Here is a 141,484-nt window from a genome sequence, read left to right as displayed (position 1 = left end):
GTGGTCATCGAATTCGGCAGTGAGTGACAGAGGCTTGGAGTTTAAACACGACAGATAAGTCCGAAAATTGCGGTTGTTTTGGCATCGATTTGAAATGTGTGGTTACTGATAATAAGGGTCTCACACATTTGTCACTATTGATTTAGAGTAATATTATTTTGGTACATAAAGTTGACACATTTGTTGTTATAATATTCTCCAGTACAGGTGAATCTTGCATCAAATTATATGGCTTACTACTTTATTAGGAGAGATTATATTCACACATCCCAAATTATTTCTCCCACACCTTTTCACTTTTTTCATATTTTCTACGCACCACTAGCAGTTCATAGAAAAATATTAAAAAATTAAAAGGGTGTAGGAGAAGTAATTTGGGGTGTGTGAATATAATCTCCGAAGAAGGTGTGTGATTAACAAGTGTGTTAGTTTTTTATTTTCAAATAAAAAATAATTATGTTATTAAATTTAGGATAATGAACGATGCAATGTAATTACGTTAATCATCATGTTAAGACGTTCAGTTCCTATATCATATTAATAGAACTACTCTACGAAGGTCCTCACTTTAAGGACTTAATTATAAGGTCCTTGTTCATATGAGCCATCAAATTAATCTTATAGTAGATTAAGCTATTAACTTAAATAAAAGATTATTAGAGTTTTATGCAATTGGATTTGCTGAGCTTAGATATTTCATGTGGAGACTAGGTTTTGCAGATGGAAGAGATTCGACGTGACGTGAAACCTTCTTCTCTTCTTATGTATTTTGTTTATTTGTTCTATCAATTATTATTTTGTCTCTGAATAACAAAAATTATTTAATCTGAGGCTCATATGAAAAAGTACCTCATAGGTTCTTAAAATGAAAACATTAAGAGAGTTGCTGTGTCATCTCTACTAATTAATGAAACCCTCTTTGTCAACCAAAAGAGGATGAAAAGACAAATTAGTCTTCTATCACATAAAAAAATGAATGGCAATAATGTAATCTCATAGGTCTAAATTTTACTATTTTTTATTGAAGCCTCACTTACAGGTGATGTTAAAATATCTCTAATATTAAAAAAAAAAAAAAAAAAACCTCTCACTTCCCCACGTTCTCTCACTCCCTCTATCAAGTGTGTAGGCAAATGCTAGTATTAAATAGAGGCATTAAGATATAGGTCCAAAAAATTAACGTACTATTGGCTTTAGTCCAATTTTTTGAAATTTCTGATTTAGGTCCGCTTAAGTATTTTTTTAAACCTATTTTACCCTTTGTTTTCAAATTTTGAATATTTAAACATCTACAATCTACTAAACATTTAAAAAACGTTTCAATTCTTTACCTTTTAATAAAATAAAATATTTTTATCATAGATTAAGTTGCAAAAACATGCAACCTAATTAAAAGGTAATAATACATAAATGTACATATACCTATAAGTAAGATATCAAACAAATAAAATATATCTAATCAATAGGTAGATAAACGAATTAAAAGGTATAAATACACAATTTACCTACCTATAAGCAAGATAAATTACTATGTAATATAGGAAAACATATGGAAGCAATTTGTGATAGAGATAGATAATAAAATAGAAAAATATAATCAGCCCATACTAGAGGTAGGTTATATAACAAAACCTTGTGATACAGGTAGATTAATATTGGCCATGAAATTTTGAGTAAAAATACAACTCAAATGAAGATCCAACTTTGACCATGAAACTAATTTGAACATAACAAGCAATTTGATGAAAGAAGCCAACCAACCTCCATTCTTTAATCAAACAAAATCAAATTTCTTATATAGTGGAAGCCTAATAAGAGAAGAGGAAAACTGAACAATGATAAAGAAGAAGAAGATTCGCAATGCAAATGATAAATCCTAAATAAGAAAAAAGTTTTAGATAACAAACTAAAAAGAAAGAATAGATAAATGAAGAAGAAATGAAGAGGCGTATCCTCACTTGGAGATATATAGGAAGTAATTTTATTCCAACAATTATCCTATCATTAAGGGAATTTTATTCTTTAAACCTCAAATAGATAAAACTTATCACAAATACTAATCCTAAAATCAAGGGATAATATAATATTGATTACTTATAAGTAATTTTAGGGGTAAATTGGTATGAAAATGAAAACAAAATGACATGGAATATAATTGGACTCATCTCAAAAATGACTTAAAAAATTGAATTCATATCAAGTTTTCCCTATTAAATATTATCTAAAGTCCATGGTGCCATATCCAAATTAATGGATCTATTCAAAAGTCAAAAGTATAGTTTTATATCATCTTTGTGTTTCACTAATATTTTTCTCAATTTTGTTTTTTGGTCAGTGTTCAACTTGAACAGATGGATTCATATCTTAGGCAAGAACCGCCATTACCGAATACCTCCAATAATGGTATATGCCATGTCCAAAACATCATCTATAAAAAATTCCTAATTAAATATTGGGTGTACATTAATATTCCTTGCACATTGATTTCAAACTTGGAGCAAAGTCTTACTAGATATGACCCATCTTATTAAGAATTTCAGTTAAAAAATTATTGAGTGAAACACACGTAATCTTTTTCTAAAAAATAAACAGGAACTGCATTGGTGCTATTTTTTAAATATGCGTTTGTTACATGTTTAATTTTGACGAAAATTCTCATAGAATTAACTTCAAGGTTCATTACTCCATATTTTTTCAAATTCAAATATTAAGAATTAGAACTCCAAATTATACTTCTAACAAATGTCAAGCATATGGATAGTTTTGCATTTAAAAAATATAAACGCAAGTTGTACTGAAACAAAAAACAAAAGAAAAGAGGACAAAAACAGTAAATTTTCCACTCCTCGTATGAGTGGTGAGATGACTGGTAAGTGGGCCGCAGTTTTGTTTGGGGCCGAAAGCAAAAGATATCGGCTGGCGTTGACTTGAGTTCCAGTCTCCACGCCAATTGCCAAATATGGATCAACTGTTTGACTTCTTGGTCTACTGCTTCTGTCTGTTAATTTCATAGCCGACGCAACTTGTTTTGTCGGCTCCAAACTTCAAACCTTTCGGCCTTCACATTTACTTTTTCTTTCATTTCACCAGTGTAAAATGTAAAGAAATGATTTCTGCAACCTTCGTTTCTCTTCTTGCACATTTTTGTTGAATTTTAGCTTTAAAATTTAATTAATTAAGAAAAAAAAAGAAAAAGATTTTACACACCCTTTTGAGTGATTCAACAAATAAAAAATGTAAGGATTGTAACTACGAAGGAGCGTGTATGAGATAAAAATAAATGTCTTATGTTTGCCCATGAAGGGTAATAAAAAAAGAAGGAAGATAAGTTCTCATTTCTTTTATCACTTACGAGCCGTATTAGATAAAAGACTTGCACTTGATTTTGAATGAGAGAAAGAAGTGAAGAATCCTCTTTTCGACTCTGACTCTTAGCTGTTTGAGGATGTTATGACCAGGCTGCTCGGTACACATATTTATAATTCTCATATTTTAACAAAAAATAAGGTAGTGTCACTAATGGGGTGGGCCGGTATCGGACTTGGTATTAAGCTGGGTCAGATTCAGTGCGACTTCAAGTTGGTGTCGGACCGGATCGGATTTTGGGCTACAATAACTACTTGTTTACTCTTCTTTTCTCTTCCACTATGCTAATTGTTGCACATAAACAGTTGAGAACATACAAAATGTCATTGCTTCAGTGGAGTTTTTCATAACGTAATGCACTAATTGGAAGAGTTAGGAATATGTAAACTTCGTATACTAGAAACGAAAACAATCGGGGCACGTAAAAATCATGAAACAAAGGATTCTGATGATATTGAAACGTTATATTTAGGTGGTGTAACCACAGAGGTTTAATAACATATACAATAGGAATACAATAGTATGACTTAGAACAAGACCGAAATAAGTAGAGGAACATTTTTTGTTTTTTCATCATTGTTTTCCTTGTCCTCAGAGCTTTAGGACAGAATGCTAAAGTAGGCTTTTTGCAGGCGGGTGCTGGCTTCATCCATGTCCACCAACCATCGTTTTCCTCATAACATTGAACAATATAGTCTAGATAATCTGATACAACATCAGAGCACAATGACTAACTGTAAACATTTAGTGACTACACACTATTCAGGGGCATTGTGTCCCCCGAAAGTAGTCGAACAAAATATTCAAAATCCAGTTAAATATCAAACCTCGTCCATGGTGCAGGCTCATTGTCACATTTGACAAAAAGGTACGGGCAGACTGAAACCCATAGGTGAACAAAAACATTTTTGTTGGAAGCTAAACAGCTTCTAGAGTCGAGGGATCGAAGGCAGCAAGGAGCTTCTGAGCATGGCTGTTGTCTGCATCGAAGAAGAAAGAAGAAATGAATGGTTTTTAGTCCCAACGGCTAGTTTTTCAGTTTAAATGTATGTGTGAGTGTGTGAGTGACAAGTGTACACTCTAGATTAGATCACTTAAAACCCAAATGAAGGGCATGGAATTAATCTGGAGTACTAAGGATGAAATGGTTGTTTAAGTCTCTTGTCAATCACTCTCTTGAAGAAGTATGGGTCATGGCAATGCACCATACCCTACAAACACTCACCTACTTAATGAAATTATGGCTGCTGCATCTTACACAGCCTTTGAAGCTGTCAATCACATCTCCAAGTTCTCTTCATTCTTTGCCATTCTAACCCTAAGAAACTAATCCAAACAATCAACCAAAACACCTACACAAACAAACTTTATCATGGCCTCAGAGCCTAGTTTTTGATCTTACAACTATTTGGGCGTAATCTGTGCAAGTTGAGATATTTGGGAGTACCTACGTAGTGTCCTCAACAACAAAAACGAACAAACAACCCTGCAAATGAAGGGATCTAGCAGTAGCAGTGAGCTAAAAACTCCAGTCTTTGATGGGGAGAACTATGACTTTTGGAGAATAAGAATGACAACTATTTTCAAGTCCTATGATATATGAGATATGGTTTAATACATGTATGAACTACCTCAGATGGAGGTAGATGCTCTAGAAGAGGACCTCACAGAAACACAACTCAAAACACTGAAGCAGAACCGGATGGAGGATGTTAGAGCACTTGGAATCATCCAAGGTGCTGTCTCAGACACCATTTTCCCGAGGATAACAAATGAAGAGATTGCAAAGGGAGTTGGGAAGTTTTATAACAAGAGTACAGAGGAGACACCAAAGTCAGAAAGGTAAAACTTCAATCCCTTAGAAGAGATTTCGAGTATACAAGAATGAGGGAAAATGAGCTGTTGAAAGATTACTTTACTAGGCTATTTGATGTTGTAAATAAGATGAAAACATATTGTGAAGAACTACCAAATGAAAAAATTGTCTAGAAGCTGTTGATTAGTTTGACTAAACCCTATGATTTAATAGTGAGTGTCATTGAAGAAACCAAAGACACTGAAACCTTTAGTGTGCAAGATGTGATGGCATCCTTAAGAGCTTTTGACCAAAGGCTCTAGAGGCAAGCTGATTTTGCCACTGAGAAAGCATTTCAATCACTTTCTGTTGGATCTAGTAATCAAGCTAGTGCAAGCAAACAAAAACCATAGTGGAAGGGCAAGTACAAGAAATGGGAAAGAAAGAGGTATCAAAACCCTAGACTTAACCAAGGTAGCAACTCAAATGAAGGTCCAAGAACTAAGCAACAATGCAAGCACTGTGACAAATTCCATTTTGGGGAGTGTTGGTTCAAGTACAAGCTTAGACGTCACAAATGTAACAAGTTCGGGCACATTATGAAGGATTGTGGATCAAGAAATGTGCAGCAAGTGAACTGTGCAAACCAAGTTAAAGAAGAAACAAATGTGTTTTGTGCTTTCAATGCAAAAGTGGAGAAAAACAATGAAGTGTGATACATTGATAGTGTCTGCAGCAACCATATGACAACACATAAGTCATTACTCATTGACATTAACACAAACTTCATTGGAAAAGTGAAAATGGGAAATGGAAACATTGTCAAAGCCACTAGAAGATGAACTCTGGTTATTAACACCAAGAAAGGAAGAAGATGCATAAGGGAAGTGATGCTAGTGCTTGGATTGGATGAGAACCTACTTAGTGTGGGTCAAATGATGAAGCATGGCTATTTCCTACTCTTTGGGGGAACTGTGGTCGAGATCTATGATGACAGATCCCTATAAAACCTAGTGACTAGAGTGGAAGTGAAAAATAGAAGCTTTCCACTTATGTTGAAGTACCTAGAGGAAGTGGCAAGGAAAGCAAGTGTGACAAGTTCTATGAAGCTATGGCACAAGGGGCTTGGTCACTTAAACATGACAAGTCTAGAAAATCTACAAAAGCATGAAATGGTACAAGGTATACCAAAGTTGGATCAATGCAGTGAAACCATTGAAGAGTGTGTGTTTGGAAAACATTACAGACATCCATTTGAAGCTGGAAAGGCTTGGAGGGCAACAAAGCCACTCAAATTGATTCACATGGATGTGTGTGGACCAATGAAAACAAGAACAATTAGTGGAAACAGGTATTTCCTAACCTTTATTGATGACTACTCGCAGATGTGTTGGGTGTATTTCATGAGGTTTAAGTTTGAAGTATTCATAATATTCAAGAAATTCAAGGCAATGGTGGAATTGGAAAATAGATACCAAATCAAAAGACTAAGAAGTGATAGGGGAGGAGAGTACACCTCTTTTGAGTTCAATGCATTCTGTGAAGATGTGGGATTAGAGAAGCAACTTACTGTGGCATATTCACCACAGTAGAATGAGATTGCAGAAAGGAAGAATATGACTATAGTCGAAATGGCTAAGTCTATGATGCATGAGAAGAACATGCCTTATACATTTTGGGGTGAAGCTGTGAACACCTCAATGTTCCTATTGAATAGATGCCCTACTAAAGCACTGGATAAGAAGGCACTACTTGAAGTGTTCAGTGGAAGGAAGCCTTCTGTGAAACATCTGAGAGTGTTTGGCTCAGTGTGTTATACTCACATTCCTCAACAACTAAGGCAGAAGTTGGAGAAATCAAGCAATAAGGGTGTGTTTGTGGGTTATGGAACTAGTAAAAAAAGGTACAGAGTTTACAATCTATCAACTCAGAAGATAATCTTATCAAGGATGTTATCCTTGATGAAGACTTAACATGGAATTGAGAAACAAGTGTAGAAGAGAAAAACAATGTCTTTCTACAACTTGACCTCAACAATGGGCAAACAAGGCATCCTATGAAGATCTCAATTCAAGAAGAAACCATAGAGAATGGTGACACACAAGAGACTCCACAACAAGCAAGCATGAGTCCATAATCGAGCCACTCACAGATAACAACTCCAAGTTCAACTTCAATGAGGTTGAGAAGCTTGGATGAGATCTATGGTACATGTAACTACTGTGTAGTGGAACCAGAAACATATGAAGAAGCTGAGAAAGACAAGACTTGGAAGAAAACAATGAAGAAAGAGCTTGAAATGGTAGAGAAGAATGACACTTAGAAACTTGTAAATCGACCAAGTGACAAGCCAGTGATTGGAGTGAAATGGGTGTATAAAGTGAAGCTAAACCTAGATGGTTATGTGCAAAAGAACAAGGCAATATTGGTAGCTAAAGGCTACTCACAGAAGCCTGGTGTAAACTTCAATGAAACCTTTGCTCCAGTAGCAAGGTTAGACACCATAAGGACCTTGATAGCCCTAGCAGCTAAAAAGGGTTGGAAGCTGCATCAATTGGATGTCAAATCGGCATTTCCAAATAGAGTGCTAGAGGAGGAGGTGTTTGTGGAACAACCTCAAGGGTTCACAAATCAAGAGTTTCCAGAGAAGGTGTGCAAGCTAAGGAAGACACTTTATGGCCTAAAACAAGCTCCAAGGGCTTGGTACAGTGAGATTGATTCTTATTTCACTGAGAAAGGATTTCAGAAAAGTCCTAGTGAAGCTACACTTTATACTAAGACAGAAAGCAACAACAAGATACTCATTGTCTCAATCTATGTGGATGATGTTGTCTACACTTGAAATGATTCTGCAATGATTGAAGAGTTCAAAGAAGAAATGATGAAGAAATATGAAATGACTGACCTAGGCCTTTTGCATCATTTTCTTGGCATTAGGGTAATTCAAGAGGCAAACAACATCTTGATTCATTAAAGGAAGTATGCTGAAACCTTGCTTGAAAAGTTTGGTTTGAAAGGTTGCATGGCGGTCTCTACACCTCTAATTGCAAATGAGAAACTTAAGAAGGAAGATGAGAGTGAACCTGCTGATGCAAGTCTCTACAAGAGCATTATTGGCAGTCTATTACTCTATTGTACTTAACTGCAATAAGGCCAGACCTAATGTTCTCAGCAAGCTTACTTTCTAGGTTTATGCAGAATCCTAGCAAGATACATATAGGGACAACAAAGAAAGTTCTAAGATATGTGCAAGGAACACTTGATTATGGCATCAAGCATGAAATAGGGAAGTCAACTATCCTAATTGGATTTTGTGACAGTGACTGGGGTGGAAATAAAGATGATAGCAGAAGCACATCGGGCTATGCTTTCACTTTTGGTTCAGGAGTGTTTTCGTGGGCCTCAGTGAAGCAACAAAGTGTTGCACTGTCCACAGCCAAGGCATAGAACATGAGCGCATCAGAAGCAACGACTCAAGCTATTTGGCTAAGGTTTATACTCAAAAACTTTGGCGAATTGCAGGTTGATGCCACACCATTTCTATGTGACACCACCTCTGCAATTGCCATGACCAAAAACCCAGTTTTTCATCAGAGAACAAAGCACATCAAGAGAAGATATCATTTCATCAGAGAGGCATTGCAGGACAACACAATCAAGCTAATCTATTACAGCACAGAAGATCAGATCGCAAACATTTTTACAAAGGCATTACTAAAGGAGAGATTCAATTACCTGAGAGGATTGGTCGGAATGACTTTTAGAAGCAGTTTAAAGGGGAGTGTTGAAAGCTAAACAGCTTCTGGAACTTCTAAGCATGGCTGTCGTCTGCATCGAAGGTAGCACGGAGCTCCCAAGCATGGCTGTTGTCTGCATCGAAGAAGAAAGAAGAAATGAAGGGTTTTTAGTCCTAACGACTAGTTTTTCAGTTTAAATGTATGTGTGAGTGACAAGTTTACCTCCAGATTAGATCACTTAAAACCCAAATGAAGGGCTAGGATTTAATCTGGAGTAGTAAGGATGAAATGGTTGTTTAAGTCTCTTGTCAATCACTCTCTTGAAGAAGTATATGTCATGGCAATGCACCATACCCTACAAACATTCACCTACTTAATGAAATTATGGCTGCTGCATCTTACACAACCTTTGAAGCCGTCAATCACATCTCCAAGTTCTCTCCATTCTCTGTCATTCTAACCCTAAGAAACTAATCCAAACAATCAACCAAAACACCTAAACAAACAAACTTTATCAATTTTCAGTAAATCTATTTAGGAAAATATAGAAACCCATAAAGCAATTCCATCATCTGGGATAACACATATTTACCTGGACTCCAGCCTTACGCCAACATTTTTCTATTTTGTAGCATTCATCATACCGAACAACTTTCTCAGTAGAGGCATATGAGGAACGCTTCTCCTTGTGAGACTTAATTATCAAATGGAAGGCAACAAGTACAAAGCATTAATCAGTATGCAGAACGCCACAAATGATAGAATTGTCAAACACATTATGCTCAAGGGAAATTATTGCAACAAAATTCAAACTTTTAGCAAGTCTTAACACAGTATATCTAACTGCAAACGTACGAAAGACAGAAAATAGAACAATAAGTTGTGGATATCAAAGAGGGAATTTAGAACATTGCAATTACCTTACCACCCGCACAGGATAATCTTCCAAGCAACTAAGTCGGAGAGCCTTGTTATGTTTGTCAAAAGTCTGGTCAAAAGACTGTTTCTTGTTTGTTCGCCTGTTGCCACTCAAATCTCTTCCACCATTGCAATTTATATCCATGTAAACAAGGCATCAAACATAAATAAACTAAAAGGAAAAAAGAAAAAAGTATCCGAGAGAAACATAATAGATAGAATGTGCCATTTAAGTGGGTGATCCAATGACAAACCTCCTAGTGTATATGAACCACTCTCCATGATCCTCATCATCAAGGTAGCCTCTCGAAAGCATAACTGACTGTGCACCGTGATTAGACTGCCCAGCTATACTGGCAACATGGGGAAAATGGGCACGCCATTGTCTACATTCAAGCCTATCTTTCAAGCATTCTCTAACCATAACACCTTGATTTCTATCTGGATCATCGAAGCCCCTTGTAAATCAAGTGAGAGGGGTTAAGCTGATTAGGCTTTTCACCGTTCACCTAGAAGGAGTAAAAAACTTGATACCATCATCCAAACAGCTACATATAGCCACAAAAAAGAAGAACACCATGTTTGCTAACAATTAAATAGAGCATTCAAAGCAAATAATTATCTTTATATTTTGGCTTCCCAATATCATATAGTTTATATAGGTTACATATATATATTTTTTTTTGGAACAAACGATATTATCTGCACTAAGGGGGTGATGACATTGCTAAAATAAACAGTTTGCGCAACGAGGTATATTTTGTTGCGCAAAGCATTCTTTGGTCGCACAAAAACTATGGCGACTAGAAAATTGTCGTGCAGATTTTGTCGCACAAAAAGACATTGCGCGACGAATATTTTCAAATTTGTCGCGCCTCTAAACAATTGCGCGACGCTTTATTAGTTGTCGCGCTAAAGTTATACGAATAAAGGTTTTTGTCGTATGATATAAATGGGTAAAAGGGAGTTTTGTGACTAGTTTGTCTCGAAAAGTTTCGTGCGACGAAAGATGTAAGAGGCGCGTGGTAATGTGTGATGAAGAATTAAGACGTGCTTAATTTTGAGCGATGATGGTCGTCGTGCAGGTGTAATTTTTAATAAAAATAAATAAATAGAATAAAAGGAAAAAAAAAATCATACTAATGACAAAAAAAAAAAAAAAAAGCAAATTAATGAATAAAAAAATATTTATAATATAAATAAAAATGTACGTACAAATATAAAGTTTTAAAAGAATGTAGGAACAAAACTATGAAAAGAAAGCGGCAAAATCTATAGGCATGTCGTTCGGAGGTGCTTGGTAATCTTGTTGCTGGTTAGGGATGGGGTTGGAGGTCGACGGGCCTGATTGCTATGCTTGCTCGGTGTGGAAAGGCTGTGAGGGCGATGGTAAAGAAAAACCGGGAAGATGTATTCCAGAGGAACTGAGGGCTTGTACAAGCATTGATATTTAAGACTTGTACGATGCCAGCTCACTCTTCAGGCCATCGACTTCCTGCGTCAAAGCTGTAACTGGCTCTTTGATTGTGAGGATGACGAGGCTCCACTCTCCCGCTGCCTAGCATTTCCCATCACCTGACAATATATCCTTGGCCTTTGACCAAAACTCTGGTCCAACGTCTCTGTGACGATGTGAAACCCTGCATCCTCAGGGGGATCCACATACTCGATTGGCGTATTCGAAGGAAGTTGGGAGGCGGACTCCTGAAGCACCAGTTGGCTTTTCTTCACCATACTCGATTTCCTATCCCCCTAACATTATGTCCCTGGCCTCCGACCAAAACTCTGGTCCAATGTCTCTGTGACGATGTGAAACCCTGCATCCTCAGGGGGATCCACATATTCGATTGGCGCGTCCGAGGGAAGCTGGGAGGCGAACTCCTTAAGCACCAATTGACTATTCTCCACCATAGTTGCATGGGGAAAGAAACATGGATTATTAATAGAAAACAATTTGAAATAATTAGTATAAATGTTTAATGCATAAGAAAGTACTTAAATGAAGAGACTCGGTCAACTCATTCCCATGCTGAACATAAACGTCAGCAAAGACGTCGATCTCCTGAAATTTTGAACTTTCCTAAAATCGAAAAAGATAAGGAAAATGTTAGTATGAAAAAAAAATTATTAGTGACATTTTAAAATTCGAAATGAAAGTTGTAATATATACCTTCCGTTGCGCCTCTATGAATAAACGTATTAGTTGTAATACAAAAAATAAACGTATTAGTTGTAATACTTAAAGAAAATTAAAAAAATAATAATAAAAATTAATAAAAATTAAAAAAAGTAAAATGAAAGAAGTCGTAATTAAAAATGCACCATATAGGTCGGCTCTTGAAAATGACTGCAAAGCCAAACCCAACTATCTTGTCGGTCCTCCAACTCATTCGGACAACCCCCCTCGAGAGCGACCTGTGGATCATCAAACTGCTAGAAACATTGGTGCATGTCACTCTTCTATTGCTTGTAGCGTTCAGAGAAGAGCTGATTGAGGTACGCACACATGTCCCCATCCATGTCCTCTAAATTGTAGTTTGTCTGCAATGTAACAAATATTTTGAAAGCTATTAGTAATAAAAGACAGTAATAAATATAAATATATAAATTTTACATGAAAAGCATTCAAAAGGCGACCTTACTTACAGACAATTGATCACGCACCTTGTTCTTCTTCTTCTCTGGCATTGCCTTCTAAGACTTCCACAGCATAGGGCAAAAGGTCCGCACAATATGCCTGACTTCATGGGCCAATGCACTATTCTGCTCAGCCGTTAGTGTTGCCCGATGTCGCTCATCATATCCAATTGGGATACGACTGTTGGTCACCCGAGTGACCTTTGCTGTCTTCAATTGTCGACAAGGTCCCTGGGTGTTTTTCTTCGCTGCAAAGAGATGAAAAAAAAATCATTAACCCAAAACTAATAACAAATCCTACTAAAATTTCAGCATAACCTCCCCTATAATTAAAATATTTACCAAAACCCTGAAAATAACATAAACAATATACGTATCCAACACAATGATCACAACAGTTTAATAAAAGGTTCAGAATGATGACAACTTTTTAATCTTTACATGACATAACAAATTGAATCTAAAATAACAAAACTCAGTTAGCATAGGAATGAGGGAGTGAATTAGGATTATATACCTGGTTGTGTACTCGAGGCATCGGTTGTGGATCCCGATGGCAACATCTGGTCTGTAGTGCGGGGGTGCCGGTGAGTATGTTAGGCGCTAACAGGTAATGCCACCGAAGAAGTCGAAGATGCCTGCACTTGTAGGACTGGAGGACCAACTGGGTCAACCGGATTGACCGGTCTATGGTCCATCTTTGCCAGAGCAGTGGCTGCAGTAGTAGGTGTAGTTGTCGGACTAGGTGTAGCCATCAGACTAGGTGTAGAAGTCACCGACCTTCCTGTTCTAATGTGGTGAGACTTCTAAAAAATTGAAAATCAATGCCTATTGGATATAAATAGAAATCATATAGAAATCATATGATTATTGGATATAAATAGACATATTAGCAAGTCAATGCCATGATCGTCTTCAACAGAAGAGCAAGACGGAGGAGAAATGGACAACAAAAAAGTAAGAACAGTAAGGGAGAAGAGCAGCTTAGGAGAAGTCATTAAGGCATCCATTTAGTTCTTAGTATTTGCTTAATTAGCACGTAAGGATGGTGATCATGTATTTATATTATAAGTATGCCCCAAGTGCAATGTGAACACTTACCAACATTGCTTAGGATACAAAATTACATGTTGGAAATTCAAGTTTACAGTCATAGAGACCTACATAGAGATTTTTGTAGAGCACGTACAATGCATACATCAAAAGAGAAAAACAAGAAATGCCATCCAACTCTGTCTCCCCTTGTTTCTCAAATATATCCAAATTTAGCTAAGAAAGCATACATGGGAACTGAGATTAGAGCACAAACTAAACCGGCAACCTTTTAATTACATTGAGAAAAAGAAGGGAGATGGTTGAACCTTCGAAAAGACAACTTGATGATTCAAATTATTCCACAAATCAACAAAGGTTAAGGATCCTATCTTAGATAGATATTTTTGAGTAGCACGTAATTTTTAACCGAAGAAAACTTTCAATTCCAAATAAACTTCAACATGAAGGAAATCCAAAAAAAAAAAAAAAAAAAAAAAAAATGCAAAACTCCCAAATTAGCAATGCTGCAAGATAGATACTTTATTGAAACTAATCGTATCTGCATGAAAGAACATTGGCTTTTCAAACCTCATCTTGTTTACAATTATTTACAAATGTGCAACAATTTAATAAGAAAAATTTCAAAATCCAACAGCAAAGTAGCAAAAATCCCATTCGGAAAACCAATGAACAAAGCTAAAGATAGTAGTAAGTTAATTTAGTTCCATTATTTCTCAACACACTGAATCACTTTGCATGGTAATAAGAAAAATTCAATCAAGAGCGAGACAAGGCCATAATTCTAACCCTTTACTTGAAATTATAAAACCCCTTAAGAACCCTAATCTAACCCCCAGTGAAGCACCCTATATCTAACCCCCAATTTAAGAAAACCTAATCTAACCTCACTATCCAAAATCATTCCCCTAATTTAAGACCTAAATCTAACCCCAATTAAGAACCCTACCTAATCTAACCTCACTGTCCAAAATCATTCCCCTAATTTAAGACCTAAATCTAACCCCAATTAAGAACCCTAAAAACTCTAATTTAAGAACCTAAATGTAACCTGCAATTTACGAACCCTAAATCTAACCCGACTGCCCTAATTCTAACCCCCAATTTGAAAAAGAAAAAAAACCAAAAAAACCCTAATTCTAACCCCCCCCCCACCCAATTTGTAAATAAAAAAAATTGAAAATAAAAACTGAAGAGGAAATTACCTCTTGGAGACGAAGTTGCGACGGTCGGAGAGAGGGACGGAGAGACAAATGGAGATACAGAGGAATGAGAAAGAGGGTATCGCGTAGGGAAAAATGAAGAAAAGGGAAGTGAGGGGAAGAAGGATAGACGGGGTTAAAATATAGAATCTTGCACAACAGAGCCTTTGTCTCGCAAGGCTAAAAAATCGTCGCGCAAGTTTTTTAGATACTTGCGTGACGAATACATATATTTCATCGTGCAAATATACTTTGTGCGACGAAATATATGTATTCGTCGCGCAATATTCCGGCGTAAATTTAAAATAACCGTTAAATCGTGATTTTTCGTTTATAACCATTGAAAAGTTTTGTCCTGTTACTTGATCTCCGAATGTTTATTTTTTGTGATTTTTGGCGTATGCGATCTCGAATCATATACAAACAAGTTTGATGATTGGATCATTAAAATTAGTTTCATAGAATGCGTATCCCATCAAAAATATAGATTCACTTACACTTAGAGTTTATTTATACTTTCATTAAGTATAACATAAGATTTTGTGGTATCCACTAGTGTAAATAGTTTAAATTGAAGATCGAATTCATTCATTGTATTCATATAAGGTCAAGGAGTGTAGTTGTAAAAAATCGTCAAAATTGGAGTTAAAATAACCGTTAAAACGTGATTTTTCGTTTACAACCGTCAAAAAGTTTTGTCCTGTTACTTGATCTCTGAATGTTTGTTTTTTTGCTATTTTTGGCGTATGCGATCTCGAACTACATACAAATAAGTTTGATGGTTGGATCGTTGAAATTAGTTTCGCAAGATGCATATCCCATCAAGTTCAATGGGGTGTGTGTATATATATATATTTATTTATTTATTAAGTAGATTTAAATTTATTTATTTTGTTCGTATAACACTTAAGAAGTTGAATGATATGTATATTTAAGCCGATCCAATGGTCACCAATTTTTTAAATTTAATTTAATATATATATATATATATATTATATAATTATTATAGTATTTTTTTTAGGGTTATAAAATTATAAATTTAATATTTTACTTGTCGTGTTGGGTTATCGAGTCGTGTCAGGAATTGCCAGACCTAGCTTATGCGACCAAAAATTGTTATGCGTCATGCAATTATGTTTTAAATTGGTTTTATAAATATTTTTTTATTTTTGTTTACAATTTATTATAAAATAAAAACATACCAAATTTATTTACAAAGTAATTCACATATAAAATGGGAATCATTCATACCATTTTTTCTATCACTCTATATAATGCATTAACCATTTCATGTGTTTTACAAAAAAAGTTACAAACAAATTGCCTTCATCTTCATCCGAACTATAATAACTTTCACTTTCTACGCTATCATCATTTTTAGTGTCACATTCTTCATCATCGATGGGTACGTTGTTTGTGCGCACTGGACCATCGTATCGTGGAATATTACCAAGGTCAATTGTGATCGATTGAACCGGTATTTTGATTGAAGATACTCCTTCTATCTCAAATGGTTCTTGGATAAGATTAGTATCTCGGAGTGTTTCCGCACCACTTTCCATCAAAGATTCAAGATGTTGGTCAGCAACATTGTTGATGTTGTCATCAGTACGGTCTTGTTCTGGTATAGCATACACGTTCCTATGATCCATTGTTTGTACAACTTTCCAACCCCTTCCGGCTTTAGGGTCATCTAGATACACAATTTGTTTTTCCATGGTGGCTAAGATGTAAGGGTCGTCATCGTACCAAGTTTTGGTAGTGTTCATTGATAGTAATCCATGATCTCTTGTCACACCTCCAAGCCTATTTGGGTTTGTATCAAACCATTGACACTTAAATAGGATCACTTGGCACCAGTCTTTGTAAAGCAATTGCATGACACTTGTTAGTTTACCATAGAATTCAATGTTTGTACTTTCGCCTTCCCTAGGGACATGAATACCACTATTTTGCGTCCACAACTTGTCATCTCATGCACCCGCTAAGAACTTGACGGCGTTGACATGGCAACCCAAGTATAATTCAACGCAAATTGGTCCGAATGCCAAGTTATATAACTTTTCACTGTACGCGGGTGAATTCGATGGTTTTAGTTGATTCACCTAATATTAGACAATCATTTAAATTGGTTAGTTTGAGCAACTTAATTGGTACAATATATATGTCCAATACAAAACACTTCAAACTTACATATTCGAGAAACCACTGCGGAAACAATTCACGGAGTTTCTTGGCATACAAATGCGAAGGATATGCCTACTTCATCATATTTTCATGCTCGTTTAGGTATGACGGTGTCTCATCATAATTGCTGAGTACGAACCAATGTGCTACCTCCATATCCTTCTTGGAAAATGACTCGCCACAAATCGAATCTTCGAATGGTCGAGCGCTTTGGGCAAAAACTGAAAGTTTCTCCTTTCTCACACCCTTGTCATTATTGCAAGGAGGATGATTGAAAGTTGTCTCAACATCCTTTAAATACATTCCACAAAATATAAGCGCCTCATATGTCACCCAAGCTTGTATAATGGATACTTCGGGCTTAACTTTGTTTCGTACACTTTTCTTCAAGTCTCTAAGAAGCCTGCCAAAAGAAAATGATACGATACACATATTACTAATCAGAATATATTTAATATTGATTAATAAAAAAGATGAGGAATATATACCTTTCTATTGGATACATCCATCGAAATTTGACTGGTCCAGCAAGCAATGCCTCATATGGTAAGTGAACCATCATGTGTATCATACTTGTGAAGAAAGTTGGAGGAAATATCATCTCAAACTTGCATAGAACTTGCACAATGTCATGGTGCAACTGATTAACGTCCATTTTCATAACGTTCTTGACGTCAATTGCGAAAAAAAACTGGATAACAACATGATTGGTTTCACTACATCGGTTTACCCCATCAACGTTCACGCAACACGCGATATTTGAAGCATACCCATCGGGAAACTTTACAGACGATAAAAACTTTAAAAATTCCTACTTATCATTCGGTTTCATTGAAAAAAAATGCAAGATCCCTTCTAGCTTTATCATTGTCCCTATTCATCCCTAAACCCCATCGTATTCCCATTCATTCCAAATCAAGACGAGCTTTGATCGTGTCCTTTGTCTTGGCCTCAATATCTAGAATTGTGCCGACCAATGTGTCAAATACATTTTTCTCAACTTGCATAACACCGAGGTTTGTCTCAATTTTAGTTTGGACCAATACGGGAGCTCAAAAAACATAGACTTGTGTGTCCAGTTCATATGTGTAGAAGGTCTTATGACTTGTGCGTCTAGTTCATATGTGTAGAATGTCTTGTCCTACTGACATTGGTATTGAAAGGAGCAAAATCCAATCGGTTAAGATGTTCCAAAATCTGAGCTTCGAAGTATTCTCTGGGTCTGAGGCGATGCTATTTCTCCCCGTCAAACTCTTTATCTGTCTCTCGCCACTCGTGGTCCTAAAGCAACAATCTTCGATAACCAAGGTAACAAGCTTTTCCGTCGTGTCAACTAAATCTTATGACTTCCTTGCATACAAGGTATGCCATATAACCCCTAGTGCTCCACCTGGAAACCATTGCATATGTGGGGAAATCGTTCACAGTCCACATCACTGCAGCCCGCAAAGTGAACATCTTGCTAGTACATTTATCGTATGTGCGCACACCGTGTGTCCATAAATCTTTTAGCTCATCCATCGATTGACCTACCAGGATCCTTGGTTATCAATAGAGTCATCATCATGTATTTTTTTTTCATACGTTTCCATGGCGGCAAATTATACGAAAATACGAAAATTGGCCAAGTACTGTGGTGTTGGTTTAAAACCCCAAACAGATTAAATCCGTCAGTGGCCAATCCCAATCTAACATTACGAGAATCAACAGCAAACTCGGGGAACATTCGATCGAACTCTTTCCATGCTTCCTTATCTACAGGATGCCGCATCACATCGTCATCTACCCATTTTTCCTTATGCCATCTCATGTCTGTGGCAGTATGCGTGGACATATACAATCGCTGCAACCTAGGTTTCAGGGCAGATAACGCATGATTTTTTGTGGGATCTTAGTCGCTCTATTCTGAGATGTCATTTTGAACCTCGACTAATTGCATACAGGGCATTTATCCAATGTTTTATACTCTTAGTGGAATAAAATACAATTATTTTTGCAAGCGTGAATTTTTTCATAACCCAATCCAAGACTATTCAACACCTTTTGCGAGTGTCTATGGTATTTCGACAAACAATTTTCCTTCGGAAACATTCTCTTGAAAATCTCCAAAAAGTAATCGAAACACTGGTTCAACATACGATACTTTATTTTTCCGTGCATTAGTTCCACAATGGTGATGAGAACGGAAAGGCTCTCACACCCCAGGTATAACTCTTGGTTGGTATTTTTTAAATAGTTTTTCATATTGTTCGAACTCTGCACTGTCTATTGGTGTAGGCACGTCATCTTCCCCTTCCTAATTGGTGTTTGTCGATGCAAATGGAAAAACATCATTTATAATATCCATGACTTGTTCATTAGGATCCACAATAGGTTCAACATTATCCACTCTTGTGGCGTTTGAAGATGAAGCATTGTCTAATTGTTCCCCATGATGGTTCCAAGTATTATATGTCTCAATCATTCCATTCCTTACTAAATGAAATCGAACATTTTCAATTGTCTCTCTTAACGTGTTGTTACACCTCCTACAAGGACACCGGATTCTAGTTGCACCCGAGTTGTGTATACGTGAAAAGTCAATGAAATCCTCAATTCCATCCAAGTATTTATCTGCGCATCTATTCGGGTTATGTATCCACGTCCTGTTCATAATTCCTTAAACCACAATAACAATACAACAATCCCAACAACTTCATACAAAATGATAATGTCACCTTATGCCTTTGGTAAGGGCCCTATCCCATTCGGGAATGCATAGTCATATCACGTAATTTACGGCTACATCATATTAGATTTTGACGTGGATGAATTTTGGCAGCATCTCAATACAGTTCTTCAGGTGTACGACCTGAAGAACCTACAAAGATGACACGAAATCTCCACAACCGAAACCTAATCCTTCAACCATAAACTACGTGTCATAACTGTGCATTCCCAAACTGTCCAAATAATGGGACAATTCAAGAATTAATTGAACCGCAGTCATGCTTTCACATCCATGCCCGAAATCCAACTAATCCTCGAACGGGAAATTAAGTTTTACTAAAAATAAAATACAAGTACGAAGTTAATTTCAATTAACTTCGTACATCACAACACATATTTGTACGTCACGTACAAATTTAACAACATAATATAAATATAATTTCATAACACAATATAAACATAACAAACTAAGTTCAACATAATTTAATTAATTTTATATGTTTAAAAAATAAAATGAAGAAAATACATTCTCAATTGTTCTCCACCAATCGCTAATCACATATAATATCCTTATAGACAACGAAATTAATGGCGTTAGTATGAATTTACATTAATATTTTTATTGTAACGACAAAAAAACGCTTACCAGACACACCAAGATAGCTCAATCAACCTAGAGAAGAAGATGGATGGAGTATTAGATGATGAAATTGAGAGAAAATGGAAATGAAGGATGTCGAATTGAGCAAAATCGAAGGGAAGAGTGCAGAGGCACAATCTGCAATTTTTTTTGCAGTTTGCCTCTGCACATGGCTGAATCTAGATTAAAAAGGATGAATGATTTTGCGCGATGAAACACGTAATTCGTCGCGCAATGCATATATATATATATATATATATTTTTTTTTTTTTATGTTTTTCTTTTCTATTTGTATGTATTGTAAATTTTTATTTTATTATAAATAAAAAACTCAAACCTAATTAAACATTAAATTAATTATCAAAACTAATTTACTATCCCAAATAGAAATTATAATTAATGCAAATATTAATACTCATCCACATAACATATATTTATTCATTAAATTAGATATAAAGTCCACAAAATCTTATTTAAAAAATAAAATAAAAAACAACTCTCATAAACTTCAATCCTCCCTCGCCCACAACACATCAAACTTCCAATGCCAGAAACTCTGCTTGAAAAGCCCATCCACATAAATCCATTGCTTCTCATCAGTTTCATCAACTTCCCAATGAACCTACATTAATGCCAATAGCAATAAATTAGTAATTTAAAAAATATTAAGTTTTAACAAAAATAATTGTTCATTATTTACCACAAACTTACCGACAACTCTCCTAGCATGGACTTCTTCAACTCCTCAGGAACCTTTTTCCAAGACTCAAACTCAGCAGAACAATCCCTCTGCACCAAATTCCCGATGTCATACTTAAATTCGGCGTATGCCTCAGCCAAATTTTTACCTTCAAAGTATGGCACTTGCTTTCGTCTATATCTCTCTAATCACACAACAACTTTCTTTGTGCCAAAACCTTCTCCAGAATCGGCCATTCTTTTTGAAAGAAAAAAAATTTGAAAACTACGCCTCTAAAACCCTAATTATATAGCACTAAGGCACCTTTGCGCGATGAACCTCTAAGTCCGTTGCGCAAAATGCGTCATAAATGTGCAATAAATTGGAAGGTTTGAATGCAGTCTGACTGTGCTTTGCGCAACAAACTCATGGATTCGTCGCACAAAAATATCTTACGTGACGAAGGTGCCGTCGCGCAATATATTGCGCGACGAATAAAATAACTGTAATTACAAAGTTTACGTAAACATAGATATCTATGTTTACGTAAACTTTATAATTCTAAAATTAATTAATACTTTAAATATTTATTCTATAAATAATTAATACCTAAAATATTATTCTATAAATAATTAATATCTTAAATATTTATTCTACAAATAATTAATGGCTTAATCCATACAATTATTTTCAGCATAAGTAGGATATTCATTAAAGATTAAAAATACATATAAACCAAGGATAGCTAGGGTGCTTGCATTAGGTCTCAATAAAAAAAACCCAACAGGAATTGAAACCTAATTAAATCCAAATACATAAATTATAAAAATTAACAAAAAATTAAAAAAAAAACCTGAAATTTAAATATTGTCGTACAAAACATAAATTTTAAACTACTATTTGGATGATCCTGCTCCATTTCGCAATACCTCATAACACCACCAATTGTAACCTCCCTCCAACGTATCCTCCGGCAACTTCATCAATTGTTCTTTCGGTTCATCATCAAAAACATACTTACACTGGTACACATATATGCAAATAATTAATTCCAACATATATCTAAAAATTTCACAAACTTCATTATTGATCCATCAACAATATACTTACTAATAGTTCATCCATCACAACCTTCTTCACATTCCCGGGCACATTTTTCCAAGAATGCCAATCAGCAGTGGGCTAATTACTCCCCATAGTTACAGCAATCGCATGAGCAAACTCAAAATGCTATCTCAAATCATGTGAGTTGGCGTCGCGCACACTCTAATCATTGTTTTTATCCGCCATCTCAGCACGAACAGAATTGTGAAGAATAAGGACAGTAGAAGGGCTATTTATAGCAAAGTTAGGATCTTTGCGCAACGAAGGCTTTGTCGTGCAAACATCTGTATTAAATGTCCTCTGATTCACCTGCATTAAATCGTAAAAGTTGACTGGAACTTGCGCGATGAACAATTGGTCGTGCAAAAGCCCTTTCGTCACGCAAGTTTTTCGCGCCAGATAAAATTACCCAGCACTGACATTACACGACGACAACAATTATTAGTCACGCTAAGTATTCTTGCACGACGAATTCTTTTGTCGCACACAAGTTTTCTTTTCTTTTCTTTTCTCAATATATTTTCTATTTTGCGCGACAAATATGTTTTTCCGTCGTGCAAGTGCATCTTGTGCGACGAATTGTTGTTCGTCGTGCAAAATGTCGTTGCGCAAGCTGTTTTTTCTACTAGTGGGAGTGAGTTAAGCCTCACAATGGGCTAGCAATAACGTGGTTCAAATTCACTTTTGGCGAGAATCGAACCCAAGACCTTTCACTTTGGAATACCACTAGACCGTAGTACTACTTTAATTGTCCGACATGTTAATAATTAAAAGAGTAATAATAAATTTATCATAAGTTTTATACTACCTTTGTATTATTTCTCTAATTGAGATAAAATCCGTTAATACAAATATTATTCCATGTTAACTAAAGAAATGAGACAAATATGACATACAAAATATAGCAAGAGTGACATTTAGTGATTGAAAAAAAAAAAGTCAAATTATTTGTAATGTATCACACGTAACACAATTTTGATGTTTAATTTATATCCTCAACAATATAAAAGGAATTTACCTTCAACATTTGAGAGGTAATTGTTTCAAAACTAAGAAACTCTAACTTTCAATTATCTTCATCCTCTAGCTAAGTCGTTTTGTACTCGCATCACACTGGTCACTCACTTATCTTTTACTTCGTGGTTTCTACATACAATTATCGTGATTTTACAACTAGGTAAAATATTTTTCCTCGCAATATTTTATATATATATATGTATGTATGTATGTATTAATAAAATGGTTAAACATGTACAACAATAATATCTATCTAAAAGTTATCTTGAGGTACACTTTTTCTAATGTTGAAAGATGTCACAAAGTCAAGTATCATCTTCTACTATTAAATGAAAATGATATATGTAATTAAATCCCATAGAATTGAAGTGATATGCATTACATCTCGTATTTTATTGAAATTGATGAAATATTTTGACCACTTTCGTCTATTTTTACCTTGACCAGTTTCTTCTTTCGGTGGGTAGGTTCGAGCGAGTATATATTCGTTCATGCAGAAAAAAGTTGAAGTTGCAGTTAATTAGTACTACAGCCACCTAAAAATGCATAATCCATGGACGAACAAAACACAAAAGTAGTACTCTCTTTCACTATATATATATATGGCAGATCCGTGCATGGTAGCACTTATTTTACACAATTTTTGACACATGTTTTTGTGGAACTTATTCTATAATGTATTTTAATGATTTGAATCATCTATCATTTAGAACGTTGTTCATAAATCATTCTTACAGAAAATTAGATAAATTTAAAGTCATTAAGAATTTATTTGTAGTGAAGAAAATAGACGAATATGATTCTATAAAAAAAATTTTAACCCTTGATTCAACTGTGATATAGTTTCAGACTTTGGTGATTTTTGATAAACACAATTTTTGAGAAAAGTCCAAAAAATATACGCTTTGATTCGTTGAAATATATTACCATGTGGTCCTCGTAAAAACGTATGTAAAAAATGGTGGGGGTACAAAAATGATACTAGGGATCATTCCCATATAATATGTACAAATATACATCTGCAATTATGCATGCAGTGACTTTATTATATAGTTTCCCTTGCTCAAAAGTAAAATACAAAATAGAACCATATCGAAAATCGGCCGAATTGACTCAGTCCCACTCACGGCTAAATTGATTTGATCAATCCATTAAATAGTTTTTGTAGTTATGACTTAAGCTACTACTTCGCGTGGCTCCTTTGGACAGCTTCTCTTTTACGATTCTCTGTCGCCTCCATTTGTCAATATTTTCGGCCCTAGCTAGTCGTTTTCGAGCTCAACTATAGCTTGTTTATTTATCGTTCTATTATTTTGTTTTTTTTAGCTTTCTAATTTCTTAGTTCGGGAAAAGTATTTTCACAAAAATTCCATGGGAGGTTTACAAGGTTGGGAGTTGACCGCTTACCCGTAAATTATCAGTTTAATTAGGGCACCTTATTTATAGTGCTTAATTAGTTATATAGAGTCAATAGTATGGACTTTTACAGGCTAGCTAGGGTTTTAACTTTTACATAAAGATTTACTGTATAAATGTGTTTTTCGCTCTCATGACTTGGCCGTACTGTAGAATTCCTGTTAGGGTTTGTATATATGAAATAGTTCCTGTTTAGGGTTTGTATGTGTGAGATAGAGCAACAGACTTCCTTGTATTTCTATAGCGATGGATTCATGTATGCTTCAGAAAGTTGTACATATATACCTACGCAATCATGGATTTAATTATTTCAAGTTCGTATATATATATATATATATATATATATATATATATATTTGAGTTTACGGAGATCACTCACTTCGTGAAATCACACAGTTCGATAATAATAAGACCCTAATATTCTAGTTAGAAAAACCTAATTTAGCTTGAAAAGAGTTTGAATAATTTTAAAAGAGTCTACAAATCGTTGTGCATCAACGCCAACAAAGCCATAGTAGCCCAAAAGACAAGGATAATGCGTGTGTCCCCCATAGAGGGATTTATTTGTTCACCCACTTATGATTAACAAACATTTATCGTCCGAATATTATAAGTACTGTTCATTCTCTTTATCATCGCCTAAAGATCATATATGCGAAAGGTTATTCAATTTGGAGATCTGTAATTTAGTCATTCATACGCATAAAACAAATGAACGATTCATCATATGGATGTTTCTCATTACCAAAAATGTTGGTTGATTTAGTACGTATGGATGACTAAATGATCTCCAAATTGAATGATATTTTTTTTCTTCCATATCTGATCTTTAGATGATGATAAAGAGAAGAGTAATACTAGAGAGACTAAATTTGTAGACAAAATTTACAAACTAAATGACGTGTCACCAATATAAATGAGCACATTTATCAAGTCTGAAGTAATAATCCAATCATCAAATTTCATGTCATTTAATTTACAAAAATTTTTCTGCAAATTTAGTCTCTATATATTCGGACGGTAATGTTAATTGTAAGTGGGGTGAGGAACACAAGCATTATCGAAAAATTATTCAATTTGAGATCTTTTCATCATTCATATACATAAAACCAAAGGACGGTTCATCATGAGAATGCTATGTAAGAATATGAGTATGAGATAGAGAAGTTTTGAGAACAGTTAAAGGTATTCAATTAGGGATGGAAAGTCCTATTGATGAAAGGAATGTTGATCCTTTATAGTGAAGGATTTTGGTTAGCATGCGGAAACAAGAGGTTGTTTCCGATAAGAATTTTGATAGGAAATCCTGATCTATCTTGGAAAAGTCTATATGTATATATATAGTGGCCTCTTTTCTCATCGTGACATGCTCATATTGAACCATAACCGATCTGTGAGTCGAGCTCTTAACATTCTGCAAGAGAAGAGAAGGTTCACTGAGAGATTGCTGCGATGGCTTCAAGTGCTGGTGTTGCTGCAGGTATGATTCACCTTCTGGTTTATAATGTGCATATATCTAGGTTAGTCCTTTTGTGTTTGTAGTTCATGTTTTGGTCTTGGTGATTAGTTGCTAGATAATTCTTACATGTGGTATCAGAGCCACAAGACATACAAACTTGAGTTCAAATCTGTAAAGGAGAAAAGATGTATGCGTTTAATAAAAAAAAAAAAAACCATTAAAATCTTGCCCTGATAGAAAATCGAGGTTGGGTTTCTCGAGACCATCAGAACGGCTGTGGAAGATAACAACAAAAACAACGGCTCTTTTTTAAATTGAAAAATTTTGACCGTTGGAGCCACTTAACCACAACCGAATGGGATTTTCTCGGATTGGGGTTAGGTTTTGATCTGGGTTTTCATAAAATACGAAACCTTATGTTTTCAAATTCTAAATTCGCTTCCGCTATCTTCATCGAGAATTTGAAATCAGTAATTAAAAGGTATGGTTATGTTTTACAGGTTCTGAAATTCCAGTAAATGGTTGAATATGTATAAATATATGTTGCTGCATTCTGTGTTCATAAATTGATAGTGATAATTGATATCAAACGTGATATAATTGTTGGTTTTGGAAGTAGATTAAAGATTCTTGATTTAACCTTGTTTATTTTGCATCTATAACATGGTTGTGAGGACTCCATGCTCAATAAATGTTTGAAGACACATGGCTACTGCAACATGTTGAACGGATCCTAAGTATATCATTTGTTCTATATATGCTTGTCAACAATTTGTTGATTAAGACTGTATATGAATCTATGATTATAGTCATGATGTGCAAAGGGATGTTGGAATGAAATCTGGAACTAATAAGTTTTTATTCGTGATTTCATGATTGTTGCAGCATCTGCAATATCATTGAGGACTATGAACTTAGCCAATATACCTATTCTAACTGGAGGAAGCAACTACAAGAAGTGGAGACGAGAGATTGGTCTCTTGTTGACACTTAATGAATTTGACATTGCTCTTGACACTCCCAAGCCGGTTTTAACTAATCAAAGCACTTGGGCTGAGAAAACTGACGCAGAGAGATGGGTTAGAGCTAACAAGGTGGCACTTTCTATACTTGAAAGTGCCATGACAGATACTGTTCGTGGAGGGATCAAGAAGCATGAATTGGCTGTTGATTATTTGGGTGCAATTGAGAGGAAGTTCAAGGAATCTCAAAAGGCAGAAATCAGTCAATATATGGCAATGCTTACCACGTACAAGATTGAAGGCACAGATTCCATTCGGGATCACATCATGAAAATGACCGATGCAGCTGAAAAGTTAAATTCCCTAGATGTTGACATTGGAGGAAAAACAACTAGTTTTTATGATTCTCCAAGCTCTTCCAAGCAAATTCAATCAGTTAAAGGTGTCCTATAACACTCAAGACAAGAATTGGGATGTTGATGAGCTAATAGCACAGTGTGTGCAAGAAGAGACTAGACAAAAGCAAGAAAGATCAAAGGATACTGAAGCAGTAAACTTTGTGCATTCAGACAAAGGGAAAAGGGCTTTCAATTCTTTTCCCGGACACTATAGTAAGAATTCTAATTCTAAGCCTACTTCTTTTAAGCCAATTGCATCTGCTAAAGTCAAAGACTCTGTTAAGGGATCTAACAATCTTAAAATCAAACCTAAAAATATTGCCAAACTTAGATGTTTCTTCTACAAAACTAAGGGACACTTAAGGAAAGATTGTCAAGTCTTCAGTGATTATCTTAAAAGCAAGGGTGTGGAACATGTCACTGTTTGTGTTGAGTTAAATTTGATTGAGATTCCTATGAATTCTTGGTGGTTTGACACTGGATGCTCAGTCCACATTACAAATTCTTTAGAGGGCTTCACAATGTCAAAACAAACTGGATTCAAGAATTATAATGTCTTTGTGGGTGAAGGAACTAAGGTTGCAGTAGAAGCTATAGGAACATTATATTTAAAACTGTCTTCTGGTTTTATAATGAGTTTAAAAGATGTGCTTTATGTGCCTAAAATGAGGAGAAATTTGATTTCCACTACAAGAATTGTCAAGGAAGGTTTTGCTTTTCTAGGTGATGATGAAAGCTTGAAATTTTTTGAAAAGAGCAATTTAGATCATGTATTGGGAGATGCTTATTTGAGTGACAACCTGTGGTGTTTGAATTGTACTTTAGAGTCTCATAATCAATATGTCTTAAACACAAGTACCAAAAGGATGCACTGTGGTGATGATTCTTTTATTTTGTGGCACAAAAGGTTAGGACATATATCTAAAGAAAGAGTTCTAAAGTTGTCCAAGGAAAACTTGATTCTGGAATTGAATTTTGATACTGCAACCGAATGTGTTGATTGTGTCAAGGGCAAGATGACTAATTTTAGAAAACTAGATGCTAAGAGAAGTCATGACTTGCTGGAAATCATACACACTGATATTTGTGGACCTTTTTCTACCAAGACCATATGTGGAAACTCTTATTTTGTTAACTTCATTGATGATTTCTCAAGATTTAGTTATACTTATCTGATATGTGAGAAGTCATCAGTTCTTGATTGTTTTAAAGTCTACAAAACTGAAATTGAGAAACAACTAGGAAAGGTCATTAAGATTGTTAGATCCGATAGAGGAGGAGAATACTTTGGCAGGTACACTGAGGCTGGACAAAAGAAGGGTCCTTTTGTTCATTATCTTGAACAACAAGGTATCATTGCTCAATACACCACACCTGGGACACCACAACAGAATGGAGTTTTTGAGAGGAGGAATCGAACTTTGATTGGAATGGTGAGAAGCATGATGACAAGGTCAAAGTTGCCTGGTTTTCTTTGAGGAGAGGCATTAAAAACAACAACTTACATCTTGAATAGAGTACCTTCCAAACCAGTTTCATCCACACCTTTCGAAATCTAGTGCAAGAGGAAGCCTAGCTTTGATCATTTTCATGTTTGAGGATGTAAAGCTGAGGCTCGAATATATAATCCAAATGAGAAGAAACTTGATGCAAGGACTATCACATGCTACTTTATTGGATATTCAGAGAAATCCAAAGGCTATAAGTTCTATTGTCCTCAAAGTCACACTTGGATTCAAGAAACTCATAATGCCAGGTTCTTTGAGGATCAAGATGTTGCAGAATTGTCACAAGGAACTTTTATATTTGAAGAACAAAATCACACTGATGTAGCTTCTTCCGAAACTAATTATAAAGAAATCTTGATACCTTTCTTATCTGCAATTCGGTTGGAAGAGAATCAGTCTATTCAAGATAAAATGGAATCAAATCCTAGTTTGCAAACACAAACACAAGAAGATCATACTCACGGTTCTGAACTTCAACAAGATTCAACCACTGAAGCTATTCATGAACCAACTGCTTCATTAAGGCAATCAACAAGAATCAGGAAGACTACCATGTCAAATAACTATGTTTATTTGCAGGAAAGTGAGTTTGATTTTGGCGATATAGATGATCCTCTTACATACACTCAAGCTATGAACAGCCCTCAACATGCATTATGGAACACAACAATGAAGGAGGAATTAGAATCAATGTCACAGAATAAAGTATGGACATTGGTGGATTCTAATCCCCAAATCAAGGCTATAGGATGCAAATGGGTCTACAAGACCAAGAGAGATGTTCAGGGCAAGGTTGAAAGGTACAAGGCAAAATTGGTTGCCAAGGGTTTCACTCAGAGAGAAGGAGTTGACTACAATGACACACTTTCACCTGTTTCTTCCAATATCTATGAGGATGATCATGTCATTAGTTGCACATTTCAATTTAGAGTTACATCAAATGGATGTAAAAACCGCTTTTCTCAATGGTGAACTTCAAGAAAACATATACATGCTACAACCTCCTGGATTTGTTGAAAGAGGGAAAGAAAACAAGGTCTGCAAACTCAACAAGTCCATTTATGGACTAAAGCAAGCATCAAGACAGTGGTTTTTGAAATTTGATCAGGTTGTCACAGGTTTTGGTTTCGTGGAAAATAAATTGGATGATTGTATTTACATCATATGGTCAGGATCAAACTTCATCATTTTAATCCTGTATGTCGATGACATTCTCCTTGCAAGCTCTAATATTAAGCTTCTTAATGATACCAAGGCCATATTGAGCCAAAATTTCGAGATGAAGGATTTTGGAAAGGCACACTATGTGCTTGGAATTGAAATCATTCGGGACAGATCCAAAAGGTTACTTGGACTATCACAGAAGGGTTATATAGACAGAGTATTGCTAAGATTCAATATGGAAAAATGCAATAATGGTGAAGTACTTGTGAATAAGGGAGACAAGTTCTCTAAAGATCAGTGTCCCAAGACGTCTGTTAAGGTGGACAAAATGAAAAACAAACCTTATGCCTCTTTAGTAGGTAGTTTGATGTACACTACAATCTGCACAAGACCAGATATAGCATTCATAGTAGGAATGTTAGGTAGGTTTCAAGCAAATCCAGGAGAGTCTCATTGGATAACTACAAAGAAGGTTCTGAGGTACTTGCAAAGAACCAAGGGATACATGTTGGTTTATGGCAGAGAAGAGAATCTAGAGTTAGTTGGTTATATCGATTCAGACTTAGCTGGTGATGTAGATGACAGAAAATCCACAGGTAGCTATGTGTTTATGTTTGGTGGTGGTGCAGTTTCTTGGAAGAGTGCAAAACAAACTATAATAGCAACATCTACTATGGAGGCAGAGTTTGTAGCTTGTTTTGAGGGAATGAAACAGGCTGTGTGGTTAAAGAACTTCTTAACAGATTTGAAGATTGTAGATTCTGTTCAACAGCCGGTCAAAATGCATTGTGATAATAACTCTGCAGTATTTTTTGCCAAGAACAATAGAAGAACTTCAACCTCTAGATTGATGGATGTGAAGTTTCTTAAAGTTCGAGAAAACATGAGAGAGGGGGCTATACAAGTGGAACATCTGAGTACTAATTTGATGATAGCATATCCTTTGACCAAGGCGTTACCCGTTGGGGTATTTAAAGCTCATGTTTCGCGGATGGGGGTACATGAATCATTTGATCAGTGGGAGTGATCCCTTGTTGCGTATTTGACTGTTGAGTTGCTGCTGTGAAGTTCAGAGAGCTGGTGCAGTAATGAAAACAGGTTTTGTGTATTTTAATAAAGCTTAAGGCTAGTGTTTTGGTTAGGTAGCTTTATTTTAGAGTTTTTATTTCCTAGTGAGACTTGTTATAATGGTCTATTGTTTTTCAGAAATAAAAAACTTGATAGTTCATTTGATGCTTGAATAACAGCTTGCCTGTCTAAGCAGTTGTTATTGAACTATTGTTTCATACGTTGTCTGGAGCAATTAGTTATTTTGCTGTCAATAATGTGAAATAGTGGGAGCAAATTATTTTGCTTATCTAATGAGACTAATTGAAGTTCACAATAGTACAGATACAAATTGGATGTATGTGACTCGTGAAAAACTATGTTGCATTATGGTTGTGATGAAGATTTTCAGAGTTCTACATTTTGAAATGTATGAAAGATTGGTTGTGATTGAAAACTTTTGTTAACAGGACTTAGTGTACACTTCTGTCTGAGTATGATTGAATAAACTGAGTGCTTGAAACTTTTCTCATACTCAAGTGGGAGAATGTAAGAATATGAGTATGAGATAGAGAAGTTTTGAGAACAGTTAAAGGTATTCAATTAGGGATGGAAAGTCTTATTGATGAAAGGAATGCTGATCCTTTATAGTGAAGGATTTTGGTTAGCAAGCGGAAACAAGAGGTTGTTTCCGATAAGGATTTTGATAGGAAATCCTGATCTATCTTGGAAAAGTCTATATGTATATATATATATATATATATATATATATATATATAGTGGCCTCTCTTCTCACAGTGACATGCTCATATTGGACCATAACCTATCTGTGAGCCGAGCTCTTAACATTCTGCAAGAGAAGAGAAGGTTCACTGAGAGATTGCTGCGATGGCTTCAAGTGCTGGTGTTGCTGCAGGTATGATTCACCTTCTGGTTTATAATGTGCATATATATGGGTTAGTCCTTTTGTGTTTGTAGTTCATGTTTTGGTCTTGGTGATTAGTTGCTAGATAATTCTTACATGCTAAGCTAAAACTATTGATTAATTTAACACAAGTATGGATAACTAAACGATCTCCAAATTGAATGATTTTTTTTCCAGATATATTCTTTAACTAATGATAAAGAGAGTGAATGGTTCCATTTATGATGTCCGGATGGTAAACGCTTGTTAATCGTAAATGGGAGGACAAGCAAGTCCTCTATAAAGGGACACGATCATTATCCAGAAGGTAAATAAATAGACACAGTAATATTCATTGTTATGTATCAATTTACATAAATGAAAGAGCCAAGATACTTTCATATGTATATATTATGCCTCGGGGAGCTATTCAAATGACTTTTAATGAGCATTTTGCATTTCTTATTAGCCTGAAAGCTCTCAAATGAGCAATTTTTATGGGATGCAAATATTCATCTTGACGGGAACATGTAAATTTATATCTATATTTGCATCTTTAGAAGTTGGGCCCTGCAAGTTGAAGAGAAAATAAGAAAGGTATCATGTAAACCAAGAGCGAAAATGAATGAGATACAAATTTACACAAGGACGCCAAATTTATAATGAAGCAAATTTCCAAGCCAGGTTGGAAGGTTTTTGAGTTCCAGCTGACTCTGTTACTGTTAGGAAAAAAAAGACTTACATGAAATAGAAACACCAAATAGCAAACGGATTCATGTTGTGAAGATAGGCTGGAAGGGTGTTTGAGTTCGAGGTCGAGCTGACCCTGTTGATGTCTTCACTAGGAAACTAATAAGGCGCAAAATTTGAGCTCATGAGGATCCTAGGTATATGTTTTGTTACAAGAGAGAGGATCATAATACTCTTTGATCTCTTTCGTGTAGGCTAAAGCAAATTACTTCTCTTTCTGGTCAAAGTTTTCTGGTCAAGTTTAGAATATGTCAACTTAAGAACATTAATTATTGATAGCTAGAGCCAATATCTCATGAAAAATCAAATTCCGGTTGAAGTTAAGAATATCCACAAATAATAAATTTACTCGCTAGAATCGAGTGTCTGACAAAATGAAAAATGACAAACATTATTTAAAGCAAGAGAAAATACTAAAATGCTTTAAATATTGTCGGGGATTATGAATTGTATTCGGATGCTACATGATTGTATGTGCTAGGGCTGCTTTGATATTGTTGTGCTTTTAAAACAAAATTTTTCTGTTGTATTGTGAGAATGATTAATTGTGTTAGGGCTTGTTTAGTAGTTGCATCAAAAGTTAGAATTAGTAAACGCAAGAAGTCAAAAAGCAAAAAAACTTTAAAGGCACATGTCTGTCCTTAATATTATTTATATTTCAAAGAAAAGCATTCCAAAACCTATTACTTTAGAAAGGAAAAAATGACTTGGTAATGAAGAAGGATTTCAAACCTAAGGCCATTTATTTAGCTTGAAATCCATCTTCAATAAAGGAGCTAAATCCTAGTCAACATTGAATTAAATCCTTTATCACTAAGCCAAATGGCCATCATGCTTGCCAAACATAGCAAGCCCAGTAGCCCAAGGCTACATCTTTTGTGGGCTCCACTTGCTTTTATTATCATCTCTCTTTTCTCAATTCGATTCTCATTCTCTTCTCTTCTCTTCTCTTTCTCTCTCTCTCTCTCTCTCTCTCTTTCTTTCTCTCTCTCTCTCTCGTCTAAAGAAGATCAAGGAAGGGTTGGATGACGTAATTTGGTGGTAGTGTTTGGTGTCATCGTAGTGTTGAGTTGGGTGAGATTTGGTGGTGGTGGTGTATGATTGTGTGAGATTTGGTGGTGGTGGTGTATGATTGTGTGAGATCTGGTGGTGGTGGTGGTGATGTTTGATTGTGTGAGATCTGGTGGTGCTAGTGGTGTGAGGTAGAGATGATAAAAATATAGTTCATGTTGCATAATAAAATAATAATATATTAGATGGTAAAATGTAGCCCCAGACTACATTTAGCCCTCATGACTGAAAATGGCCTAAAAGATCAATTAAAGTCAGCCAAGTGGCTAGGTGAGCGTTTTTTTTTTTCCCTCTTAATTTAGCTTAATTTTAAAGTTTTTTTTAGTCACTTAGTAATACCGTCTAGTGATTTTTCCTCTTCACTTGTAAGTGAGAGGTCTTAGGTTCGATTCTCACCAAAGGCGAATTTGAACCACATTATTGCTAGCCCATTGTGAGGCTAAGCCCACCTGCTCTCTCCCTCAGTGTAGATAATATCGTTTGTTAGAAAAAAAAAATTATATAAACTTGCAATCATCATGATATATTCCTAATTAGTATAATTTTAGTTTTCATTCCAACAAGTAAACATGTTGAAAAAGACATAGTACGTAACTCTTGTTTGATTGCAATCCAAACTCGGAGTTGCTAAGAAAACTAAGCTTAGTGCTTTAAACTCATGTCCTTCGCATCCCATATATATGTTGGTTAGATTAGGATTAAGGTTATTACAATTGAATGACTAGCATAGTGGTCTAAGTTGGGATAGTGTTTTTGATTTTGAAGGTAAAACTTTCGAATTTGGACTCCAAAATTTCAAATTCAATATTTTCTGAAAATTTGGAATGAAAATTGAAATGCATTTCTATCTGCCCGCGCGTTTTGTGAGTGAAGCTTCTGCCTTCCTCACATCTGCTCTATCTGCCTCTGCCTAGTAGGCCTGTTGTCAGAAACTAGAAATTTCCTCTACACTCTATATTTCTAGCCCCCTGAAATTAACAGATTTAGGGGAGGAGAACAACTTCATTACTGGTGGTATCTTCACGGTCATTGGAATATATTCAAAGTGTTCCGAACTAACTCTGACAAAAAAAAAAAAAAATTCAAAGTATTCTGACTTTTTAAAGTTATATACTCAAAATATGCATTTTGTAATCAAATTTTATATTTTATTGTTAGTTTTGGATACCTTTTGCTCATTGTTTTTCTATTAAACATAAGTAAAAATGTGGGACCCACAATTCACACATTATCTTTTAATGGTCAAATTAACTGATTGACTAGCAAATGTATGACATTGTAACGAATTCGTAATTTAATATATGATATTACAATGTTTAAAAGATGAGGTATGAGTTTGTTATGCGATCGAAACTTGAGGATGCAAAATGTAATTTATCCTAAAAAGAATAAGCATACTAGTATACCAAAAAAATTGAATTTATACGTAAGTTTATTCCAAATATTAAGAATGAACAATAAATTGCATGTGCGAAAAAATTCAAGAATCTTCAAAAGCATATATTATATGAATTTCAAAATTATGTTCCGAAATTTTTGAGATTACTCGGATTCTAAAAATTTTGAATTTGAGATTGTGATCCGATCCGATCCGTTCCAATTTCAAAATTTTGAAATAGAAATTGAAAACTTTGTTTCCACTCCGACCCATACGAAAATTAGACCTAAACTAGCATCACATTTGAGTAAGGGTTTGACTTCCAACGTCCAACTTGACAAATTTGCATATATTTGCGGTGTAATGGAATAAAGAACAATAAATAATGAACTCAACTAAATTCAAATATAAATATACATGGAATCAATAATGTTGGAGGACTAATGGATTCTTCAAACGTTCACACCACGATAACGAAATATGTATAAAGTCTAGATGTTTCTGTAGCAAACCCTATCTCCCACCTATCTTCCTCCTCCTCTCATTGTTCTCCTCTCATCTCTTTCTTTTCTTTCCTTAATCTACTGTCTACTTTTAACGTACGTCGTAAAGCTAGAACGAATTTGAATCAGTTGTTGGTGTCCCTCTCGATTCTGACTCATATATATATAACGTCAAAATATTAATATCTAGGTTCATAAAGTGGATCGAAAACATGGGAAGAGGCCGCTTACTTTGGTTGAATCGGAGGAGAAAGAGGAGGATCAAATCTTTCCTGTCTACTCGAATCGATCTCAGCAAGACACTTCTGCCATGGTTTCAGCTCTAGCTCAGGTGATCGGAAAAAATAGTGTCCAAATTAATAACCCACTTGATCAAATGCAAGGATTAAATCCATTAATCACCTCACAGTCCAGCCCTACAGAGACTCAATCTCAACCGGTACTATTTCAAGATCAAGGTATTATATTTTATATATTATCAACAATGAATTAATCTTCTTTTTGGTCCTCTGTGACAAAAATAACTTTTTGGTATATTTCCAGCAGAACTACTTGATCTCCCTCATAGGGGATTTAGGGAGCTTTGTATAACTAATCATATCGCTTTCTTCCACCTTTTAGTTATGTGGATTGTGGCGTCCTATTTTCTCCTACTGCTCACTCTTTATTTCTGGCTTTGAGAATGGATGAAGAGGTTGTGCAGAAATCATTATCCTTATATAGTTATAGATTATCACTCTAGCATTCCTTTCTCTAGTATACTGCTTCAACTTATTTATTCATTTTTTCCTGATCTGAACTTTATACATATATTAGAAGAGATAAATACCCAAGTGGTGCATATTAGGATTTCGTGACCCAATATTAATTTTGTGATAGTCATCTTCATCGTCAAATTTTTTTCATAAACCTCTCTTAATTAGTAAAGTACAAGTTCTGAGCTAATGTTCGAGGGACCATATTTTCAAACAAAAAGTGAAATGTTATAATGTGTTAAATAACAATTGAGAACTACAGATAAGAATTGAACCTAAGAAGCAGCGAGTATTGACTATGTTCAACTAGCACGATCCTTCTAGCATTACTCAAACTTTGGTACTGTCTCCGCCTATGTATGAAATGATTCCCTTTCAGGTTTGATATTTTTGAGAAATTAATATATATGTTTGTGTGAAGGAAATTTGAGGAGACAACATTACAGAGGAGTGAGGCGGAGACCAGGGGGAAAGTGGGCTGCTGAGATTCGTGACCCGGTGAAGGCAGCCCGAGTGTGGCTGGGCACTTTTGACACAGCTGAGGCTGCAGCACTAGCTTATGATAAAGCAGCACTCAAGTTCAAAGGAAGCAAAGCTAATCTAAACTTCCCCGAGAGAGTTCAAGGGAGCTCTGAGTCAGGTTGCCTCACGTTAATAACTACTGATCAACAAGACAGCTTGAACATTAATCCTCCTCAGCCTAATATTACTCCATCTTCCAGTGTTTTCGATTGTACACAATGTAATAATGTCACATCTTCTGCATCCTTGTTGTCGTCGTCCTCCATACCATCTCAACAAGCGGCAGAGCTCCCAAGCTTTTCGATGCAGTTCGGTTCTTCTTTTTTGAGTTCAAGTTCGGGTCCTCCTCAGAAGTATAGGAAAGACTTTGACAGCAGTCACTCAAGATGATAAGAGTGAATTAATAGTTAAGTGAACGGTAGGAGATCAGATTGAACGATCGATTAAGCAGAGTAAAAGGCTCATATAATTTTGATGCATGTGTGTTTTTCCTTCCCTTTTTAGGTTCTGTTTAATTTCTGCTCGTCTAAAACAACTTCTTTCTTATATCAAATTAAGTTCACTTCAGTTTGTACTTGATGACAACTAATTTGACAAGAAGCTAGATAAATTTTTCATGCATGTGTGCGCCACCCTGCGTATGGTATATATATATTGAAAGTTATTTTCGTATATCCCTTTTTACATGCACACATCTGGACATAGTGTGCAGAATGAGAAAAAAATGTATATTTCAAGCATCATTGGAGCTTTCCACTCCTTCCCTAGAGTTATCAAGACAGAACAATGAAGTTAATTTGACCGTGTATCAATAAGCTCATATATGAAGCATGCAAATTTTGGTGAAAGAGAAAATTCCATGATGCATGAGAATGAACTTTACTTAACCCAGCAAGCTTGCTAACTAAACTAAGAGAGAGTGAGCCCAGCAAGCTTGCTAACTTAACTAAGAGAGAGTGAAGGTTTGTATACACACCTGGCGTAGAACATAATAAGATAAACATTACAAAGCCCATATTAGGGCAAAATTTAGAGAGCTGAACCTTGACAGATACGTCCATGGTTTTATATCCCCTATATTATATGTATAGATCTATCATCTATGCATGTACATGGTAACTTTTGAGTTTTATATATATATATATATATATATATATATATGTATGTATGTATATATATATTATTGATTACTTAAAACCTAGACAGACCTTGATCAGTATACACAAGAGAGTGAAATCGTGTGGACTAAATGGGGTGGTCATCGAATTCGGCAGTGAATGACAGAAGCCTTGGAGTTTAAACATGACAGCTAAGTCTGAAAATTGCGGTTGTTTTGGCATCGATTTGAAATGTGTAGTTACTGATAACAAGGGTCCTACACGTTTTTCGTTACTGATTCAGAATAATATTATTTAGATACATAAAGTTGACGCATTTGTTTTTATAATATTCTCTAGTACAGGTGAATCTTGCATCCAATTATATGACCTACTGCTTTATTAGGTGTGTGATTAACATGTGTGTTAGTTTTATATATTCAAATAAAAAATAATTATGCTATTAAATTTAGGATAATGAACGATGCAATGCACTTACGTTAATCATCGTTGTTAAGATGTTCAGTTCCTATATCATATTAATAGAACTGCTCTATTAAGGTCCTAACTTTAAGGACTTATAAGGTCCTTGTTCATAAGAGCCATCAAATTAATTTTATAGTAGATTAAGCTATCAACTTAAATAAAAGATTCAATAAAATTGGATGTGTGATCGGATTTGCAGAGTTTAGATATTTCATGAGAAGATTAGGTTTTGTAGACGGAAGAGATTCGACGTGACGTGAAACCTTCTTCTCTTCTTATTTATTTTGTTTATTTGTTCTGTCAATTAGTATTTTGTCTTTGAATAACAAAAATTATTTAATTTGAGGCTCATACGAAAAAGTACCTCAGAGGTTCTTAAAATGAAAACCTTAAGAGAGTAGCTTTGTCATGTTAAATATTATCTAAAGTCCATGGTGCCGTATCCAAATTAATGGATATATTCAAAAGTCAAAAGCAATAGTTTTATATCATCTTTGTGTTTCACTAATATTTTTCTCAATTTTGTTTTTTGGTCAGTGTTCAACTTAAACAGATGGATTCATATCTTAGGCAAGAACCGCCACTACTGAATACCTCCAATAATGGTATATGCCATGTCCAAAACATCATCTATAAAAAAAAATTCCTAATTAAAATTTGGGTGTGCATTAATATTCCTTGCACATTGATTTCAAACTTGGAGCAAAGTCTTTTTAGATATGACCCACCTTATTAAGAATTTCCATCAAAAAATTATGCACTTGAAGCACACGTAATCTTCTTCTAAAAAATAAACAGTAATTGCATTGGTGCTATTTTTTTTAAATATGTGTGTGTTGCATGCTTAATTTTGACAAAAAAAATCTCATCGAATTGGCTTTCAGAATCAATACTCCACATTATATCAAATTTAGAGATCAAGAATTACAACTGCAATTTATGCTTCTAACAAATGTCAAGCATATGGATAGTTTTAAATTTAAAAAATATAAACGCAGGGTTTACTCGAAGTCAATGAAAAAAACAAAAGAAAAGAGGACAAAAAGAGTAAATTTTCCACTCCTCGTATGAGTGGGGAGATGACTGGTAAGTGGACCAAAATATTTTTTGGAGCCCAAAGAAAAATGATATTCGGCTGGCGTTGACTTGTGTTCCAGTCTCTACGCCAATTGCCAAATAGATCAACGGTATGAGTTTTTGGTCCCCTGCTTCTGTCCGTGTTCGTTTTCATAGCCGACTCAATTTGTTTTGTCGGCTCCAAGCTTCAAACCTTTCGGCTTTCACATTTACCTTTTCTTTCATTTCACTCGTGTAAATGTAAATACAATGATTTCCGCACATTTCGCTTCTCTTCTTGCACATTTTTGTTGAATTTTAGCTTTAAAATTTAATTAATTAAGAAAAAAGATTTTACACACCCTTTTGAGTGATTCAACAAATAAAAAACTTAAGGGCTGGAATTACGAAGGGGCATGTATAAGGTAAAAATAGATGTTTTATGTATGCCCATGAAAAGCAATTAAAAAAAGTAAGGAAGATGAGTTCTCATTTCTTTTATCATTTAAGAGCCGTGTTAGATAAAAAACTCGCGCACAATTTCGAATGAGAGAAAGAAGTGAAGAATCTTCTATTCAACTCTGACTCTTAGCTGTTTGGGAATGTTATGATTATGCTGCTCAGTACAAATATTTATAATTCTCATATTTTAACAAAAAATAAGGTAGTGTCACTAATGGGCTGGACTGGTATCGGACTTGGTAACTTCAAGTTGGTGTCGGACCGGACCGGATTTTGGGGCACAATGACTACTTGTTTACTCTTCTTTTCTCTTCCACTATGCTAATTGTTGCACATAAACAGTTGAGAACATACAAAATGTTATTGCTTCAGTGGAGTTTTTCATAACGTAATACACTAATTGTTAGAGTTAGGAATGCTAGAGTTAGGAATTGGTAAACTTCGTACACTCGAACGAAAATAATTGGGGCACGTAAAAATCATGAAACAAATGATTCTGATGACATTGAAACGTTACATTTAGATGGTGTAACCACAGAGGTTTAATAACATATACAACAGGAATACAATAGCATGACTTAGAATAAGACCGAAATAAGCAGAGCAGAGGAAAATTTTTTGTTTTTTCATCACTGCTTTCCTTGTCCTCCTTAGAGCTTTAGGAAAGAATGCTGGAATAGGCTTTTTGCAGGCGGGTGCTGGCTTCATCCATGTCCACCGACCATCGTTTTCCTGATAACATTGAACAGTATAGTTTTGATAATCTATGATACAATATCAGAGCAGAATGACTAACTGTAAACATTCAGTGACTATACACTATACCGGCAACATGGGGTAAATGTGCACCCCATTGTCTATATTCAAGCCTATCTTTCCAGCATTCACCAACCACAACACCTTGATTTCTATCTGGATCATCGAAGGGAGGGGTTAAGTTGATTAGGCTTTTCACCGTTCACCTAGAAGGAGTCCAAAACTTGATACCATCGTCCAAACCGCTACAAATATCCACAAAAAAGAGCACCATGTTTGCTAACAATTAAATAGAGCATTCAAAGCAAATAACTATTTTTATATTTTTGGCTTCTCAATATCATATAGTTGATATAGGTTACGTTTTTTGTTTTTTTTTTTTTGGAACAAACGATAATAGCTACAGTAAGGGCGTAAGGACTGAGTTAAGCCTCACAATGGGCTAGCAATAATGTGGTTCAAATTTACTTTTAGCGAGAATCGAACCCAAGACCTCTCACTTACATGTGAAAAGGAATATCACTAGACCGTAGTACTACATTAACCGTCTGACCTGTTAATAATTAAAAGAGTAATAATACATTTATCATAAGTTTTATACTATGTTTGTATTATTTCTCTAATTGAGATAAGATCTGTCAATACAAATATTATTCCATGATTACTAAAGAGATGAGACAAGTATGATATAGAAAATATAGCAAGAGTGATATTTAGTGATTGAAAAAAAAGTCAAATTATTTGTAATGTTTCACACGTAACACAATTTAGATGTTTAATTTATATACTCAACAATATAAAAGGAATTCACCTTCAACATTTGAGAGGTAATTGTTTCAAAACTAAGAAACTCTAACTTTCAATTATCTTCATCCTCTAGCTAAGTCGTTTTCTACTCGCATCACACTGGTCACTCATTTATCTATACTTCTTGGTTTCTACATACAATTATCGTGATTTTACAACTAGGTAAAATATTTCTCCTCGCAATATTATATATATATATATAGATATATATGTATTAATAAAATGGTTAAACATGTACAACAATAATATCTATCTAGAAGTTATCTTGAGGTACACTTGTTCTAATGTTGAAAGATGTCACAAAGTCAAATATCATCTTCTACTATTAAATAAGAATGATATATGTAATAAAAGCCAATAGAATTGAAGTAATATGCATTACATCTCATATTTTATTGAAATTGATAAAATATTTTGACCACTTTCTTCTATTTTTCCCTTGACCAGTTTCTTCTTTCGGTGGGTACGTTCGAGCGAGTATATATTCGTTCATGCAGAAAAGTAGAAGTTGCTGTTAATTAGTACTACAGCTACCTAAAAATGCATAATCCATGGACGAACAAAACACAAAAGTAGTACTCTCTTTAACTATATATACATGGCAGATCCGTGAATGGTAGCACTTATTTTACATAATTTTTGACACACGTTTTTATGGAGCTTACTCCATAATGTATTTTAATGATCCGAATTATCTATCATTTAGAACGTCGTTCATAAATCATTCTTACAAAAAATTAGGTAAATCCAAAGTCATTAAGAATTTAATTGTAGTGAAGAAAATAAACGAATACGGTTTTATAAAAAAAAATTTAACCCCTTAATTCAACTGTGATATGGTTTCAGACTTTGGTGATTTTTGGTAACCATAATTTTTAAGGAAAGTCCTAAATAATTTACGATTCGATTCGTTGAAGTATATTACTATTTGACCCTCACAAAAACGTATGTAAAAATGATGGGGTAGAAAAATGATGAAGTATATTACGATTCGTTGAAGTATATTACTATTCCCATATAATATGTATAAATATATATCTGCAATTATGCATGCAGTGACTTTATTATATAGTTTCCCTTGCTGAAAAGTAAAATACAAAATAGAACCATCGAAAATCGGCTGAATTGACTCAGTCCCACTCACGGCTAAATTGATTTGACCAATCCATTAAATAATTTTTGTAGTTATGACTTAAACTACTAGTTCGGGTGGCTCCTTTGGACGGCTTCTCTTTTACGATTCTCTGTCTCCTCCATTTGTCAATCTTTTCGGCTCTAGCTAGTCGTTTTTGAGCTCAACTATAGCTTGTTTATTTATCCTTCTGTTATTTTGTTTTCTTTGCTTTCCATTTTCTTAATTCTGGAAGTATTTTCACAAAAATTCCATGGGAGGTTTACTAGGTTGGGAGTTGACCGCTTACCCCGTTAATTATCGGTTTAATTAGGGCACCTTATTTATAGTGCTTAATTAGTTATATAGAGTCAATAATATGGACTTTTACGGGCTAGCTAGGGTTTTAACTTTTACATAAAGATTTACTGTATAAATGTGTTTTTCGCTCTCATGACTTGGCCGTACTGTAGAGTTCCTGTTAGGGTTTGTATGTGTGAGATAGAGCAACAGACTTCCTTGTATTTCTATAGCGATGGATTCATGTATGCTTCAGAAAGTTGTACATATATATCTACGCAATCATGGATTTAATTATTTCAAGTTCGTATATATATATATATATATTTGAGTTTATGGAGATCACTCACTTCGTGAAATCACACAGTTCGATAATAAGACCCTAATATTCTAGTTAGAAAAACCTAATTTAGCTTGAAAAGAGTTTGAATAATTTTAAAAGAGTTTACAAATCGTTGTGTATCAACGCCAACAAAGCCATAGCAGCCCAAAAGACAAGTATAATGCTTGTGTCCCCCATAGAGGGATTTATTTGTTCACCTGCTTATGATTAACAAACTTTTATCATCCGAACATTATAAGTGGAACTGCTTATTCTCTTTATCATCACCTAAAGATCATACATGCGAAAGGTTATTCAATTTGAAGATCTTTAATTTAGTCATTCGTATGCATAAAATAGACAGTTCATCATAAGGACGCTACTCGTTACCAAAACTGTTGATTGGTTTAACACATATGGATGACTAAATGATCTCCAAATTGAATGACTTTTTCATATATGATCTTTAAATGATGATAAAGAGAAGAGTAATGCTAGAGAGACTAAATTTGTAGACAAAATTTACAAACTAAATAACGTGTCACCAATAGAAATGAGCACATTTATTAAGTTTGAAGTAATAATCCAATCATCAACTTCCATGTCATTTAGTTTACAAAATTTTGTTTGCAAATTTAGTCTCCATATGTTCGGACAGTAATGTTAATTGTAAGTGGGGGGAGGAACACAAGCATTATCCAAAAATTATTCAATTTGGAGATCTTTTAATCATTTATATGCATAAAACCAATGGACGGTTCATCATGAGGATGCTAAGCTAAAACTGTTGATTAGTTTAACACGTATGGATAACTAAACGATATCCAAATTGAATGATTTTTTTGCAGATATAATCTTTAACTGATGATAAAAAGCGTGAATAGTTTCATTTATGATGTTCGGATGGTAAAGGCTCATTAATCGTAAATGGGAGGACAAGCAAGTTCTCCATAGAGGGACATGATCATTATCCAAAAGGTAAATAAATAGACACGGTAATATTTATTGTTATGTATCAATTTACATAAATGAAACAACCAATATACTTTGCTCGGGGAGCATATTCAAATGACTTTTAATGAGCATTTTGCATTTCTTATTAGCCTGAAAGCTCTCAAACGAGCAATTTTTAAGGGATGCAAACATTCATCTTGACGGGAACATTTAAATTTATATCTATATTTGCATCTTTAGAAGGTTGGCCCTGCAAGTTGAAGAGAAAATAAGAAAGCAATTACGTAAACCAAGAGCGAAAATGAATGAGATACAAATTTGCATCTCCCATATTGGAGTTAAACAAGGACGCCAAATTTATAATGAAGCAAGTTTGCACGCCAGGTTGGAAGGTTTTCTAGTTCCAGCCAACTCTGTTACTGTCAGGAAGAAAAAAAGACTTACATGAAAAAGAAACACCAAATAGCAAACAGATTCATCTTGTGACGCTAGGCTGGAAGGGTGTTTGAGTTCGAGGTCGAACTGATCCTGTCGATGTCATCACTACGAAACTAATAAGGAGAAAACTTTGAGCTCATGAGGATCGTAGATATATTTTTGGTTACACAAGAGAGGATCATAATACTCTTTGATCTCTTTCGTGTAGGCTAAAGCAAAATTACTTCTCTTTCTGGTCAAAGTTTTCTGGTCAAGTTTAGAATATGTCAACTTAAGAACATTAATTATTGATAGCTAGAGCCAATATCTCATGAAAAATCAAATTCCGGTTGAAGTTGAGAATACCCACAAATAATAAACTTACTCGCTAGAATCAAGTGTTTGACAAAAATGGAAAATGACAAACATTATTTAAAGCAAGAAAAAAGTACTAAAATGCTTTAAATATTGTCATGGATTATGAATTGTATTCGGGTGCAACATGATTGTATGTGTTAGGGCTGCTTTGATATTGTTTTGCTTTTAAATCAAAATTTTTCTATTGTATTGTGAGAATGATTAATTGTGTTAGGACTTGTTTAGTAGTTGCATCAAAAGCTAGAATTTGTAAACACGAGAAGTCAGAAAGCAAAAAAACTTTAAGGGCACATGTATGTCCTTAATATTATTTATGTTTCGAACAAAAGCATTCCAAAACCCATTACTTCAGAAAGAAAAAAAACTGACTTGGTAATGAAGAAGGATTTCAAACCTAAGGCCATTCATTTAGCCCGAAATTGCTCAAAATCCATTTCCAATAAACGAGCTACATCCTTGTCAACATCGAATTAAATCATTTATCACTGAGCCAAATGACCATCACACTTGCCAAACATAGCAAGCCCAGTAGCCTAGGGCTACATTTTTCTGTGGGCTCCACTTGCTTTTATTATCATCTCTTTCTTCTCAATTTGATTCTCCTTTTCGTCTCTCCTCTCTCTCTCTCTCTCTCTCTCTCTCTCTAAGGACGAGCAAGTAAGGGTTGGATGGCGTAATTTGGTGGTAGTGTTTGGTGTCATCGTAGTGTTGAGTTGGTGAGATTTGGTGGTGTCTGATTGTGTGAGATCTGGTGGTGGTGGTGGTGGTGTTTGATTGTGTGAGAACTGGTGGTGGTAGTGGTGAGGTAGAGATGATAAAAATATAGTTCATGTTGCTGTAAACACGAAAAATTCCTGAAACAAGAAACAAGAATACGTGTACAAAATATATTTTTTGTATTAATGATTTTTAGGGTTACAATCTCTTTGTAATTTGGTCCTCTGATTCTATCTTCGTAGGGTGTAGGTTTGTGGATGAGTTGTTGATCCAAATGGCCGTCGGGGCTTGATCTAAGGATGAACAGTTGATGAATGGATCTTCAAGGGGCCTTGGGCTTAATCTTGAAGAATGGGTGTATGAGTTTGTTGAGGTTGTTGATCCAAAGGGCCGTTGGGGCTTGATCTTAGGATGAACGGATGATGAATGATGAACACTTTCTTGAAGGGGCCGTCGGGGCTTGACCTTGAGTTGGTGGGAGTTTCTTCAAGGGCCGTTGGGGCTTGATCTTGAAGGAGGATTTGACAAAGAACGAAAAGTGCTTTCTTGATCCTTCGGGATTCGCTTGAGAGCTTTAGAGTTTCAAGGCTTCAAGGTTTTGGTGTAATGTAAATTTTTCTTCCTTTCTTCCTCCCAAAATGAATGCCTTGGCTTCCTATTTATAGAATTCCAAAACTTGATTTTTGGATTTAAATAATCAGATGAAATAAATCATTTCTGCCAGGTATTGACACGTGTCCTATTTGATGACTTTTCCAATTTATTTCGATTTTTCGTTGAGTCACACGCTACATGTAAAATTTATGTGACACGTGAGAGTTGAAATTTTAATTATTGGTCAACATTCATTTCACCGAAATTTTGATGTCTACAAATACCCCCACTTCAAGGTGCGTCGTAGACATGTGCTTGTCACGTGTAGAAGATGCGTTTTGAAGTCCCTTAATGTAGATGTCAACCCAAGGGCCGTCGAGGCTTGATCTTGAATTGGGCTGGAAATTTCTTCAAGGGCCATCGAGGCTTGATCTTGAGTTCGACTGGAAGATTTTCTGGTTTCCTCCAATCGTTGATTTTCCACAGGCTTAATCTTGAACTGGGCTGGAGGATTCTTTTGGTCTTCTCTGAAGGTCTGAACTTACTCCTTTTATCTGGAGTTGAATTTGATTCAAGGGTGGTGAACACTTGATTTTGAATCGGACTTGTGATTTCTTCAAGGGCCATCGAGGCTTGATCTTGAATTGGAAATAAGACCATGAGTGGTTTCAGGATTCAGACACATGGCAGGCAAGCATGAGGTGGAGGTGATGACCTATTTCTTTGTTCAATCTTTCCAATTCGTATTGAAGAGTACGAATTAGAAAGATTGATTTTTTATTGTCACTCGTCTTAGCTGTTCTCCAAGCAGATGTGGTCCCTTCTCTGGAAGTGTATCAACCGTTGAAGATGACTACTCGAGAGCAATGCTAGGTAAGCAACCAGGGAATAGGTTTCAGGTAGTCGGTTCCAGATCGGCAGACTGACTCCAAGTGCCGGCTGATTGCTCTTTTCACTTTGCCATGCGAGTAAGAACAAGGACAAAGGAAAGGACATGGAGGAAGCATGATATGAGATACCTTTGCTTTTGAAGAAGCAGCGAATGAATCAGCATATATATTTGTTGTGCTTGTCTCCACATGCTTCGATGTATCATTTTCACTTGCCTTACTTGCTCCCTTTGCAGAAGTGGTATTTCCTTATGCAGGTTTAGCATCTTCTCTTGTAGTATTTGTTCTCTGATACAGGAGTGGAATGCAAACCTTGCATTTGAATGGACCATCACTTCTTGGTGGCAACGCAAGTTTGAGTGGAGGTTCCGACATATTGCTTTCTCTGTCCTTGTCTTGGCAGGTGAGAACAAGGGCAAAGGAAAAGACAGGGAAAAAGCATGATATGAGATACCTTTGCTTTCGCCCTTGATGATATGAGATACTTTTACTTTTGAAGAAGCAGCGAATGAATCAGCACATATATTTGTTGTGCTTGTCTCCACATGCTTCGATCTACTGTTTCCTCTTGCCTCATCTGTACTCCAGGCATCTGGTATCTTCTTTGGGGGATATATCAATGGTTGAATATGTGTTCTCAAGGGAAGAAGAAAACTGGGCATGTTTGAGAGGTTTGGTTGCAGCTACATTCTCGGCTAAGAAGAAAAGTCATGCGTTTTTTGGTGTATGCCTTGCCATGAATGTTGATGTATATAGGAATTGTAATGGCAAGTAGTAGTGCGGATGCGGCAATGACCTCCACGCGTCTTCAACTTTGTCAGAGATCTTTTGACAAAGTTGCACGCGTTATCTGAAAAGCCGAGATTGCGGCTTTATCACCCACGCTTGTCGGCAACCTCCACGCGTCTTCAACTTTGTCAGAGATCTTTTGACAAAGTTGAACGCTTTATCTGAAAAGCCGAGAGACCTCCACGTGTCTTCAACTTTGTCAGAGATCTTTTGACAAAGTTGAACGCTTTATCTGAAAAGCCGAGATTGTGTCTGAAGAGTTGGCGAACTTTACGCAGGAAAATCCAGCTTTGAAGAGTGGTGTCTCTTCAATTCTGAATCGGTGATTGTGTCGCCTCTCCTTTTATAGAGGTGATCGATCACCTCTAACATGCACACTTTGAAGATTGCCCAATCGTGAATATCGTCTCCGACCCTTTGAGATTTTACTCCATCCAACCCTTCTCTTTTAACATTTTTGAAAATGGCTAACCCATCTAACCTTTGCTTAGATTTGAGTCTCAGCAATGATCCGGTTGCGCCGCGTCAAGGTAATGTATGGTGCCCATCTTTCTTATCTTCTAATGGCCCTCTTACAGGTGAAGACTCCGTGATGACGGATGCAACAACAGCTACGATAGTAGCTAGGAACCTCCTCACTCCTAAAGACAGTAGGCTGCTTTCAGGACGGTCCGATGAGTTGGCCGTTCAAGAGTCCCTAGCTCTCAGTGTTCAGTGTGCGGGCTCTGTTTCCAACATGGGCCAACGCCTACTTGCTCGATCCCGTCAAGTTGAATCATTGATGGCGGAGGTGGAAAATCTTAAGCAAAAGATCAAACAACTTAAGTAGGAGAATAGAAGTTTGCACGTGCTTGCCAATAATTATTCGACATGCATGAAGAGGAAGCTTGATGAGCTGCAAGAATCTGAAGGTCGAATTCAAAGTGATCGTCAAAGGCTTGCGGCTTTCTTCCAGAGGCACCTTTTTCCTGCATCATCTAGCGTTCCACCAAGTATTGGGGCCTCGAATAATCTATCTTCGGTGCCTCCCGTTCCTGGAGTTTGGCCAAGTAGTGGGGCTTCACGTTAACAACCTTTGTGAAAGCTCCATCTTTTTTTTTTTTTTTTTTTTTTTTTTGTACGCACTTGTAATTTCTCGGAGATTAATGGACATACTTTATTTTATTCAGTGTATTGTGCTAAATACAGATAAAACATATATATCACCAAGATGTGTTATTTCCCTTCTTTTTTTTTTTTTTTCAATATAATTGCTCTCGGTGCGCCTGGCACCGTGTGAGTTTCAAACTCTACAAAATTACAACTTGTATATAACAAATATGTCCACACATGAATGATGACCTTCATTACTTTCTTTACTTTTAATTCCACAACTTGTACACACACACACACACACACGCATATAGGCCACTGCATGGCCACTGCATTTGCTCATTACCTTGCATCTTCCAATTTGCTAATTTAAACAATTGGAAGATGCTTCCCAACATTGCTACCTTTTTTTTTTTTATTCTTCTTTGAAAGATGCTTCCTAACATCATCATTGCTACCTCTTTTTCTTTTTATTCTTTTGAAAGATGCTTCCCAACATCATCATTGCTACCTCTTTTTTTTTTTTTTTTTTATCCTTTACCTTCACGCCTGAAGCTTTTATAATTATATATATATATATATATATATTTTTTTTTTTCACTTGATGCCGTCCACCATGAAAGACTTGATAATTTTTTTTATTTACATGGTGCCGTCCACCAAGATTCCATCATTTTTTTTTTATATATGGTGATCTGCAAGGCTGAGTTTGTGGGTGAAAACCCAGGCCGAGTCCGAGAGAAGACGGAGGAGGAAGGGGTGTACGTGCTGTTGAAGCTGATCGGTAGAAGGAGATGGCTCCCAGAGGAGGACGAAGACTGACAGAGATCTTTGGGTGTGAGTTGACAAACTTTGGTTTTGTTGATCACATTCAAAGGCAGCAGCCATGGCGGAGGTACAGAAGCAGCCAGATCTTGAGGCAGAGTGTAAGGCGTCGAGTTTGAAGACCGGCTAGTCGTTTGACAGCGGTTAATGAAGCTCTTCGTTGATTTTGATCATGGTGGCCAGAATGACGAGCTCGAGGTAGTGCAAGGCGTCAAGCCTGAAGTGGAGGAATTGCAGCGGCGCTAGGTGATGAGCAGAGGGCAGATCACAGCCACTGAGCACAGCCAATAGACTCCCCCTCGTGAATTCCTTGCGAGCCCACGCTAACGTTATGCATGCCATTCCTCCGACAGCTTCAACGTATTCAGCAATTCAACCGAGTCACACAAGCTCACACAACTTCAACTTTTCATCAAACTCGTTGATTCGGCTATAGTTTCAGTCATCGCACAGATCTGGTATTAACCCACCGTCGTCTTTCACCATCAGAAATTTCACGGAATCAACGGCCCACCACTAATGCCAGGGCCACCAGTAATGAACTATACGTTGCATCTGATGCCAAACAGAAAGCATGTCGATAGATCGGCCGTTGATGGATACGGTGGAGAAGATGCGCTACCTCTTCATCCGAGTGGTGAAGGCGAGCATCGATTTGGAATCGCAAGGATGAAGATGACGCTGAACCTCCAACAAACCACATCCTGTCAACACTCCATCCACTTCACTTCACGGGACTACTCCTTTCCCGCGGGAGCGTCACTCACTCCTGGCCTTGGGTTTCTGTTTTGGGTAAGGCGAGCCCTTGATCGGCTTCTGACTGTACTTTCTCCAGGGGAACTCGTCCGCAGGTATGTCGACAGTTTTCGAGCTAATTGCCGACACTCTAATCGTCTTCTTAACCTTACACTTCCTTCTTTTAGAACAATGGCAGTGGCCCGACGACGACGACGTTTTAGCGGGTTCGCCCTCATGACACCGTTTCCGGTGAGACTGTGGAAGGGGCGGTTTTCCAGCGGAGAAAGCCGGAGGCGTAGGCACAGAAATCGATGAGAAGGGTTTACCGTTGGAAACGCTGCCGTCTCCAATTGTGTTTGAGGAAAAAAAACGACGACGTAGTGGAGACCGGCGGGGACACAGTAGTGGAGTTGTCCTTGTCTGATTTTGGGGTTTGAAAAGCAGTCAATGTCGTCTGAGGTTTCGGATGGACCGAATCTGAAGCTGGTTGAAATTTTGATGTCTACAGTTGCATAATTAAATAATAATATATTAGATGGCTAAAATGTAGCCCCAAACTACATTTGGCCCTCATGACTGAAAATGGCCTAAAAGATCAATTAAAGTCAGCCAAGTGGCTAGGTGAGCGCTTTTTTCTTTTCTTTTCTTAAGTTAAGTTTTTTTTATATATATATATAGTCACTTAATACTACGGTCGAGTGATATTTCCTCTTCACTTGTAAATAAAAGGTCTTAAGTTCAATTCTTGCCAAAGGTGGATTTGAATCACATTATTGCTAACCCATTATGAGACTAAGCCCACCTCTATCCCCCTCAATGTAGATAATATCATTTGTTAAAAAAACAATTATATAAAACTTATAATCATCATGATATATTCCTAATTGGTATAATTTCAGTTTTCATTCCAACAAATAAACATGTTGAAAAAGACAGTACGTAGCTCTTGTTTGATTGTAATCCAAACTCGGAGTTGTTAAGCAAACTAAGCTTACTACTTTAAACTCATGTCCTTCCCATCCCATATATACGTTGGTTAGATTAAGATTAAGGTTATTACAATTGAATGACTAGCATAGTGGTGTAAGATGGAATAGTGTTTTCGATTTTGAAAGTAAAACTTTTGAATTTGGACTCCAAAATTTCAAATTCAATATTTTCTGAAAAATTGGAATGAAAATTGAAATGCATTTCTATCTGCCACGCGCGTTTCGTGGGTGAAGCTTTTGCCTTCCTCGCATCTGCTCTATCTGCCTTTGACTAGTAGGCCTTTGTTGTCAGAAACTGGAATTTTCCTCTACACTCATATTTCTAGTCCCCTGAAATTAACAAATTTAGGGGAGGAGAACAACTTCATTACTAGTGGTATCTTCACGGGCATTGGAATATATTCAAAATGTTTCAAACTTATTCTAATAAAAAATTAAAAAATTAAAATCAAAGTATTCTGACTTTTTAAAGTTATATACTCAAAATATGCGTTTTGTAATCAAATTTTATATTTTATTGTTAGTTTTGGATACCCTTTGTTCATTGTATTTTTATTAAACATAAGTAAAAATGTGGGATCCACAATTCACACATTATCATTGAATGGTCAAATTAACCGATTGACTAGCAAATATATTACATTTCCAAATTATGTTCCGAAATTTTCATGATTACTCGGATTTTGAAAAATTTTGAATTTGAGATTGTGATATCCTATCGGATCCATTCCAATTTCAAAATTTTGAAACCGAAATTGAAAACTTTGTTTCCAATCCGATACATACGAAAATCAGACCTAAACTAGCATCACATTTGAGTAAGGGTTTGATTTCCAACGTCCAACTTCACAAATTTGCATATATTTGTATAGGAATGCGGTGTAAAGGAATAAAGAACAATAAATATTGAACTCAACTAAATTCAAATATACATATACATATACATGGAATAAATAATGTTGGAGGACTAATGGATTCTTCAAACGTTCACACCACTATAACGAAATATGTATAAAGTCTAGATGTTTCTGTAGCAAACCCTATATCCCACCTATCTTCCTCCTCCTCTCATTGTTCTCCTCTCATCTCGTTCTTTTCTTGCCTTAATCTACTGTCTACTTTTAATGTACGCCGTAAAGCTAGAACGAATTTGAATCAGTTGTTGGTGTCCCTCTCGATTCTGACTCATCTATATATAACGTCAAAATATTAATATCTAGATTCATAAAATGGATCGAAAACATGGGAAGAGGCCGCTGGCTTCGGTTGAATCGGAGGAGAAAGAGGAGGATCAAATCTTTCCTGTTTACTCGACTCGATCTCAGCAAGACACTTCTGCCATGGTTTCAGCTCTAGCTCAGGTGATCGGAAAAAATAGTGACCAAAGTAATAACGCACTTGATCAAGTGCAAAGAATAAATCCATTAATCACCTCACAGTCCAGCCCTACAGAGACTCAATCTCAACCGGTACTACTTCAAGATCAAGGTATTATATTATATGTATTATCAACAATGAATTAATCTTCTTTTTGGTCTTCTGTGACAAAAATAACTTTTTGGTATATTTCCAGCAGAACTACTTGATCTCCCTCATAAGGGATTTAGGGGGCTTCTGTATAACTAGTCATATGATTTTCTTCCTCCGTTTAGTTATGTGGATTGTGGCGTCCCTATTTTCTCCTACTGCTCACTCTTTATTTCTGGCATTGAGATTGGATGAAGAGGTTGTGCAGAAATCATTATCTTTATATAGTTATAGATTATCACTCTAGCATTCCTTTCTCAAGTATAATGCTTCAACTTATTTATTAATTTTTTTTCTGATTTGAACTTTATACATATATTAGAAGAGATAAATACCCAAGTGGTGTTGTTGACCCTAAAAACTACCAAGCCTATATGGCGCACAGGCCGAGTAATTAATGAGCTAACTATGTCCTTCGATTGTGTACGAGGTGTGCCAACTAGTCGGCCGAGTTTGGCCAGGGAGTAAAATATGTTGATGTGGCGTTAGCCGCACTGCTGACTTCTTGATCTTGTGACTGCGTCCGAGGAAGGAACACGTCTCGGCCTTCCGGTTCTAGAGCCTGAAGACAAGGCTGCTAGTTTTGCAAAGTTCAATTTCAAATTCAGCTTTCAATGTGTCGAATGTAGTAACCTGGTAACATCTCACTTCGTCGAGAAGGTTGATGAGATGGCCTCTACCAACAAGGACTCAGAAATCCTTGTTGACCAAGACTTGGATAAATAACCAGTTGGTCTCGAAGCAGTGATGTCTATCCAAACTGAAGGTGCTCCTTGATCGGCTTATTCCACGGCTCTAGTGTTGTCTATACAAACTGAAGATGTCGCCGGTTGCCTTCACAATGCTGTCTATCCAAACTGAAGATGTGTTGGTGAGAAGAAGGGGGGAGAGGAAAAAATCTCAGGGTTGTTGAGAAGCTTTGCGCAGGGCAATTTGTGTGTTGATTTGGAGGGGCCCTGAATGATGCACTTCCCTCTCTATTTATAGCAGCGAACCCCCTTATGGCCAAACTAAAGATATCCATTTGGATTAAAACTCCTCAACCCAATCTGATCAGGTTTTGACCAATCCTAACCCCTATAGGACTTTGAACTAAGCTTCTTAATGAACCAGATTCATCCCCTAATTCTAAGCATCCTCATCTTTAAGACTTCTCGTTGCACTAGGGTTCGACTACCTCACCCTTATCTAAACAAATCCTCTCCGTAACAGGATTCGGCCGACCTTGACTGGACGGCCCATGAAAGGATTCCAAATAAATGTTATTGGACCAAGAACGACTCTAAGCTCAGCCCAAAATATTATTTTGAGCCCAAACTGGTGTATATTAGGATTTTGTGATAATCATCTTCATCGTCAAAAACTTTTCATAAACCTGTCTTAATTAGTAAAGTACAAGTTTTGAGCTAATGTTAGAGGGATCATATTTTCAAACAAAAAGTGAAATGTTATAATGTGTCAAATAACAGTTGAGCACCACGGATAGAATTGAATCTAAGAAGAAGCGAGTATTGACTATGTTCAACTAGCACGATCCTTCTAGCATACTCAAACCTAGGTACTGTCTCCGCCTATGTATGAAATGAATCTTTTTCATGTTTGATATTTTTGAGAAATTAATATATATGTTTGTGTGAAGGAAATTTGAGGAGACAACATTACAGAGGAGTGAGGCGGAGACCATGGGGAAAGTGGGCTGCTGAGATTCGTGATCCGGTGAAGGCAGCCCGAGTGTGGCTGGGCACTTTTGACACAGCTGAGGCTGCAGCACTAGCTTATGATAAAGCAGCACTCAACTTCAAAGGAAGCAAAGCTAAGCTAAACTTCCCCGAGAGAGTTCAAGGGAGCTCTGAGTCAGGTTGCCTCACATTAATAACTACTGATCAACAAAACAGCTTGAACATTAGTCCTCCTCAGCCTAATATTACTCGACCAACTTCTTCCAGTGCTTTCGATTGTACACAATATAATAATGTCACATCTTCTGCATCCTTGTTGTCGTCGTCCTCCATGCCATCTCAACAAGTGGCAGAGCTCCCAAGCTTTTCGATGCAGTTCGGTTCTTCTTTTTCGAGTTCAAGTTCGGGCCCTCCTCATAAGTATAGGAAAGACTTTGACAGCAGTCACTCAAGATGATAAGAGTGAATTAATAGCTATGGGAACGGTAGGAGATCAGATTGAACGATCGATTAAGGAGAGTAAAAGGCTTATATAATTGTGATGCATGTGTGTTTTTCTTTCCCTTTTTTGGTTCTGTTTAATTTCTGCTCTTCTAAAACAACTTCTTTCTTATATCAAATTAAGTTCACTTCAGTTTGTATTTGATGACAACTAATTTGACAAGAAGCTAGATAAATTTTTCATGCATGTGTGCGCCACCCTGCGTATGGTATATATTGAAAGTTATTTTCGTATATCCCTTTTTACATGCACACATCTGGACATAGTGTGCAGAATGAGAAAAAAATTGTATATTTCAAGCAGCATTGGAGCTTTCCACTCCTTCCCTAGATGTTATCAAGACGGAATAATGAAGTTAATTAATTTGAGCGAGTATCAATAAGCTCACAAAGGAAGCATGCAAATTTTGGTGAAAGAGAAAATTCCATGATGTATGAGAATGAATTTAATCAACCCAGCAAGCTTGCTAACTTAACTAAGAGAGAGTGAGGGTTTGTAGACACACCTGGCGTAGAACATAATATGATAAACATTACATAGCCCATAGGGCAAAATTTAGAGAGCTGAACCTTGACAGATACGTTCATGGTTTTATATCCCCTATATTATATATATAGATCTGTCATACATGCATGTACATGGTAACTTTTGAGTTATATAATATATATATATATATATATTATTGATTGCTTAAAACCTAGACAGATCTTGATCAGTTTACGCAAGAGAGTTTGAAATCGTGTGGACTAAATGGGGTGGTCATCGAATTCGGCAGTGAGTAACAGAAGCTTGGAGTTTAAACACGACAGCTAAGTCTGAAAATTGCGGTTGTTTTGGCATCGATTTGAAATGTGTGAAATGTGTGGTTACTGATAATAAGGATCTCACACGTTTGTCACTACCGATTCAGAGTAATATTATTTAGGTTTATAAAGTTGACATATTTGTTGTTATAATATTCTCCCGTACAAGTGAATCTTGCATCAAATTATTTGGCCTACTACTTTATTAGGTGTGTGATTAACAAGTGTGTTAGTTTAGGGCAATTAGATTTTAGGGCCTATATAAGATAATTTTAAGATTATAACCTGAATGGGTTTCAAAATCTTATTTAAGTCCCTAATATAATATTCACCACCACATCATATTACAAGATACCTCTATTACCTACCATATTTACAAACTTTGCCATTTAAATTGTCAACCTATTCCATAATTAAGGCTTAAATATATTTTGTTAATAAACCATTCAAAATTCAAAAACGTTTAAATTTTGTTACGAAAGTCAATAAGATAAATCCAACTAAGGTAAATTATACTAATTTATACTTGCTGACAAACAAATTAAGTCTATAGTAATTTTAGGTCAGTCACCTTAAGAAGTCGAAGATAGAAAAATCAACTACAAAAACAATAGGTTAAAATATTAAATAATAACCCTTAAAATATATATCACAAAAAAATAGTATAACAAGTCCTTATTATCTATATATAGGAATTGGATAAGTGTCGGTATATATATAGGTATATACGTGCACATAGGTACGAAGATATCGGTATGGAAGTGCCGGTACATATGTACACATAGGTACATACATATATATAGGTACGAAAGTATTGATACATTAGCTTCAGTATGGAAGTGTCGGTACAGATGTACATATAGGTGTGGAAGTATTGATACATTAACATCAAAAGAAAAAATCGGTAGATTTGATGTATGCGAAGGTAAAAATAAATCATCAACACTATAAAAAAATGGTAAAAATAAATCATGCACTATTAGATGTATAAGAAGAAAAAATATTAGATGTGGACGGTGGCCGTAGCCTTTTCTTCTTACACGGTTGAAGATAATTTTTTGGGTTGGACAAAAAGTTTCGTTTTTAAGTAGAATCATTCATGTTAGCAATAAAATGAAAAGTTATAAATAAATTAAATATGAGACATTATAATTCGCTCAAGTATAATATAGAAAGAAAAAAAATTAAGTCTGGCATTAAATATAAATGTTGATTTGGACATAAGTCAAAGGACTATAATTAGTTTTTTATCTTGGTTAAGGTTTTAGTCTAAAATAATCTTTTTCAAGGATTAATATCTAGTTTCCTATTAGTTTTATATATTCAAATAAAAAATAATTATTTTATTAAATTTAGGATAATGAACGATGCAATGCAATACATTAATCATCATTGTTAAGACGTTCAGTTTCTATCTTTATTAATTAATGAAATCCTCTTTGTCAACTAAAAAGGGTGAAAAGACAACTTAGTCTTCTATCACACAAAAAAATGATGGGCAATAATGTAATTTCATAGATCCAAATTTTACTATTTTTTATTGAAGCCTCATCTACATGTGATGTTAAAATATTTCTAATATTAAAAATTCAAAAATTAAAAACAAAAACAAAAACCTCCCACTCCCCCCACGTTCTCTCTCTCTCTCTCTCTCTCTCTCTCTCTCTCTCTCTCTCTCTCTCTCTCTCATTTTCTAAAAAAATATGTTCATACGCACAAAGTGTGTAGGCAAATACTAATATCATATTAATAGAACTACCCTACTAAGGTCCTCACTTTAAGGACTTATAAGGTCCTTGTTTATATGAGCCATCAAATTAATCTTATAGAAGATTAAGCTATCAACTTAAATAAAAGATTATATGAAGTTGGATGTGTAAAGTTATTAGGGTTTTATGCAAATGGATTTGCTGAGTTTAGATATTTCATGAGGAGACTAGGTTTTGCAGATGAAAGAGATTCGACATGACGTGAAACCTTCTTCTCTTCTTATTTATTTTGTTTGCTTGTTCTATCAATTAGAATTTTATCTCTGAGTAACAAAAATTATTTAATCTGAGGCTCATATGAAAAACTACCTCATAGGTTCTTAAAACGGAAACCTTAAGAGAGTTGATGGGTCATATTAAATAGGGGCATTAAGATATAGGTCCAAAAAATTGACATACTATTGGCTTTAGTTCAATTTTTTGAAATTTCTGATTTAGGTCCACTTAACTATTTTTTTAACCTATTTACCCTTTGTTTTCAAATTTTGAATATTTAAACATCTGCAATCTACTAAACATTTAAAAACGTTTCAATTCTTTACCTTTTAATAAAATAAAATATTTTTATCATAGATTAAGTTGCAAAAATATACAACCCAATTAAAAGGTTAGTATACATAAATGTACATATACCTATAAGTAAGATATCAAACGAAGAAAATATATCTAATCAATAGGTAGATAAACGAACTAAAAAGTACAAATACACAATTTACCCACCTATAAGCAAGATAAATTACTATGTAATATAGGAAAACATATAGAAGCAATTTGTGATAGAGATAGATAATAAAAATAGAAAAATATAATCTACCTATAATAGAGGTAGGTTATATAACAAAATATTGTGATACATGTAGATTAATATCGGCCATGAAATCAATTAATTTGAGTAAAAATACAACTCAAATGAAGAACCAACTTTGACCACGAAATTAACTAATTTGAACACAACAAGCAATTTGATGAAAGAAGCCAACCAACCTCCATTCTTTGATCAAACAGAATCAAGTTTCATATATAGTGGAAGCCTAAGAAGAGAAGAGGAAAACTGAACAATGATAAAGAAGAAGAAGAAGATTCGCAAGGCAAATGATAAATCCTAACTAAGAAAAATGTAGTGTCTCACATCGCCCAGGGAAGAGGATCCTCTATGCCTAATATGTACATGTTCACCTCCCATTGCAAGACGCGTTTTGGAAACTCACTGGCTTCGGATCCCATAAGAACTCCGAAGTTAAGTGAGTTTGGGTGAGAGCGATCCTAGGATGGGTGACTCCCTGGGAAGTCCTCGTGGCGAAACCCAAGAACAAATTCGTGAGGGTGTGGCCCAAAGTAGACAATATCTTGCTATGTGAACTGGGATGTGACAATTTAGTATTAGAGCCATTCCCTGGCCAGAAGTGTGTCGACGAGGACGTCGGGCCCTTAAGGGGGGTGGACTGTAGTGTCCCACATTGCCCATGGGAGAGGATCCTCTATGCCTTATATGTACATGTTCACCTCCCATTGCAAGACGCATTTTGGGAACTCATGGCTCCGGATCCTATAAGAACTCCAAAGTTAAGTGAGTTTGGGCGAGAGCAGTCCTAAGATGGGTGACCCCTTGGAAAGTTCTCGTGCCAAAACCCAAGAACAAATTCGTGAGGGCGTGGCCCAAAACGGACAATATCTTGCTATGTGGACTGGGATGTGACAAAAAAAAGGTTTTAGATAACAAGCTAAAAAGAAAGAATAGATAAATGAAGAAGAAATGAAGAGACGTATCCTCACTTGGAAATATATAGGAAATAATTTTATTCCAACAATTATCCTATCATTAAGGGAATTTTATTCTTTAAACCTCAAATAGGTAAAACTTATCACAAATACTAATCCTAAAATCAAGGGATTATAAGTAATTTTAGGAGTAAATTGGTATAAAAATGGAAAAAAAAAAAAAAAAAAAAACCAACATGAAATATAATTGGACTCATCTAAAAAATAACTCACAAAATTAGATTCATATCAAGTTTCCCCTATTAAATATTATCTAAAGTCCATAGTGCCATATCCAAATTAATGGATCTATTCAAAAGTCAAAAGTATAATTTTATATTATCTTTGTGTTTCACTAATATTTTTCTCAATTTTCTTTTTTGGTCAGTGTTCAACTTGAACAGATGGATTCATATCTTAGGCAACAACCGCCGCTACCGAATACCTCCAATAATGGTATATGCCATGTCCAAAACATCTTCTATCAAAAATTCCTAATTAAATATTGGGTGTTCATTAATATTCCTTGCACATTGATTTCAAACTTGGAGCAAAGTCTTATTATATATAACTCACCTTATTAAGAATTTCCGTAAAAAATTATGCGCGTGAAACGCACGTAATATTCTTCTAAAAAATAAACAGGAACTGCATTGATGTTGTTTTTTAAATATGCGTGTGTCACATGTTTAATTTTGACGAAAATTCTTATAGAACTAGTTTCAATGATCATTACTCCACATTTTATCAAATTCAAATATTAAGAATTAGAACTCCAAATTATGCTTCTAACAAATGTCAAGCATATGAATGGTTTTGCATTTAAAAAATATAAACACAAGTTGAACTCGAAGTCATTAAAATAAAAAACAAAAGAAAAGAGGACAAAAAGAGTAAATTTTCCACTCTTCGTGTGAGTGGTGAGATGACTGGTAAGTGGGTGGCAATTTTGTTTGGAGCCGAAAGAAAAAGAGATGGGCTGGCGTTGACTTGAGATCCAGTCTCCACGACAATTGCCAAATACGGATCAACTGTTTGACTTCTGGGTCTACTGCTTCTGTCTGTGTTCGTTTCATAGCCGACTCAACTTGTTTTGTCGGCTCCAAACTTCAAACCTTTCGGCTTTCACATTTACTTTTTCCTTCATTTCACTCATGTAAATGTAAATACAATTTGAATTTTAGCTTTGAAGTTTAATTAATTAAGAGAAAGGATTTATGCACACCCTTTTAATTGATTGAACAAATAAAAAGCTCAAGTAATTACGAAGGGGCATGTATGAAATAAAAATAGATATGCAGAAATCACCTTTTTACATCACACAAGAACCAAAATCAAAAGAAAAATGTGTGAAGAAGAATGCAAAGGGAATATGAGAATCATTTCTTACTCTAATCTGCCATGGTTTCTTACTTTGAGAGGATACAAATATTTAAATTTGATGTTTTAGATATTTTTTTAGACCTATTACCGATACTAAGTAGCAACCAATGAATCGGTCTTATGAATGCCCATGAAAGGTAATAAAAAAAGAAGGAAGATGAGTTCTCATTTCTTTTATCACTTAGGAGCGGTGTTAGATAAAAGACTTACGCACGATTTTGAATGAAAAAAACGAAGTGAAGAATCCTCTTTTCAACTCTTACTCAGTCTGCTAATTACACATAAAAAAAATAAAAAATAAAAAATAAAAGAGGTAGTGTCACTAATGGGCTGGGCTGGTATCGGACTTGGTATTAAGCTGGGTCAGATTCAGTGCAACTTCAAGTTGGTGTCGGACCAGACCGGAATTTGGGCCACAATATCAACTTGTTTACTCTGCCTTTCTCTTCCGCTAGGCTAATTGTTGCACATAAACAGTTGAGAACATACAAAATGTTGTTGCTTCAGCGGAGTTCTCATAACGTAATAATTGGTAGAGTTAGGAATTGGCAAACTTCGTATACTCGAACGAAAACAATCGGGGCACGTAAAAATCATGAAACAAAGGATTCTGATGACATTGAAACGTTATATTTAGGCGGTTTAACCAGAGGTTTAATCGCATATACAACAGGAATACAGTAGCATGACATAGAATAAGACCGAAATAAGCAGAGGAACATTTGGTAACCGCCAATTTTTCATACCGTGTGGAGATCAAAAGAATACTGCAGCAGCCCTAACATTAAATGCTGAGAATAACGTAACCAGAGCGAAAAATTATTGTGAGCCTACAAGTTACGCATCCGGAGTTCCCTGAGCCTTTTTTGCATAAGCACCTTCTAAGACTTCCTTAGCTCTATGGACCTTTGACTGAAGATAAAAGCTTCCGTTTTTGGCATTCCGCTCAAACAAGTTGTCATACCTCTTCATAAAGAAATTGTTTCAATGATGAAATGATTAACACCTATCAGAAGATTCGACGCTGACATTTACATGCAAGGAAAACAACAGAGAAAATGAATAGAGCAAACCTGCAAGATCTCCTCCCATGATGCATGCTCCGTGACACCTAGAACCTGCCTCGCCTCTGGTTCAGCCATTATTTTGCTAGCTCTTCTAATATTGTTTACTGCTTCGTTAGCAACACCGTTCTTTGAGGCATCTGCATTCAGTGATAACATAAAGAAATTTATCTTCAAATACAGATAGAACGTACACTTGTGATTTACAAAGATGCAAGAACCCTGAACACGAAGTACACTAGTGCCTTTTTAGAGTTAACGATAATATATCCAAAAGGTTTTAGCTCTAGATTTGGGATTGCAAGAGAGCATACTTGAGATTGCCTGACGGTATGCACGGAGCACAGCCCTGCCCACTATTGCTGAGCCCATCACAAGCACGTTGGCAAGAATTTTTGCAGCCTGTACAAACAAAATAAAACTTAACTACATGAGAAGGATTGCACTATTGGTGCAGGAAGAAAGTGAATATCTTGTCAAATTTTAGGATCTCAGTTGTCTTCTGGGATAACATTGAGATTATAACAGGTAGGAAGTGCGGCTTATACATAACATTCGCTTTAGGCATCATTGCATGTTTCAGTTCCCTCTAAATGCTTGTTGAAACCTCTCTTCTTCCATCGTGCGGACTTTTGGGCTATAGTTCATTAAGATATTATTTAATTCAGAAGCTTTGGAACGTTAACAGATACATCATTAGATTTTTTGGCAGCTGGATGTGTTATATGTATATTCAGTAGACAGCATGTTCAGGAGGAAAAATCGAATCAAAACTAGCACCCGTCTCATAAAGGGTCAACAAAAGAATCTTATATACAATTAAGAGTGAAGAATGTATCCGGTTGCGCCTGATTGGCCTGAAGAGAAAAAGATATCTAGAATACATACCATCACCGAAGAAGAAGAAGCGAGCAAAACCAAGAAAGATTGAAACGGGGCAACCTGTCAGGATCTTAATAACCTGCAGTAGCATAGTATATACGAAGTTCCGCTCAGCGCGTGACAATTAGATAATGTATACAGAAATACTAAACAATCGTAGCATTAATGGACATGATATCATCCTTTTACGACGAAATCCCAATTCTTTACGAGATAAATCCGTTCGTAATAGACTCTAGTGTGCATCAACAAACCCAATTGAGACACACATGAACCCAAAACCATCTTTCCACATTGTTCATCGGCGTCAGAATTCTGGTTCAAAATTTTCATCCAGTTCTTTTGCGGCAAAATAATTCAGGCATCGTACATCAACTTTTATGAAATATACATATCAGAAAATTGGGGAGAAAAAGCAAACAATTGATCCATGGACATACATAATAAAATATAGAGGGAGGGAGGGAGAGAGAGAAAGGACTTACAGATCAAACTTGATGGTCGCAGAAGGGGTTAGGGTTTTAGAGGCGGAGAGGGGTTTTACAGATACAGAAGGGGTGGCAGGTCGTACGCCTTGGCAAAGAAGCCAACTACCGAGCTTAAAAAACTGGACTGGGCCTAAACTTCCGGTTGGGCTTCAGTTGGAACATTGAGACATATTAAAATAGAATCTAACAGAAGACGTGGCACAGAACCGAGCGTAATTACGTTTTAAAATTCATACAGTCGATTTCACTTAGTGAAAAAAGGCTTTGTTGTTGTTATTATTGTTGTTGCTGCTGCATTTACCACCTAAACTTTTTATTATTATTTTTTATCACCTGAAGGTTGTACTACATTGTAATGTACCACATTCCGATAAATTTTGTTAATTTAACAAATACAACTTAAGACTCAAATTTCGAGATGGTAATACATTGCAACATAATGCAAAGTCTAGTAGTAAATAAATAATAAATAAAAGTTCAAGTGGAAATACTCACGCCAACAAAAGTCGATGGTATTTGTGCAAATCTCTCTATTAAAATACTATTTTAATCCTTTTTTCTTTATTTTTGTACAAAAAAGCAAAACAAAAGTTTTGTCTTTTATGCTAACTATTTTATTTTGTATTAAAACAAATATATATTTTTTGTAATCTTGCCAAAAAAAAACATATACTTTATTTCATAATTGCCCTTCTTTCCTTGAGAACAATCTACACATTTAATAGGAACAAAAGTAACCCAGCCTGTGTATGAACACTTGAGCACTCCCGAATTAAAAGTTTGTTTGCTGCACCGAAATAACCCTTCCAAGTTCAACATTTCTTGCAGCACAAGTCAACCGATCACTCCAAAATCATCGGCTTTCACAAGCAGAGGGCTTGTTGGTGAAACATTTCCATCATCAACATCCATTGCTTCTCCTTCCTGAGCCTTCTTCCTTCCTCGGGTCTTTACTGCATTACCCCCCTGACCAGCAGGCTCCCTCCCACGTTTTGCAGCTGGCTTTTTGTTACCATTTGGATCCTCAACAGATTGAACCTGCAGGGGGCTTGACGGGGAGCCATTTCCTTCTTTTCCACCCAATGCTTCTTTCTCCTGAGCCTTCTTTCTTCCTCGGGTCTTCCCTCCAGCACCGCCCGGACCGCCAGGTTTCCTTCCACGCTTTACAGCCGGCTTCTTGCTCTCTTTTGGATCCTCATCAGATTGCACCTGCAGAGAATTTGCTAGTGAACCATTTCCTTCTTCATTACCCAATGCTTCCTCCTTGGTTCTCTTTCTTCCCCTGGACTTTGCTCCAGCACCTCCCTGACCGGCAGGTTTCCTCCCAAGCTTTGCAACAGGAGCATCAGATTTGCTCTCTTTAGGATCTCTCTTCGAACCATCAGTCTGGGCACCAAAAATTTCCTTTGCCTCCCCATCATCATCGGTCTTTGATGAGTAATTACCAGCATCAACCTTCACACGTTTGGGACTCCTTGTGGGAGACTTCGTTCCTGAAGTCTGCCCGTTGCCATTCCCTCCTGTTTCGTCAGACATAGGATCAGTAGCTTCATTGTCAGAATCATCTTCTTCGCTTGACTCCTCGGTTGGATCCTCATCGTCTTCATCACTTGACACCTCAGTTGGATCCACCTTCTCTTCCTCTTCATTCAGAGCTTTTAGTGATTCGATCATATTCTTTATCTCTGTATTCACCTGCCAGGTTTAATCCCACAAGATACAGTAAAAAAATTGCCAAGGAGTTAATACTTCAATAACGTAATGTTTCATTGGTTTCTGATAAGATAAAAGACGAAAATCAAAACAACACTCTACCTACGAGCAGTCTATATTTCAAAATTAATCAAAAGCACGTCTTATTGTCACTTCCATCTTCTCATCAATCAGGCAGGAAAAAAAATGCAAGGAAGAATGATCTGATCATCCCATGAAACAAAAAGAAAAATGCGCGAGTAACTACAAACCTGAGGATTCTTCAGAAAATCAGAGATATCCGCGGGACAGGCAGGGCATTTCATTACATTCTTTCGGGCTCGGAGAGACCGTCCATCTCTGCTTCTTTCTGTCACAAAACTCTTGCCAGCAAAAGCACCTTCTAAGCACGACTTGCAAAAGTGATGAACACAAGGTGTAGTTACCGGTGCGGTCATCACCTCCCGGCAAATTTTGTAGCTGAATTCTGCAGAACAAGATAAATATACATTAGCATGAGATGGATGATCTTACAGTCTAAGCAAATTTAATGATATAACCAGTTGACTGAGTCTAAATTAAATTGAAGTCTGTAGAAAAACCATCAGCCAACTGAGCAATATTCTGTTTTCTAAATAGTTCCTATCGCCCACACCAAACCTCTTTAGCAAATCTATAACGGCAGTCTAACTAGTTTCGAATTTTGATTACACGTGCGAGACCAGAGGAAGACAACATAATACTGTGTTTAGTGAGTGCAGTCATGTAGTAGAAGGGCTGAGGATGGGGGGAGGAGAGAGAGAAAGAAAGACCTTTCAAGAGCCTTTATCGAACAGTCATTTTTTGTTTTTTCATCATTGCTTTCCTTGTCCTCTTTAGAGCTTTAGGACATAATGCTAGAATAGGCTTTTTACAGGCGGGTGCTGGCTTCATCCATGTCCACCTACCATCGTTTTCCTGATAACATTGAACAACATAGTTTAGATAATCTCATACAATATCAGAGCACAATGACTAAATGTAAACATTTAGTGACTTCACACTATTCAGGGGCATTGTGTCCCCCGAAAGCAGTATAACAAAATATTCAAAATCCAGTTAATTAAAATAACTTACATCAAAGTCCCAAGCTGGGCTTTCTTTCCTCACTGTTATATCTCTTGCTGCCCTCATCTCAGCCTGAGGAATATCAGGTAAAGGTCTAGGTCGATCACCGTGTTCATCACTGCAGTTCCAGTTGGAAGGATCTAGTGAAAAGTTCTATGGAAGAGGGCGTGAACATAAGAAACTAAACCAAACCTCGTCCATGGTGCAGACTCATTGTCACATCTGACAAAAAGGTACTGGCAGACTCCAAACCCCTAGGTGAGCAAAAACAGTTTCAGTAAATCTGTTCAGGAAAATATAGAAACCCATGAAGCAATTCCATCACCTGGGATAGCACATATTTACCTGGATTCCAGCCTTACGCCAACATTTTTCTATTCTGTAGCATCCATCATACCGAACAACTTCCTCAGTAGGGTCATATGAGGAACGCTTCTCCTTGTGATCGAGACCTAATTATCAAATGGAAGGCAACAGATACAAAACATTAATCAGTATGCAGAACACCGCAAATGATAGAATTGTCGAACACATTATGCTCAAGGGAAATTATTGCAACAAAATTCAAACTTTTAGCAGGTCTTAACACAGCATATCTAACTGCAAACGTCCGAAAGACAGAAAATAGAACAATAAGTTGTGGATATCAGAGAGGGAATTTAGAACATTGCAATTACCTTACCACCCGCACAGGATAACTTTCCAGGCAACTAAGTCGGAGAGCCTTGTTATATTTATCAAAAGTCTGGTCAAAAGACTGTTTCTTGTTTGTTCGCCTGTTACCACTCAAATCCCTTCCACCACTGCAATGCATATCCATGTAAACAAGGCATCAAACATAAATAAACTAAAGAAAAAAAAGAAAGAAAAAAAAAGTATCCGAGAGAAACGGAATAGCTAGAATGTGCCGTTTAAGTGGTTGATCCAATGACAAACCTCCCAGTGTATATGAACCACTCTCCATGATCCGCATCATCAAGGCAGCCTCCCGAAAGCACAACTGACTGTGCACCATGATTAGACTGCCCAGCTATACCGGCAACATGGGGAAAATGTGCACCCCATTGCCTACATTCAAGCCTATCTTTCCAGCATTCACCAACCAGAACACCTTGATTTCTATCTGGATCATTTTCAGCAGGAATGTGTCCAAAGTGATCTCCCGGAATCGTGACAAATATCCTGCCACTTGAAGCATTAGCATTTCCAGTCCTCTGGGCACTGTTCTGTGGTAAACGCCTTGTCCGGCCTATCTTGATTTTGTACAGAATGATAAACCCGAGCAGGCCCCCCAGTTCCACTTGCCTTTGCCAACTTACCCAGACGTATGATCGATACAAGTGAAGAATTGATTCGGGGGTTACGTGCCATCTTGAGAGGAATGCGACCGCGGCATGTTCCACAAACACGCTTCCCTCGTCCAACCCATTTCCGCAAGCACTTCAGACACGAATTGTGCCCACATGGTGTCTGGATTTAAGAGCACACAACATTCCATTAGTTACATAATCTACCTATATCAGTACAGCAATCTACTAAAACTATCAATGCATCGAATCGAAAGATCAAACACGAATGATAAATTAATTCAGGATAATCCTAAACTAAATAATGTAGATAATAAAAAACCTTGTAATAACGGAAAAGAAAGAAATTACAACACAAATAGGTGCGTTACGAAACCAACCATTAATTTTATTATTTTTTTTTTTTTTGGGTTAAACCATAAAGAAATTTTAAAACGGGAAATTCAAATGCTGAAAAATATCGAAGAACATTGTGTGAAAATCCACTAATCATTTCTATATCTGGGTTTATTTAAAGAACTCAACTAAATCTGTTGAAGGAGTTGACGAGCTTATATGATTACAAGTACTTATATTTTTAAGCAAAAAATCCAACTTTGTTTGAGAAAAAAAAGAAAAAGTAATCAGAAGTAAAAATATAATTATATAAAATTAAATTAATACCCATTAGAACTACTCAAATACCCAGAAAAATTAAAAATTAATGAACTTTGAAAACAGAATTGCCATGCAAGAAAAACAAGAAATGCATTCAACAAACAGGGAAAAATAAGAGGCAAAACGACAACGAATTTAAAAAAATAAACATAAAACGACGTGTTCCCAAAAAATACAGCACAGAAGAACCAAACTTGCACTATCACCATCCAAACACACAACCATTTATAAATTAAACAAAAAAAATCACTAAAAAATGAAATAATTCACACAAAAAAAATTAAAAATTCGAAATAAATTAATCAAAAAAAGGAAGAAGACGTACCGTAACAGGCCTCTCCGGTAACTGTAAACAGAAGACACAGTTGAAAATCCCATTGAGCACATCCAAGATGTCCTTCATCGCTCCCTTCTTCTCCACCTCCACAGTTGCCATCCCGCTCATCAGCTCCTGCCTCCTCCACGCCTTCTCCTGCTCCGTCAGCGTCGCGTCGTTCTCGATCGCCCGGATCGCCGCCACCAAACCGCCGTCCACGCAGGCATTCACGGCGGGGACGGATGCAGGAGCGTCGCCGGCGATCGAGGTGCAGTCGGGGCACTCCCACTGAAGAGTGGCGGCCAGGGAATCGGGCTTGGCCGAGAGGCACGCGGCATGCCAGGGGGTCACGCATGTCTTGCAGGTGAGCTTCTCGGCGTCGGGCGGGGTCGACTTGCAGAGCATGCAGACGCCGTTTCCGTCGCAGGGAAGCTGGCTAACTTGCGCCATTGAGGTGGTGCGTACGATAACTGGGGGAGAGAGGGAGAGTAAGGAGAATGTGGAGTGAAAGGCGTTGAGTGAGTAGTGGAGTCGGAGACGACCAGTATTTATAGGGGAAAGATTTTTGGGCTACGGCGGGTGACTGAAATTTTTTGGAAAGGTTCTGAAATTTTGGCCAAAATCCGGTGATGTGCAGTCTACCTGAAGCCAGTGCATTGGCGGAATTTGAGTGGTCCACGTAACGGAGAGTAAACGGAAAGTGGTTTGGTTGACTGGTTTTGAGATGTTGGTGCCAAATGCCGCCCCCGGTTTGGAGTGGTTTTCCGGACGTTACGTGCTCCTGGTTTGTCTGATCCTGGCCGTGGCTATTTTTCCGTTTCTGGCAGTTTGCAAATGATAAAATGGCAGAAAAGATAAATTACCTTTTACAAAAATAAGATAAGAATTACAATTAGATTTGGATAATGATATTTTTGTGTTGGAATGACAAGTTTACCCATGATGATACCTTTTGGATTTTATTTAACAAAAATTAGAGAGAGACTTTTTTTATCTACTTGGACAATAGAGAAACCTTGCTCTTTAGGTCCTTAACTTTTTTTTTTTTTTTTTTAAATCACTTTAGTGTTGAAACCCTATCTCCTTATTCACTAAAATACTGGACCACATATATAAGCTGAAGGATTTTTGTTTAGTAATATTAAGTGAGTCGATGCACTACAAATATCGCTATTTATGTGTTGTAGGAGCAAAATACATACTAAATGAAATCAGCACACGAGAGAAATGACATTTATTTACTTTTGTCGATGAAAATAATTGACGACTTTAATGAACAACGAAGGTATATGATTGAGAATATGTCACGTGATGGTGACGTGCATTAGATATTCTAGTATCGTAAGTAGGTCAAACATGATATATTATTAGTTCAATAAAAAATAAGCACTACTTTTAGTAGGTAACGAAAGCCATTAAGGATGATATTCGTAGATTCCGAATTCTTTCATTTAACAAAACACGACAAATATGCAGTTATTTCCAATGATTATGGTTGTTTACGAACTTTGGTCGAACTAACATAATACTTTTCCATTACAAGATACATCATTATCTTCAAAATATGACAAGTTTGCAGTTATTGTTAATGTTAGAGTTGCTTACGAACGCTAATCAAATTAACTAAACACCATTGTGTTACGATATATGTCATTATCTCCCAAAATCTGACAAGTTAGCAGTTATTACCAATTATTTGCTGCTGCCAACAAACTCTAGTCGAACTAATTGAATACATGTCTACTATGATATGTAGCTATCTCCTGAAAAACGGAAAGTTGGCAGTTATTACCAATGATTAGGGTTGTTTACAAACTTTGGTCGAACTAACCTAATACTTTTCCACTACAGTATATATCATTATCTTCCAAATACGACAAGTTTGCAATTATGGCTAACGATTACAGTTGCTTATGAACGCTAATCGAATTAACTAAACACCATTGTGTTACAATATGTCATTATCTCCCAAAATTCGACAAGTAGCAATTATTGCCAATTATTTGCGACAGCCAACGAACTCTAGTCAAACTAATTGAATACAAGTCTAGTATGGTATATGTCGTTATCTCCCAAAAAAAAAAAAAAAAAACCGACAGTTGGCAGTTATTGGACCAATGATTAGGGTTGTTTATGAACTTTGGTCGAACTAACAGAATATCTATCCATTACGACATATATCATTATCTTCCAAAAACAACAAGTTTGCAGTGACAAGTTTGCAGTTATTGCCAATTATTAGGGTTGCTTGCGAACGCTAATCGAATGAACAAAACACCCTTATGTTAAGGTATGTGTCATTATCTCCCAAAAACTGACAAGTTAACAGTTGTTGCCAGTTATTAGTGGCTGCCAGCGAACTATAGTCGAACTAATTGAATTACATGTTTTTATCATATATGTGATTATCTCCCAAAACACGATAAAATTGTAAATATGGTTAATGATTAGTGATTGCTTACAAACACTTGTCGAAACTGAACACTTGTTTGTTATGGCATATATCATCATCTCCCAAAGAACGACAAGTTGTTGTTATCGTTAATGATTAGTGGTTGTTTATGAACTCTTGCTGAATTAACTGAATGCTTATTTTTTTTTTTATAGTATACGACGTTATCTTCCAATCTGAAACATATATTTGCTATCTAAGTTCATATTACGTGGAGACAATCATGGTCTTTTCAGTTAAAAAATAATAAAGTATGAAAAAACACACGATGAGTTTTGCAATACACAATACAATACCTTTACATGATCAGATTCAAAATTGGGTGACTTTGGATGCAATCCCTATTTATCAACGTTCTTTGATTGAAATCTTGTTGGTTCTCAATTTTTTGATTGAAATCCTTGAAATTAATGCAATAATGCATTTCTATGTATGTTATTATAATTTTAAATTAAAATTTGATATTTGTTGTAACATTCCACATCACCCAGGGGAGTGATGCTTAAATTTATATTCTCATCTCTACCTAGCACGAGGTCTTTTGGGAGCTCACTGGCTTCGGGTTCTGTAGGAACTCCGAAGTTAAGCGAGAAGGGGGCTAGAACAATCCCATGATGGGTGACCCATTGGGAAGTTGCACGTGTGAGTTCCCAGAAACAAAACCGTGAGGGCGTGCTGGGGCCCAAAACTGGACAATATCGTGCTACGGTGGTGGAGCGGGCTCGGGAAGTGATCTGCCCCGGGCCGGGATGTGACAAATTGGTATCAGAGCCTAACCCTGGCTGCATGTGTGCCGACGAAGATGTCGGGCCCCTAAAGGGGGTGGATTGTAACATCCCACATCACCCAGGAGAGTGATGCTTAAATTTATATTCTCATTTCTACCTAGCATGAGGCCTTTTGGGAGCTCACTGGCTTCGGGTTCCGTAGGAACTCCGAAGTTAAGCGAGAAGGGGGCTAGAACAATTCCATGATGGGTGACCCATTGAGAAGTTGCTCGTGTGAGTTCCCAAAAACAAAACCGCGAGGGCGTGCTGGGGACCCAAAGCAGACAATATCGTGCTACGGTGGTGGAGCGGGCTCGAGAAGTGGTCCGCCCCAGGCCGAGGCCTTTTGGGAGCTCACTGGCTTCGGGTTCCGTAGGAACTCCGAAGTTAAGCGAGAAGAAGGCTAGAACAATCCCATGATGGGTGACCCATTGGGAAGTTGCTTGTGTGAGTTCCCAGAAACAAAACCGTGAGGGCGTACTAGGGGCCCAAAGCGGACAATATCGTGCTACGGTGGTGGAGTGGGCCCGGGAAGTGGTCCGCCCCGGTCCGGGATGTGATAAATTGGTATCGGAGCCTAACCCTGGCTGCGTGTGTGCTGACGAGGACGTCGGGCCCCTAAGGGGGGTGGATTGTAACATCCCACATCACCCAGGGGAGTGATGCTTAAATTTATATTCCCATCTCTACCTAGCACGAGGCCTTTTGGGAGCTCACTGGCTTCGGGTTCCGTAGGAACTCTGAAGTTAAGCGAGAAGGGGGCTAGAACAATCCCATGATGGGTGACCCATTGGGAAGTTGCTCGAGTGAGTTCCCAGAAACAAAACCGTAAGGGCATGCTGGGGGCCCAAAGCGGACAATATCGTGCTACGGTGGTGGAACGGGCCCGGGAAGTGGTCCACCCCAGGCCGGGATGTGACATTTGTAGTTATTTATATTAATGAGATTATAAATAAATTCATAATTTGTTGAAAATATTAAAAGAAATTATACTTTAAATAACCCATGATTTGTCATTACTTATATTAATGACATTTTACATACAAATTGATAATTTTTGTACGATGCATTTTACATACAAAAAGTTGATACATTTTATACAAAAAAAAAAAAAGGTGATACGTTTTATATAATGGGTACATTTCGTATAAAAAAATGGGTACATTTTACATATAACAAAGTAGTACCTTTTTAAAGACAAATGAGTACACTATTAATAAATTATGGGTACAAATAAAAGGTCAAAAAAATATGAGTACAAATAAAAGTTTGAAAAATATGGACACAAAAAAGAATTAATATATGGGTACAAACTAAAATTGAATACAAAATTGGCACAATTTAAAAAAAAAAAAAAAAAAGGTAGCAAATTAAAATGGGTACAAACTAAAAATAAAATTATATGATACAAAATTTAGCCATAAATATAAATATATCAAATGTTACGTTCTAACACTAAATGAATAATTTAGAAGTAAAATTTAATTATCTTGATATGTAAAATATTTTATTATTGAAATAATTAATGATGTTTATTAAACCCAAAGGACCTTGATTAAATTTTGAAAAGGAATAAGGTTTCAATCAATAGAGTTGAAAAAAACAAAAGATGAAAACCTAATTTCTCCTTTAAAATTTAAATCTTTAAAGTAAAAGAAAGGGAATTGGTTTTGAAATGGCACAGTAGTTAGGAGGTCTACACATGGGCATTCTTGGAAATCAAATGTGAATATTATTTTTCATTGTCTGCCAGTAAATTACTTTTTTTTTTCTTTTTAATTTTATTTTGGAGAACTTAATGCCGTACCAAAAAGGTCTAGATTTTTATATCCAAAAAGTGGCACTTTAAGATACCAAAGTCCATGGATATATGAAAGCAATTAATGGTGTTCAGCTGGTATATGACCAATATTTTACCCTTTTCAAATTACCAAAAAATATATATTTTACCAATTTTCAATTACCAAAAAGATATTTTACCATTTTTACTTGATAGAAAACAGAGAAACTTTGATTTTATTTTTTTATTTTTTTATTTTAAAAAAAAGATGTTTTATTCAAACACCAATATAGAATACAAATGATAGTGTAAAAAGCTATCCAAAATTAAAACTTGACTATCAAAAATAAAAACTACATCGTAAAACAATAAGATTAACAAATAGACATTGTACTCTAAAGATGTGAGTCTCGGTAAAAAAGCTTATTTCTTTTATGTCTTTTTATTTTCATTTCTGATTTATCTTTTGACCAAATTTTAATTCCTAAAACTTTTTTTTCCAACTTAGTATTGATGTTTAGTTTTATTATTTCTCTCATCTCAGTAAGTTTTATAAGTATGTGAATTGCAAGTTCTATACCAAACTATTATAGCAAGCACATTGTGTATCTTACGCAACACCTTATTTTTTAGTTTATATCTTTGGAAAATATTTTGTGGTATTAAAAAATGATATTTAGTTTTTTCTTATTCGGGTTCATTGGAATGCTTATCTAGAAAATACTTTCGCATTCATAACGGATATATTTTGTCATGCACGGCTCCCACTACACTAGCTAATCTAATTTGTTTCCTAATGCATAGTCAAAGTCAAGCGACACTTGTTTCTATTTTTCTGTTGCAAATAAATGCAAACACGAAGGATCCATGACAATAAACGCAAGAATGATTTATTTTTAAATAAAAAAATTAATGGAAAGGGTTTGAAAACCTTGAGTTTTAACGATAAGGACAAAATAAATGATAAAGTGAATAGTATCAGGATTGATTTTTTAATATAAAAATATGATTTTTCGTTAAATTAAATAATACCGTGAACTTTTCAGTTAAAATTCCTTTTTTAAATTGGATTGGTGTTTTCTTTTTAAACATCTCATGTCACGCCGGGCTCTCACCCCACCATTTAATTTAATTTGTTTCTTAGTGCATGGGCCAATGCCATGTGTCTTCATTTTTCAGTTTGAAAATTTTATGTGCAAACTCTTTGTAATTTTTCTTTGCAACTTTGTACTGTGTTAGTGGTGTTTCTGTTTAGTTGTAATTTCGACATCTTTGGTTTAACTTACATGAACGACAAGTTTTATACAAAATTATTATAGATGATTCATTGTGTGCTACAAACTCTCACTTCTTAGTGTAAATTTTTTGTAATGTTGAAAAAATATAGTTTCTCATGATGCAATTCCTTTTTCTATTGTAAAATTGCAAATTGAGGTACGCGTGGCAATAGACACAAGAATAATTTATTTTCACATTTAGATGGCATTTCTTTTTATACATCCGATCAGTGGCGGAGCCCAAAATTCATGTTAGGAGGGGCACACTTTAAATTGAAATTGGCATATAATACATATAGAAACATAGCCTCGTTCTTTTGATCTCCTTGTGACCAAGGATACATGGTCAACTACTCGTGAATTTCATATTAAGGATGGAGAATAAAACATTAAAAGCATATCTATTTATTGCACATTCTTATTAAATTCAAATGTGAGTGATCATACGTTCATTTGTAAAAACATTAAGGCATAAGAGAATTTTGAAAGGTTTTATTCCCAGAAAAACTTTTTCTCTTCTTAATTTCATAGATGATATAGAGGGAAATAAGAAACTAACAAAAATAATTGTAACATCCCACATCGCCCAAGGGAGTGATCCTTAAATGTATATTCCCATCTCTACCTAGCACGAGGCCTTTTGGGAGCTCACTGGCTTCGGGTTCCATGGGAACTCCGAAGTTAAGCGAGTAGCGCACGAGAGCACTCCCAGGATGGGTGACCCATTGGGAAGTTCTCGTATGAGTTCCCAGAAACAAAACCATGAGGGCGTGGTCGGGGCCCAAAGCGGACAATATCGTGCTACGGTGGAGTTAGGCCTGGGAAGTGGTCTTGCCCGGGTCGGGATGTGACAATAATAGTCTGCAAGCAAAGGAAAAAATTGCATATAGGCAAAAAACAGAGAATATGATCAACTAATATTCTTATCGAATTGTTAAGTGAAAATTATAGGCTTTGTATTTGTTGGATTGAAAACAAATTCAAGTTACTAGTGATATTATAAAATTGATCAATGGTAGACAGATAGTAGAGATTGCAAGAAAAAATAATCAGGGTAAGCCTCAGCCTACTGTGGTCTTAAGATGGCTCCGCCATTGCATCCGATGTCACTCATGGCTCTTACCTCACCATTTAATTTAATTTTGTTTCTTAATGCATGGACATATGACATGTGTCTTCATTTTTTGTTTGAAATCCATGTGCCTTTCTTTTTAGGGTTTTTATCACAAATAGTCTCTGAAATTGAAAATCAATCAATGTAGTCCCTGAAAATAAATGTTGCAAATCAATATAGTTCTCTCATCACAATTATGTTAAAAATTCATTAAGTGCTAATATGGCACATAAATGGGCCCCACAAGAACTACAATTTCTTTATCTCAAATGGTCCCTGAAATTGACTCACACCATCAAGATGGTCCCTGAAATTGACACGCACCATCAAGATGGTCCCTAAAATTAAAAATCGATGAATGTAGTCCAAAAAATAGGTGTCGCAAATCAATATGGTCCTTCTACTACAATTCTGTAAAAAAAATTTGTTATGTGCTGATGTGGGTTTAGTAATTAATTAAAAAGTTGTCTAAATACCTTTTTGCACAATAGAATTTTTTTTTTCTTATAGTAGGAACTACTCCGAAGAGAAATCCCTTCCATAAATTCTCAAAGACACAAGGCTTAACCAAAGCCTAAGAAGGGGTTTAGAAATAGTTTTTAACCAACAACAGATGCTCTTCGGTTACAATCTCATTATCTCAAGGCAGGCCTCGTCGTTCTTTGAGTCACTAGACCACCAGAGAAACGCGAAACAAGCTCTCAAAGATTAAGATTGTGAGGATGTTGATCGCGTAAATGTTAACGGTGATGCCCTAGAAGTCGTCAATTAGCTCATCAATTAGCCAAGTCGTCATCAAAGGTGAACTCCATCCAGGTTCAATTCGGTGAAGGGTGTTGAAATGTGTAAAGATAGGTGTATTGAGACAGTGACGAAGCCATGATTTGCCGAGGAATGGACAAAATTCAAAAGAGTGCAAGATTCAATCGAAACAGTTGCTTTCACTTTGGAGAGTACAAAGTTTTGAGTCAATATTCATAGCAAAAAATAGTTTTTCCACCAAATCGGTTGTAAGTAATAATTTGCAAGCCAATGTAAGAAGTTTAAATTGGCTAGGATTAGATCCTAAAAAATGTTAGGTGCTAGTTAAACAGTGGACTGGAACCTAAGTGAGATCTTTGGCAGGAGCCTATATGGTTTTAAATTATCATAAAATAAGCATTAAACAATATTTACAATGTTTTTAAAAAGTAATACAATATTTATAAATAAAGTGAAAGTTTAAAATAAATACGGTAAATATGGTAGGAGTCTTAAAAGATAAAAAAAATACATATAAGAAAAAAAAGAAGAGATAAATGGGTTAATAAACCACAAAAAGTATAATACTTGGTATTGATTGTTCAGTGCCCAACATTTACTGACCTCCTAAAAGACTAATAAAATGAAGACACATGTCCATTTTCAAGTCCCTAACCATACAACCAAACGTTCGGTATTCTGCAAATCAAACATTCTACTTCTCCCTCATCAAACACTGAATCCCCTCTCATCTCTGGCGACGCGCCTGCAACCCCTCTCTTCCCGATGACCCAATCCCTATTTTATGCGACCCACCAGTCCCTTTTTTTCTACAGAGACTGCGATCGTCGTCCTCTGTTATGGACGACAACAATGATTGCGACATGTCATCATCAATTCGGATAGTCCCTCTCACCATTTGATCTCAACTTGGTGATGTTTGTGGTGACAAGCAAGATCCTGAAGCCACACTCTCTGCAAATCCAACCAAACTATCACCTTTCCTCTACAAATTCGACCAAGACAGTGAACCGGCCAAAATCAATTTTTACAGGTGCCATAAATTCCGACGAGAGCGAGGGGCTGAACCAGCGCTCCTAGGCGTGTTTTCCGGCGAAGGAGTGGCGACTGCCACTCCTCACCCTCACGTAGCTTCGCCACTATATTGAGATTTTTTTTGTTAGAGAATAGACAACAAAAAAGGCAGAGGAGTGTGGACTACATATGAGGGCAAAAAGGAAACAGAAATTGGAAGAAAGTTTTTGGGTGATTCATAGAAATAACACATGACAACTATATGAGGGCAAAAAGGAATAAAAATTGGATGGATGAAATATTGAATGAAAGTTTTCGGGTGATCCATTTGTAATTTTTTTAATTTAATTAGACTTGTATAATCCATTTATGTGTCACATTAGCACATAACAAAAATTTTGACAGAATTGTTCAGGTGATCCATTTGTAATTTTTTTAATTTAATTAGACTTGTGTAATCCATTTATGTGTCACATTAGCACATAACAAAAATTTTGACAGAATTGTTCAGGTGATCCATTTGTAATTTTTTTTAATTTAATTAGACTTGTGTAATCCATTTATGTGTCACATTAGCACATAACAAAAATTTTGACCGAATTGTTCAGGTGATCCATTTGTAATTTTTTTAATTTAATTAGACTTATGTAATCCATTTATGTGTCACATTAGCACATAGCAAAAATTTTGACCGAATTGTGGTGGAAAAGCTACATTGATTTGGAACACTTACTTGCAGAACTACATTGATCGATTTTCAATTTCAAAGATTATTTTGATGTCATAGGTCAAATTTAGGGACCATTTTAATGTCGCAGGTCAATTTCAATGACAATTTGTGAGAAAAATGGACTTATGCGACTCACTTATGTGCTATATCAGCACTTAACGGAATTTTTAACAGAATTGTGATGGAATGACCACATTGATTTGCGACACCTATTTTTAAGAACTACATTGATTGATTTTCAATTTCAATGACCATCTTGATGTTGATGGTCAATTTTAAGGACCATTTGTGATAAAAACCCTTCTTTTTATGTTTTTATTCTCGTTCATTTCTAACTTGTTTTTTCACTACACTTTTTCTTTGTAAACTCTTTTTATTTTTTTTTATTTGCAACGTAGTACATCATTAGTAGTGTTTTAAATTTAGTTGTAATTGGGAAGTCTTCAGTTCGACTCACATGGACAACAAGTTTTATACAAAATTATTATGCCTAACTAATTGTGTGTTAACTAACCCCCACTTCTTAGTGCCACCTAGTACTACGGTCTAGTGGTATTCATCTTCATTTGTAAGTGAGACGTTGAAATTGGTACCAGGTGAAATATCCTGTATATAAAATTATAATCCGCTAGACTGACTAGTCAAGCCCGCTAGTCAACTAAGATAGATTTGTTAGTCAATAAATCGAAGATTCAATTACCAATTTCTAATCCTACAAACTATCCTAGTCAGCGAGACAACAAGGCTGCAGTTTGTTTCAAGTTATTAATGTGTCAAGTGGGCATACTATTTAAATGTTCAATAGATATATGTATCATGTATGTGTATGTGAGATGTGTGACACAATAACAATAACTTGAACATAAGATATTTTTGGCTAGAAAAACTCACCTATGAGTTAGAAAATCGGGGACTCTCCACTAGTGTAAACAAAGGTTCATACAAAGATCACACAAGCTCAATTCTTAGAACCCTATCTATTGAGCAACTTTACCTTTGTGCAACCTTGCCTTACACAAGATGAACTCATTCGGTCTTCACGAAGTGGCAGTTTCTCCTGAGCTCATCACCTTGTGGCACCAAGATCAACACGATCAATGATGTGATATGATTTTATGATATGCACATGAAATTTGGATTTAATTGACCAGTCAGATTCTCCAGTCAAACAGTTGAAGGAAGAATCTAACTTGAATCTAAAAGCTTAGTCTAAAACCAAATTTAAAGCTTAAAATCAGACCAATGTTCATATGTACTTGATCACAGGCGACTCTTCTGAATAATTTATCAGAACTAACATGTATTCAGTTCAAATAAATTTTGGTAACAAAGATTTATGATTTGAGAATACGTCACATGCACAACAACGCTTGTTAGATACTTTAGTAACGTAAGTAAGTCAAATGTGTTGTATATTTAATAAAGCTGAGGACTATTTTTAATAGCTAGCGGAGACAACTAAGGATGATATTGATCGATCCCAGTTCCTTCATTTAACAAACAACGATCAGCTTACTGTTATTTCAAAGATTAGTGTTGCTTAAGAACACTAGTTGAACTAATAGAATATATGTGTGTAAACTATACATGTCGTTGATTCCCAAAAACTAACAAGTGCGCAATTATCGCTAATGATTAATGTTGCTTATGGACTTGAGCGGAACTAATTGAATACATGTCAGTTCTAATAAACTTTGGTGGAACGCCATCTTCATCTGTTAATAATCGCAGTCAACTCTTCTGAATTTCGACCGCAGCTGAGGCGCCGCCATCTCAAATGATCTCCGGTTGCTAACCATGGTTTGGCACGAATCTCCTCGCCACTCTAAAATGAATTGCTTTAACACGCTTTTGAATTTAAGCAACGAGTTTCGGTTTTGGTTCCCACATTTGGTATCATTTTTTATTGGGAGTTTTAACGAAAAACTCACGATACTGTTTATTTTAACGAAAAACTACATTTTTACACTAAAAAGTCAATCCTCGTACTATTCACTTTATCCTTTATTTTATCCTTATCATTAAAACTCAAAGTTTTCAAACTCTTTTCATTAATTTTTTTTTATTTTTTTATTAAACAATGTCCTCTGTTACAATTGGACCGCACAACCCCAGGTACTATTTCATGGGCTTCATTAATTGAATCCAACGACAGATCAGCTAAAACTTGAATGGATTTTGCAGTCCAACCTCAGCCTTGAAGAGTTAGCCTATCCTAATACTGGCTCTACTAAGTGACCGTTGCCGATGACAGGGTAGAATCTCCCAAGATTCATGCATACGATTTGATGATCGGTTTATTAATTCTAGAGTCAATCGACGGTTCACGGCCGATTTTGGTAATTATAAAGTAGTGTTGTATTATAGGTCTTTAGTATGATCTTTATACATGTGTAAATGTTTCTTTCTCATTCCCAAAATCATTTTTCCAATCAAGTTAATATAACAATTAATGGTCCTTCGCTTTCAAAGAAGGTGGACGTGCCGGAGTGGTTATCGGGCATGACTAGAAATCATGTGGGCTCTGCCCGCGCAGGTTCGAATCCTGCCGTCCACGTTTTTTATCTCTGAACGAGAGAAAAAATAAGTGATTCATAGTCATTATTTTATTTTTAATTGGTGGTTGTAGAAATTTTTAGTGTGACGTTTTACGTCAGTTACTAATTCACGTGTTTGTAGTCATTATTTTATTTGATTCGTGATTATGAGAAATTTTAGTGTGATAATTCACATATTATAATATTAGTAAATTGACAATAGTTAAAATAGCAAGCTTTTTAATTAGTAAATCATAGTTAGATCCTAACATCTTCATTCAGTCTGCCCTAGCCTTAATAGTACATATATAAGTCCCTCCTTCGTTTGCCCAAAATCTCTCGCCCTCTGCAGAAGCGTTTTGTAAGTTATACAGTGGAACACAAACTTTGATCAATAGGGCAGGTGCTCGCCCCCGCCACCGGAGGCAGAGCTAGAGGCGGTGGCATTGTGGCGCTGGGCGTGACAAAGCTGACGGAGCTTCGTGGGAACGTACCAGATGGAGAGAGGGGGATGAGAATTGAAAATGACATCGATGTCCCAGCCTTGGCCTGCTGCAATGACCACAAGAGGCTTGTAACACGCCTGCCGCCATGCCCCAACATTTTCGCCCCTCTCCTTGAACGCTCTCCTCAGCACATTCGACGCCTCCACGTCCAGGCAATGCAGGGCGTAGCAGTGCACATAGTGCCGCATCTTCGGCTTGTTGATGTAGCTTGCGCCTGACTTTTTGGCATACCTAAACACCTGGTTTGTCACCTGCGTTTGTAGTAAAAAAGTGTGAAATTAAATTAGTCGAACTAAATAGTTGAATCAAATTACTTTTGGACTACAAACTGACTTACTTTCATTCATGTATTTTGGATTGCATCAAATTTGACTCATGATGTAAGAAAGTAGTTCCAATTCAAAGAATATTCATCAACAATGTAAATTTCTTATACGAGGATAAATTTAACAGATTTCATACAAGAAATTCACGGAAGTTGACGGATATTCTTAAATTGACAAAATTTTCAGACCGCATGTATTAAATTCGACGTAATTGAAAATACATAAACGAAAGTGAAACTTTGCCAAATCTAAATTGATTGAAAATGTGTTGTTCATAACCGGAAAGAAGTGCTTTTAGTAGCGTTTTTCACACACATCTTTTTATCTCTGACACATTCTTATTAATTTTGGTCAATTGATCTTTTTCAATTCATTCAATATGACGGCCATGAATTGAGAATGATGTGTGAGAGGTAAAAATGAGTGTGTAGATAACGCTTAGGGTTCAACTACCTAAGTTTCTAGTGCATACACAACAAGGTGCATCAATGAGGTGAATACAGTGAAAAAAACCCCATAATTATTTTTCTTAGACAATCACCAAGTCTTTGTGGTAATTTTATATATGAGTATAATAGTCTTTTTCTTTATTGATGAACGTCCAGAAATCAAACGTGGGTGTACAGAGAACCACTCAAGATGAGTTTACTGTATTTACCACAGTAAAAATCCGCATATGAAATCATGGGTAAACTCCGTACCTTGGTTGGACATTTTTCACCGCGCTCCTTGGCAATGTTCTGGACCTGGATCAAGAAATCACGGCACTGCTCGTAGAGATGGAAGAGGTAATCAAGACCGTTCTTTTTGCCACGTGCCACCTCCCCAGGCTCCGTCACGATGAACGGGTGCTCCCTCTGTCTCTCGCCTAGCAACCCCCCTCCTCCACCGTTCCCCTGCCCATTCATGTCGTCCTTGTCGTCTACACCCTCGTTATGATCATTATTATGACCCCCTCCAGCACTACAGTTCCTATATTGCCCTTCTTCATCCTCCGCTGCTTCTTCCGCCTCTCCCCCGCCGTCACAACCTCCCACGCCATCCCTACTCCGCTCCCCACCATCTCCTCCTCTTGTTGCACTGGCTCCTCGACAGTCCTACACATCCCATGCACCGCGTATCATATATCCCAATCTAATATAACAACTACGTTATGTTCTAGTATCAAAGACTATGATAATTGACATATTATGTTACAATCATATAAAACATATGCTTTTAGTTTTATCACGCAATCTCGAACATCATATGATCTGGCATACTATGTTACAAAATAATAAACATCTTTGATTTGTTATTTCATCAAATTATTACAGCAAATGCCAAAAGACCTATTTTTCTTCTTTGATTCACTAAATCCTAATTTTTTTTATCATCTATTTGAACATGTTATATTGTCACACTATTAATTTGCATGTAAAATAATGTTATTTCAAAGTGTGTAATCAAACCCTACCTATATGCCTATATAGTACGGTTAATCTAAGACACAAAGGTAAATAATATTCATGTATATAGCGAATGGTACCTTCTTGGGAGAGAGCATCTAGGGCATTGGTGGTGGTATCACCAGAGACAGGGTTGCGCCGCCGAGAGTCCTCCTCCTCAAGGCGGCGGCGCTCGGCTCTGACGGCAGCTTTGATACCATACCTCTCCCCAACAATCAACTCCCAGCGGAATATCTGAGAGAGGCTGCTCATCATGTCATCAAGCTCATCATCGTTCATGTCCAAGAGGGTGTTCACAGTAAATCCAAGCTCCGCTATCTTCGCCGCCGTGTAGTATCGGACCCCATAAGCCTGGAACAAGTCTTCAAGCCCTCCAAGTCCAAGCTCTCTTGGCGCCCGCAAAGTATAACCAACCGCCCCCGCAGCAGCTGCCGCTGCTGGCGGCACGGCTGCTTCGAGCTGAACCCGGTTCGTCGGCACAACCATCCCACGTAAGTCCCACTTGAACAAGTTCGCAGAGAAGGCATCTGGATCCATATTTTCCACCACTCCACACAGCACAGTGTGAACAGAGACTATTTTCTGTGGGAGATTGTAGTGTTCTGTTCCTATAAAAGCTTTTCTTATACTTCCGAAACTACCCTTTTGTTTTGTACGAGAGTTTCCTGAGGAACTGACAAACTGGAGTTCGTATACTTGTATTCAAACTTGACACTTCCAAACCCAACCAAATTTTAACAACCAAAACGAAGGTGTCGTTTAACTTGTTAGGGTCCATCGAATTGGTCCCACTACCCAATGAACTTCTTTAACTTGTTATGTTTGTTAGATCTAGCCAATGAAGATCTATGCATAGCTCTGATAGATTTGAGTTGACCTTAAAAGGTTGGATTTGGTTTGTTCTCCGATTCTTATTTATCTTTGAACTCGTACAGCATCCAAGGAGTCATTTTTGCTATAGTAACTTTAGTAGCGGAGTTACATGGTCGGACGTGTAGGGCAAGTTATTAAAAAGTTCATATAGTTTCTAATTTCTATGATGTCATCGTTAGATTCAAATATAAACTCTATCGACTAAGGCCGAATGTAGGGGAGTCTGTGAGAGAAAACGAGCCAAAAAAAGTCCGACATATCAAACCCTCTTCTACACGTAGGGCAGAACACCATAGAACTTCGTTGACATTAACATAACCTCGATTTTGCTAAGATAGGTTTCCCGTGTTAGTATGGCTGAGCATAAAAGTTAAGGGACTTTTTTTATATACTTAGGGATAGTCTATAACCACTGTTTTTTATAATTAGATCCTTGGTTAAGAAACAAACGACCAAGGTCTAGATAATAAAATGACTGATATATCCTATAAACCGAAAATAATATGATTTAAAAAATAATAATAATTTACCCATGGTATGGTTCAATGTCCAATTATGAAACTTCTGAGGAAAAAAAAAAAAAGATGAATCGATATCGAATCAATCATAATAGCTACCTACATTCCATAAAATTGTGCACCACAAACGCAAGCTAATAAAAAGACATGTGATCCTATAGAAAGACATTACGATATATACCTTGTGGAAAAAAAAAGTTATTTGCTAAGAAGGAATTAAAGATATAAATTCCTACCAATTATCAGAAAAAGAATTTCAAAAAAACTGGTTAACAGACGACATTTCCATTGAGATCCTAATTCCTTTTCATTATTTATGTCGTATATCTCTTTCAATGAATGACTAAAAAGTAATCGAACAATTCAATTATAATATTTGTTACTTTGTATATAAGCAAAACATTCAAAATTGTACTGACTACCCATTCAATAATGAATTGACAAAAGTTTGTACAAGCGATGGAGCATGTGGTTTAATTCCACACAAAGAGAACAACATTACCGGAGCTTGACATGCCGTGAATCAACCCTTTTATGAAGGGAAAGACAAATCTCCTCAAAGTGCTAAATAGAAGTAACTTGTCCCAACTTCCTTTCTCGCTTGCTTGTTGTTGTCTAGCTACTTGTCTCCTTTGGTCTCCTACTCATGACAACCAATATCTAAATGTCCAAAATCTGGGACATGATTCAAACACACAAACAGTTTTTTTTTTTTTTTTTTTTCTTTTTTGCAAAACTTGGTAATAAAAAATCTTGACAGTTCAGATTAAGATTGACTGTGGGGAATTATTCATAAATAAATAAACAACCCTAATTTTGGTATAATGGAATGTTTAAGATTAAGATTGGTGTTTGCGTAATAAATGGTAATTTGATTTTCCATCATCATATCAACATCAGACTCATCATGATCGATCACACTCAATCAGTCGGTCTAGGGCAACGTGACAGACACAACCCCCATATCTCTGTAGAGATTCTTGAATATTTCATTGCTCCAACAGGTCAAACATGCATGGATTGGAGGGCATAAATGTACTTTCACCTACACGTACACAAAGTCATGGAAAAGGATATCGTGCAGTTATTTTCGTTTGGTACTATTTATATTTAATTTTAAATTTTAAAATTTAAAATGATTTCTGACCACACGATGTACGATAAACGATTCCGATCACAGAATCCCTAGAGTTCCTAAGAAAGGGATTCGGCGAGGATCCTTTTCCCAATGTCATCACTGTGTTTACTGTTCCCTTTGCAAAAATAAAATTAAAAAACTGGTAGGGCAACTGGGCTAGTACAAGAGTTGGGCAGGTGTTTCAGTACCGGTCTTGAGATTTTTGAGGCTCGGGGCAATACCAGAAAAAGTGCCCTAGTATAACTCCACGTAAGAAACAAAATTCAATTGTTTTAGTGTTCGTATTTGTGCATGCCGATGTAACTTTTCTTTGATAAAATGATAGCAGGGTGTGAGGGATTATGCTAAGCAACAAGATGGGTTAGCCATAATTTGGTATGTAACTTGTCATTTAAAAGACTCAAACCTAAGACCTCCTACTTATAAGTGAAGAAAAATAGATTTCACATCTAAGCTATAACATTACACGTTAGTTTGTAATTGGATAACGGTACACAAATATTTCACAAGAAAATCAATTAAAGTATGACAGGTGTTTTTGTATAAAACTTATGGTTATGGGGATAATTTTCTAATTTACTGTCCCTTGGGGCCTCATAAGAATTGTCATATTTTTCTATCTCTAATTTTTATACATAATGTTATCAACAATGAATGAACCAAAAAAATTATTGAAAAACCAAATACCACATATATGTTCTTTAAAATTATAACTCATTTTTTCTTGGATAAGAAAGAAAAGTAACCCTAAACCTTAACATTATATTGAAACATAACATCATTGCTAAAAAGAAAAAGGCCCTCAGTTTGATCTGAACCTGGGTAGCTATTATTATTATTATTTGCCAAAGGATGGTAATTAATTGAAAATGAATTTGTAAAAACCACTTTTGTCAAAGGCACATATAGAAATATAGCTACTTATTTAAACCAAAGATGAAATAAGATGAATAATTCATAAAAAAAAAGGCAGTTTTGAGATTCGAACCCGTGTTCCTTTCCATTGCAAGAAATCAGCGAAACACTGCTGCAAATAACAAATTATGACAAATAATCCAGTTTTATATTTTTATATGCTTACTGGACATAACTTTATAATAATAGAAGTTAATTTTTTTTGTGCCCTTGATTTTTTGGGGCCCTGTACGGTCGCCCTGGCTGCCCTGGTCTAGGGCCGACCCTGGGGTGTTTCAGAACTGAAAAGGCTATTTTTGTACTTTCAATGCCCACATCAAAGGAGGGTGACGATCAGCTGCATCTCCGCCTACATACTCCCTTCCTATCCCGACACGTGGCCCTGACGAATACGATGTTGTAACCGTTCTTGGACTTATGTTGCGTGGGGAAGAGGTGGTAGGGTTCGGATCCAGATGCCACTCGTTATGGGGCCTAGGGAAACTGCTAGTTGGGCTCACTACTGGTGAATTGATGAATGATGAAGTGTGATGTGAAGAAGGAGAGAAATAATTTATTTTAAATAGAGCTAATTTCATTAAAAACAAGATTACAACAAGGTTAGGAAAGTCCATAGACAATCCAAATCAACCTAAACATAAAGAAATACAAGGCTAGTCCTAATAATGGAGTCAATAATAGCCGTAAAGGAAAGAAACCCTAGATTTAAACAAAGGGACTAGCCACCTCCGCTTAAACAGTCACACCATCATTGTGAAACTGACACAGTCGGAAAGAAGAACCAACGAACCATTTTGACCAATAGAAAATGGGGGTGGCGAACTACCTGCGCTCTGAGTGCTCTCATAATCCTACCAATTAATGTAAATTGCACTTTAAAAGCCACCCAAATGTAAAGCATGTCTCCATATGTAATATAAGGAGGAAACACTCAATGAGCCAAGTAGCAGATGTCGATGGGCAGTGATTCACGACAAGGAACAACAATTGGGCCGAAGAAATCATGAACTTGAGCTGAGACAAGAACTGCCATAAACTAAGACAAAGCTCAGAGAAGTTGAGACATAGCTCAAGGCAAGGTGAGACAACGCTCATAAGCAAACTTACCAAATCACAGGGTCAAAATGGAAGCAAGGAAATTAAAGAAGGAAGGAACTATAGAAAATTAAAGAAGGAAAGAGGGAAGGAAGTTACAGAAGGAATGAGCTGTAGAAAAATTAAGGCCAAGGGGTTGCCACTACCCCAACCAAAATAAGAGGCCGACGGCTAAGGCTAGGGTTTATGAGAGAAAATCCTTTAGTGAGGGAGAGAGAAGATAAGGGGTCACATTAAAAATTAAAATTTGAAATTTACGATCAGCATTAGAAACTCTAAAGATGTCAAAGATTTACAATCGACATTAAAATCTCTAAAGATGCAAATTTGAGATTGTAGGATTAAGTACCTAAAATCCCTTGACCTTTTAGTGTCATGCACTGTTCTAAAAATACCCGCCTAGATCCACCTAGGCGCTAGGCGGCTTACCACTGCCCCGATTAATGTCTAGGTGTTTGAAAATTAAGAAATGACGCCTAGACTTGTTGAGGTGCCTGCCTAGACCGCCTAGGCACCCACCTAGCCCACCCAAACCCACCTAACCCACCCAGACCCGCTTAGGTCGCGACTCACTTAGACAGAAAATAGTTAACTTTCATTTTGCATTTTTTTTTCAATAAATCATAAGAAACTTATTGCATACTTAAATGAACACGCATTATATCCTTGTTCCCCATGTTTTCATTATGTTTCAATATTTCATAATATATAAGGCATTCTATTTTGTAGTTTATGATGAAAGTGTGTATATATATATATCAAGTATAAACAGACACTTATTTATACAAAATATAATAAATTTACTTAAATCCGTTTAGTCCGCCTTGGCACTAGGCTCTAGCTCGCCGCTTGACTAGCGCCTAGCGTTTTTTAGAACCTTCATGTCAAATTGTTCTCAACCTTTTTAGTCATTTCAGACAAGTATTAACCTATTGAAAATGTCACATCCATTAAGTCTCAATTATTTTTTTTATCCAATTAACTAGGGCTTCTTTTGTCTCTAATTAACATCAATAGAAGGTCATGGAAGCATGACTCCACCAAGTAACAGTCACCATCACCCCCTTCATGCCATCACCTCCAAACCAACGTACAACCACAAACTCCATCCTACAACTCAAGCCGCCAACATTGAGAAGGTCACAGAGGTTGCTGAAACAATATGAGTTGTCATGATGCTGCCACCACCATATTTTCATTGCCCACAAAAAAGAACTAGAAGCTTTATGAGCAAAAAATATGTGAATGAGGAAATCACATGAGCAGAAACAAGCTGCTTAAAACTCTAGATGAATTCTTAACCCTCTTCTTTATTAGGAGATCAGCCGAAAAATCAATTGAGACATCACGGATGTGACATTTTCAATAGTTTGGGTACTTGTTTGAAATTTTTGAAAATGTTGATACCAATTTGGAATGACACTAAAAGGTTAGGAGATTATAGGTACTTAATCTTAAATTTTAAGTATAAAATTTAAATTTTATAGTTTATGTCTCACTTTGACATTTTTATGGTTTTTCTTTTTACTCCAATGTATCAAATTAAATTATTATTTTATGATATTAATTATTATAAAAATCATTTAAAATAAAAATAAAAAATTAATCAAATACATTTAATAATCAATTAAAAATATTAAAAGCTACTGTCAAAATAAGGTGAAAGCTATACCAATTAAAGTCACGTTACATCAAATTTGACTTATCAATTTAAATATTGTTGCTATTTTTACTGGTAGTACGAGGTTAAATATTGGAAATTATTATTAATATCTTAAAATTTCATTGTACATTTTTTACAAAAGAATTTTTCTTCCTAATTAAAGAAATTTTATACTACTAATTAAGATTTTTAAACTGTTAATAGGAATTCTCAAAATATTTTAATATCTTATTTAGAGATGATGTTGACTTTACCTTCTTTTAAGAATAGTAACAGTAAATATTTGGTCAACGAAAGGTACTTGGACCGGAATAACTAATGTAAGGTTGACACGTAGTGTACGGCAGTTGTGGACACTTCCCAAAGCAGAGCAGTGGCTCAGGCAGTTATTAGCAGTACTTGTCCTTTTACCTCACCTTACCCATCCTTTTTAATTTTATTTGTCTTTTTTTTTTCCTCTCAGTTTTTTATTTCACACGTGATTTTAAAGATTCAAATGCACTACTTAGTAGATATGATTATATCTTTGTTCACGTGCAAATTTCAAGCGTTATATAATTTGAAAATTGTGCGAGTACAAGATCGGATGTTTACATAATTATCTTTACATTAAACTCTACTTGTAAATCTAATTTGTTATACTACAGTCGAGTAGTATGATTCTTAATTTATAAGCGAAAAATTTTAGATTCGATTGTCATAAAAAAAGCAAATTATGAATTTTAACTTATTTCATATTGTATGCATTCAAAAATCTAAAATGCGATGCATGTAGCCACTTTGAAATTTTTGGGAAATTGATTACATGTCAACTTAAATTTGCCCACTTATTCTCAAATTTTTGTACCAATTTATTTGAATAATAATTGTTTATGACTTTATCTTTTATCCTCACTTTGGGTTCACACCCTTGTAACAGATATGGAATAAACACGCCAACTTTGGGAATTGTTAAGCTAGAGATTTAACATGCTCGTTTTCTCCTGATGCTTTCTTCTTTGATTTATTTATTCAAAAGCTAAGAAAGCAAGGAGGAGTGAACGAGTAGAGAAGGGAAATCCACAAAATTCCACTTCGGTCCTAGTAATTTCATTTGTGGTGATTTATTGATTTAGTCTATGTAGTTTACTAATTGTTGTAATTCAAATTTAATGACTTAATAAGGTTGAGTACGGAATATGTAGTTTACTAATTTTTGTAATTCAAAGTCAATGACTTAATAAGGTTGTGTACTCAAAGAAATTAGCACACGAAATCCACGCGGTTTGATGTTTTAACACCTCCCAAAAGCTTCTAGAGGTGAACATTTTTTAAATTTCAAGTTTATGCAACTATAAATCTATAAGCACACCATGATGCAAAGTGAAGGTGTAAACACAATCACATAGGTGGTACAGCATAGTTACATATTATAACATACATATTGCAAACTTAATGAGACATGAGCTTTAATCTGTTCATTTTTCTTCTTGGCATGGTTGATCAATTTGGGACCCTAGATGGGAACCAAAGGCAGTTTGCCTCCATATATCTCCGGAAGCTGGCTCTCATCAATCTCTTCGAGCAGAGTTGATTTCAACATTTTGTTTTCGACGAATATTATCTGCACAGAGAAGCGAGATGATCTGAATTATGAAGTATGGAGTGCTGTATACACTAATGCTGCATAGCATCTTGTGCAGATTGATAATTTTACCTTCTTCTTAGTTTTGTTGTCGATAAAAGGGTGAACGATTTTCCAAACCGTCATGAATATGAGAGGAGCATGAATGATGTACACCTTCCCTAGCCTTTCCGGATAGTAGTCCTGCAACGATTAGTAAACAGTTACATATGTTATGGGACAATTTGTATCCTTCTTGTTTTATTTTTTTTTATTTTTTATTTTTTGCCTTTACTTTTGCTGTAGAAGAAATAGAAGAAATTTATATATTATCTGACTAGCGAGTTTGTTTAATCTTATATGTACATAGAAAGTAATGCTAAGTAGCAGAACAGATACCTGCAAAATTGAAAGAGCTCCAAGGTAACCTCGGACGTCACTGTTTGAATATCCCCAGCCTTCGAGATCTCCTATGGCAATGAACTTCTGTCCTGGCGGAATCCTGACACATGAAGTTCAATTCAGCACATAAAACATATCGTCTATGGACTATACATGTTTGGTACGTTATATATCCTTGCGCTCTTACATTAAATAGCTTTGCATTAGCAAAAAAAAAAAAAAAAATCGCTTAGGAACACGGTTGAGTGACAGAAAAACTCACTTTGCACATACCTTGTCGAGTCCATAGACTACAAAACCTGTACATACAAAAATATATGACTTTTAGATTTGAAAGACTTATCAGATTTCGTTTCAACCATAGGAAATGTTACTTATCGTGTGAAGGTTTCGGAAAAAAAAAAAGTAAAAACGTACGCTTGAATTCCTTGAGGCTGTCTTGAAAATGTCTATAACCAAGGATAACTGATATGGGGCATCCTTTCTTGTCCGATCCCTGTAAAAACATCTTGTTCTGAGCAATTTGGTTTGGAACCTCAGAAGCAGTAATAGAACCTTTAGGAACAAAATCACGTCTCCATTTCATGTACTTGAGGAACATTGCAGATGCCTGCTCTATATCCAAGTCGCGAGCACGCAGGAACCTCCTTATTGTGAGATCATCCACTTCCTGCACACAATTACACACCACATTCCAAAATATCAGAATTTGATGCAGGCATAGCTAGATTCTGCTCAACAAAATACAAGATCAACGCGGGAAGATCAGCGCAGGCAAAGAAAGCATGGCATGGTTCAAGTAAAATCAAGCCATCCTTCCCTTCCAATTAAAAGCATTATTACTATAATTTACCGTTGCCTTCATTCTTGGTTTTGTACCTAAGCTTAAAGTGAAAAGTGATTATCTTGCAAATCGATTACTTAATAATCTGAAAATGATCTATATATATTAATTAGATTTTTGAAATTAGAACAACTGTTTTCACTAATTTTCGCAAGATTTAGTGATTTTTATTAACTACAAAATGTGCAAGGCAGCACCTTGTTGGATGGATCCTTGCCTTCAACAAATTCTCTCACACGACGGATCCTTGCCTTCAGATTGTAGTAATTGCCGTACAAGTTAACACTTTTGTGTGGAATTGGTGCAACTTTTGGGGTTTGTGCGATGTTATTTTGCTTAGTTGTTGGCTAAAATTTGGTTCTTTTGATTTGGGTCTGGTGAAATTGTTTCAACGGTGGGCGGGATTGGTGTTCAGGGATGTTATGGTTGTGTGAGGTTTTGATACGGTTGTCATAAATGGAGGATGTTATTGAAGTTAATGAACATGCTTATCTTTGTAGGCTTGACTTCTGAACACAAAGCCTACTCTTTTCAATTGTTGGAAAGGTTTCTTAATTTTTATTTCTATTTGTATGTGTTGAATTTTGGGTTATTTTGCTGATGTTATTCAATTGAATGAAAATTTGATGTTTTTTAACCTTTTGGTTTTGTAGGATTTTCGCTAATAGGCAATTGGCTGCGAGGTAGAAGGAGAGGAAGGTGAGGTATACGGATGAGCTGGAGAGGAAGGTGCAGACACTTCAGACCAAGGCAACCACCCTATCAGCACAGGTCACTCTATAATAGGTATAATATCCGTTATTGATTGTTTTTCCTTCTTGGTTGATTAAATAAAATTGTGGTTGATGATATTCAACCGATGGAAAATGTGACTTTCACAAGCTCCAAGCCTCTGTCAATTATAGAGATCTCAATATGTATCTAAAATTTGCTTAAGACTCTGATGGAAAAATGTATTTAACGTTTTACGTTCATATGCATAGGCTTGACTTCTAAAAACGTATCTTGCAAAGCTACGCTTCACAAATTTACAATGCCTATCAAGTGCAGCACATACATTTGTGTTGTATAATTGTATTCAATAAGGATAATACTATCACTGCACCTTATTCCTTGACACTTTGGGCCTTCTTGAGTCTTCGTTGGAGTAGTGCAAATCAGTTTTCCGACTCGATATCATGGTCTTCAGTAGCTCGACTGGTAATTTTTGGCATAATCCTTTTGAAAAATTTAGTTGTTTTTGTTGTTGGTCATGTTTATTTGTCAAAGTAATGATTTTGGTTCCATGTCAGGGCTTTATGAGTATGATCATGATGCGTCAAAAGCTACGGAGCTTGAAGTGTCAATGAGAATTAAAGTGATAATACGTAGTAAGTGTTTGGTTTTTGTTTTTTGTTTTTTTAATTTCTGCTGCAAAGTTTTTGAATTTCTCATTTTTCAGACACCAAATTCCATTTGAAAAGAGTAGGTTGGTTAAATACCTTTTATGCATCTTTTGTTTTGATTTGTTTGTTGGATGTCAGCATGCGGGACACTTGAGTTTGAGTACCTTCGTCTGTTCTGATATGATAATGCGATGTTAATTTAGGCTATAATGATGAATCTTTGTGTTTAAGATTTTTTTTTTTTTATGACAAATGTGTGAGGCATTAGCTATGATTTCATCTGGGCAATTACAAAATATAAAAAGGTAGGAAATTGTTATAGCACTTCAAAAATCTCATTTGGCACTCCAAACTTTCTATAATTAGAAAGAAAAATATACTTGTGAGGAGTGTAGAATGAGATTTTTGGAGTGCTATTAACAATTCCCAAAAAGTATCCTCTTTGCTAAGGATAACACACTCCTGCAGGAACTAGACATCCCAATATTTTGCAATCTAATTACAAATTATCTACCAAAAGTACATACCGCTATCAATTATATGATATTTTTAGATTGTTAGTGGCTTTGTTCTATTTTATATATTGACGTACAACATTAAAATCCCGATCATGGTATTAAACGTGTTATAAATAGAAATGCATTCTAACATGGATTTCTTTTTACAATGGAATTATCTACAGAAAAGTTCTCAGAGGTGGTTACAGTGGAGACCAATATTCAGAATACAGTGGACAAGTCTTTACAAGCTAATCCTAGTGGTAATGGAAACCATATCCTTTGTCTCTCTGCTTACTTGCTTTTTAACATGGAGAGAAATTTAATCTGTATTTCAGAATTAGTGCTCTTCTTGATGTCCAACTATAGGGAAATGGTTCTTGAAATTGTATTTTGGAATTAGTGATCTTGATTGGTTGATTCAGAACAAAAGAACTAATTTCCTTCCTACATTCCACAGTGTATGTAAATAGTATCGCTATTATATTATATATATATTGTAAAAAATGACAGTAAAAGATGACCATGTTAGTATTTTATGAAATCCCGTAGGCCTCAAAGATAAAAGAAATAAAGATAACTAAGATTAAACAAGCATATGTAATAATCTTTAGTAATTAATTAACGAAATGATTAAGGTTAGGGTTAGTATTAGGAAGAAATATAATAAGATTATGATGAGTCTCTCTCTCTGACCTTGGTGGAAGGATCCTGGGCCTCGACAGATGCTCTCATGAGACGACTTTTTCTCAGCTCCTCCAACTCCGTGTCGTCTGCATGCGATGCTGCTACTACTGCTGCAGCTTTTACTTGTTCATCTTCTTCTACTTTTAGGGTTTCTAACTCCTTCAACTCCATTACAGTATCAGCAGAGTTCATCAAAACCACAGCAGCACTCATCTCTCTCTCTCTCTAATTTCGAGTTTGAGTTCAATCTGCAGGATGGAGAGAGGTATATAGTTAAGTTGTTCACAATTTATAGCAAATAGATAGAAATATGGAAATTGCAAAGTGATGACTTGAAACATTGCCAATTTGCCGTTTTCTAAAAGGTAAAAAGGACACCAGTCCCCCACACAATTTAATTCAAAGCTGCCATTGTCTACTTCACATTGATTGTGATTCGGGACGGAAGGGTAGATCGGTTTCAGATTTTTGTGTTCGAAGCCGAGGGATCAAAGAAACTGGATCACTTAATTTAAATCATACGGCTCTCATTAATTAGCATATTTCATTGGTTCCAGATACACAGATCCAAAGAGGTTCTGAACTCTGGTTGAGCTACATTTAACGGCCTTCTCAGACCAATTATATTGGATAGTGTTATTTACACACTCAATTCTGCTTCTTACACACTCCTTTTAATTATCGGCTACCAATTCGAATGAATTAAAAAAAATCAATGACAAAAAAAAACATCTAAAAAGTAAATGAATATGCAAATAGCATTGTCCATTACATAAGTGTAACTGCATGGTTATTATCCATGGGGGTGCAGTAGATTAGGTGAGTGGTGAGTCGGTGACCCGTGATTCGGCGAGTCAATCTCATTGTCAATTTGTGCATGAGTGTCCAACTTGTCAGGAAACTTTGATTTTCCAACAATACGCATTTATGAACATGGTCACATTAATAATTTGATGGGATCAGTGTAGATCAGTTACCTCTCATAATAATTTGATGGTAAACTCATGGCATATAAAATGTATAATTGAAGAGCTTGCGTGACGAGTATCATTAATTCGTGACACTAACTAAAGATTTTCTAAGAAGCACAAATTATTGAAAGAGTTTTTAAAAAGGAGAAGTTAATGAAACGAAATTTTGTTTGGTGTGATAGGTGCACAATCAAGTGGTGTTTTAATATGGACAAACAATAATATGCCATGTGGTCGAGTCTGCTGGAGGGAAGAGAGCTGTTATTGGATCATGAGTGGGTACGCATTTGGGTTGATAGATGGCTTCCAAAAATTCCTCCTCTTCAGGGTATTTCTGTATATGCAAACCAAAAGGCCTCCTCCATTATTCAACCGGATTCTCGGGGATGGCAATGGAAGGTCATTGACGACATTGTCCCTGAGGCGGAGCGGGAGGCTATATCCTTAACTCATGTTGGAAATTCAAGGCGACCTGATAGGCTGATTTGGCCGGCAGATAGGAGGGGGTGTATTCATCAGGTCTGGTTTTAGGTGGCTTCATGACAGGGCTGAACATCGAAGATCTCGCCAACCCTCCTCATCCAGAATTACAGATCCCTTGGTGTGGAAGTGTATATGGGGCATCAATGCTCCTTCGAAGATTAGGAATTTTTTATGGAGAGGGCTTCGGGGTGCATTGGTGACACATCTAAATCTTTTTAAAAGAAGATGTTCTCCTCCCCAATTTGTCTATTATGCAACGAACATGAGGAAACTATGGAGCATGTTCTCCTGTTTGTCCATGGACGATTTGGGTGTGGTTTGGAGGCCCATTAAACTATAGGGTGGATCCAATGGCTGTGACAACTCTTGATGCCTGGATACTCATGGTTTCTAAGGAGTGTTTGAGGAACTCGGTTGACACGAAGTTTCTCCTTACTGTTGTGGCTTTTACTTGCTGGCATATCTGAAAGATCGATGTAAGTTAATTTTTAATCGAAAGCCTCCATCCCCGCTCCGAACTATTTAGGTCATTGTTGGTGAAGTGGAGTTGTTCCTGAAGGCCAAAGCCCTGTCACATATCCTTTCGGTCCCTAGTTCTCGACCCCCAGATCATCGTTGATCTTAGACCCCCTCCACCCCCGCACATGTTAAAAATAAATGTTGATGCTAATTGGTAGGCCGATTGCGAGCGAGAAGTTGTTGGGGTGGTTGTTGCGTCATTTCAGTCTACGGAGATGAGCAACTATGTTTGGGTTGAAAGACCCCCATCTTCATTTGTAAGAATCTTGAATAAAGATGGACTACCTTGTCTTCCGTAGTTTGTTTCTGGCTCATGGGGGAGGGTTGACGTTGGTGCCATGTTTGTCGGCGTCTTTGTATGCCCTGTCCTCATTTTTTGCGTTGTATTTGCCGTCTCCTATCGGCTTTCCTTTCTTCCAGATTAATCTATCTAGCTTTCTCAGGAAAAAAAAAAAAAAAAAAAAACAATAATATGCCATAAATCTAATATATAATATTAATTAATAGAGAGACATATATTATGGTGTTACATGACTGTGGTGACACAAGTGGTCTCGAAAAATTTTTTGAAAAAAAAAAAAAACATGTATGCTCAAAAATCAATTTTGCTGAAAACTCTTTTATTAGAGGCACGAAAAGATACAATAAAATTTTAATTGTTTGTAGATACAAGTGCTTTTACAATTCATAAGTACTTCTAAATATTGTCATTTTTTTTTTGGTTTGTTACGTAAAATTTATTTATTTATTATAAGGGAAAGATGATTTTATCATACTCTCGTTTATTTATGGCATTTGATTAAATAAACAAGGGATACGTAAAGAAAGAGTCGTTTGATAACTATTTCGTTTTCAGTTTTTTGAAAATGGAAAATTGAAATCTTAGCTACTTTCAATTTTCAATTTAAAAAAAAATGAAAACTAAAAATTAAAAAGTGAAAATTCAAGGTAAATTTGAAAACTCAAGGAAGTAGCTTTTTGTTTTCAAATTTTTATTTTTTTAAATAAAAATTAAAAGTTACCAAATATGACTTTAGTTTTCAATTTAATATAAATGTAAAAAAAAATTAGACAATAGAGAGAGAAAAGAATGCATAAAACTCATTTCATATTCGAAAACCTCTTTTAACTAACCCTCGCTGAGGTGGTCACATTGAAGAACTTCTAAAAAAAAAACCCATTTGCCAACTTATTTTATACAATTATTAGAGAACCAAAAGGAGTAAAATTAACTATTATTCTGACACACCCCGACCGGAATGTCTATTAGAACTCCGAATCGAGCTGTGCTGGCTGACACCCAGAAGGTAACGAAGCCATAAAATGTGATAATGTGCAAAATGTGAATAAATTTAAAACTAAAAGTGCCTATATACACAAGTACGCGGTGAGCGGGTATGGACCCATTTCACACGTGATACAGAGCATAAGAAAAGTACAGTGAGGTAAGATAATAATTATACCATCATAAAAAGCCACATGAACTGGGAGTGCCACAAGTCCTCGTTGATACAGAACTTTGCTACTAGAACCTGGAGGGGTGCAAAATAGAGAGTGTGAGTGGGCAAACAAAGATTTTCAAAATCATTTCAATTATCAATGGTAGTAACCCATCGCCGTAAAACCTGTATAGTTTCCAGAAAATCATACTACGTAGAAGTATGAAATCAAATATATACTAACAGTAAATCCAGAAGTATACCACTACTCAGCATCTCATTAGCAATATAAATAATCATGTGCTTAAGAACCCATACTAGCATGCAAGCCGGAATCACCTATGGTGACCTGTACGACTGCACCCATATCTCATTAACCAATGCTAGCACATAAGTCGGAGTCACCTATAGTGACCTATACGACTTATCTATATCTCATCAATCAATGCTACCACATAAGTCGGAGTCACCTATAGTGACATGTACGACTTATCCATATCTCATCACATATCCAAGTAATATGTCAGCCGTATCCACCTATTGTGGCCTGTATGGCTGAACCTATAGCTCATCACATATCCTTGCATACGAGTCAGAACCACCTATAGTGGTCTGTATGACAGGACTGGGTGTAAATAAGTACGCTTAAGTGCTACAATCACGTGAAGACAATGCGAATAATCGCAGGTCACCTATGAGTCGGAACCACCTATAGTGGTCTGTACAACAGGACTGAGCATCTCCCTTGGATCCAAGGTGAGCGTAAGGTACGGGAGGTGAACATCACGTGAATGACTGTGCCCTGGCCACGGGCGGAAGCACTAACATCGGGGTGCAGGTTTATGAGCTATAATTGTATCTATTGTAACATATATGACTTATGGGCAACCTGTAGGACAGTGTCGGAGTTGCCTATCATTGCAACCTGTACGACAAGGTCAGAGTTGCCTAAAACATACATGTAGTCATACCATAACTCCAACATTTCAATTAATACTATAAACTCACCTGAACTTACCTGGGTGTCCTGCGTTCACCTTTGCACTTCAAAGGGTTCACAATAATTAAGTGCAGGTAATATACATATGGATATACCATGATGCAATCTAATACTCAACCATGACATCGCATTTTCAATTATATAAATAATATGGCATAAAAATGCATAAGCCGTAACGCCCTACTCGCGAACTAATTATTTTCGGGAATAATTATCGGTGATAAGCCCAACTAGACACTAGTTTAATTAACTATCATTACTTATGTTTCCTTACTTCAAATTCTTGATTCTTCACACATTGATTTATGATCAACATTTAACCACCAAAACATAAGGTTATATCTCACATTTTCCACCAATATCCTTCACATTACTCAATTCCTAAATAAGGCTATTGTCTCAATTATTTAATCTCACTTCTTGTATGGCTGCATCTAACGTCTCGTTAGACTGCCTACGTACCCTAAACAAGGATCAAGTCATTCGTAGTTCACATTAGTACTTCAAAGCATTCACAATAATCATAAGCAATAATGAATTTATAAACGTCTATGGAATTATCAATCCTATACACACACACACACACAATAGAAAGGAAAAGACCCACTCACTTGAGGTCCGCGCTACGACTCCCTAGCACGGATATTGAGACATCACGAACCAATGTCGCCTAGAACAATTATCAAATCACGTCTCAGAGTTCTTACTGATAGAATACATAATTTACACAAACACATTCCTACGTAATTCACTCCAAAAGATCTGCATCCCGGATTTCCGATCTGTTACTTCCAAAGATTCAAATATGTTCCTAGAACCACGTACTAATGTTTCATTATGATCCAACAGTTGGATCTCCGCTAATGGCCAAAACCAAGTGACGGTCAATATTTTATTTTATGAACTTACAAATCCAATTCGGGAAGATCTGTACATCGGATTCCCGATCCGTAAGTTTCTATGGTCCTCAAATATTACATACTATAATATATTAAAGTTTGGTGATAGAACAGACGAATCATCTATTCTTATAAAGGTCAAGTGATGTGTCATAATAAAACTAAGTTCCAACAATCAAACCACATCATATGGATATCAATTATGGCATCAGAACATCTAATTGAACTTAAAAGGACATCGTCGGCCCACTGGCCAGGCCACTGCCACACACACCGCCGCGGATGGTGGTCGGCCGCCGGCCGGACTAGCCGGAAAATTCAATTGTTTCTAAAAATTACCAAAATTCACAGAAATGAAGATGTCAAAGAGAGGAACAACTTTTATACCTGCCACGAAGTCCAAAAGTGGACGAAAGATAATCAATTTTGCCCACAAAGCCGGCAGGTGCCTAAAACTTCCCAGTGTCAATTCGTCGTCTACGGTGGTCCAACGGAGTCAAGGTTGGTTGAGATTTTATCCTGGGATGATGGGCTACAAAGCCCAAGTGGTCGCATTGGCCATTGCTTTGCCGATTCGCTGGAAAATTGAAAATGATGGCCGGAGCACGGCGAGAACCGTCGACTTTCATGGTCTCAAACCGCCACATACAGAGCTTAATCAAGGTGGTTCTTGGGTGGATTTTGTAGAAGGGAATGAGAGCTTCAAGATGGCGGTGGTGGTGTCAAAAAATTCCACGGTAGTTGGCCGGAATCGGCCTTGGAAATTGGGTGGTCGCGATGGTGGCATGCACGAGAAAGCCGAGAGCTTTCTCCTGTTTTTTTTTTTTTTTTTTTTCTAATTTCTAATTGGGCTGCTGCCCTTTTTCTACCTTTTATCTAATTGGTCCTCCTTAATCAATTAACTAATTTTAAATAACCAACTTCAAACGTTCGTAACTATACCGTTATAATCCGGACTCACAAATGGCTTTCGCCTATGTGTTCATACCAACCAGTACTACTTAAATACGCCAAAAGAATAAGTCATATATTCCTCTAGATAATGGTCAACAGAAATCAAAATTCTTGCCTCTAGGCATTTTCGTCAATTTCCTCGATTAAAATAAATAAAAAACGAAATTTTAGGGACGAGTCGTCACATATTCCCTTCATAAGTTTAATGAAAAAATAGGTTTAAAGATAATTTAGTAAATCACTCACATGCACTCTCTCATTTTTCCCTCTTGCATGCCCTTAAACTTCTCTTTTTTTAAGTGACTCTTTTAGCTCTCATGGTATACTGACATAAGTTTTTCATCGGTTAGTATAAATATATAATTGTATTGAAAATAAAAAATAAAAAAATCTCATGACATGGTAGTATAAATATATCATAGTATAAATGTATCATGTACCATTTCCCAAATTATATTTTTAGTACGTCGATATTTTTACACTAGGAAGAATGAGGAGTTTGGCTAAGCTACATAATAGGCAACCTAATTTGGTAATAAATTTACCATCCATGAGATTAGAACCTAAGACCTTTCACTTCTAAATGAAGAGGAATATCATCAGATCGTAGTACTGAGTGGCACAATTTCCCAAATTATTAACTTAACAAATACAACATGATTATTTAAAAGAAAAAAAACCAAAAGGAAAAGCAAAGCCTAACAAATTTATCATGATATAAAATTATATATTTTTTTAGAAAGATTTTTTTTTTCTAGATAATAATATATACTACTATATAAAACTGGAAGCCCATTTGAGATCATGGGCTTCACAAAAAATAATAAGACAAAAATACTCACTAAACAAAAAAGTTCAAAAGTAGCTCAAAATAATGTAGGGTATTTTCATCATATAAATAGTATTTTGCTATAATTAATTTTTTTGTATAGTTTTTTTATTTTTATTTTGTTTTTATAATTAATACTTCATAATGAGTTCGCAATAATGTGATTCAATCAATTGTTTACTAAATATTATTTTCTCTATTTTCAAAAACGTTCAAAATATCTTGAGAGGAGCATGGTGCCGATTATAAAAAAGCTATTTCACACGCGCATAATCATGTGATTCAATTAGTTGTCAAATAATTATTTTTTTTAACAAACGATATTATCTACAATAAAGGGGAGGTGGGTGAATTTAGCCTCACAATAGCTTAGTAATAATGTGATTCAAAAAATATTTATTCGCGCGTAGCACGCCGTGATTAAAAATATACGTGTGCATGAAGGCTAGTTATTGTTAAATTATTGGATGATATCCTTCATTCTTTACATTTGTGTAACATTAATTTTTTTCCTATTACAATTGATATTCTATATTAATCTATACTAAGAGTATAAAGCCCCGTTTGTTACACCGTCTTAAGAGGAATTGTCTTAACTGGGATTAGAATCCCACGGTTGGTAACGTAATTATTAGCGGTAAATCCGGACTCATTTTCACTACCAGCCTCACTAGAGTGAGATTTTTCAGTGTGACCGACATACAATGTGGTACAACACGTGTCATTATACAATTGGTGAGATATGTGTGTTAAAAAATTAATATGTAAAATTTTCCTACACTTACATAAAAACACGTGATATATTATCCGTATTTCCGTTACAATAAAAAATTTCTCCTCGCTAGGAGGGTACTAGTAATCCCGTGCTTAAGCACTGGATTGCTAAGAACCTTTCTAAACCTGCTTTCTCCTTCGTACATGAGCAGCAGCAGCATCCTTCTCCAGTCACCAAATCAAAAAATGGCTCTCGTGGATCTACATCGTCTCGCGACCCCAACCCCCTCTTTAACTTCAAATTGATTTCTCTCTCCCTTATGAGACCGACGAACCCACAACCCAGATTTCCCTCTATAACGAAACCGAATCAAACGAGCCTGAGCGACCTGCTGCCTCATCTCCATCACCCGACGCCTGCACTAAGCCCACTCTCCAAAATTTTCAACCATTTTCTTCCCCATGGTTTTGGGGTTGAAGATTTGCAGACAATCATGGAGTTTGTGAGAGGACGTGAAAAAGGAGAGAAAGATAGGAGAGTTTGAGTCTGACCAGAAAGACAAAATCTCATCTAGAGATTAAAGGAAAATGGCGGGGTTGATAAATTATTATATTTATTTATTTTTTTGGTTTTTTTTTAAGACAAAGAAAATTTTAAAATATATAAAAAGTAAATTTAAGTCCTAAAAATATTTGCCACTTAGTTGTACAGTCTGGTGGTATTCCTCTTCGCTTCGAAGTGAGAGATCTTAGAATCGAAACTCGTAAATAACGATTCGATACCAAATTAGGCTGTCCATTGTAGCTTAGCCAAACACCCCCTCCCTCTGGTGTAAAAATATCGATGTACTCGAAAAGAAAAAAAGTCCTAAAAATATTTTAGTTTGTAGTTTAGTCCGACACTACACCAAACACTTCAATATTCTTATGTTGCTTAGTTCATGCCAAACAAATTTAACTTAGTCTCTAAAACTAGTTCAGTCCGAGTTAGTTTTCCGTAACAAACGGGGCCTACGAGTACCTAAAGAGGTTTAAATCAGATAAATATGAGTTGAAAAAAAAGATCTTAACTATCAAGATAATCCATCATTTGCGATAACATGAAAACTTTATAAATGAGGAAATTCATTTAATCCACCTGCATATCATTTTCTTTTACACAAACGATCTTTTACACAAAATGATGTTTTACATAATTCATCTATAAAGAGGAGAACTCAAATTTTGGCGCAGAAATAAAGCTCATTGTTTTAGCAATATTAAGCTAACAACTCTTAAGGGGTTGTTTGATAATTATTTTATTTTTAGTTTTTAATTTTTAGTATTTGGTTTTTGGTTTTCAATTTTCAATTTTCTGAAAATTTGTTTGGTAGCAACTTTCAATTCTCAGTTCTTGAAAAAAAAATAAAAAATAAAAAGTGAAAATTCAAGAACAAATTTTGAAAACTCAAGAAAATAATTTTCAATTTTTTAAAAAGTGAAAAAAAAAACTAAAATTTGAAACAAAATAGTTATCAAATGACTCATAAGTCAGTATTTTTTCTTTTCGTTTAATTAGACGCTAAGTTCTAATGTGGCATAGACTTGATCTAAATTTTATGCACTCACTAATCATCAATTTCAATATTTAGTACTTCACGTAGTATAAATGCAAAAATTAAAACCTCGTACCTCATTTTACAGATAATCCAACCTTATGGTGTAAATGCATTTGGAAAAGGATCATCGTCGGATCCTTTTCCTGGGGATCTCGGGGATTCTATGATCATGACCGTTCATCGTATATCGTGCGATCAATTTTCGTTAGATACTATTTATATTTAATTTTAAATTTAAAATAATTTCTAACCGTACGATATACAATGAACGATCACGATCACGGGATCCCCGAGATCCCCAGGAAAAGGATCCTCACCGGATCCTTTTCCAATGCATTTAACCCAAACTTGATGCGACTTCCATTTTATTTCAAGTGGCAGTTTGTTCCAGATCCAAAAAATTCACCTGTTTTCAGATTGGGTCCAATTTTATTTGATTTTTTATTACACCTATTTTGCCCCTTGAAAATAAAAAATAGTTAAATTCTTTAATTTTGAATTTAAAAATTTTAAATTTTGAATTTTCAAATACCTTTATGTAACATCCCACATCGCCCAAGGGAGTGATCCTTACATGTATATTCTCATCTCTACCTAGCACGAGGCCTTTTGGGAGCTCACTGGCTTCGGGTTCCGTAGGAACTCCGAAGTTAAGCAAGAAGGGGGCTAAAGCAATCCCATGATGGGTGACCCACTGGGAAGTTGCTCGTGAGTTCCCAAAAACAAAACCGTGAGGGAATGGTAAGCCCAAAGCGGACAATATCGTGTTACGGTGGTGGAGCGGGCCCGGGAAGTGATCCGTCCCGGGCCGGGATGTGACTTTATCTACCCGTTTTCTAATTAAAAACATTTTAAAAACATATTACAACCAATCTTATAACTTTATCAAAAATAAAAAGAAACGTTGTTGAGGTAGATAAAAAAATTGTGATGTAGGTAGATAATATTAATTAATCTATGATATAAGTATACCATGAATAAAAACCTATCGTATAGATAGATAACACAAAATAATATGTGATATAGATAGACGAATGAGCAAAAAATATCGTATAGATAGATAACACACTTAATTTGAGATAGAAATTTTTTTGATATATAGGTAGATAAAATACAATTAATCTATAACACGGGTATAATAAATAAAATATACAAATAGATTCATTACATAAATATATAATACAGGTAGATAAACAAAGCAATGCATTCCCTATAAAGGTTGAAAAGAAAAATATGTATAATCCAAGTTCAAACTAAAAATTAGGAAGAAATTAATAGTGCATGCATTAAACTCATTTTTTCATGGCAATGTTCCCAATCAAAATGACGTAACTAGTGCTATATTGTGGGAGGACCTGGTGGGGATGACAAGTAGGAAGATGCAAGATTTGATGTACTTCAAAGCTCTATACCATTGAAAAAAAAATTAGAAATTGTGACCTTGTATTTCAAAAAGGAGGAAGAAATCATAAGAGCTTGAAAGAAGAAGACCAAACAAGAAGGAAGGGGATCGGAGAACACAACACAAATTGTATACGGGAGTTATGGAAGAAGAGTATACTTTAAAACTACTTCTACAAATAGGGGATTATTTGAAGATAAATAATCAATTATAATACTTTATACCTATAAAGCAAATATATCCTACTCACTCTATAGAAAGACAAAATTATTTTCTACGTCTACCTATGTATTAGGTATATAAACAAAATACATAAAGTGCATTTGCTATAACGTTTTTACTTTTAAAAAGAAAAGTTCATATAAACAAACAAAAAACTAAGAAAGAAATTAATGGTGAGAGCCTACAATTATATATACACATCAACACCCACGGTTATGGTTTAGAAGGCTTTCTTCCTAGCCCTGTGGTTAAATGTTCCAGCATGAACACACACGGTTATGGGTTCCAAGGAGGAAGAAGACCACCACGCATAAAAGATAATACTGTTTGTATGAGAGTTATGAGGAAGAAGAGATAATATTATTTTAAACTAATCCTATAATTATGAGATTACTTTAATGATAAATAATCAATTATAATTAATTTCATAATACAAGTAAGTCTAGAATTAATAGATAATGTTAATAGAGAGGTAATTTTAACAAAAAATATAAAAAAATTGACGTGGACAATGAGTCACTGGACTTAAACCAATAATTAAATAAAATTGAACTATATCTAATAATTGCTTACAAATTCAGACTTATTTCAAGTTTCTTTATTTTATTGACCAAAAAGGAATTATTTAGTAAATTCCTAATCAGAAAAGAGCAGGTTGGGGAGGTTTGGTCCTCGGGTGTCGAGGACTGAGATGGACTTGCCATCGAACCTCCATGGACGCTGAATAAAATACAAACCAAACAACCCAGAAGAGATCTTCTCTTCCTTGTTTCTTCAACCCCAAATTTTACCTTTTTTTCCCTCATTTCTTGTGAACTTTCTCTCTGCTGCTGAAAGGCTGTAGCCAGAGACTTTAAAGTAATAAAAAAAAAAGGCCAACAAGTTTGAAGGAATCATCCAACCAATTCTGCTTTCGACGTCCCAACTAGCAGCATTACCAGATTACTAAAGAACCCATCTGCTTCTTTGGCTCATATCCTTCAGAACCCTTCTACTTTTGCTGGGTTCCTGATTTTGTAGCTGAAGAAAGAGAAGGCTCGGGGGAGAAATATGAGAATTTGGAAGCTGGGTTTTGCTGGGTTTCTTGTTGCTGCCTTTGTGGTGGGGTTTGGTTCAGGGGAGCAGGCCCGCACTGAGAGAATTTCAGGTAGGAAACAGAAAGACTTTATTTTTTTCGATTTACATGATTTGGTTGTTCTTGGGTTTTTGCCGTTTTTCGATTTCGAATTTCATTTTGCTGCCTCTAACTTCTACCTGGGTTTTGATCACTTGAAGTTTCGGTTTTGATTGACGGTGTGTTCCTAGGTTTGGTATATCTTTTGGATCTAAATTTGATGTACAATTGGACATATGTAATGGTGGATGTTGATTTAGCTCTTATCATTGTTAACTTACACATTGTGCTAAATTTTGATTTGACAATAATTAGCCTAGTCTCGGAAACAAGTTTAGCGTTCAAATTTAGTTACCGAGGTTCTGGTTTGATCTGTTAATATTCAAAGTTACATACGCAGTAATGCTGGTTTGTTTAGCTGGGGTTGTAGCTCCCAGAAGGGCAGCAAAGATATTATATGCTGTTGTGACGATGTTTATGAACTCCAAGGACCAAGAATTTTGCGTTTTTTGCCCTTTTGGATTTGTTCTTTAGAAGTCTGTCGATTGTATGCAGATACAAATCTGCTGAGAAATACAAGTTTATGAGAACTTAAGTATGGTTTGTTTGCACCGAATGTAGGGAGTGCTGGTGATGTCTTGGATGATGACCCAGTGGGAAGGTTGAAGGTTTTCGTGTATGAGCTTCCAAGCAAATACAACAAGAAGATTCTGCAGAAGGATCCCAGATGCCTCAACCACATGTTTGCAGCTGAGATATTTATGCATCGGTTTCTCCTGTCTAGCCCTGTCCGAACCCTTAATCCTGAAGAAGCAGATTGGTTTTATACTCCTGTTTACACCACTTGTGACCTGACACCCAATGGCCTTCCATTGCCTTTCAAGTCACCACGGATGATGAGAAGTGCAATACAACTTATTTCTTCGAATTGGCCTTATTGGAACCGGACAGAAGGGGCTGATCACTTTTTCGTAGTGCCTCATGACTTTGGAGCATGTTTTCATTATCAGGTTAGATTTAGAAGCTTGGTTTGCGTCTTAGCTCTCTCATGGTTTTCTGATGGTCCGAATACATATTTGAACCAATTGGAATATGTTAACTTGTTTCAATATGCCTGTACATTTATTTGTTGTATTTGAGCTGTCAATTATCTGAATTTGTTGTGTAACTATTGCAGGAAGAGAAGGCTATTGAAAGAGGAATTCTTCCCATGCTCGAACGTGCAACTTTGGTTCAGACTTTTGGGCAAAAGAATCATGTTTGCTTGAAAGAGGGCTCAATTACAGTTCCTCCTTATGCTCCTCCACAGAAGATGCAAACCCACCTAATTCCTGAGAAAACTCCTCGGTCCATCTTTGTTTACTTCCGAGGATTATTTTATGATGTGGGAAATGACCCCGAAGGTGGTTATTATGCAAGGTAATTCTTCCATAACCTATATGTAAGTGTTAACAATAATGGTGTCTATGAGGTCAGAAAACATGACGGCATTTAATTTTCTAAACTAGATATTAACTTGTTATAGCTGTTGAAAAAAAGAAATGAGAGTTTGGGTTCTTTGGTTTGCTAGATAACACTAATATGAAAATCGGTCAGGGCAGGAGATGGTCTAACTTTTTGTACTGTACAGAGGTGCACGAGCAGCAGTGTGGGAGAACTTCAAAGACAATCCGCTTTTTGACATCTCTACCGAGCACCCCACCACATACTATGAGGACATGCAACGAGCAGTCTTTTGTTTGTGCCCTCTCGGCTGGGCTCCTTGGAGTCCAAGATTGGTCGAAGCAGTGATTTTTGGCTGCATTCCTGTTATCATAGCAGACGACATTGTTCTACCCTTTGCCGATGCCATCCCTTGGGAAGAGATTGGCGTGTTTGTAGATGAGAAAGACGTCCCCAACTTGGACACCATACTCACTTCAATCCCACCTGAACTGGTATTGAGGAAGCAGAGATTGCTCGCCAACCCTTCAATGAAACAAGCAATGTTATTCCCACAACCTGCCGAAGCAGGGGATGCTTTCCATCAAGTTCTGAATGGACTCGCGCGCAAGTTGCCACACGGCCCTGATGTTTTCTTGAAGCCAGGTGAGAAGATCCTGAACTGGACAGCAGGGCCCGTGGGCGACCTGAAGCCTTGGTAGCTGCTATGACCTTTGACTCCTCTTCAGCCAAGCCTCCAAACTTTACAGTAGTAATTTTGTTGTAGTTGAGATACCGATTTTCATGACACTGTAAAAATTCGGATTCCGTGAAAATGTATCAAGATTATATGTTTTTCTTTTTGTAGTTTGACTTGGATTGTTACAATTCCATTGAAAGCCATGATGGTGATTATTCCATCGTTAAGCTTCAGGTAACTTCTGAATCCGAAACCAGACATCTCTGAATCACCATGTTGAATGGTTATTTTTTGGAAGGCAGATTCTCTGCCCTCCCACTTTCCGTGCCCTCTGCTTGTGTGATCACGGTTAAGCCACGTTAACATTTTATATTAGTATTCTTTTTTATCTTAGTATCTCTATAAAAAAAACAATATAAAATGTTGACGTGGCTTAACCGTGACCACACAAAACAAGAGGGCACCGGAGGACACGGGAAGTGGGAGGGCAGAGAATCTGCCTCCTATTTTTTGGGGGGTAAAACGGTAATTTACTATTGTGGGCAAGAAGATGTTAGGTTTATTTTGGAATGTGAATTGGAATTATTCGGATTAACGATTGAATTATGAATTCTCTCAATTCGTAATTTTTTTGATTTAGGACTTCTCAATAAAGGGAGTTGCCTAAGCACTCGGTTAAGATTCATTTCGGAATGGCTAAAAATATCTTTTTACAACCAAAAGAGTGACTATATTTTGCAGAAAAAATTTCGACGTGCCTTTTGAATCAAGAAACATTTTCTAATATTTTTTTACAAAGTACTTCCAATTACTTTTTCAAAAGGCACCGAGTGCGTTCTGGGAAATATTTTCAAAATTTTAGTAAATTTTTCAAATTATTTATAATAAAAACACAGAGTTCAGCTAAGCCACACGATAAACAGCTTAATTTGGTATCAGATTCGTCATCCACGAGATTTGAGTTCAAATCTCGTGGATGGTGAATCTAATACCAAATTAAACTGTCCATTGTGATTTAACCGACTCAAATCTCGTGGATGGTGAATCTAATACCAAATTAAACTGTCCATTGTGATTTAACCGGATTCTTTCTTCTTTTAATGTAAAAATATCGATATAATAAAAAAGCACTTAAGAACTGCCGATAATCAAACGGATGTAAGAAAAAAATAAAATACAAGTGTCGAGAGGGTGGTGGGTGTGAATGGGTGGGTGTGAGTGATTGGTGTGTGGCGATTTCGAAAGCCACGCGACACCCAATGAGACTCGCACAATTCCACTTCACCTTTTTTGTTCCCACCACACTTTCTTATCCTCTTCATATCTTCCTGTCACTCCAACTCTACTTTTTCACTCACTTCCCTACTATCCTACACCATGGCCCTGCAACTGCAGGCACCCACCACAAGAAGCCACCTAGCGCCACCGTCTCCGTTGGCAGCTCCGAAGGGCAATGCCGGCCTCCGACAACCGCCCGATCGTTTCGCTCTAAAATCATCCTTCTTCTCTTCGTCACACCACCTCTTATTGCTTTCCCCCAAGCAGAGGCCTCTTGCTTCTTCCGCTGCACCCAAGTTTTCCATGCGCGTTGCCTCCAAAGGAGCATATATTTGTCGTGATTGCGGGTACCACATATTACACCTTTTATTTCTAACAAGGCGATATTCTAACCATTCTAATCTATGGGAGCGGGATTCGAATTTGGGTTTTTCTTTGTTGTTCTTTAATCTTGATGGCCATGGTGATGCTGCTGCAGGTACATATACAACGACAGAACTCCCTTTGAGAAGTTACCTGACAAGTATTTCTGCCCTGGTGAAAATTACTCCGTTTTTTACAGATGACATGCATTTCACTCTCAAATTACAAAGCTCTTTATATGCAGTACAAATGCGGTGTAGGTTTTAATTTAACCCGTGCAAGTAATCTGTGGTTTGCAGTTTGTGGTGCTCCGAAACGGAGGTTTAGACCATACCAGCCTCCGGTGACCAAGGACGCCAACAGCATAGACGTCCGAAAGCAGCGAAAAGCGCAGCTGCAGAGAGAAGAAGCAATCGGGAAGGCGCTGCCTATTGCTGTCGCCGTCGGAGCTGTGGCGCTTGTTGGATTGTACTTCTACATCAATGTCGGCTTTCAGGGATAGAAAGTGTTACTGTAACCTCAAATTAGTGAACATTCGTAGAATGCTCGTATCAGGGAGCCTTTTTCTGAATCTTTCTGTTCAATTTACTTGCATCACACCTGCAATTCAATGCACAATAAGAATAAAGAGATACCACTTGAAAGTTTTGGAAACGCAACATGCCCCGTCTACAATGGGAGAGAATTCCTGTTCCCCTCGGGATGGCATTGTGTCAATAGTCTGGGACACCACAATGGCATCCCATCCCGGGGGGTGTAGGTAAGTCCATCCTCTTTCCAGAAAACAAGGTGAATTTTGCATGAGCTAGGCCGCGTTTCCATACACCAGCAGAGTGGCAGATGAACAAATTTTGCTTGTAACATATAGTAAGGTACTCGGAAACACAAGAAGTGAGAGATGATAACTGATGTGAAATACCAATTAAGAGAGCGGAGTAACAAAAAATATGAACATTTACATGGATGGTTTAAGTAATAGACGATTATTCTTGCAACACAAATGAACCCTCTATTCTTTTCTCCATAGACTGCTGGATAGGAAAATTTAAAGAAGAAAACATGTCATTGGTACTAGAGGCCGGCACAGGCTTGAATTCGTACGGACCTTCCTTTGGACCCCAAACCTGTAACAATACAAAGCACTTTCAATTTTTCCTGTGAGCACTACCACATTACAGCATCCAGTAAGGGAATTAAAGAGTGTCCGACTAAGAGAAGGGAAACCGACCTGATTTCCATCAGCATCAAATCCCCGATCCCAGGCTTGTATCTCATTATTTTTATGAATTGCAAGTTCCGATGTACAGTACGCTGCTCCATTCTGCAACAAACGGGGAAAAACGATATATCATTGAGTAACAGTCATTTGATTCATTGCAGTTTCAACTTTCAAGCAACCAACTGTTATCCATGGCCCCAGAACAAGGTCTTAACAAAAGGAAAAAAGGATCAAGATCAAAAGAATTACCCATGAATTTGGAAAGCTGTCAGGTGGAGTTGAACCTTCATATAAGCAGCGTTTCCCACGCTCACAACGTTTCAGATGTATTGTTGTCAAATGCTCTGCAATGTCCTGCAGACAGAGATAAGTATGAATAAAAACTTTGAAAGCATATCTATAAATGTTTTCGAATGGTTAAATATCAATCTAATTCCCGGATGAAGTAGCAACTCCAGAGCATTTTTTAAGTGCTTACTCACAAGCTTGGGCCTGAAGCCTCACAGGCAAGGTTATAACATCAACGGTCCCTGGTAATGAATGTTTTCAAAATATGGCATTTAAAAAGAATTCAGGCCTGTGAAATTCCTAAGTTATCACTAAGAAGATCTTAGATTTCATTTTTAAATAAGATTTATCCTCCAAAAGGTTCAATGCTAAAGAAGTTATATCAGGTTGAAGTTACCAAATGATGTGGCTTTGATACCAGAGAACCTCAAAGCATGCATTGACAAGCTAAGATTGAGATTTCGATGCGAATAGACTAACCCTAATAACTTCTTCAGGAAGCGGTCGCTGATCTTTTGAGCGATCACAGAAATTCTTGTACTCCTCCGCGTCTCTGATTGCATATGAGCTTAGCTGATTATTAACAAAAATTAAACATATCAGAACCTCAAAGAATCCCGAGATGCATCTCTCACAGTCTATTCTCATGTCATGCCAGTGCATGAAGTAAAAGAGAGCTAGTGAACATTTACTTAACGAATACTCCCCGAAAGGGCCGGGAGGGGTGGTAAGTTTGCCTTTCAATGAAAAAAGATAAGTTTACATACAGATTACAATAACATTAACAACATGCTCTTGAAATGAAACCGCGAAACGGATTATACACCCACCTCAACATCACATTTCAACTCTTTCGGGCAAGGCTTCACCATATAAAATCTCTGCAACCAGGTAGCACTAACAATTACACAAAATAACAAAATTATGGGCAAGTAAGTTTGCCAAGAAATGACATTTGAAGGCAACAACATACTTGTCGAAACGGCTTCTGAGGAGTCCTCCAAAAAGCCTAACCAAAACCCCACAAATTCAAGCTTATAATTAACACAAAAAACCAAACTTTACAGCAAAAAAGTTGCTGGATTTGGCAAATAAATAAACTTACTTGTTCAAAGTACAAAACCTTAGAACCATCCACCATTTCAGCTGCTGGGCAAGTTACCATTCTGCAAGAAAATCCCGAAATCATGTAAAATTCAACTGCAAAATCCTTGAAACAAAAAACCCCAATTGAATTGCACAAGGAAGGAAGGAGGAATTGGGGCCCAATTGAGCTTTTTGGGGACCGACCTAATGTTGAAGTAGTGGTCAGGATCTCTGGCCGCTTGGTCTTTGGAGAACTTCTCGCCGGAAAGAGAACGGGTAACCAGGCGGGCGTGGTCCCACCGGGTGGTGGACTTGGTGAGTCGCTTCAGCAGCAGAACTCCGCCTATCAGCACCAGGGTCTTAACCACCAACCCGCGCGCCACGCCCCATCCTCCGGCGGAATCGGAGCTCCCACCGCCCGGCTCCGACCCGATTACCATTTCCTTGATTTTATTACAATCTCAATTCAGTACCTGCTACTAGTACCATTCCGATTGAACCCACGCAGCTACTAAATCCTGAATAAACCCACTTTTTTTATTATATAATTTTTAAACTTCTCTGTGTTGAAAATATAGATTGATCATATGGGTTGGGTTGGGTTGGATTGGTTTGGTTCATCAAGACCGTTTATCTGGATTTTGAGAGAGAAGGATCGGCCGTCGGCTTTGTTTCTCAAGAGCTGACCACCAACGATTGCCACGTTGCCGTCACCGTGCCGTCCTGTTTCTTCCATCTGCTTGCCGATGTGGTTTAGGGTCCGTACTGGCTTGGGCCATACCCATACAGCCCAATTCATCAACAACTATTGTCCAACATTTCATTAAATTTATACGGAGTGTGGCTAGACTAATTTGTCATACAAATAGACTTGCCAATAAATCGGATCTTGATACAAATTCCATCTACATTCGATTCGATCCGATTAAGATGGATTTGCTTAATTCGGTTGGAATTTTCTCCCCCACATTCCGACCCCATAAACTCCGCGAATAGAGTAGCCGAGTAGGGATGTCACTAGACCAACTAGTCAAAAGAACAAAATTTTACAGCTTAATTCTCATTGTATTACATAACTAAAAATATGTACAAGATACAATCCTTGTTCCATAAGGAAACAATAAACAATAAAGGACACAAACATATATCCTTCCTAATAAAGGACTCCTAATATTTACAATATATTTACATCCCATTTTTAATATTACACACGGCAATACTTCCCCTCAAGTTGGAGCATAGATATCACACGTGCCCAACTTGACAAGTGAGTCACCAAAAGACCTACTACACACATCATGAGTGAGGATATCCGCAAGTTGCTCTTCCGAGTTTACAAACGGTATTGACACAATCTTCTTCTTAAGCTTTTCCTTAATGAAATAACGATCAACCTCCACGTGCTTTGTTTTATCATGTTGTATCGGGTTCTCTGTAGTCTCACTGCGGACTTATTATCACAATACAAATTTGTGGTCTCCTTTAGTTTGAAACCTAGACCCTAGAGTAACTTACGTAACCAAAGAACTTCACATACTCCATGCGCCATACCTCTGAATTCAGCTTCAGCTGAAGACCTAGACACCACATTTTGTTTCTTAATCCTCCAAGTAACTAGATTTCCACCAACAAACGTAAAGTATTCAGAAGTAGAGCATCTATCAGTCACATCACTTGCCCAATCAGCATCAGTAAATCCCTCGATCTTCAGATGATCGAAATTTTTAAACAAAATCCTTTTCCTGAAGCTAACTTCAAATAAGCTAAAATCCGCATAACAGCTGCCATATGATCCACACTTGGTGAGTGGATGAATTGACTCACCACACTTACTGCATACGCTATATCCGGACGGGTATGAGCTAAATAAATTAGTCTTCCTACCAGTCTCTGATATCTGACTTTATCTACCAGTTCTTGATTCGGATAAATCCCCAGGTAATGTTTCTCCATAATGGGACTATCCACGGGTTTCCACCCAAGCATACCTGTTTCCTTCAATAAATCAAGAACATATTTTCGTTGAGACAAGAAAATACCTTTGGATGAACGAGTAACTTCAACTCCAAGAAAAAAACTTTAAGTCACCTAAACTCTTCATCTCAAACTCAGCAAAAAGGTTCTTCTCCAGTTTGACAATCTCATCTGAATCATCACTTGTTATTATCATATCATCCAAATAAATAATCAAGGCTGTTACCTTACCGTTTCTTCGCTTCACAAATAGACTCTGATAATACCCATTCTTTCTTATGGCCTGAGTGAATCTCCCAAACCATGCACGAGATGACTGCTTAGGCCCATAAAGTGACATCTGCAATCGGCACATTCCTGCTTTTCCTCCGTTACTATATCCCGGAGGAATATTCATATATACTTCTTCCTCTAGATGTACATGAAGAAACGCATTTTCAACATCAAATTGTTTCAATGGCCAATTCAAATTTGTAGCTAATGAGAAAAAGACTCGTACCGTATTCATCTTAGCCACCGAAGAGAAAGTTTCCTGATAATCAACCCTGTATGTTTAAGTGTATCTTTTCACCACCAACCTTGCTTTATACCTGTGAAGTGATTTGTCAACCTTGTATTTAACTGCAAAAACCCATTGGCACCTGACTGGTTTTTTTTCCTTTCGGCATCTTAATTACTTCCCATGTATTATTTTTCTGCAATGCTCTCATCTCTTCATCCATTACTTCGGTCCATTCTCGACTTTTCAAAGCATCTTCAACCCAAGTTGGTTCTTGAATTGAATCCACATTATTCACCCAAGCTTGACATTCGGATGAAAGGTTGTTACATGACACATAATTGGCTATTGGATACTTCAATTTTCCTTCCAGAGAAAACCAGTCAGGAGGTACACCACGATTTTGTCGTGGTGGCAACTTATACGTACTTATTACATCATTATTTACATGAACATCAATGGTACTTACCTCAGGGATATCCAGAGAAGACGTATTGGACGATGGCATGATTAAGCTAAAGAGAGATAGGGAACAAGCTCGGCAAGAGTTTCGGTAGTACTAAGCTCAGCAACAACCTAGTGTGGAGCTGTTTCTTTTTCAGCAGAAGCTGGCTGAACGCCAGCATAGTCTTCCTCAGTAAGGCCTGGCTAACACGTTGCACTTGGAGGGGATGAACGACGACTTTTGGCTAAAATACATACTTCACAGTTCAATTCTGAGTCTTCAATATCACTGAACAAATCAAGTAATATATGTTTCAAATAATTAAACAATGCATGCCCCAAACGACGATGCAATAATAATACCTTCTGTAGATTACTATTACTGACACACGAACCAAATTAACTCTTCCAAGAACCACATCATCCGCATAATATAGCCTTTCTCTCTTAGTGCCATACTCAATGATCTCCTTTGTCTGAATATCCTGAAGCAAGCAAAATGAAGGATACATCAATACAACACAATCCAATTGTTTAGTGACTTGGGGTATATGCAATAAGTGATGGGACAATGACGAAACCAATAAACAATTATGTAAGGGAAAAAAGGGTGTAAGAGACAATGTTCCTGCTCCAATAACAGTAGTAGTAGTACCATTGGCAATTGCCACACACTTTTTATGAGAATGGGTCGTAGATTGAAACAAAGTCTTATCATACGTCATATGATCTGCTTGCACCAGAATCCAAAATCCAACCTGTATTCGCCAGTTGTAATAACTCACGAAACAGTAATACAAGACAATCATAACACCACACCAATTACGGAACCACACGCTGCAAGGAATACAAGCAGCAGTAACAGTGTCATGCTGCTATTCAGGTTGTTGGATTGACACAAAAAACAGTGGACTGCAGACTTTTTGCACGGATTGTAGCAACTAAGTATGCACGACAACAGCAATCCAAGTAGTGACGAAAAGCTAACACGTAAGAAAAATATCCAATTTGTTTGGGAATTCTCAAGGCAATACAATTGTTTTGCTTGGCATTTGAGCACTCACTTTTTACCTAATAACATACTTTGCATTAGGCAGCAACTGCAATCCACTAGGGTTATCGATGCCATAATCAATCAAGGAACAACCTATTTTTCAACACTTACAATTCAGATTGGAGAGATTATTCAAATTTTATGTGGAATGAACCTCAACAATTTCAACAAGATGGATATTGGCAACAATCTGAGGAGTTTTGTTCAAGACCTATGCAGCCACCACAACCTCCCCCACAACAATTCCAATCGAATTCAAGTATGTCCATGGATAATGATAAAATTCTTGATGTACTAACTTCTTTGATGTAGGGCTTACAAAACCAAGCAAAGAAATAATGAGATCATACAACGACTTTAGAAACAAAAACATCACAGATTAATAACTCTCCAAACAAAGTATAGGCTTAAGTCTCTTAGGGTTGTAGCGTTAGTTTGAGTTTCTTCCTTCAAGCAATTATACACAGAGATTACCCAAAAAAAAAAAAACAAAAAAAAAAAATCCACTGCACAACAGCCACTGCTCAACATACGACACAGATAAAATTCACCCACCGCAACATGGTAATAGTGATGGACTTGATTACAATCGCAGCAACACATAGTTTTTGTTTAGGATTTTTGATCAAAACCTAGCTCTGATACGAAATAGAATTTTACGGCTTAATTCTCATTGTATTACATAATTGAAAATATATGCAAGATACAATCATTGTTCCACAAGGAAACAATAAACCAAACAAATATCCTTCCTAATAAAGGACTCCTAATATTTGCAATATATTTACATCCCCTTTTTAATATTACTCACGGCAATAAAAAGTACATATTTTGGGACATGAAATTGGACAATGCTTCATAAGGCATAGATAAAGTGGCTTGGGGACTTCAACTTGCTCATATGATGAAGAACGATTTATGAACCCAAAATGCATGAGTGGAAACCCGATATCATGTTCACTAAAATATTAAATCACATGCAAACTTATGTTATGTTATTAGATAGTTGTTCCAGCAACTCAAAAGCTATCCAGGTTTCGAATGCTCCTCTCATCTCTTATCAGCCTGCCATGAGAATAATCACTTGTCACAGATTCAAGTAGAAGTGGAGGAGACCTCCTACTTTGTGCTGAATCAGTCTTTTCCTCCCCAAAACAATGAGCAGGAGCATCCCACTTGGCATCCTCAAGCACAGCTCCCACCTCGAATGTCATCACGTGAGCATTATATCCTGCATTATTGCACTAATTCATCAATCATTTATAAACAAATATATGTATATATATTGTGTTCTCAAACTATCAATTTGAGGGGAAAAATCTTTCGCCAGGTCGTTTGATCATATGGATGGTCTGACCAATCACACAAAACAAAAGAGATTTTATATTTTGATCTCATTCGACTCCACGCTAATTATACGCTTGTAAGAGAGCTACCTTACCCAAAAATCCTTCCAACTTGACACTTCTAAACATTAAAACATTCACTACTAATATGCTTAAGTGTCTCATTTAATAGGAACACAATCTGCTAGATTACGATTCATTTATACCTTAATGGATAAGGATGAACGCATCAATGAAATAGTTATGCTACACGAATTCTTAGATAATAAGAATATAATCTACTGAATTATGATTAGTATATACCCTAGTAGAGAAGGGTTATCCTATTAAACTAATGGCTATGGTGAATTCTCATTAAATATTAACGTATACTTAGTAAAAAAACGGTGAACTCATCAATCGAACTCTTAACTGCTACGAAAGTGTTTCATCGAAGGCAAATTTTCATAAATTAGCAACAGAAACTTTGATACCTGTGTAGAAAACCCAATGGACAGGTCTTTTAGTGAGAACATCCTCATAGTACCAAATAAAATCAACCTTCTCCCACACATTGCACAGAAACCCGTCCACGCGTCGCTGACCCAGATAATTAGCGCCGTCGAGCCAATCAGGCCGGAGAATGCCAACTGGAAAATGCATGGTGTTGCATTCTCTGTCGGAGTCCAAGGTGTAGATGTACGAGGTACCATTGTCCCATTCGAGGTCGTAGGTGAGCTTCCCCAGCTGGCTTTGGATTATGTTGAAGTTGCGGCCGTTGGGCCAGTCGTACCAGAGATCCACCACCTGCAGGGCTCCCTTGCTGTTGTTCATGAAGAGGACAGAGTGGAACTGGTGGGGCCACGCCGCCGGTGCCGGGTCGTCGGAGGCGGACTCTACCGCCGTCATCATCGTCGTCAGTGGCAGATTGAGTGGCGTCAGAAGGAGGAGGAGGAGAAAAGGCAAGGACATGGACACGGACATGGTCGGACTTGTAGAGGTCATTGAGAGGATATGGTTGCACCTGCAGAAAGTTGTCCCCACTATATACGATAGAACCGAAACTTATCAATGTTCTCGTACCAAGACAATTAGATTACGGATTTCCGTTTCCACCCACAAACTTTTCATGTATTTATAGTTATACCTATTTGTCAATTTGTCACCTCAACTTGTATAGAGCAGTCAATTTCCTTCTCAACTTTAAATTTAACCGATTACCCATATAAACTTTTATAAATAGCCAATTCCTCTTATGACTTTAGACTTTGAAAATTTTCATCCAAATTTTCATCTATGTTTTTGTTTCTTCTTTACGTGTTAATATTCACCAATCGCATCTGAGTGCATATTTTGAAATGCTGGCGGTTCATTACTTGACTATTTTCTTTCGTAAAAGAACCCCTTAGGCTTCACTCGGCTGTCGCGAGCTCCGCATAACCGGCGTCGTCTGACCAGCGTCAGATTAGCAAGAGGACACCCCCGCCCCTCACACCCTCACATCATCAATTCGATGAAGAAAAGAGTTCGGCCCAACTTTCAATTTGTCCAGTTCAAGGTAAAATTCAATGGTTTTAGCAGTAGAAATTTCAAAGTTTGCATCTTTTTCTCTCACCCTCCCTCCGAAATATCTAATGTTGCATCTTTTTTTTTTTTTTTTTTTGAATTTTCAGATCCATTAAACTGGTATGCAAATTGCAACCCTTTTGTACTATAATTTAAAAATTGCATATCTTTTGTTTCCCACATATATAATTTGTTCAAAATTTGCTTCATTTTTTCCACCTTATGTAAAATAGTGTCATCGTTATTCTAAATATGCGTTTATTTTTTCTTCTGTAATTAAAATTATGATAACTGAAAGGAGTCGTGACATTAAGGCATAAAATTCATCTAAGCTTTAATGTTTTGTTCTTAATTTGTTCCTCTTTTGTTTTCGGGGTCAAACCATGTATTAGAAGGCGTATCTGTTCAACTTGGAAGCCCGACGTCGGACAGAAACAAGGAAAAAGAACTTGGGAAATAATGGGAGAAATAGGGTTACTCATTACAACTTGGTGGACCGAATCAATTGGTTGCCAGATGAAGTTGTTGTTAGTATATTGTCTCGCTTGCCACTAAGGCCTGGTTTGGTACTGAGATGATTTTGAAAAAAACTGATATCCAAAAAAGTTGGGAGCTGTTTTTGTGTTTGGTAAACACTCAGCTTCAGCTTTTTTTCACAGTTTTGGGTGAAAAAAAGCAAAAAACAAGAAGCTGCAAAACCTAGCTTTGAAAAACCGGCTTTTTTTCACATCTGTTTTACATAAAAGTTTACCAAATATTATAATACTGTTTTTTTTTTCAAAAGCACTTTTACAAAAAAGTTTACCAAACATTTTGCTGCTTTATTTCACAGCTGCTTATTCTCACAACACAGCAGAAGCAGCTTTTTTTCAAAGCACAATAATACCAAACCAGCCATAAAGGAAGCAGCAGCTACTAGTATCCTTTCTAGGCAATGGCGGTATGTGTGGGTGTCAACTATGACTCTCGTCTTTGATTCTGAATTTGATATTTACCCCTTTCACCGCTTCTATGAAATTAAACCAGAACTAAGAGACCAGGAAACACGTAGATACGTTGATAGGAGCAAATTATTATGAGGATCTTGATCGCTTATCTTCCTTCATGAAGGCGTGTCCTTGCTTGAAGAGACTTGTGTTGAAGGTATGTATTCACACCTAGTATGGATAGAATGGTAAAACTTTGTATTTTATGTGCATTTTCATCCTTTTTTTTTTTCCATCTCCCGTGCACTGCATCACCATTTTGATTACGAGGAAAGCATAGAGAAAGTTAGGTTTTTCCCTATGATTGATAAAAAGGAAAATGCTAGACACCAACGTAAAAAGTACATTTTTTAAAAGTTCAAAAGAATTGTGGATCTTTTGCTAGACTGGATGCATTTGTTAGTTATTCGTAGTCCGGCATGTACATAAAGTGAATTTTCAACCACCATCTTACGTGGGTATGTTGCATTTGCATTGAATAAACAAGTTCCATAGTGGACTCAAACATAACAAAATAAACTTTGCTGCATCAGTTGGTGTTCAAAAGTTGTTGTGCCTTATGCAATCATATGTAAGGAAGTTGTGAATGTGAATTTCACTTCCACGTCGTATGGTATATTTTGATGTGAAAGTATTGTAGTTGTGTATAATGGTGATTTGATTGGGAGGAGGTTTATAATGCTGGTATGATTGGGAGGAGGTGTATAACGGTTGCGGTGGCAAGTGATGGGTTGGGGTGCCGAGGAGCTAAGGTTTTTCTCAAGAGAGAGAGAGGTGCGAAACATGAGAAGGGTATATGACCTCAATAACTAACTAGGGTAATACGGGAATTGAAAGAATACATGAAGTAACTTTTTTACTAAGCTTTAAACTGAAGCAACTTTCCTTGTTGTCATTGGTGTGCACTTTGTTGTTGTTTTCCTTGGTGCAGGTAAACAGGCCAACATGTGGGGAGAGGAAAGAAATAGCGAAAGTTGGTAAATGCCCCCATGATTACCTCAAGGTAGTTGAGATAGTGGGGTACCGTGCTCATGCATGTGTCATTCAACATGTCATGTTCCTAATGGAGAGTATTGTTGAATTGGAAGAAATTGTTATTGATCCTGTCCGGCATTGGTGTTGGCCTAGGGGAACGGATGGGGGAAGGGAAGAACCCGATCTGGAAGCGAAAGCAAGAGAGCATGCTATGCAACACCTTAAACAAAGAGTGCCATCGACTGTTGAATTTGTATGCCTATAGTAAGTGTTGTGCTTAAATTATTAAGAGATTGAGAGTAGAAAAATTCATTTGAGACAAAGTTTGCGTTATTCAGTTAGCTACATTTTATGATTTCTAAGTTAGGTAATTTTCAAAAGGGGCGATGTATTGAAATAAAGTGAACTACAATAAAGAAATAAAGTGAATTAACTTTTAAATTGTCCCAAATTTAAGGGAAATTTGGAAACATAACAATTTTAGATACCATGTATTGAAATATGACCTCCTGTTTTTAACTCTTATAAAACTAACCAAAATTGATGTTCAAAAGACTAAATTGCCCTAGAACTAAATCATTCTCTTCAGCAGCGTTTGATTACCTCTCGGAGTCATGTGACTGAATAATCAACAACATATCAGAGTCGTTGCTACACGATTCCCTTCTTGAATGTCGTCGTCGGGCTGCTCGGATTCTTCTTCGTCAAGTCATGGACTGGATTCTTGGGAAAACTAATGGCGCGTTTACTAATCCGTAATCAAATTGAGAGGAATTGGATTGAGGAGGAATTGATGAGATGGAATTGAAATGAGGTGGAATCAGAATCAAATTCCTGTTGAAGTTGTTTACCAAAACTGTCTGGAATCGGAGTAGGAATGATGTTGAGTCCATATAAGTTGTTTACTAATTCACTTCAATCGGAATGAAAACTAGGTTGATTACTATATTACCCTTACATAAATAAATTATTTTTATACTAATTAATTAAATTAAATTTATATAATAAAATTCATCTATATAAGCATATATAAATAGGTTTTATTTATTTATTAAAAGATGGCAAGAATGATGTTGAGTTCATATAAGTTGTTTACTAATTCACTTCAATCGGAATGAAAACTAAGTTGATGACTAAATTACCCTTACATAAATAAATTATTTTCATACTAATTAATTAAATTAAATTATTAATTAAATTTATCTAATAAATTTATCTATATAAAAATAGATAAATAGGTTTTATTTATTTATTAGAAATGACATAATGAGTATCAAATGAAGGGTAATGTTGGGATAATAAGAAACAAATGAGGGCAGAATAGGAATAAAAGATGCATTTCCAATTCCCTTACCCTCAGGGAATTCAAATACCTCACAAAACTAGGGAATCCCGTTCCTCCAATTTTAGGAATTGGATTCCTTGTTTTGTGTGAGCTCCACCACTTTTTTGATTCCTTAATATTTAGTAAACCCCGGAATACTCCGTAATCGAAATTCAATTCTCTTTCCTTATTCCGATTACCCTTACGTAAACGTGCCATAAGTGTTGTATTGTCGATAAAACACCGCTATCTAAACTAGACGCTCATTGCGCTAGTACATTTTCTCAGCTACAATGATATTGACATTATGGTATCGACAGTCCATTCTTTCTCGTTACAAATCTTCTGGGACGGAAAGCAAAACATCCACTTACAACAACACCAGTTGATCAAGTTGCTGTGTTTAAGCTGGTTTTGTTTGAAACTGCTCAAAGGCTACAACTTAAATCCATCACAAGAACAAAGAACCAAAAGATTAATCTCTCATCCTCTGTCTCATAAAAACCGCACCGTTTGATTACATGACTTATTTTCTTTCATTCAGGAAAGCATGCCAAAGTGTATGAACTATATAATATATTACATTCGAAAATAAAAACCGAGGGAGAGAAGACGTCCAACAATACCTCTTGGTTTTATTGAGGCCAATCGGTGTTTAACTTGAGGCATTGAAAGTTCTAATCGACATTTTTCCTCGCTAACACATTACCAATCAACATACCATTCGAAATTTAACTTGAAAAGGTAATGGCAGAGCTACTGGTTCCCCGTTATAGGGCCGCCCTGGCTTTTCTTTATATCATCCCACCCTCTAACCCATGGCTGGCCAGGTGTTGCTCGTGTCTCGGGAGCAGCATAGCTGTTCAGGTTGTTGGTGATCTTGTTACGCACTGCAGTAAAAACCTACAAAAACATATCATTTGAATGAATGAAAGTGGAGACCATGAAGAATCAAGCAACATATGGAATTTGAACTTTCAGATCATTTCTCACAGGATTAGTTTGGAGTGCCTCGGGGGGTTGCTCCTGGCCAATTAACCACTTCCACAGATCTGGGTTTTCCTGTATGAGGAAAAATGATATCAGAATGTGTTACCGAAAAAAAAAAAAATGATATCAGAATCTCTCCCTTGTCATTCAAATTTGCAATTTGCATAGTATCAATACTAGAAAAACCATACATCTTGCCTCCGGCTATGCATACATCTTGCCTCCGGCTATCTTACATCAAATACATGAATAGGGAACCGACCATGCTCTGGGTGCTAAGATTTGCAAGGTTAACAGGAAACACAGTATTTACTTACACACTCTAAATCTTTGTTATTTCAGCTGTTGATGGCAATCAGGGATTTAAAACATCTTTATGTTTCTTACGAAACCATTTGATTTTAATTGCTTGAAAACTCCTGATGGTTTACAGTTCAACCAAAAATGCAAAGTCATTACGCTTTTCTCTTAAGTGGAATAACTATTATTGTTAATATGTCAGTGAATAAAAAAGCTTATAATTTATTAACTGAAGAAGCTAGGACCAAAACAAATTGTGTCCAGGTCACCCTGCTCTCCAAAGCACGGGAACCTATGAGCTATATGTCAGTTAACTGCTCAGATGAATCACAAATATGACAATTAAAATGAACAAAAGACGTTAAATCAAGCACCAACTTATGCTGCGAGTCACCGTGAACAAACACATCTAAGCTTATGATGCATATCCAATACTTTCATTTTTGGTTGAGGGGCGGGCCGAGGGCTAAACAAAAAGAAGGAAACTTGTAAAATTCAACATATTCAGTTAGTCTAGGATGACATATAAACTGGAAACTTGTTACTGAAGTTCCAAAGAACAAATTTCGAATGCGGCCTAGTCCTCCTCTACTAATCACGCTATAAACTAAGCAGCATTCAAAAGCCAAGTAAAAGCACAAAAATTTAAAAGGGTATGACTTATGAGATGATCACAGTAGTGAAAATAAATTTACCAGGTCGAGGACATCCACAAGAGATTTAATTCCCTGTTCATCCATGTAATGGATATGCTCCTCCACCCACTTACCCAGAACCAAATCCAACTCCAAAAACCCTCTCTGCTTGCTCCTGTATATCAATCTGTTCCACAACCCAAACCAATTCTTGTCTCAGAAACAACAAAGCAATTATTACGCGCCTGTTTGATAACCATTTCATTTTTACTTTCTAGTTGTCATTTTTTTTGGGTTATTGACAGAGGGGAAATACACTTATCGATGAGGCACTAAAAGGCTTCTGGTAACAAGTGTTTTTTTTTTATTTTTTATTATAAACAAGTTGAACATTTATTAAAAGTTCAAGTGTTCCTTGAGCATTTGGAAGTGCTTCCTGAAGAAGCATATGGCAGGTGCTTTTCCAGAAAGGCTTCTATGAGCCAAAAGCAATTCTAAGTTTTTTCTGCCAAACAAGTTGGAAGCACTTTTGACTATCAGAAAAAAGCTTTTCTCTCCTCCACAAGCAATCTCAAACAGAAAAATGGAGGAAGAAGAAGATGGAGTTAAAGACCTGTTAAATAAGCGCCTCTTGCTCTCTTGGGTGGAGAGGTCGATGTCCAAATTGCTGCCATTGTTGGTGGAATGAGAACGCTGAACCAAACCGTATCCGAATTGAGGCCTGGAAAATGAAATCACGCCCCTAACAAAATCAGAGAAAATTCAGACTACATAAAGCCACAGCCTTTACGAAATGTTAATACAAATGGGGTAGAAAATCGATGAAAGAACGGAATACCTGAGATGGGTTTCGGCGGGGGAGATGGAAGCGGTGGATTTGAGGGCTCGGTGGAGGCTGATCAAGCTTCTTCTCAAGCTTCCCATGTTTTATTTTCTTCTTTTTCGTTTGGTGTTCTCAGGTGTTTCACAACGGAAGAGAGAGAGAGAAAGAGAGAGAAATAATACAATTTGTGGGCTTAAATTAGACCAACAATGAAAAGGGCCTGCCTGCTCAAATGACACACCGGCCCATTCGTACATACGGTTGTGCCACGCGAAAGGGCAACGAACTCAAAACTCTTTTTCTTTTTTTTTTTTTTTTTTTTTTTTTTTTTAGCACATTGATGTTTTTACATTAAGGGAAGAAAGAAAAAGTTCGGTAAAGTCACATAATGAACAGGATAATTTGGTATCAAATTTGACATCCATGAGATCCGAACCTAAACCTCTCACTTTCAAGTGAAAATAAATATCATCAGATCGTAATACTGAGTGACAACTCTTTTTAACAAAGATAAGTTTGGCTGTTTGTTTTTCAATCGAGTTTCGTACTAAATTATTATAACCAATTATTATAAAGTTTGACTAAAATTTTTATCTTTAGATTAGACGCATGTTTTGAAACATTTTTTAAAATGATTAAACTCTTATACATTATTGAAAGGAGCTCTGTCGGTTTTTTTTTTTTAAATTAGACTAAAAATGTTTACAACAAAAGTAGTCCAAACTAGTCCTTATTGTTCTAACTGAAGTGAGCCATTTTATTGTAATTCAATATTTGTTGAGGTAAAACGAAAGGATTTTATTGAAAGATTTAAACATTCATGCAATCATCAAGCAAAGCATCACGGATTAAATTTGGAGGCTTCTCGAACCAACAAGAATCAAATGGCATGTTTATTTTCATCATATGGAAACAAGAATTCTATTTTATTTTTTATTTTTTTTTAGAACAAATGAACATTATTGTTCTAAACCAAATATGTAGTTTTTTATTTTTTATTTTTTGTGGTATACGATAACACAACCATACATCGTAATGGCATGTTTATTTTCGTCATATGGCATCATATATTTTTAGTTTAAGACGTACTTAGGAAAGTTAGAAATTGGAGAAATGAATGAGAATGAGATTTAATTCTATGTAGAAATAAAATAGTAAGATTGATAAATTAGCGCTAAACACAAAGTAGAAATAAAATAGTAAGATAGATAAATTTTATTGCCCATTAGGTCGACTTTACATAAGTTAACTCTATGTAACAATTTTGATAACAAAACATTTTATTAAAAAATATTGAAAATTCAAAAGGTTATTTGAACCACATCTAATGCACCACATGTTTATAAAAGATCTCGTTTGGAAGTACTTTTAAAATGATTAAAAGCGCTTTTAGAGAAGATTTTGGTTTCGAAAAACACTTAAAGCTTTCCTACAAGAAACATCAGTTATGTGCTTTTTGTTGGAAGCAGTTACAAGAAGCACTGCAAGTGATTTTCCATGATTCACTTGTATTTTATTAAGGATTGGTTCAAAAAATAATTTCATCAAAAGCGCTTTCAGCTATTTGAAAAGCACTTTCAAACGAACCTTGAATATGACCAACATAAAATAAGCAGGCAAAAACATCAAGATAGCTAACAAATTGTTGCCAAACTATTTTTTCTTTTAGGAAAAACATAAAAACAGTTATTGAAATAGAAATTTCACAATCCAATAGATAGTTTTTCAATTAAACAAAAAAAAAAAAAAAAAATAGAGAACTAAGAAACACCAGTTCCAATCCAAGAGAAATAAAGGCCTCACTGAGACTTAGATCTTAAATTCCCAGAAAGTATATAATACCTATGGAACGTTAAATAGAGTAGCCAATGAGCCAATCGCCATAGCTTTGTCTTGTGCATATCAGCCCCATAATTGTTGGTGAAGTTGACACCCATTAAATTGCAGAGAGTTCTGGTTTGGAAGGTAAAGGTGTTGATCATCCTGTGGCGGAAGGATTGTTGGGAATGGTTCCTCTTTAAACAATCCGTCAGAACCTGTAAGTTAAAACATGGTTAGGGAACTCAAAAAATGGTGATCATACGAGATTCAAGATAAAAAAATTTAAATGCATATACGTCTACTTACCCATGGCATTTGTGTTGGAAAAGAGGTTGTATCCATCACTGCTGTAATATCCATTACGGTTAGAATTTAAGTAAGATTGATGATTAGGGTTTTGAGGAGGATAAACTATGTAAGATTGATGGTTAGGGTTCTCAGGACGACAAACTAAGTAAGATTGATGATTAGGGTTTTGAGGAGGATAAACTAGGTAAGATTGAGAATTAGGGTTTTGAGGATGAGGATTATCATATGAGTTTTGAGGAGGATACTCGTTGGGGTTTTGAAGAAAGAGATACTCGTCGGGGTTTTGAAGAAAGAGACATCACTAGTTTATTTAACATTCTTCAAACTTGAAAGACTCAATTAATGTACCTAAATGTTAGTATCGAAATATATTATATTGAACTAATATATTTAAATGTTAGTACCGAAATGTATGTACCTAAATATATACATCAAAATGTTAGTACTGAAAATGTATATTGAATTAATATACCTAAATGTTTGTATCAAAATGCATGTACCGAAATGTGTGTACCTAAATGTATGCACCGAAATGTATTATAATGAATTTAATATACCTAAATGAAGAAGATAAAGTACATTGAAATATATTGTATAACAAAAATTATTTTATCTAAATGTTCACAACAAAATATACTACGATGAATGAAATGAAAATATAAATTATAATGAAATAAAATTAATACATTAAAAATTAGAAAGAAAAAGATAAATAATCAAAACATCAAAATATAATTAATAAATGAGGTTATTAATGTATCAAGGGACTAAAATTAAATTTTGATCTTACTCATGATTTTAATCAAAAAGTCATATTTGCCAAAATTAAAATGAAGTTTTCTATTATTTTTTTTATCCCTTGGTGTGAAAAAGTACCACGTGTTATCTTCTCCATCAAGCTTGTATTTTGCTGCGCATGATCAACAAAATTGAACAGGCTTACAAATTGTAAAAACAATAGAACTACATGGAATTACATGCCTAATTTCAAACAAAAAATAATTAAAAGAGAAAAGGTTATTGTTGCTATCAAATCCAACATGTGCAAAATCAATGATATTAATTAAACTTTATATATATATTGAACCCTAAATTCAAGATATTGTAACAATTCAACAAGCACAGTACGTTATTATGCTTTAGGGTTTTGTTCCTACTTTCGAATAAAGAACGGTAGTTTGGATCTCATCAAGCCTTGCTCTCGATTGTATATTTCACAAGGCCACTAGGCGAGCCTAGTGTTGCGTTTCCATACCCACTCGACCACTTTTCTTTCTTTCATTCTTTGATACAATACAAACAATAGCAGGGAAAAGGTATTCGAACGTAAAATTTCAGTGTAAGGATAAATGATGTTAATTACTTGAGCTACAAATCTTATCACCCACCATTCTCTCTCTCGCAATTTCTTCTAGGGTTTCTACGACAGTACGATGAGATATTGCTTTTGCTATATTTCTTCTAGGGTTTCTACATAGTATGTACAAATATATATATATATATATATATTTATACACACACACACACACATATACATATACATACATACATATATATATATATTAATCTTTTTCAAGAGTCTCCTAACCCTAGAACCGGCCATGATAACATTCTTCTAAAGCACTCTCATCTGATTCTACATACTCCAAGAAGCAAAAACACATGCAGATACAAATAATTGCATGTAATATATGTTAATCTGGAAATCCTGACTGGATTCACACACATGCAATATAGGATACTGTAAAATAAACACAAATAAATTAATTTAAACTAAAAACGAATTAGTTATCAAGGATTAAAATGGACCTGTTAGTGCATCAAGGCTGAATTTGTACAGCTCAACTTCATTAATAATATTCGGAGGCAGCCATGGACGGATCCATATAGGGATCCGGGTGGTCCTCGGACCCTCCGAAAGCCCGAAGAAACACTTATGATCGACCTTCGGGACCCTCCAACAATTTGGGCAGGTGCAGCGAAGAGGCAATAAGCCTCCATGGATGTGCATGCAGCAGTGCTTACAAAGAAGAAGAAGAGGTTTCTAATTTTTCTTTTAATCCTCCAAATCGTCGCAACCTCCCAACTTTAAACTCAAGTTATCCCATCCCCCAGCACCATTTGCTGTTCCATCACCTCTAGGTGCCTAATTTTATTTCTTCCAAATTCATTTAAGTTTTTTAATCCTAGACTCTAGTCTCAACTCCCAATTGTAATATATATATTACATTAACAAATCTCATCTTTGTAAAGTCATTAATTGATGTGTTATGTTGCTGAGGAGAATTTGTTGGTTTTATTACCTTTGAGATTAATCTTGATTATTATTATTATTTTTAAAGCGGGACAACTAGTGGTAAGCCACAGTTATCCACCCCTTCTAGGGGCCTAGAAGACTCACAGAGACATTTCAGCTTTCTCATGGCCACAGTCAAGCAGACTCACTAGCTTGGAGCCTCGAACCCGGGACCTCCCTGTTTTTTGTATTTTAAGAGCCGAAATCCGCGCCCTTACCACTTGGGCACTTGATGTGGTTGATTAATTTTGATTATTCAATGAACCAAATTCAATAAAAAAAAAATAGTGCTATGGAACCAAACTAGTCTAATATATTTTTTTTAAACTTTTATCTTGGGACCCCCGATCTTGAAATCCTGAATCCGCCATTGGAGGCAGCGGTAGATTCGCAAAATTTTCCTCCTGAAGTAGTAACCCACGGTTCTTCATCCAAGGGTTTGAACCGGTACCCCGGTGGGATTGAGTTGAAGAAAGAATCGTAACTGCCGCTGTGTCCACCGTGGAGATCACTGCCCTTGTTAGTCACAAGAACAGCTCTGCCACTTCTTATACTTTGATTATTCTCCATTGGTATTAAGAGAGTTGCTTCGCTTTTGATGCTCCTGGGGCTGATGAGAAACATAGTTGAATTGCAGCTTAAATAGATGTTGTTTACAAACTTATAGTATGTATAGAAAAATAAAATTAAAACAAATTAAAGTAGAGTTTGAGTTGGATTTGTTTACTATTATTTTGGAGCCGGTGATAATATCGTTAAATTTTAAATTGAGTCGATTTGAATTTTGGATAATCAGCAATTATCCCTTATTTTTATTGATTATTATTTTGGTAGGATTTTCACGTGGTGCAATTTTACCGGCCAAAAAGGAAAAAAAGAAAAATCAACTTAGTAATTAAGCAAGATGGAAAAAATTTGGAGTGTGAAAAAACTCCATGCAGCTCATGCATGGGAGCTTTGCAAATGGAAGCTGGGTTGAGACTTGAAAGAAATCATACATGGTGAATTAAACCGGGAAAGAATGACGGACGGTGATCGATCATACGTGAGGTACAATGCGGAATGGATGTATTTTATTTGTGTGAGGTACAATGCCGTATGGATATATATTATTTTTACATGACAGCATTCAAAATTACTTTAATATACAGAAGAGGAGGTTCGAAAATTGATGCAAACGGGTAGTCTCACTGCTTGACCAATATGCACAATCCAGAATGGATTACATAGAATTCGGATTCTCGTTGAATTTTTTTTGTGAGGATTTCGGGTCTGTACAAATAATACTTGATAAAATCTAATTGTACGATATATGATGAACGAACATAATTCACAAATTCTCAAGATCCTCACCAAAATGATCAGAAGAGGATCCTGTTGGGATTATATAGACTTAAACAGGATGAGAATCTAGGTATCGTCATGCATGTCATTCTTTTATGTCGTGATTCGTGAAATCCTAGTGCATAATGAGAATGGCAAACGAAATTGCACTCCAAGGAAGTAAACATAAAAAATAAGACCTCTCCGACAAAAGGCTTGTAACTTAGCTAATATTACAAGCATACCCTAAAACCCGAGGTGATTTGTTTGATTTTCATTTTTTTCATAATCGCTTGCATTAAAAAGATAATGAGCTCGTTTGAATATGTTTTTAAAATGACTGAAAACATTTTTAATGAAAATGTTTTTAGATCAATCTTTAGTAAAAATGCAAGTAAATCTTGAAAAAACATTTAAAGTACTTCTCGGAAGAAACACATAACTAGTGCTTTTTGCAAAAAACACTTCAAGTGCCTTTGGAATCAAAAAATAACTTTTTTTAAGAGTGCTTTCAGTCATTTTAAAAGCATATTCAAACGAATCCTATGTTGTGCTAAGCTTCTTTGCTGGATAGGCATACAATCTTTTTATTTCTGGTACTTAAATAAAACAGAAATGCTTCACTCGCACCATCAAAATTAAAGTGATCTTGGAAGCAAGGATTTAGAAACATAGTAGAGCACAGATGTGTTATTTCCCAACTTGATACCAAAAATTCTTCAATGACACTACGAAAATCACTTGCATTGATAGGTAAATAAAAGAAACATTTAGCATAACAGTCACTACCCAACTTAATCTAGTCTTAATCCCAATAACTAGACAAGATTGAGAACAAAGAGTGCTTTAAAAATCTCAGCTTTGCGATGATACAGAAGCACGTGGCGTACCCTTGTTGACATCAAATTCGTTGTAAAATCCATCCTATCTGCCTACATCCCTACCGTATGTTGCCGGCTCCCTTCTTCAAGTATTCCCTCACGGCATATTGCAGTTGCAGTTCAGAAACGTCGATTACAATAGAATTTGCACCGTCATTATAGCTTTAGTGGATATGAAGTCTGTAATGAAGCAATTTAACTGTTGCGCAAACTGTCAGTCTTTAGACAGACTACCTTAGAAGCTTATCTCACGTCTTTCAGCAAAAAACTTCCCCGTTATTGCCAGGTCCGGAAGCAAGGCAAGCCAAACTGCAGTGTCAGCTCCTTCTTCGGCTGATATATTCCCAGCATAACCTGTCATAGCAGTCTTCACCCAACCTGGGCAGTAACAGTTGATATAAATTTTCTGGCCTTCTGGTCTGTCAGATAGCATCTTTGCCACCAGCCTGGTGTAAGTGTTCACTGCAAGTTTTGATACTGAGTAGTCAGTGAATGTTTTAGGCCACCCACCTGATTCCCAAGTGCCATCTTGTACTTGTTGTAGGAAACTGGAAACTGTTTGATCAATCAGTTCCTCAGTGACTGTGTCCAAATTGCTAAATTTCTCTCTCAAAATCACATCATCAATTTTCTGTCAGGTAAAAAATGATTAGATCGACATAAAGCAAAGCTGTGCATGTGCATATGGTTGGGAAAGATTAACAAGTTTTGATACAATCTCAAAAGACAGCAACGAATGATATCATGCAATGGAGGTTCATATCATATTAATGATTTTCCCTCTGGGAGAAATCAGAGCCGGATAAGAAAACCCTACGACAGCTGGATGGCTAGCAAGCTCTCAGAAATGCTTCATGATCTAGCAGCTAGACAGTTACTTTACTGACCTGTCCTGTCACCAAACCCACCTCATATCATGCACCCATGGTTTCTCAACAGTGTTCCTCCAACCCAGTAGCATAACCTGGGTGAACTATAAACCCTCCTAGAAATTTGATCATTGGGACAAATTATAAAGGCAGGTCCTCAAACTTTTGGTCAAAAGGGCTCCTGACACTCTGCTAGCACTAAGACAAGCACAAACCCTCTTCTTAACTTCTATAACCTATATGGGTTATTTTGAAATCCATCAACTTTCGGCCCTTCAGAAACACAACTGGTTGGTTATTTCTTCTCAAGCATGCAAGCAAAGATCTCACTAACTTAAACAAAAAATGATTTAGTTATCCCTGAGCACAACTTTCTCCAATTCCCCCACTCGAGACATTCATGGACATACATAAAAAAGGATGAATATTTACGAATACAAAAGAAAAGAAGAAAAGAAACAAATTCACTTACATTCCGCTTGCCATTTATTCTACCCAATCTTGAGCTCACATTAACAATACGAGCTCCAGCAGCTGAAGGTTTCATCAAGGGGATTATTGCTTGAATCATGTTTTTGGTGCCATAATAATTTGTTGTAATAACCTGAGAGGCATACTCAACAGTATTATCAGAACCCTGATTGAAATTAACAGCTGCATTGTTTATCTGCAAAATTGAAAGGGGTTGAAATAATTGCACAAAATTAGAACCCATGTGGCAAATGGCAAAGTATAGCTAGGAATTGAATGAAACAGATAATATCGAAAGCCCAAAAATCTGATCACTCACCAGAATATCCAACCCACCGTAGTTTTCTTTCAACCAGTCACAAAACTCAGTGATGGACGCCGTGTCTAGCACATCGAGCTGATGGCAAAACACATTGAGACCACCTTCTTGGAAGACCTTAGCCGCTTCAAGCCCCACACTGTGGTCTCTGGATGTGAGTATAACAGTAACTCCATGTGCCGCAAGCTGCTTCGAAATCTCAAATCCAATCCCCCTGTTACCCCCAGTCACCACCGCAACAGTCTCTGCAGACCACCACCTATACAAACATACATGCATTCCCAAATGCAAAAATCACAATTGGGTTTTTGTTTTGTTGTGTTTAACTCATGAGTGTGAAAACAAAGATGAGAACAGCTAAAGTCTATGATAAGATCATGCATTCCCAAATAACAATCACAACTGGTTTTTTTCTCTCTTTACTGTGTTTAATTCATGAATATGAAGAAATTGCAAAACTAAAAAAACATCATAACCTCTGGAGTTTATGATAAGATCATGCATTCCCAAGTGCACAAATAACAACTGGGTTTTTTCCGGTTTCTAGCGTTTAATTCATGAGAGTGAAAAAGTTGCAAAACTAAAAAAGATTATGACATCTAGAGTCTATTATAAGATCATGCATTCCCAAATGCACAAATTACAACAGGGGTTTTCCGTCTTCTTGCGTATATTTCATGAGCATGAAAAACCTGCATAACTAACAAGGATTATAACAGCTAGAGTCTATGTTAACATCATGTACTCCCAAGTGCACAAATCACAACTGGGTTTTCTTACTTTTTTGTGTTCAATTCAAGAACATGAAGAAATTGCAAAACTTGCAAAGATCATAACATCCAATGCACAAACCACAACTGGGTTTTCTTACTTTTTTGTGTTCAATTCAAGAACATGAAGAAATTGCAAAACTTGCAAAGATCATAACATCCAATGCACAAACCACAACTGGGTTTTCTTATTTTTTTGTGTTCAATTCACAAACATGAAGAAATTGCAAAACTTGCAAAGAACATAACACCAATGCACAAATTACAACTGGGTTTTTTGTTCTGTTCTGTTTTCAATTCACAAACACGAAGAAATTGCAAAACTAACAAAGATTACAACAACTAGAGTGATCATCACAGAAATGCAAATCTGAGCAAAATCAAACAAGCAAAGTGGGAGCAAACCAACCGCTGGTGATCGGAATAAGGAATGGTTCTGAGGAGGGAGATTTCCTGGCGTCTCTTTTCTCTTCTTTCTTTAGCTCTTTCAGTTTTTTCAGATTTTCCCATGTCTGCTCTGCGTCTTGAGAGAGAGAGTTTTGGTTAATTTAGCGTCGTTGGAAGTTGGAACAGTTTTATCAGCCGCCGTGGCCCTAGGAGCGACAGGGCTCCGTCACTTGACACGTTGTTGGTTTCGGTCAAGTGCCTGACCCGATGTTTCTTCCTCAAAACTCCGCCCTAATTTCGGATCCTTCTTGCTTCCTGTGCAATCTGCAATGAACTTCCTGAACTTGCTATGTGTTGGCCCGACCCAAAGGCATGCAATCAGATTGGGTTGGTTTGGGCTGGGCTGACTTGATTTTTAGATAATACAATACTTCCCTCGTTCTTTTTTAGTAACGTAACATTATTTTACAGTACATGATAACATGAATAATCGAAAGTTACGCTTAGATAAATTCATTTAATTCAGAGACTGTTAATTTCTTCATATGTGCCGAATAATCGAAGGTTATGATAACAAGTAGCATTCTCGTGATAAATGACCATTATTTTTTTTATTCGTATGTATGATTAAGCAATTTCCAAATCAAATTAGTTATTTTATTTTATTTTATTTATTTATTTATTTTTTTAAAATAATCTTTGTATAATGATAAGAAGAATGAACGGTTTCAAAAATGACGTTTATACAACAATAGATTAAAAGAGGGGAGAAAATGAAGTTTTAATCATTTTGAGCCACAATTTAGCATCCCAATTCATAAATATCAATTTTTATTAAAAATTTCAAATATGGCGAAAGGACCACATAAATAGACCCAAATGCCCTCATCATAGAAAGCTAAACAAACGTAAACTCCAAAGAGATGGGCTTCTTTTCAATTTTATCATGGTTTGATTATAGGAAAAATTAGTATCCGGTCCCAAGTTACTAATGTTTATTGAATGAAACTTTATTAGTTTTCAGATTTTGATCCAAGTCCCTAGCATTAATGTAATAATGAATTTACATGTCAGTTACATAATTTTTTAAAATAAAAATGAATAATTGATTTAGAATTTTAATACTCACTGTAATACCCCGTATTTAAAAAAAAAAAAAAGGTTATATATATATATATGTGGGTGTATGTTGGGTAATTATTTTTACGTAACGATTTATTATATTTCTTTTATGCAAGAACCTACTTTCGTTATGTAAAATAGTTTCACTGTAAAATTCTGTTTGCTACAAATTATTTCAAAAACTAGCTAATAGTATTTCATGTTCATATGTAATTAGAGATATTTTTAGTTTGAATTGGAGAAGGGGATTATGATGAGTTTGGCTTTACTTTTCTCACAAAGGCTAAGTGGCGTTTGGCAACCAATTAGAGAATAAAGAGGATGACACACTCTGACCTGGAATGTCCACTTGGCCGACACCTGGAGGGTGACGAAGCCATAAAGTGTAGTGTAGTGGAAAAAGGATGTGAATAAATTTAAACCTAAAAGTGCCTAGTCAAAAGAGTGTGCGGGTGAGCGGGATTGAACCCATTTCACACGTAATGTCAGAGCATAAGACAATATAGTAAATAGGATGAGGGTATACCACTGAAGATAACCATCTCCTGAGATTTGCCTGAATCCTCGTTTACACATAAGCGCAAATACTAAACCTGGAGGGACGAAAACAAAGTTGAGTGGGTCAACAAAACAACGTTTGTAAGAAAACCTTTATTTTCGAACATAGAACCTCTTGCTGTAAAACAAGTATAGTTTCCGTAAAACATACTACGTGAGTATGTAAACAAAAGTACAACAGCAATATAACCAGAAATATGCCAAGTCATGATATATCAAATGCCATAGTAATATAATCATGTGATAATCAAGTATAATCAATTGCTCATCTATTTATGCTAGCACACGAGTCGAAGTTGCATAATGCAACCTGTACGACAAGACTGGATGTAATCAATATGCTCTAGTACTACGATCACGTGAAGATTGGCGTTGAGGCATGGTCACATATGAGTTAGGAATTTCCTAATGCAATCTATACGACAGGATTGGCACCTAACTTGGATCCAAGGCAAGCGAATGGTGCGGATGTGAACATACACGTGAAGGATTGGCCCTGGTCCTGGGCGGAGTACTAACACCAGGGTGTAGTAAGATGAGCATAGCATTTATCACAATTAATATCACAATAACGATAATTGGCAATATAAGCGTAAACATGAACTAAATACGCATTTATGGAAACTATAATTATGTATAGGTATAAAAATAAACTTCCCATTCACAGATACACAGTCGAAATGAAGCCTTCGAGCCTTACTTGACCCGTACGTGCTTGGGATACGTTTCCCCTATATGTGAAATTACTAATTAACTTAGGTTAATGACACATAAACGGAAACTTAAATAAAACCTCCGTAGATTGCTCAAACATAGGGTTTGAATATACGAAATCAATCTACTCGATGTCACGGACCTACACAAATTGACATGAAGCAAAATGGAGGCCATACTTGCAAAGATGAAGAAATTGAAAAACTTGCAAAGACTATAACACCAATGCACAAATCACAATTGGGTTTTTTGTTCTACTCTGTTTTCAATTCACAAACATGAAGAAATTGCAAAACTAACAAAGATTATAACAACTAGAGTGATCATCTCAGAAATGCAAATCTGATCAAAATCAAACAAGCAAAGTGGGAGTAAACCAACTGCTGGTGATCGGAACAAGGACTGATTTTGAGCAGGGAGATTTCATGGCATCTATTTTCTCTTCTTTTATGGAAGCAAAGTGGAAGCAAAATGGAGGCCGGATGTGTCGGCTAGGGCACAGCAATACGCGCTTTATGCGCAGGCCAAATCCCTGACGTTCGTTAGGAATATTCTATTAAATAACTAACGGAAGTTAACGGCGTTACCTGACATTGTTAGAATATTCCGTTAACTTTGACGGAATATTCTGTCGTCCTCTCCAGTAGTCTTCACCGATCGTCGCCGTCTGAACACATCAGAATCTAGAAATTTTCACCAATTTCTAGGTAAAATTTCAAACCTTCATATCTTTTTCATTTCTCAACCTTTTTTCAAAACATTTATATGGAAATGAAGCTTATGAAGAGAAGAACATGATTGTACCTTTTGGAGGTCTAAAAACTAGACGGAGGTGGCCTGAAAATGGCTCGAAAGGTACAGTCGAAACTCTGACTTCTCGAAACCTTGTGTTTCGAGGTTGATTCTCCTTCAAACCTTCACCAAAGACCTTGGGGAGTTGAGTAGAAGCTTCCCCGAGTCCTAAAACGTTGTAAATCATCCTGAAAATCGTTGAACCAAAACTCACCGAGTCGGACCTTGTAACAACCCATCCCCAAAAATTATAGTCTTTATAATTTTTAAATGTGAATTCACGAAAATGCCCATCGAGGCAAAGACATTGACTTTTGTTGACCACCTTGTCATGTCACGTAAGAATCATTTTCTTGGTGTATTTGGATAATATTCATTGCTACGAACGTGTGAGCGTAAACAGAACGTAATTTGGAGTTATAACGAAGGAATTATTAACAATCGAAGTCGAGGACAAAATAGTAAATTGATTAATTTCTAGAAGGCTCCAGATTTTTGGAGCAAAATCTAGAAAGCCATGTGTGTGGCCCAGATTGAATAAAAGAAGAAACATATAGTTGGGAGAAGAGATGAATGAGGGAAATGAAGGGTGTGACGCCCATTCAGAAGAGGAAAGAGAAAAGAGTGACCAATGGGAAAGGAGAGAAAGGAGAGAAGGGAAGAACGAGAGGAACCTGTCGGGTTCCCCTTGACCCGTACCCGACCTGGCGGCATCTATGCTTTTCGATGCCATTCAGGCGATTTTTTCGGTGAATCACGTCCTACCACCCCTACTAAACATCTACCCGATCTCTTCTCGTTCATTTCCACCCAAAATCCACCTAGATTGACCCCGTTTTGAGGAAGAACAGAACCTGTGGGTTTTGAAGGTGTCATGGCGGAGATCGACCCAACATGAAAGCATCGTCAACTATTACCACCATCAAACCACTCACCTTGAACCCAGGAACAAGCCTAAGAAAGTTTGGGGGCATCAGAGTTTGAATTGAGGTTTAATCAAAGCACACCCAAATTTAGGGTCTTGGCGAGTTCATGGCGATTTGAGGCTTTTCCCAGCCAAATTGGACTTGGCCATAGGTATAAAACTTGCTCTACTCACTGAGGTCTTCATTTCTGTGAAGTTTGAGAATTTTTAGAAATAGTTGATTTTTTCGACGAGTCGGGACGGCCGACCGCCGTGTTCAACGGCGCGTGGGTGGAGGCATCTCCTGACCTTCCTAGGCTAAATTTGATTCTCCAATTCAGTTCGTGAAGTCTGATTGATGAATTTCCTTCGTTTGAAGCTAGTTCCATTAAGGTCCAGCACTTGAATATTATAGCAATCGATGATCCAACTGTTGGATCGTCACCAAACTTTGATACGTTATAGTACGTAATATTTGAGGATATTAGAAACTGACGAATCGGGAATCCAACATATGGATCTTCCCGAATAGGATATGTAGGTTACGTGTTCTATAGATAAGAATTTTGAGACGTGATTTGATAATTGTTTTAGGCGCCGATCGTTCGTGACGCCTCAATATTCGTGCTAGGAAGTTGTAGTGTAGACCTCTGGTGAGTGGGTCTTTTTCCTTTTTACAGTGTGTGTGTGTGTGTGTATATAAACTTTATAGTTTCCACAAATGCTTTGAACTGAGTTATGTATAGCATGTCATGATTTAAAGGTGTTATATTTAAATATTGCATTATGATGAGATTTGAGATTATGCCAAATGATCCTACGAGGGCGCAGGTAAGTTCAGGTGAGTTATTATGTGATTGAAATGGTTGAATTATATGAGCATGCATATATTCATTTAGAGCTCATCATGGCTGCACCTCAGTATTAGTGCTCCCGCCCGGGGCCGGGGCCAGCCTTCACGTGATTGTTCACCTCCCGCACCGCACACTCACCTTGGATCCAAGTGTGGTGCCAACTTGTCGTACAGACCACAATAGGTGGTTCTGACTCATAGGTGACTTGTGATTTATCACACAGCCTTCACGTGATCGTAGCACTTGAGCGTACATATTTATACCCAGTCTGTCGTATAGGTCACACTAGGTGACTTCGACTCGTGTGCTAGCCTAGATTGATGAGCTATATATCCAATCGTACAGATCACACAATGTGCCTCCGACTGGCATACTATTTTATATTAGTTGCATATCTGGTTTACATCTTTTAGTGTTGAAATATTATGACATGGCATATCTCAGTTTTCGCTGGTCTTGTGCATTGGTTTTCATACCTACGTAGTATTATTATTTTTTGGAAACTATACGGGTTTTACTGTGAGGGGTTATAATGTTTTCAAAGGGTTTTTATTAAAACTTTATTTTCAAGCCTACTCACCTTTGTTTTTCGCCCCTCCAGGTTATAGTAGCAGAGTTTTCGTACCAACGAGGATTAGTGGAAAATCTTGGAGTAAACGATTACCATCGATGGTATAATTCACACCCTATTTTATTGTATTGTATTTATACTCTGTTATCACGTGTGAAATGGGTTCATACCTGCTCACCGTGCATTCTTGTACTTAGGCA

The 141,484-nt window shown here is 36.3% G+C and overlaps 13 protein-coding genes, 1 long non-coding RNA gene, 2 other non-coding genes and 2 pseudogenes across 24 annotated transcripts; 8 read left to right on the top strand and 10 right to left on the bottom strand.

Moving 5' to 3' along the window:
- The first annotated feature begins 35,559 nt into the window (after positions 1–35,559).
- LOC103931328 (ethylene-responsive transcription factor ERF114) lies at positions 35,560–37,498 on the top strand. Its single transcript, XM_018643513.2, has 2 exons — positions 35,560–36,062; positions 36,781–37,498. The coding sequence occupies exons 1-2, from the start codon at positions 35,915–35,917 to the stop codon at positions 37,269–37,271; spliced, it is 639 nt and encodes a 212-aa protein (XP_018499029.2). The 5' UTR covers positions 35,560–35,914; the 3' UTR covers positions 37,272–37,498.
- Positions 37,499–40,461: 2,963 nt separating this feature from the next.
- LOC125479590 lies at positions 40,462–41,358 on the bottom strand. The gene is made up of 2 exons (XR_007260120.1): positions 40,808–41,358; positions 40,462–40,714 (listed from the first exon to the last, which is right to left on the bottom strand). It is a non-coding gene; the product is annotated as an uncharacterized LOC125479590 (long non-coding RNA).
- A 9,335-nt stretch (positions 41,359–50,693) lies between these two features.
- Positions 50,694–51,504, bottom strand: LOC125479697 (annotated as a pseudogene).
- Positions 51,505–52,690: 1,186 nt separating this feature from the next.
- On the top strand, positions 52,691–55,551 carry LOC103931313 (ethylene-responsive transcription factor ERF114-like). Its single transcript, XM_009340758.3, has 2 exons — positions 52,691–53,149; positions 54,828–55,551. The coding sequence occupies exons 1-2, from the start codon at positions 52,891–52,893 to the stop codon at positions 55,322–55,324; spliced, it is 756 nt and encodes a 251-aa protein (XP_009339033.2). The 5' UTR covers positions 52,691–52,890; the 3' UTR covers positions 55,325–55,551.
- Positions 55,552–61,678: 6,127 nt separating this feature from the next.
- Positions 61,679–63,646, bottom strand: LOC103931312 (mitochondrial import inner membrane translocase subunit PAM16 like 2-like). The gene is made up of 5 exons (XM_009340757.2): positions 63,514–63,646; positions 63,035–63,107; positions 62,461–62,548; positions 62,156–62,286; positions 61,679–62,048 (listed from the first exon to the last, which is right to left on the bottom strand). The coding sequence occupies exons 2-5, from the start codon at positions 63,035–63,037 to the stop codon at positions 61,920–61,922; spliced, it is 351 nt and encodes a 116-aa protein (XP_009339032.1). The 5' UTR covers positions 63,038–63,107; positions 63,514–63,646; the 3' UTR covers positions 61,679–61,919.
- Positions 63,647–64,208: 562 nt separating this feature from the next.
- Positions 64,209–69,959, bottom strand: LOC103931327 (annotated as a pseudogene).
- An 11,007-nt stretch (positions 69,960–80,966) lies between these two features.
- On the top strand, positions 80,967–81,048 carry TRNAS-AGA. The gene has a single exon. It is a non-coding gene; the product is annotated as a tRNA-Ser (tRNA).
- A 191-nt stretch (positions 81,049–81,239) lies between these two features.
- Positions 81,240–83,916, bottom strand: LOC103931311 (floricaula/leafy homolog). Its single transcript, XM_048589922.1, is given in 4 exon segments — positions 81,240–81,785; positions 82,562–82,845; positions 82,848–82,958; positions 83,389–83,916. Coding segments are annotated over 4 exon segments (1,218 nt in total). The 5' UTR covers positions 83,846–83,916; the 3' UTR covers positions 81,240–81,419.
- A 6,950-nt stretch (positions 83,917–90,866) lies between these two features.
- On the bottom strand, positions 90,867–95,248 carry LOC103931310 (sec14 cytosolic factor). Its single transcript, XM_009340755.3, has 6 exons — positions 94,938–95,248; positions 91,933–92,185; positions 91,778–91,814; positions 91,513–91,615; positions 91,207–91,317; positions 90,867–91,113 (listed from the first exon to the last, which is right to left on the bottom strand). Exons 1-6 carry the CDS (start codon positions 95,139–95,141, stop codon positions 91,006–91,008), a joined length of 816 nt encoding a protein of 271 aa, XP_009339030.1. The 5' UTR covers positions 95,142–95,248; the 3' UTR covers positions 90,867–91,005.
- Positions 92,179–94,693, top strand: LOC103931309. 4 transcript variants are annotated; one of them, XR_007260118.1, is made up of 5 exons: positions 92,179–92,314; positions 93,013–93,145; positions 93,343–93,559; positions 93,652–93,729; positions 94,427–94,693. XR_007260118.1 is itself a non-coding variant. In XM_048589085.1 (3 exons), exons 1-3 carry the CDS (start codon positions 93,538–93,540, stop codon positions 94,642–94,644), a joined length of 318 nt encoding a protein of 105 aa, XP_048445042.1. In that variant the 5' UTR covers positions 93,417–93,537; the 3' UTR covers positions 94,645–94,693. The 4 variants fall into 4 exon arrangements, 1 of the variants encoding a protein (XP_048445042.1); XR_001951721.2 differs by lacking the exon at positions 92,179–92,314 and adding an exon at positions 92,325–92,905; XR_007260117.1 differs by lacking the exon at positions 92,179–92,314 and having other exon boundaries at positions 92,324–93,145.
- Positions 95,249–106,576: 11,328 nt separating the features above from the next.
- On the top strand, positions 106,577–109,421 carry LOC103931308 (probable beta-1,4-xylosyltransferase IRX10L). 2 transcript variants are annotated; one of them, XM_009340752.3, is made up of 4 exons: positions 106,577–107,105; positions 107,694–108,082; positions 108,250–108,491; positions 108,703–109,421. In XM_009340752.3, exons 1-4 carry the CDS (start codon positions 107,009–107,011, stop codon positions 109,214–109,216), a joined length of 1,242 nt encoding a protein of 413 aa, XP_009339027.1. In that variant the 5' UTR covers positions 106,577–107,008; the 3' UTR covers positions 109,217–109,421. The 2 variants fall into 2 exon arrangements, with proteins under 2 accessions (XP_009339027.1, XP_048445798.1); XM_048589841.1 differs by having other exon boundaries at positions 107,628–108,082.
- A 1,043-nt stretch (positions 109,422–110,464) lies between these two features.
- On the top strand, positions 110,465–111,479 carry LOC103931307 (rubredoxin-2). The gene is made up of 3 exons (XM_009340751.3): positions 110,465–110,819; positions 110,951–111,009; positions 111,135–111,479. The coding sequence occupies exons 1-3, from the start codon at positions 110,572–110,574 to the stop codon at positions 111,335–111,337; spliced, it is 510 nt and encodes a 169-aa protein (XP_009339026.1). The 5' UTR covers positions 110,465–110,571; the 3' UTR covers positions 111,338–111,479.
- On the bottom strand, positions 111,309–114,186 carry LOC103931305 (chromophore lyase CRL, chloroplastic-like). Of its 2 annotated transcripts, XM_048590008.1 has the most exons (9): positions 113,633–114,186; positions 113,448–113,508; positions 113,316–113,351; positions 113,173–113,223; positions 112,823–112,915; positions 112,304–112,408; positions 112,064–112,156; positions 111,795–111,959; positions 111,309–111,435 (listed from the first exon to the last, which is right to left on the bottom strand). In XM_048590008.1, the coding sequence occupies exons 1-8, from the start codon at positions 113,866–113,868 to the stop codon at positions 111,819–111,821; spliced, it is 816 nt and encodes a 271-aa protein (XP_048445965.1). In that variant the 5' UTR covers positions 113,869–114,186; the 3' UTR covers positions 111,309–111,435; positions 111,795–111,818. The 2 variants fall into 2 exon arrangements, with proteins under 2 accessions (XP_048445965.1, XP_009339024.2); XM_009340749.3 differs by lacking the exon at positions 111,309–111,435 and having other exon boundaries at positions 111,728–111,959; positions 113,633–114,185.
- A 3,125-nt stretch (positions 114,187–117,311) lies between these two features.
- On the top strand, positions 117,312–117,406 carry LOC125479891. Its single transcript, XR_007260348.1, has one exon. It is a non-coding gene; the product is annotated as a small nucleolar RNA R24 (small nucleolar RNA).
- Positions 117,407–118,038: 632 nt separating this feature from the next.
- LOC103931304 (uncharacterized protein At4g14100-like) lies at positions 118,039–119,729 on the bottom strand. Its single transcript, XM_009340748.3, has 2 exons — positions 119,219–119,729; positions 118,039–118,630 (listed from the first exon to the last, which is right to left on the bottom strand). The coding sequence occupies exons 1-2, from the start codon at positions 119,727–119,729 to the stop codon at positions 118,419–118,421; spliced, it is 723 nt and encodes a 240-aa protein (XP_009339023.1). The 3' UTR covers positions 118,039–118,418.
- A 279-nt stretch (positions 119,730–120,008) lies between these two features.
- On the top strand, positions 120,009–122,694 carry LOC103931303. 3 transcript variants are annotated; one of them, XM_048589035.1, is made up of 3 exons: positions 120,013–120,282; positions 121,317–121,433; positions 122,208–122,694. In XM_048589035.1, the coding sequence occupies exons 2-3, from the start codon at positions 121,395–121,397 to the stop codon at positions 122,514–122,516; spliced, it is 348 nt and encodes a 115-aa protein (XP_048444992.1). In that variant the 5' UTR covers positions 120,013–120,282; positions 121,317–121,394; the 3' UTR covers positions 122,517–122,694. The 3 variants fall into 3 exon arrangements, with proteins under 3 accessions (XP_048444991.1, XP_048444992.1, XP_009339022.2); XM_009340747.2 differs by having other exon boundaries at positions 121,123–121,433; XM_048589034.1 differs by lacking the exon at positions 121,317–121,433 and having other exon boundaries at positions 120,009–120,282.
- Positions 122,695–124,045: 1,351 nt separating this feature from the next.
- LOC103931302 (succinate dehydrogenase assembly factor 2, mitochondrial-like) lies at positions 124,046–126,500 on the bottom strand. 2 transcript variants are annotated; one of them, XM_009340745.3, is made up of 5 exons: positions 126,339–126,500; positions 126,114–126,242; positions 125,561–125,687; positions 124,569–124,637; positions 124,046–124,478 (listed from the first exon to the last, which is right to left on the bottom strand). In XM_009340745.3, exons 1-5 carry the CDS (start codon positions 126,422–126,424, stop codon positions 124,332–124,334), a joined length of 558 nt encoding a protein of 185 aa, XP_009339020.1. In that variant the 5' UTR covers positions 126,425–126,500; the 3' UTR covers positions 124,046–124,331. The 2 variants fall into 2 exon arrangements, with proteins under 2 accessions (XP_009339020.1, XP_009339021.1); XM_009340746.3 differs by having other exon boundaries at positions 126,114–126,221; positions 126,339–126,499.
- Positions 126,501–132,795: 6,295 nt separating this feature from the next.
- Positions 132,796–136,088, bottom strand: LOC103931301 ((+)-neomenthol dehydrogenase). Its single transcript, XM_009340744.3, has 4 exons — positions 135,792–136,088; positions 134,613–134,871; positions 134,295–134,489; positions 132,796–133,584 (listed from the first exon to the last, which is right to left on the bottom strand). Exons 1-4 carry the CDS (start codon positions 135,890–135,892, stop codon positions 133,189–133,191), a joined length of 951 nt encoding a protein of 316 aa, XP_009339019.1. The 5' UTR covers positions 135,893–136,088; the 3' UTR covers positions 132,796–133,188.
- Positions 136,089–141,484: the final 5,396 nt, after the last annotated feature.

Source organism: the organism of the source record quoted next, unplaced genomic scaffold (genome assembly GCF_019419815.1).
Source record: "Pyrus x bretschneideri cultivar Hongxiangsu unplaced genomic scaffold, Pyrus_bretschneideri_v1 Contig3, whole genome shotgun sequence".
Classification (NCBI taxonomy): Eukaryota; Viridiplantae; Streptophyta; class Magnoliopsida; order Rosales; family Rosaceae; genus Pyrus; species Pyrus x bretschneideri.
This window is presented reverse-complemented; position numbering and strand designations above follow the sequence as displayed.

Coding starts and splice junctions, on each gene's coding strand:
- LOC103931328 (XM_018643513.2), top strand. CDS start 35,915: ATGGTTTCAGCTCTAGCTCAGGTGATCGGAAAAAATAGTGTCCAAATT. Junction 36,063..36,780: donor GGTACTATTTCAAGATCAAG/GTATTATATTTT, acceptor GTTTGTGTGAAG/GAAATTTGAGGAGACAACAT.
- LOC103931313 (XM_009340758.3), top strand. CDS start 52,891: ATGGATCGAAAACATGGGAAGAGGCCGCTGGCTTCGGTTGAATCGGAG. Junction 53,150..54,827: donor GGTACTACTTCAAGATCAAG/GTATTATATTAT, acceptor GTTTGTGTGAAG/GAAATTTGAGGAGACAACAT.
- LOC103931312 (XM_009340757.2), bottom strand. Junction 62,287..62,460: donor ATACCGTCAGGCAATCTCAA/GTATGCTCTCTT, acceptor CACTGAATGCAG/ATGCCTCAAAGAACGGTGTT. Junction 62,049..62,155: donor CATGGGAGGAGATCTTGCAG/GTTTGCTCTATT, acceptor TTCTTTATGAAG/AGGTATGACAACTTGTTTGA.
- LOC103931309 (XM_048589085.1), top strand. CDS start 93,538: ATGGTCTTCAGTAGCTCGACTG. Junction 93,560..93,651: donor GGTCTTCAGTAGCTCGACTG/GTAATTTTTGGC, acceptor GTTCCATGTCAG/GGCTTTATGAGTATGATCAT. Junction 93,730..94,426: donor AATTAAAGTGATAATACGTA/GTAAGTGTTTGG, acceptor AATTATCTACAG/AAAAGTTCTCAGAGGTGGTT.
- LOC103931310 (XM_009340755.3), bottom strand. CDS start 95,141: ATGAGTGCTGCTGTGGTTTTGATGAACTCTGCTGATACTGTAATGGAG. Junction 92,186..94,937: donor CCCAGGATCCTTCCACCAAG/GTCAGAGAGAGA, acceptor AATTGTGTGCAG/GAAGTGGATGATCTCACAAT. Junction 91,815..91,932: donor CAGCCTCAAGGAATTCAAGC/GTACGTTTTTAC, acceptor TTGTATGTACAG/GTTTTGTAGTCTATGGACTC.
- LOC103931308 (XM_009340752.3), top strand. CDS start 107,009: ATGAGAATTTGGAAGCTGGGTTTTGCTGGGTTTCTTGTTGCTGCCTTT. Junction 107,106..107,693: donor CCGCACTGAGAGAATTTCAG/GTAGGAAACAGA, acceptor CACCGAATGTAG/GGAGTGCTGGTGATGTCTTG. Junction 108,083..108,249: donor GAGCATGTTTTCATTATCAG/GTTAGATTTAGA, acceptor TAACTATTGCAG/GAAGAGAAGGCTATTGAAAG.
- LOC103931307 (XM_009340751.3), top strand. CDS start 110,572: ATGGCCCTGCAACTGCAGGCACCCACCACAAGAAGCCACCTAGCGCCA. Junction 110,820..110,950: donor TATATTTGTCGTGATTGCGG/GTACCACATATT, acceptor ATGCTGCTGCAG/GTACATATACAACGACAGAA. Junction 111,010..111,134: donor TGACAAGTATTTCTGCCCTG/GTGAAAATTACT, acceptor TGTGGTTTGCAG/TTTGTGGTGCTCCGAAACGG.
- LOC103931305 (XM_048590008.1), bottom strand. CDS start 113,868: ATGGTAATCGGGTCGGAGCCGGGCGGTGGGAGCTCCGATTCCGCCGGA. Junction 113,509..113,632: donor GACCACTACTTCAACATTAG/GTCGGTCCCCAA, acceptor ATTTTCTTGCAG/AATGGTAACTTGCCCAGCAG. Junction 113,224..113,315: donor CTCAGAAGCCGTTTCGACAA/GTATGTTGTTGC, acceptor ACCTGGTTGCAG/AGATTTTATATGGTGAAGCC.
- LOC103931304 (XM_009340748.3), bottom strand. CDS start 119,729: ATGACCTCTACAAGTCCGACCATGTCCGTGTCCATGTCCTTGCCTTTT. Junction 118,631..119,218: donor CCATTGGGTTTTCTACACAG/GTATCAAAGTTT, acceptor GCAATAATGCAG/GATATAATGCTCACGTGATG.
- LOC103931303 (XM_048589034.1), top strand. CDS start 120,238: ATGAAGAAAAGAGTTCGGCCCAACTTTCAATTTGTCCAGTTCAAG. Junction 120,283..122,207: donor TTCAATTTGTCCAGTTCAAG/GTAAAATTCAAT, acceptor TCCTTGGTGCAG/GTAAACAGGCCAACATGTGG.
- LOC103931302 (XM_009340745.3), bottom strand. CDS start 126,424: ATGGGAAGCTTGAGAAGAAGCTTGATCAGCCTCCACCGAGCCCTCAAA. Junction 125,688..126,113: donor AAGAGGCGCTTATTTAACAG/GTCTTTAACTCC, acceptor GTTGTGGAACAG/ATTGATATACAGGAGCAAGC. Junction 124,479..124,568: donor AGGCACTCCAAACTAATCCT/GTGAGAAATGAT, acceptor ATGTTTTTGTAG/GTTTTTACTGCAGTGCGTAA.
- LOC103931301 (XM_009340744.3), bottom strand. CDS start 135,892: ATGGGAAAATCTGAAAAAACTGAAAGAGCTAAAGAAAGAAGAGAAAAG. Junction 134,872..135,791: donor CCTTATTCCGATCACCAGCG/GTTGGTTTGCTC, acceptor ATGTTTGTATAG/GTGGTGGTCTGCAGAGACTG. Junction 134,490..134,612: donor ACGGTGGGTTGGATATTCTG/GTGAGTGATCAG, acceptor TCAATTTTGCAG/ATAAACAATGCAGCTGTTAA.